This window comes from Ictidomys tridecemlineatus, chromosome 3 (assembly GCF_052094955.1).
Source record: "Ictidomys tridecemlineatus isolate mIctTri1 chromosome 3, mIctTri1.hap1, whole genome shotgun sequence".
NCBI lineage: Eukaryota > Metazoa > Chordata > Mammalia > Rodentia > Sciuridae > Ictidomys > Ictidomys tridecemlineatus.
The window spans coordinates 41,981,350-42,083,215 of record NC_135479.1 but is presented as its reverse complement, the minus strand read 5'-3'; the positions used below and the strand labels follow the sequence as shown (position 1 = coordinate 42,083,215).

The 101,866-nt window shown below is 48.5% G+C and overlaps 3 protein-coding genes across 5 annotated transcripts; 1 reads left to right on the top strand and 2 right to left on the bottom strand.

Moving 5' to 3' along the window:
• Positions 1-4,100: 4,100 nt before the first annotated feature.
• Foxn1 (forkhead box N1) lies at positions 4,101-18,736 on the bottom strand. Of its 2 annotated transcripts, none has more exons than XM_021728176.3 (8): positions 18,031-18,736; positions 17,196-17,657; positions 14,944-15,057; positions 13,085-13,215; positions 11,744-11,840; positions 8,059-8,266; positions 7,422-7,913; positions 4,101-5,625 (listed from the first exon to the last, which is right to left on the bottom strand). In XM_021728176.3, exons 1-8 carry the CDS (start codon positions 18,205-18,207, stop codon positions 5,306-5,308), a joined length of 2,001 nt encoding a protein of 666 aa, XP_021583851.2. In that variant the 5' UTR covers positions 18,208-18,736; the 3' UTR covers positions 4,101-5,305. The 2 variants fall into 2 exon arrangements, with proteins under 2 accessions (XP_021583851.2, XP_077898664.1); XM_078042538.1 differs by having other exon boundaries at positions 14,944-15,054.
• On the top strand, positions 16,867-34,680 carry LOC144376125 (uncharacterized). Of its 2 annotated transcripts, XR_013436222.1 has the most exons (6): positions 16,867-17,097; positions 22,405-22,573; positions 24,520-24,920; positions 26,867-26,919; positions 30,599-30,703; positions 30,892-34,680. XR_013436222.1 is itself a non-coding variant. In XM_078042539.1 (5 exons), the coding sequence occupies exons 1-5, from the start codon at positions 30,065-30,067 to the stop codon at positions 32,736-32,738; spliced, it is 528 nt and encodes a 175-aa protein (XP_077898665.1). In that variant the 5' UTR covers positions 29,944-30,064; the 3' UTR covers positions 32,739-34,680. The 2 variants fall into 2 exon arrangements, 1 of the variants encoding a protein (XP_077898665.1); XM_078042539.1 differs by lacking the exons at positions 16,867-17,097; positions 22,405-22,573; positions 24,520-24,920; positions 26,867-26,919 and adding exons at positions 29,944-30,137; positions 30,373-30,457 and having other exon boundaries at positions 30,892-31,049; positions 32,632-34,680.
• Positions 34,681-41,533: 6,853 nt separating this feature from the next.
• Slc13a2 (solute carrier family 13 member 2) lies at positions 41,534-64,707 on the bottom strand. Its single transcript, XM_005327817.4, has 12 exons — positions 64,516-64,707; positions 49,845-49,973; positions 48,673-48,809; positions 48,365-48,564; positions 47,552-47,732; positions 47,304-47,426; positions 45,370-45,588; positions 45,081-45,169; positions 44,696-44,817; positions 43,434-43,595; positions 42,688-42,825; positions 41,534-42,193 (listed from the first exon to the last, which is right to left on the bottom strand). The coding sequence occupies exons 1-12, from the start codon at positions 64,615-64,617 to the stop codon at positions 42,032-42,034; spliced, it is 1,764 nt and encodes a 587-aa protein (XP_005327874.2). The 5' UTR covers positions 64,618-64,707; the 3' UTR covers positions 41,534-42,031.
• Between the last annotated feature and the right edge of the window lie 37,159 nt (positions 64,708-101,866).

The following is a 101,866-nucleotide window of genomic DNA, read 5'->3' as shown; positions in this document are numbered from 1 at the left end:
ATTTTAGAGGAGGACACATTTATCGTGTCATCGTTGTAATTTATAGGGTTACAGATTGTTGTAATTTATAGGTTTATAGGGTTACAAGTCTGTAAAGAATCTATAGCAAGGAGTAGGAGAGACCTCCGCTGGTATCAGAAAGAGGACCCTCCCCTACCACCCTGATAATAAATAGTCCTCAGCAGAGTTGCTAAGTGGACCCTACTGAGATTCCAGATGGCATCTGCTGCACTTTCACCTTCAAACAGAAGGGGGCTCCCGATACAAGGTTCCACCTTAGGAAAAACTCTGGCCCCCTGCTCCTTTGAAATCTTCATGCTTCTGTAACTGGTCTTGCTGGCAATGACACTTTCCCTAGGAATCTAGAGGATCCCTAGGTGATAGAAGGAGGAAGAAGACAGAGTGGAGGTGCGGCTGGTCCTGATGCTGAAGCTAATGTGCTGTTGACCTTGAAGGGGCAGTAATTCCTTTGGTTGAGCCAGACTTTCCCTATTCTCTTTCTAAAGTGGGGCATTCTTTTTTACTTTGACTCTAGAAGCATCATGAAGATCCATCCTGCCACTGAGTAGAACAGGAAAGTCCAAATGCTATATGGAACCCCATTGCTCATGCCCTCCTGGACTGGCCTGCAGAGTGCACATTGGGATTGCCAACACAGGTGTTAGAACCCTGAGCTGCTTCTTTCCAATTGGTAAAGAGCTGCCATCCAAGTCCTCTTGAAGGAGATGTAGAAGGCCTTAGGCAGCCAGGACAGGATGATGAGTGAGGAGATCCAGGCCAGGGCTAGAACAAAGAAGCAGGGAGAGGGTCTTCTGCTGAGGTCAATTTCCTGCTTAACAAAAGCGCTTGTGGACACAAGTGGGGGACATGATCAGACAGACACATCTGTATTCATTCTCCCAAGCAGGGGATCCAATGGAAAAACTAAAACAGACGCATGGACAGAGGGGGCACCTGTCAATAATAGTGTGGAGCGTGTGCTCAGGGGAGGAGAAAAAGACAGGAGGAAATTCCAGAGACCATAAAAAGGACAGCCCAAAACTTGCCCATTGGTTTCCCAGCTCTGGGGCTCCTTCTTTTTGAAGAAGTCTATCTCTGTATCTCTGTTGCTTTTGCAATAAACCTACTTCTTGCTTGCTATCTCTGAGTCCTGTTCTTTAATTCTTTTCAGAACGGAGACAGCACCCCTAGATGGTAACTCAGCACCCTCCACCTAGGGCTCAGGGTCCACTTCCCCTCCAACCAGCAGCTAAGGCAAGTGTACTTTACTTTTTTTTTTTTAGTTGTAGGTGGACACAATATCTTTATTTTATTTTGGGATGGTGCTGAGCATCGAACCCAGTGCCTCACGCATGCTAGGTGAGCGCTCTACCTCTGAGCCACAACCCCAGCCCTGCTATACGTTCTTTTTTTTTTTTTAGTATTTATTTTTTATAAGTAGTTGGACACAATACATTTAAATACATTTATTTATTTATTTTTATGTGGTGCTGAGGATCGAACCCAGGGCTTCGAATGTGCTAGACGAGTGCTCAACCACTGAGCCACAACCCTAGCCCCTTGCTATACTTTCTTATGTGCTATGGACTCCTTTGTTGTCAATCTGCTAAAGCCTACAAATAATATGAGGTTTGTAAGAACATAAAACATGTTAGAATCTTAAACATTTTATATATTAAAATCCATATATACATGTGTATATATTCTTCAATGCCTACTATATACTATTAAGATATTTGTAATTTTTTTTTCATTGTGCTGGCCAGGATCAAACTCAGGACCTTGCACGTGCTAGGCAAGCCTCTACTACTGAGCTCCATCCTCAGTCCAATATCTGTGTTATTTTTTAAAGTATTTTTTTAGTTGTAGATGGACACAATACCTTTATTTTATTTATTTTTATGTGGTGCTGAGGATCGAACCCAGTTCTTTATGCATGTGAAGCAAGTGCTCTACCACTGAGTTATAGTCCAGCTTCCAATACCTGTGTTATTTTTTTTCCTCCATAGTACTGAGGATTGAACCCAGGGGTGCTACACTTTAGTCCTTTTATTTTTATTTCTTTCTTTCCAGTCAGGTCTCATTAAGTTGCTAAGGCTGATCTTGAGCTTGTGATCCTCTTTCCTCAGGTTTTAGAGATTCTGGGATTACAGGTGTGTGCCCAGATCAATACCTGTGAATTCTAGTGACAAAGTCACAGGTATTGCTGAAGCCACTGTGATTTATTGCTGATGGTCATAATCAAGGGAAATAGTAAATTACAGGTAGAGGGGCTGGGGTTGTAGCTCAGTGGTAGAGTGCTTGCCTAGCACGTGTGAGATGCTGGGTTTGATCTTCAGCACCACATAAAAAAAAATTAAAAAAAAATAAATAAAGGTATTGTGTCCACTTACAACTAAAAATAAAATATTTAAAAAAAAAATTGCAGCCTGGTGCTGGGGCACACACCTGTAATCCCAGTGTCTTGGGGAGGCTGAGGCAGGAGGATCACGAGTTCAAAGCCAGCCTCAGCAATGGGCCAGTTGCTAAGCAACTCAGTGAGACACTGTCTCTAAATAAAACACAAAATAAGGCTGGGGATGTGGCTCAGTGGTTGAGTGCCCCTGAGTTCAATCCCTAGTACAAAAAACAAACAAAAAAAACCCCCTGCAGGTAGAGATGTGTGGAGATAAAGATTTATTTTTAGTCTCCAAGTTAGTGGATGTATGAATTATAATCAGTTTTAGAACCCTCCTAGAATCCTTTAAGAAAATAGTTAATTCCCCCACATAGTAGGGGACTTGCAGATTGCTTTCTATTCCCACTGATTGTTAAACACCTGGCGCGGGTTGGCCAGCAGAGGGCAGCCTATGAGCAGGAGTGCAGCCTCATTTCAGGGGTGATGCTGAAGCCGGTGTTTTCCAAGTCTGAGATCTAGTCTGGTTACAATTAAACAACAACAAAAAAACTATATCCAAAGTCCTATCAGCCTCCTGTCTTCCTTGAGTCAAGGTGTGCTGAATACTCATAGGACAGGTCTGACCAAGGGCACCCTGTGGATATCCTCTGCTCCTCATGTCTGCTGGGATATAGGGTCTAAGGCGAGAAGGTGGCCCCAGTCAAGTTTTCTCAGGAAACAGCCTATCCTTGGGGGCCGGGGTGTCAACACACAGGTCAGAGTTGGCCAGAGCTGGGTGCCATATCCCCTGGGGGCTTGGCAGAGAGCCTTCTCCTTCTTCCTAGACAGCCCGGACCAGGCTAGGGCAGGCAGGTCTTGGGTGCGCCGGCTGGCCATGCCTTCTCCCACACCCTACCCCACCCTGGCCCCAGCCCCGGACCCTGGCTTAGAGCTTCAGGAGGGAGGGCACTCATGGGTGTGGTTCTGTAATGGGATCGTTCACAGAGTTAGGTAAGGTATTAGTGAGTCCCCATGTTTGGACCCCAGAAGTACTTTCTAAGCAGAGGCCCTACCTGTGGTTGCTCTAAGACTTAAGGTTCATCTGTGTGCCTTAGGCTCCTGTCTCTGCCTCATCCCTCTTGAGGGTGCCTCTCAGGCTGCCCTTTGGTGACAATAGCCTACCAGGAGGTGGTACCTGGGGGGGGGGTGAATCTGAAGTGGGACTGAGTGACTCCCCGGTCCTCTCAGAGACCACCTTCCAGGGCCAGCAGTGCACGTAGCACCAGGATATGCTCTATACTTGTCACCTTTGGAGCCTAGAGCCCCAGACAGACTTTGCATTTCTCTCAGCTGAGGACAAATGAGGACAGGAGGACACAACCTTTTCTGGGCAGTGACCTCTTATGTGGGGAGGAGGGTGCAGCGATGGAGGAGGAAGGTCTCGGGAGGGAGGGAGACCTCCTCTCCTCTCCCTTCCTGTGGGCAGCTCCATCTCATCCTTCTGTGTCTTCGGAAGTTCTCCTGGGCAGGGACCCTTCCTGCCTGTACCTCAGCCTCCCCAGTCGGGCCAGGAAGTCCTTCTAGATACCTCACCCTTTGGATTTGGAAACTTCACAGTTGTGGGTAGGATGGGAATGACACCATAGGCTCAGGACATCTATGTTCAGTGTGACCTGGCCCTTCTGCTCAGGGTGGGGAAACCCAGAAATGAAGGCTCAGTAGCGAGATCACAAGGCACTTGCTTTACTGTTCCAGGACAAGGGACAATGGCAGGCCATTGAGGCATCTGCTTGTGCCTCATATGAGAGTGGGGCCATCATTTGGATGTTCTTGTCACTCGGAGGCCCAGGGTAGGCTGAGGAACCCACTTGATGGGGCCTGGCAGGCACCTGGACCATATCCCCTAGCTCCAGGGATAGCCTTTGTGCTTTTCGGGTGTCTGGGTCTGCCAGGTGATCAAAGCGAGGGGTGCATGGGTGTTCCCTCACCAGTCTGGACCAGACTTCCCTTCCCTGAACACTCAGGCTGCCTGGGACAGTTGGAAGCTGGGACCTAAACTACGTGAATTTCTTTCTAGAGAAAGAGGGGGATCGTGGTGACCTGGAGGGGGCCCTTCCCGCATCCGGGACTGGGAGAAGATTCATTCAAGTTTCCAAGGGCAAGGGCTTTTCCAAACACTTTGTGTTGGAATTTGGGCTCAGTTTGGTCCCGGAATGGACATTGCCCCTCCTGTGCGTCACCCTGGGGGTGGCCAGACAGAGAATGTTCTGAGGATAGGTGGAGCCTGGCAGGAAGGGTGCTGCTAGTTAGTAGCAAGCACCCTGGGTGGGGGGGGGTCCACAGGCAACAGGAGGAGTTCTCTATCTCCTCCTCCTTGCTGGGCTGTTGGAGGAAGACAGGAGAATAAATACAGGGGGATTCTAGGAAAGAACATGACTGGAGGGGGCCAGGCCTGTGGAGCATGTGGGAATCAGAATGGGGTTCTGGGGGGATTCTTTGAGCTTTGGTAACCAAAGCCCTTAGCTCTCAGCGGCCTCAGGAATGAAGTCAGGCTCTCTGATGTGGTACGGATTCCTCTGAGTATAAGGCATGTGGCTGGTGTGTCTTGAGTAAGCCTGAGCCTTTGTATGTGCCTGAGAGCCGACGGCCCATGGGCGTGGCTAGGGAGAATATATTTGCTTCTTGCCCACATATTGCTCTCCAGGAGCCCTGAAGGAGGCACTGGACTACCCAGGTGGCAGAAATGTGTGAGGGGCAGCGTCCTAGGAGGTGTCCCCTGTGCTCCAGCTTCCAGCTAACAAACAAGTTGGCTGAGTGGCAGAGGGGACAGATAGCATTTTCCTTCCTTGACCTTCAAGGTGAGCCCAATGAGGACGACCAGCAGAGATTTCCAGACAAGCAAAGGCTGGAGCTGACGCCGGACATAGCTCATGCCAGGGCCATGGGCTTGGAGCTGGGGCTGAGGTACACTGAGGGGCCAGCAGGGGCTGTGGACGGCGTGGGCTCCAGCTCCATGAACGCTGAGTAGAGGGTGGTGAGGGGCAGGTCTCCCAGGACTCCGGAGCCGCAGCTGCCTGATGGTGCCAATTCGCCTGCCCCACTGCCTGTCTCTGCCAGACAGGGCCCTGAGGGGAAGCAGTGGGCCGGTGGTGGGGGCGGTGGCATGGAGGATGATGTTGGGGACGAGGTCACCAGTACCAAGGGGTCGAGGGCCAAGCTGTCATCCTTGAGCTGTTCCCACAGGTTTCCTAGTTAGGGGATCAGGAGGAGAAAATCAGCATCACTGGGAGGCATGAGGGGAGCCCTGTCTGCCACCCACCTGAGGCTTTCATATGCTACAGATAGCAGGATTGGAGTGACACTGACTGGGGGCTGACCCTGACATCAGCTCTGTGATCTCAGACAGTGTCTGACCCTCTCTGAGCCTCAGATTCCAACTCCCATGCAGCAGTCTGAAAGTCATAGATCTAAGGCTAGGGCTGGGGCTCAGTGGTAGAGCACTTGCCTAGCACACATGAGGCACTAGGTTCGATCTTCAGCACCGCATAAAAACAAATAAAATAAAGATATTGTGTCCGCCTACAACTAAAAAAAAAAAAAAAAAAAAAAAAAAAAGGTCCTAGATCTAGGTGACCTCTGTGGCTCTTGTTTTTTTTTTTTAAGTTGTTGTGTTAGGGAGAGACCTTGGGGAGGATCAAGGATTTAAAAACTGCCTCCTGAAGGTTGATGCAGGTACTGGGCACTTGGGGGAAACCTGGGGGACTCCCAGGAATTCTTCACTTAGTTTTCTGTCTAAGCTCCCCAAGGAACGTGGATCTGTAGTCCAGACCAAATGTCTTCCCACAATGTGCCACTGAACCCAATGAAGTGGATGGCTTCCTGGGCCTCCTCCATTGCAGAGCCCAGGGGATGGGGACAGAGCTAGGAAGCAAACCTGACTCTGAGGAACAAACAGTGCTACCACCTGAGCCCTGTTTGGGTCGTATGACCTGCAGGATGGCAATCAGAGACTGGGTGCCTGCCCTGGGCAACAGGCTTGCAGAGTCTGGAGAAAGAGGTTCTGACAGCCCTGGGTTGGCCTTGGCCACCTGAATTCTGATCCTGATTCCTCCCTTCCAGCTAATGGATCTTGCACAGGTAATATAACCTCTGTGTGCTTCTGTGAAATGGGTTTCATATTCCCTCCTGTTCCACAGGTCCAAGAGGGGGCAGAGGTAAAGCTAGCAGGATGCCTGATCTTTAGCAGGGGCACGGGTGGATGCTTATTGTCTCCCACATGTCCATACTTCCCCAGAGGCTGTTTGAGCCCTGCTCCCCATCTCTGGACTGGCCTGAAGATTTATGTGAAGCTATTTATGTGAAGCTATTTCCCAAGACCTTAGACCATCAGACTGGGGGCTCTCTAGGGGTGGCTGCCTCCCTGACACCTGCTGGTGAATGTTTCCACCTCCATGCCTGGAGAGTCTGAGGCCTGCGTCAGCAATCCACCACTTGTGGATAGTCACAGGGCCTGGGGTTGCACAGGATGGGAATGGGCGGGGTGCGGTAGCCTTATGCAGAGATGGAGCAGGCAAGATGGAGTGCAGTGAATAGACTCTCTCCCTGGACTTCTAGCCCCGAATCTCTCCAGTATCTGCCTGGCTCTGAGGTCTCACACTCCTGCAGGGAGAGGGTCTCTCTTTCGGCATTGAATGCTGAACTCCAATAAAATGGGAATGCATCTGGGAATGCTCACTCACAATCGAGTGTGGGGTAGAACGAGGAGCTCTTTCCAGTCTTGCCAGAGCTGAGTGTGGCTCGATGACAGGGTCAAGTGGAACACTTTCAGGGTACCAGGAGGAGGGAAACTGGGGCAAGGGAGTTCCTCTGGACCCTGTGCTCTGGATGGCAGGGAGGGAGTGGGAGGCTCGACACCTGCTCCTGGCTTTCTGACTCAGGTGACTCAGGTGGCAGGCAGCATGGAGACTTGGAGAGAGGATGGGTCACACTCCTAGGTGCCCCTCTCTAGTCCTGTCCCACTTCCCCTTTATTACCCTCAGCTCACCCTGGAAGTCAAAGTCGGTGAGAGAGGGGTTGATGGCATCCAGGTCAGTACCCAGGTCTCCGTCTGGCAGTAGGGTGTCATGCACGGTCCTGGCTGGGGAAGGCTCAGCCAGCAGCTTGGCACTGTGGCTGGGTGGGGTGTGGGCAGGCAGAGGCGAGTCCTGGGGGGTACCCGGCTGGGCCCGCAACTCAAGGTGCCCATCTGGCTGCGGGAACAATGGCTGCGGGGGTCCAGGAGGGGCCAGGCCGGGTGAGAGGTGTGGGTACGTCTGCCCATAGCAGGAGGGTGCGTGCCCCCCCAGTAGGTCTTGCAGGGGGTTCTTGCCAGGCATGGGTCCTGGAGCTGGGTGGATTGAGTGCAGCTGCTGGGAGAGGCCAGTTGGGGGTGCCAAGGGCCGGATGGGGCCGGAGCCTGTCAGCCCAGGGGGTGGACAGCCCAGCATCGGGGAGCCCAACTTCTCCCTCTTGTCTCCAATGAGGCTGTCCAGCTCTTCTGAAAAGGCCCAAAAGAGAAAGAACACCATGAAATCTTCCTCCTCCACAGCCTCCCCAGCCTCGGAACCCTCAGACTCTGCCCCATTTTTTTTTGAGGCTCACAGGTCCTCAGGCCCTTCCTCGGGTGGCCGGGCTGCCCTCACCTGGCTTGGCCATGCTTTTGCGCACAGCAATGGGGTCCTTCCTCTTCCACTTCTGCAGCTCCTCCTGCATCTTGTCGATCTTGGCTGGATTGAGGGCCCACAGGCAGCCTTTGCGAGAGGAACTTCCAGATTTGTTCTCCACCTTCTCGAAGCACTTGTTGAGGGATAGGTTGTGGCGGACAGAATTCTTCCAGCCATCAGGTGCCGTCTGCCCCAGCAGAGCAAAGCAAGAATTTAAGTTGGGCTCAGGTAGCAAGAATCAGCTCCAGGGCTGGGCTCTAGAACATTCCTTTGGATGCAGAACTGCCACCCACTCTGGGCTGTATCATCCTCCTCGGTACCTAGTACATGCTCTGTACCCTTCAGTGGTGGGGAAGGGGTGGACAGCAACCTTGACCACAATTCACTTTCAACTAAAATCCACCTTCATCCCATCCTCTCCCTGGACCCCAATGTTTCAGAGAATTTGAGGCCTGGTGAGTGCCACAGAGACCTCCTGACCCATGCCCCCACTGAAGTGGGACCAGCCTCCCTGGAGCCTTCAAGCCCGTGTGGACTCTCTCTATTCAATGGGCGCTCACAACTCCAGGGTCCTCTGTCCAGCTGTAAGGAAGGAGTGATGGAGGCTGTGGAAGCCTCTCTTCCTGGTCTGCCTCATCCCTTCTGAGGCAAACTCAGGAGAAAAGAAAAATGGGTGGGGCCGGTGAGTGTCTGGGTGTGTGTCCACGTTGCACATATGTTTGAGCACATTGCTGGGTGTTGGTGCATGGGGGTGGTGCATGCTCAGTGTGTGTGAGCATGCGCCTATATCCCTAAGTGTGTCTCCCAGGGTGAGTGGCATCTCCTGATATGGGTCTGGAATTCCTGCAATGAGAGGTTGTACAAGATCCAGAGAAGGGCTGTGTGTGAGAAAGTCTCTCTGAGTATGTGTGTGTATGTATCCATGATCATCTGAGTGTGTGGGTATGTGTTTGCATGAGTGTGCCTGGGGGGGGCGTGCCCCGGTGGGGAGGCCAGCCCTCAGGCAGGGGGTGCTCGTGCCAACAGAATAAACACCCATTAGGAGGCCCGGTCATGCCACCAGTGCAGTAATTGTGCCCAAGGAGGGTTGTAAAAACCATTAGGCTGACTCAGTTGGGTGAGAGGCGGTGGCAGGGGTGCTAGTGGGCCTCCCATCCCCCATCTCCTGCTCTGTTCCAGACTCTGAGACAGCTCTGAGCCCAGAAACTGCGGACAGAGCCGCTGCTCGGACCAGCAGGGCTCCTTCACCCTCATCCCCTGTCCCTTCTTTCATTCAGCCCATAGTTTCTGGTTAACGTGGGGTAGCCACTCCCTCCTCCCCAACTCGTTTGCCCCAGGGAGCAGCCAAGCTGAATCACGCCCAGCAGAACTGGGCCCTAATGCCAGCATCGCTGCAAGTTGCTGGCAGCAACTGCTGGAGCCTTTCTTGGGGACAGCTAGCCTGGGGCAGGGGGCTGGTTGAAAGGCCCCCCCCCAAATCTCCCAGGGTTATTAGAGAAGATTCTTAAGCCATCAGACCAGACTTTGATTCCCACAACAGTCTCCCCTGGGAGTCAAGGCTATGCCGCCCCATGGGCAGAGTTAATGGGCACTGGGGCCTTTTATGGCCCCATAAATCTGTGACTTTGGGATGCCAGGGCAGCCCCCACCCCAGTCACTTCCTGTTTGGAAGAGGAATGGTCAGCACTAACAATTATGTCCAGTGGCTGGACACTTCCCCAGTCCCACATCCCTGACTCATGGGGCTACGGGACGCCCACATCAGCTGCCTTGGGCATGAGTGCCACCCCATCCCACAGTCCACACTGTCTTTGTCCAGAAAAATGACCTTCAAATGGGGAGTGAATGATATGGAAGGTAGGAGAATCTTCCAACTGATTCCTTAGATGAGTCAGAGGGGAATCGTCCAAGTTGGAAGGAGCCTTTGTGCCAACCTGGTCCAACCCGACCATTTTACAGATTGGGAAACTGAAGTCCAGAGAAGAAAGGACATAGTGCTGGATCACACAGGGAGGCAGGGACAGAGCCCGGACTCTAGCTCTGTCCCCTAACTAAGGGCCCTGCCCAGGTCATCCTGTAGGGCCTGCCCTGCCATTTGGGGCCCTTCCCATTCTCACAGATGCTCACTCTCTGAAGTCAAATGTAAACTCAGGGGTGAGGGAGTGACGCAACTGGTTAAGAACAACAACTGGAATAAAAAAAAAAAAGCTGTTAGACTTCTTCACTCTTCGGCCCCATAAAACAGGGATTACACAGCTCCCAGGAAAAATAATTAAGCCAGGAAGATGAGATGCAGGGAGGGGCTGGGGGCCAGGCCAGGAGCTGGGAGAGAGGGAGGCTCGGAGGAGGACGAGGCAGGGGCCTCATTTCCCTTTCTCTGGCTTGGCCTCTGGAAGCCCTGGAGGACCCTCTAATAGCCTAGGGGGCTGGGGAGAGTGCAGTTCCCTGACCTGCTAGGGTGCGAGGGAGCCCTGGACCCAGGCTTTGATGCTTCTTGAATCCCAGAGACAACGCTCTTCCCCCTCCTCTTCTTTTCAGAATCTCTGGTGGATCAAAATACTTTTCCCTAGCCAGACCACTCTGACCCTCTTGCCCACTCCCTATCTGATGGCAGCTCAGCAAGCAAAAACTTGTTCGAACATTAGGTGCCAATTATCCTCAGGCAGGACAGTTGGGTAGATGGTGGGGGCAGGACTCATCCACTGGCAGGTGGAGCTCAGTTCTGGATTACCTGGGCCTCCGTTCCTACCCTCTGCCTGGGTAGCAGATGAGATCATATCCATCATGGTGCAGATCTCGGAGAAGGCCCTTCTCAGACATAAGCTCTGGTCATTCCCACACCCACCCCAGAAGAAGGGGACTGTGCAGAAGGGTCTGGGGGAAGGGGGAGATGTGTGAAGCCCAACAGCTTGGCCCAGCAACTGATGCCACCTGCTGTGTAACCTTGGGTAGATGAACTGCTCTCTCTGATGATATGTTTGCCCATCTGGGGAGTTGGACATCTGTCTGGCCTCTAGGGAGGGAGTTGGGTAGAAGCCCTAGAAGTCTTTTCTGTGGATGATAAGAACCAGATTCTGCACCAGGGGTGGGGGCAGAGTCAGGTGAGCCAGCCGGTTCCCTGGGACACTGGAAGACTGTGAAGCCCACACCCCACTTTCTGGTAGAACTGTAGCTGAGCCTGCCCGCCCACAGAGGCAGATTTTAATCTCACCCTGGAAGGCAGTGGATTCCTCAGCACCCCTTGTCGCCTTGGCTGACAGGCTCCTGTGGGAATTCCTCAGCCCCATAGCATCCTGGGGGTAAGGATGGGGACAGCCTCTCATTTCTTCCCCCAACTTTCTCTCCTCACTTGGGGTGGGTGGATGCTCCCTGAAGCCTATCAGGGCTGACATCACCACCTCCCTGCAGCAGAAGATCTAGCTCCAGATCTGCTGTGTGATACCAAGGGAGCAGCTTGAGCTCTCTGTTCTCTACTAGAGCCCCTAAGGGAGCTCTGTCCTTTTGAGGTGGAGACAAGGGAAAGCAGGAGGTGGTGGTGCTGCTGGGGACAAACCCTCGCTGGCTTTTCCAACTCCTCTCATCTCTGCAACGAACCCTCCAGCTCTAGACCGGCCTGACTTGTCCAGGACTTGGGGTGGCAGGTGCCGATGGATCTGGGACTCACCTTGAAGTAAGGGAAATGCTCCGTCATAAAATTGTAGATCTCGCTGACAGGCAGGCTTCCAGTTTTGCTGTTCTTGAGGGCCATGAAGATGAGGATGCTGAAGACACAGAGAGCCCGTGAGAGTCTGAGCCTCTTCACCTGGTCCTGAGGCCCTCCCCAGAAGCCCCCCCACCTCTGGTGAGAGTCTCTGTGAGGTTCAAGTTGAAGGAAAGGGGATGAGGATTATAGATAAACAAGGGCCTTGTGGAGTCTGAGAAGCAAGGCTTCCATCTGACTTAGCCAGGGACCAGTGGCGTGACCTTGGGCGAGGGCCTTAACCTCTCTGAACGTCAGTTTCCTCATCTTTAGAGTAAAAAGAGTTAACAACTACTCAGCGGTGGGGAGGAATGACACCTCAACATAGAAGCCCTCCTTATACAGGAACTATCACTACCAGTCCTCACTAGTCGGCCCTTGGCCACTTGCATGAGTGCCGGGTAGTGGGGAGTCAATGGAAGTCTGACGAGCCCCTACTTAATCCTTCCAACAACCCGAGTTGCTGTCTCTTGACTTTTATTTTTTTCCTCTCTCCCTGATAAATCAATAGAAGCTCAGAGAGATCAGACAACTTGCCTAAATTTCACTTCTAGTAAATTCCAGATTCTGGTCTTGTCCCCAGTTTTGCTGGGCTATAAAGTCTGCCTCTGTATGCTCCTTTCCAGGCACCATCTGGCCTTCCACCAATCCCCTCTCTGTGCTCCTGGATAGTGTCTGAGTTCTTTTTTCTGAGCGTCCATCAGCTCAGAAGGGGACCTGATCTCTCCCTGAGGCCTGGCATACGTTAGGTCAAGTGTCACTGATGGTTGGATGATTGAAAGGACAGATGGAAGGGTCCCCCAGATAGGCTGGATGCCGCTGGTACTTACTCTCCCAGCCCCTGAGAAATCCCACCAGGAATGGCAGAGGGTGGGTAACTGAGTTACATCTGAAGCCCTTATCTCTCATTTATTTCCAGTAGAGCTTTGGAGTGGGGTTTTTTCTGTATATCTGGGGAGATGGGCAAGGTGGTGGGTATCTTCCCTAAACTCCAATCCCTGGCCCAGGGCCCCAGGAGGTTCGAGTTCAGCAGATTCACACAAAACACGGAATCCGTGGAACCGGATCTTCAGGTGTAGACAAGAGGTCAGAGGTGATCAAGTCTATCCGTTGCTCCCTTTCAGGGGTCCGCTCTCCAGCCTCCTTTTGAAGCTCACTGGCCCATACCGTGTCACTACCCTTATGCACTGAGGATTCCATGCCTCAGTTTCCCCAACGGCCCACTCACCCCTCCTCCTTCTGCCCGAGGGGAGCTGGGAGATGTACCTGTAGGAGTAGATGGGTTTGGGGAAGAGCGGCTGGTGCCCATCAGCGCTGGCCTGGGGTGCGATCCGCTGGTATGGATAGTGAGAGGAGCCCAGGTAGGGTACAGGGTAGCTGCCACCACCCTGTGAATACTGGAGAGGTTGAAGGGGGAAGAGTGATTGCCATGGTACCCAGCCTTTCTGAGGGGGACTTCCCTCCCCTCTTCATATGCATCCAGAGAAGATGAGGTCAGATTCTCCTCTCCCTGGTCATGAACTCCATCACCCCCATGGCAGAGCTGAGGCGTAGCCAACAGTGTGGACATGTGAGTGTCTGAGAAGACATCCACGTTTTGGAACTCAGAGGCCTCCAAGTTCCTTTTCTCTAGCCCTTTAAGGTACTTCAGTTGCCACAGGGATGAGTTGAAGCCCAGCCGGGCTGCACAGAGTGAGGCACAGCCCGTGGCCTCTACCCCCTCCCAGGCAGGCACTCCAGGCCTCCCTGCGCTCCTGGAGTACTGGGACGGAAGTGGGATGTCCAGCCTGGGCGGTTGCTGGGCACTGCCACCTTTTACGAGTTTCAGTGGCTCTTTGAAAGAGCTGGTCATGGTGGTGGGCAGGTGGGGGTGGGAGGTGATTTTACGGCAAAGGGAGTGGCCGCGGTGCCAGGGATGGTGTTTTATGGGGGCAGGGGAGTAGGAGACTCTGACTCCCCTAGCTGCTCCAGGCTGAAGTGCTCTTTCCAGGTCACTGAGAGACACTGAGTGCCTGAGTCACCCTCTCTTGGGTTCCATAAAGCCCTGGGTGCGGCCATCTTGTTTGAGGAGGGGTGCTGACAGCAGAGGGCATCAAAGCAAGGCCAGGCATGGTGAGGCCACTGAAGACCTGGTTGTCCCTTCATCCTGCAGTGGCTCAGCCCCTGACAGGACAAGCTGCCTCAGGTACATCTCCTACACTGGGTGAGACCAGGAGCCTCTGCCTCGCTATGGCCACTGCAGCCAGACCCATCAAGAAGGGAGGATGTGCCTTGTGCTGGGCATTCCCTTGCTTTCCTCTATCTCTCTCGCCCACAGGGGAGGCCGTCTGATCCCCCTTCTCCCTCTTGCTTGGCCAAGATCCGGGCCAATGCCAAAGAACTGGGAGTAGAACCTGCTCCACAGGCAGGGCCTGTCTCAGTGCCAGGCTGCAGGTGGATGGAGCTGGGCGCTGGGCAGCCACTTGCTGTGTCTTGCCCGGTGACTCCAGGGAGCTGCCTGGCTGCTCTTGAGGCTCTTTTTCTTTCTCTTTTAAAAAACCTCCATCCTTTGCCAGTGTGGGGCAATTACTTGGCATCCTTCACATTTGGGAGGGGCTGAAGTTGGGCAGCGGGATGGGGAAAGGACCAAGGTGATGAGGATTTGGAGCCCTCTGGGTTGGGAGGCCTGTAGTCCTACATCTGGTGCCTACCCTCTTGAGTTCAAGGCCATACAGCACGATGTAACCTAGAGATGGGACCCCTGTTCGTGGAGCTTAGCCTGATGTCACATGACACAGTTTTCTCTCTGTCCTGTTTTCTTCGCTGGGGCTGGCTCTCCTTCTCCCTCCTTTTCTTGGAGGCCCTGCCTCAGTCTCAGCCCTACTCTCTTGTTTGAGCCCCTCAGGCCCTGCCAAGGGTCCAGACAAACCCTTCCTACCCCTAGAGAACGACAGTTGCTTCTGTCTCCCTATTAATCACTCCCCCCCTACCAGGGGTGGTCTAGCCTGAAAAGTTCAGGGCCCTGCTGCTTACACCTGCCCATCCAGATGTGCACATGAGTACACACCTATACACTGCACCACACACGACACACACCACATAATATCTTGAGAGCCCGGGAAGCATGCCACTTGCCTCAGACCCACCTGGTGGAAAGGGGGCTGGGAAGGGCAGTACATGTGCTGCAAGGGGGGTTGGTAGCAGTACATCCCAGGACCATTCTCCAGAGCTGGAGGCTTGATCTTGACCTCTGACGCCTGCTGGAAGAGAGAGCAGATGACTAGGTTGGGCCTTATTTCTCTCCCTTCCTCTTTCCCTTGTCTTGAAATTCCCACAAAAGCCACCCCAGCTCTGCCTTTCCCAAAGCTTAGTCCTTGAGAAGGAACAGAGAACAGAGAAAGGGAAGGGATTTTCACAAGGAAACTCAGCAAGGTGGTTGTGGAACTGGGGCCAGCTTCCGCAGCACTCCCTATACCACATACATCTCACTGCAGGTGAGAGGCTGAGTTTAGGCCACACAGAGAAGTGGGTGAGACTTGTCAGTGGTCTCTTTGAGCCTATCTAGGGTAGGGCCAGAGATCTCTGTGAGGACTATGTGGGGTCCTCAGGGCCTAGCACAGAGCTCTAACCTGATAGCGACAGCAGGGGTGTGCAGCCAGGTCCTGGCAGATGGACTTGCCTGGGAGAAGGTGGACCATTCTACCTGGGGTTAGAAGTTTCCTTGGCAAACCAGTGCCTAGGCCCAAAGGGGCAAATCAGCTGTGCCCTCTTTCTGGGTGTGCCCTGGGGATACTGATGCAGAGATTGGCACCATCGCAGAATCTCAGGCCTGGAAGGGCCAAGAGTGCTTGTGTCCAACCCCTTCATTTGATAGATGATGGGGCTGAGCCCAAAGAGGGGAAGCATTGTGCCCCAGGTCACCCAGCGAGGCAACCTGCTAGCTGTGGGTCTCTGGGCTCAAGTTTTTCTTTGCATGGTTAAGGGTGTGGACTTAAATCTCAGCTTTACCATTTTCAGGCTGGGGGATGCCTTGGGCAAGTTACATGGCCTCTACAGCCTCAGTTTGTTCATCTGCAAAACAGGGTCCGTGGGAACTCTCTCAAGGATTATTGTGAGAATTAAATGGGCTTCAAGAGAAAGCTTGTGGCAGAATGAGTAGGAGCTGGTACTGGGCAGACACTTGGGGATAGTAGTTGATATGATGTGGTTGCTGCCATATTCAAGGGGCCTGAGAAGAAGCTGTCGAAGGTTTACAGAACCAGAATAGGCTCCTATCTAGACCACACTTGATATGCGTCCCTCTGCTTTCTCTACCTTCCTTCCGGTGTTGGGACTGGCTTGGGCCCGGACCCAGTTTTATTTATTTATTTTTCTTTTGGTACTGCAGAATGAACTCAGGGGCACTTAACCACATTACCAGCCCTTCCTATATATATTTTTTTTTTTTTTGAGACAGGGTCTCACTAGGTTGCTTAACATCCTTGCTGAGTTGCTAAGGCTGGCTTTGAACTTGCAATCCTCCTGCCTCAGCCTCCTGAGCTGCTGGGGATTACAGCCATGGGCCACCATGCCCTGCTCGAGATCTATTTGAAAGTTAGAGATGAGGAGGGCTGGTGTGGAGTAGGCACAGCCTAGGCTAAGCCCACTCAGTCACTGCTTCAGGGACCTACAAGCCAGCTCTGGGAGCAGGAAGCAAGCTTCCTTAACTCTGCAAAGCAACAATCCTATGAGGCAGATAGATACCCTTAACCTTTCTTTTCCAGTGAGGCTCATAGAGGTAAAATGACTTGCCCAAAGTCACACAGCTTGAGCATTGGTTGTGGAAGGACATGTTGGGCTCCCAAGGTGTTTTTAAGATATTTCTATGAATATACCCAGGCCTCACTTTAGGCAAAGAATGGGGCTGGGAAGGGTCCCTTGAGATGACTTAAACCTTACAACTCCTTGTCTCCGGTCTGTAGGGTGATGCAGAAGAGGGGGCAATTGTGCTCTGAGGCTCCTCCCTAAACCCTTTCTCCTGGCCTCTGGAATGTGTTTTTCTTCTCACATTTGCATATGGGTGTGTTGGTCTGGCTGGGGATTCTTGACACTTGAACAAACAGAAAGAAGTCACACTCTGGAATCCTGACTCAGGAGCTTCTGGGAAGATGCCAGTTTACTTAGCTTAACCTGCCTCCCCCATCTGTCCCCTCCATGCCCATCCAAGCCAGCATCCCCTCCTCAGTGGCCAGGAGACCCAGATGGAACCAAGAAGCCCCAACGTTTCTGAGTTTGCTGCTTCCCTGATCTTGAGAGGCAAGGTCTGTAAAGGGACGGTGGGGGACTCTGATCTCAGAGGACTCTTTCTAGCCATCAGGAACAGGACAGAGGGAGGTGGGATGCCCCCATTGGTACTCACCAGGACTTGGCCATGCTCCTGGCTGGGGTAAGGGAGCCCATTGCACCAGGCCTCTGCAGGGAAACCAGGCAGGAAGGCCTCGGCCTCCCCCACGTCCACAGGGATCTCCTCAAAGGCCTCCAGTGCCCCTGGGGTCTTAAAGGAGTGTCCATCCAGGGCCAGGGCGGTCTGGGCTTCAGGGAAGATATCCTCATGGAAATGCCGCTTGTATGGGTGGAAGGGCACGTGGTTGCCCTTGAGGTAGCGCCCAGGGCTGCTTGCTGGGCCCTCCTCAAAGCCAAAGCCAGGATACTTATCTGAGGGTGAAAGCCGGAAAGGCCCTGGGCCAGGGCCGGCTGGGCAGTGGCCCTGGACTTGCTCGGGGCCTGGTGACGCAATGCTCGGGCTGTGTGGGGGCAGTGAGGGTGCCCTCTCTGGAGGACCGTCGGGCACAAATGACGAGCAGTTGAAGCCGGCGTGCTTCTGGGTAGACAGAGGACAGAGAGGCTATGAGTGGGGGCTGGACCAGGCCTGGGGACCTCCCGGGAGCCTACTCTGTGATAGAATGTGGCTGAATTCTGGGGACTCACAAATGATGGACAAGACAAAGCCTGTCCTTGGAGCCCCAATCTGATAAGGGCATACTGCTCTATACTTGGGGGGCCCAAGGCTGATGAGATTCCATGGCCCCTCTCTGGGAAAGCCTCAGACTGAAGGGGTGAACGGCGACCCATATCAGATCCCTTCTGGATCTCAGAGTCACAAAGTACTCGTTTGCTGGTAAAAGGGACCCCCTGCAGGTGGGGGGACATGTCCACTTGCTGCCTTGTCCAAGGGCTAGGAGCCAGGTACTTACACTCTGTGGAGCAGGGGAGCCTGGGAGGCCCGGAGCCTGCATGAGGTCCCCTTGGGGCTCGCCCTCCAGTCTGGTGGGGCCAGGCAGCGTGACGTCAGACTGTGGCGGGAGTAGCGACACCATCACCCAGTCCTGGCCTCGAAGAAAGCCGGCTGTGATGAGAATGAGGACCAACATCCAGGAGTGACCAACCCAGGTCCACCACCTCCATTCCTACTGCATCCCTGGGCTGGGACCCTGCCTCTAGCCTGCCGTTTGGATGTGTGTGTGTGTCGGGGGCCAGTATGAGACAGAGAGAGAGACAGAGAGGGACAGAGAACACTGGTAGAGACAGACAGCAAATGAGCCAGGAGGAGGGGTCTTGACTGTTCTTAAGCTCTGCAGATGTGGAATACCCTGTTTCTGGCTCCTCAGGCTTGGTCTCCTGTGTCTATAAGGAAGGGTCAGGATATGTGGCCCTGTTGTGTGACTGGGCAGGCCCCCCCTAAAAGAGGGAGGAGTGGATCAGATACAGGACAGAGGTGGTGGGAGCAGCCCCAGTAATGCAGAGGCTGGGCCTCATTGGCCCCTAGGGCCCTTAGCCTAGCTGGAACCACAAGTGTGCATCTGAGTACTCAGGGGGTCCTGGGTGCCTGCTGCCTTGACAACCCACTATGCTAGCAAGTGCTGTTTTCACCTATGCCCTTCAAAACTCCCTTGCCTGTGACTTTGCCTAGGCCACTGCCCCTTCCTTTTATTCTTTTGGCACCGGGGATGGAAACCAGGGCTTCATGAAATGCTAAACACGTGCTCTAACCACTGAGTGACGCCAGCCCAGGCCACTGACCCTTTCTGAACTTTTCGGTTTCCGCATGGAAAATGAGGGGCTTGGACTAGATATTCAAGGGCTCAGAGCTTCTGGAATTGTAGGAGAACCCTGACCCCTGCACAGTGGAATGGTTAAGAGGACTCAGGGCTCAGGGCCAGGCTTGGCCCTTTCTTCCTAGCTGAGTCAGCAAAGCTGACTTCAGCGGTGACATGTGCAAAACAGGGCCAGTGACAGGACCTACCTCACAGGGCTGTTCTGAGTATTAAATGAAATCAGGGCCTGCTTCAGAACGCAGTGCCTAGAGCAGGGGAAGCGCTTGATACACTTCAGTTCTCATGATTGATATTATCGGTATGGCTCCAGTTATCATTATCCTCCTATTCTCACCTTCTGTCACCTCCTGCAAAGGGCAGTTCATCTTGAATTCACTCCCCAGGGCTGCAGCGGGCTCTGATCAAAGCTACTGGTGGTGGAGGGTCTGCTCTAGGGTGGCCATTGTGCCGATGCTTTGGACAAATTTTTCATCGGTTTATCCGAACAAACTTGTGAAGGAGGAACATGATTAACTCCATCTTTCAGGTGAGGAAACTGAGGATCAAGAGGGGTTAAGTGACTTGCCCAGGTCACACAGTCAATCCTTGACAGAGTCAGAACACAAATGTCAACTTGGCTGATTCTGGAGGTGGCATTTCTCTTATGGCTTATTTGGTGAGGATCAGAATCTGGTGGGATATGCTTCGGGGGCCAGGCAGCAAGAAAAGTGTGAGGTTTACACTTATCCCTTCTACCTAAGACCCCCTCAAGCAAGAGCAGATAGCTGTGCTGTTCCCAGGCACCCTCCGCTGGGAACTCCGAGAAGGAGGGAGGGTCTCATTAGCCTCTTGGTGTCCAGCTAGAGGTTGACACATCTTTGCTGAATTAACCATCTTCTGCATTTGATGCACAGGGTAATGGGGACAAGGAAGGGAGGGGACTTGCTCAAAGTGTCACAGGGATGAACCTGAGAGGGGGCTGGTAGCTGAGGCCCAGGTGGGAGGCTCTCCCGCCCCTTCAAGAGTCCCCACCGCCCCTTCTCCATGTCGCAGAGCCTGCTCACTCTGCAATGCTAAATGTGGCGTGACCAGGGAAGCGAGGAGCTGGCCGTAACTGGACACCAAGAGGGAGCAGGCATGGGGCCCAAGGTGCGAGCCAGCCCATCTCTGGCTCCGCATGACCGCCCTGGCCTGGCCCTTGATCCCTGGACGGCTCCTCCTGGACAGCGGGCCTGTGCTGCCTTTCCAGGAGGTGGTGCCTCAGACTTGGCACCTTCCCAAGGCATCCCCAGCCCTTCCAGATGCGAGGCTGTGGGCCCTGTCTCTGGGATCACTGGCACTGTAAGATGGGGGGCACTCCCCTCTCTGGAGTGGGGTAGCATGGTGAAGAACAAGGGTTGGGACTTGGGACGACCTGACTTTGAGGTCTCTAGCCTTGTCACTTCCTGGCTGTGTGACTTTGAACACACTGTGTAACTCTGTATTTCCCTTTCCTTATCTGGTACATGGGGCACGTGGACCCACCCTACAGGCTTCATGAGGATAAAATGAGGTGATGTGTTTAAGGTCCTGGCACATAAAACATGCTCAGGGACACATCAGTTTGCAGAACATGGCTGGGCCCAAGGGCCTCTGACTCTTAGTCTCTACAGTTTCTCTGATGGTCTTGCTGCTTGAGGCCTGGTGTCCCTAGGTAGACTGACTAATGACCTATGTGGCAGCCACCCTTGCTATCCCTCCTTGCCCGGCCTTTACTCAGCTTGGCCTCAGGAGGCTCAGACCCTCATCCCTGCTCTCTGCCGCTACAAAGCTGAGGAGCGGTCCCTGAGCTCCAGCTTGGGCCGACACCTCCTCCCCAGGGTCTGCTTTGCCCAGAAGCACCCTTGCAGCATCTGCCTCATCCCATCCTTGCCCACCCCCTATTCCTCAGGCTGAGTTATCTGTAAGCCCTGGCTGAGTGCCTGCACGTCAGAGGCCTTAACAGAAGGTTACTATTCCCAGCCGTGACTTTTGTACCCTGACTTGGCAAAACCAGCTCCCCACCTCTTCCAAGTCCCTAGGGACAGGATTAGAACCTGAGAAGTTATGCGGAACTCAGAGGCGCGCCCCTTAATTTGCATGGAGGATGCAGAAGTCCCTGAACGGCCCTCAGCCCAGGGTTTCCTCTGGGCAGGTTTTGTAAATGATGACACCTGATTACCATAGGAATTCTTTGATCCCCTGAGCTGAAGCTTTGCCCTACAAGTGAGTCCCAGAGAAAAGGTTTAGAGACTTTCTAAGAAAGACCAGGGAAGAGGGAGTCCTTGACCAACTGTATTCAAAAGTGCTTTTCTGGGGCTGGGGTTGTGGCTCAATGATAGAGTGCTTGCCTAGCACATGTGAGGCACTGGGTTCAATCCTCAGCACCACATAAAGATAAATTTTAAAAAAAGTATTGTGTCCATCTATAACTAAAAAAAAAAAAAAAATTTAAGAAAAGTGCTTTCCTGCCTCTGTGGTTGGGCCAAGGGCCTCTGGTTGGTATATATGGGAGAGGCTCACTGTGAAGATGGGGAGAGGCTGCCTACTGCAACCCTTCTCTCTCTCTTTTTTTTTTTGTTTTATATTTCATTTTATTTTTTTAGTTTTCAGCGGACACAACATCTTTGTATGTGGTGCTGAGGATCGAACCCGGGCCGCACGCATGCCAGGCGAGCGCGCTACTGCTTAAGCCACATCCCCATCCCCGAAACCCTTCTCTGTAAATGATGACACTTGATTCAGTGACCATAGTGACTGTTTGATCCTCTGAGCTGAAGCTTTGCCCTACAAGTGAGTTCCAGAGAAAAGGCTTAGTGATTTTCTAAGAAAGTCAGCTCAGCAGTAGAACACTCTCCTAGCATGTGAGGGGCTCTGGGTTTGATCCTTAGTACCACATAAAAATAAATAAATAAAACAAACGTATTGTGTCCAACTGTTTCTAAAACAAAATATTTTTTAAAGAAGAATTCTTGAAGCTCTATGATCTGGAGTCAGAACTGAGTCTGAATCCTGATCACTGTGGGAATTTGGGTGGACAAGTGGCTTAACTTCCTCTCCTGGGCCTCAGTTTCCTCATCTGTAAAATAGGGCTAATAATACATACCTCTCTGGAGGATTAGATGAAATATTGCTTGTAAATAGCTTAACGCATAGTACGTGCTCAATAAATGATAGCTATTATTAATAATTAGCAGTGGGACAAAGTTAATAGAAGGCATGAGCTCTAGGGATGGGGAGGGGTACCTCCCACTGCCGTCTCCCTGGAAGCAGCCTCCCTGGCTGGCAGAGGCTGAACTTCCCTCCTCTTGACTCTGGCCTCAAAGGTCATTTCAGTTGTTTCCCTGCAGTAGAGTCTGTGCCTATAGAATTTTCCAGGGATTGGGGTGGCAATGAGGAGTGACCCTGTTGCTTTGTATTCCTCAGGATGCCTCTCTGATGGCCTCAATGTCCTGGGGTTGGCATCTGCATTCAGAAGAAATTTGTCATTGCCCTCTAACTTTTATCCTGTTTCAGTTTCAGGGAGATGAGAAGATATGGGTACAAATGTCAGCAAACCGACGCTCTCCTCCCCTCTCAGATCACCAGAGCTAGCCCAGAGCACTCTCATGGCCCATCACTCAATCCAGGCTTCCGCAAGCCACCATCTGACCACTTCGAGGACTGGAAGCCAGGTGGCTCAGTGGTAGGTTGCACCCTGAGTTCCCCCCAAACTGTATGTGGTGCATTTCTGAATCTTCACTCATTTCATCCTCCCTTTGGCCCCAAGGGTTGGGAGCAGTAATACATTGGGGACAGCTGCCATGGGCCTCTGAGAGTCAATTGCTCCCACCTCTTCCCAGCCCCACATCCAGTGAAATCAGGCCAAATTGGCTATGGCCAAAGTCTCTGCCCATAAAAATGAGCAAATACTATGAACCAGAGAGCTTGTTTTTGTTTTGTTTTTGAGAGCTGATTGGTGAACATTTATCACCACACCATCGGTAGAGGGGCAAAGTCATTAACCCCATTTTTTAGGGGAGAAAATGAAGGTCCAGAGAGAGGGAATGACATGCCCAGGGCCACACAGCTAAAACGGAAAGTCACACACGTCCTGACTCTCATCTCTCAAGAGATCAGCCACAGCCCCAGGTGCACCTGCTCCAGGAACACAACCTCAGCAACACTGGCTGAAGACCCTCAGCATCTGGCCCTGTCTTCTCCTCCTTCTGCCATGCCTGGGGAGGGGAAGGTGGGGTTGAGGATGGAATCAGCAGATCGATTTGCCCTGAAGTTAAGTGAAGAGAGAAATGGCCCCTGACCTAAGTAGGGAGGATGTACAGAGGAAGTTCCCTTGGGAAGCTGGCAACCGGACTGACTGCATCCCTGTTCTGTGCCCATCTTACAGCCAGGCCTGTGTGGCTTCCAGCCACCACCCCTCCACCTCTCAGTTCCCCTTTCCCTGGTTCAGACAAAAGGGGCCAACTGGGAATTAACCCAAATGAAGACTGGGGGCAACCTGCTTGCTGGTTGTGTGACTTTGGATAAGGCATTTCCCCTGCTGAACTTCAGAATTCCCTTATAAGCAGAGTGAGGTACAGAGACCAGTGCATCTTAAGATGCTGAAGCTGGCTGGGCATGCTAGTGCATCCTGTGATTTCAGTGACTTGGGAGACTGAGGCAGGAGACCCACAAATTAAGGCTGGCCTCAGCAAATTAGTGAGACTCTGTCTTAAAATAAAAAAAAAAAATTAAAAGGACTGGGGATGTAGCTCAGTGGTAAAGTGCCCAGTATTCCCCCAGTCATCCTGGAAAAAAAGATGCTGAGGCTGGTTTCATGGAGGTGTATATGATATGTGGGGCGGTCAGCTGGGCCAGCACACCTGCTCTGCCTCTTGGCAGACTCCTTGGGGGAGATCCTCCAGGAAACCAGGAATAGTTGTGTGCATTATTACACCCCAGGAGGGAGGTGCTGTATGTCATCTCTTTTATAGATCAGGAAACTGAGGCTCTGAGAGGTTAACCTGTCTTGCCCAAGTCACTCAGCTAGTAAATTGTGCTCGCCAGGATTCAGACCCAGGCTTCAAAGCCAGACTCCCTAACCACTATGCTACCCGGCCCCACCTTGGGAACACCTCAACCTCCTGGGGGAAGGTGGAGGTTTTCTTGGGAGGGTCTGCCCCTGTATCCTCCGTTGACAGCTGAGTCACAGAGGCCAGGCAGGTATGGGGCGCCGAGGGCCCTCTTGGGGCTCTCCATGCTCCTTGCCCCCTCCCACCCAGCAGCCTCCTACCCGCCCTTTATGAGCAAGGTGGAGCCGGCTCAGTTCCGCCTTAATGGTTTCTGTTGCTGGCTGCGGCAGCATGTTTTACGAGGGGTGGGGCCATGCCCAGTGCTCGCCGGCAGCCCCACCCGGGGCTCCGCCCCGCAGACCTGGCAGCTGGGAGGGGTCCCCTGGAGCAGCTGGGTAATTACCTTGCGGGGGTGGCAGGGAAGGGCCTGGGGGCTGTGCCTCAGGCTCGTGCTCCCAGGGATACTCAGAGTCTGGGGGTGCCAAGAAAGGGGGTTTTCTAGCTCCTTTCCCATCATCAAGGGGCTGCTGGGGGGGCAACATTCTGGCCCCTCTGAATCTGGCTCCTTCTTTGGTTTCAGGAAATGGGTCAACCGCCTCCTGCCTTGAGATCTGACTAGAGTGCTTTGAGAAGCCGGTAGTGGCAGAATGGCTGGGGATGGAGTTGGCAAGAAGAAGGAAGGATGAAAAGCACCAAGTACTCGTACTCTCCGACGCTCTCAAACTGAGCTGCTGACACCTGCCGCTGTGTCATTCCCATCCCCCAAATCAGGTCTCTTCTAAAGTCACCTAGGTCATCCCCCTGCCTCAGGAAGCTGGCCAATTGCAGAACATCCCTCAGTACATCCATCCTGAAAAAACACTAGAGCCACCTTCTCTGCTTGGGCTGACCTGGAAGTGCTTCCAGATATCTAGCACTAATTCTTAAAATCTCAGTCCGCTGGCCCTGTCCTTCCTGCCATTCACCAAGTGATCTCCAGAGGTATTTGAGAACTATAGACGCATTCCTTCTCTGGGGAGGGCCCCCTGCTTTGCTGTGGATGCCTGACTCTGACAGCTTCCTGTTCTCCCACTCCCCCTTATCCAGCATGACTTCCCTTTTTGCATCCCTGGTCACCTCTGAGCAGCTTCCCAGCTCTCCAGTCCCTCTCCAGCCCTTGCCACCCAGCCCTGGTCCCAAAGGAGCCCAATGCAAGCACTCACGGGGGGCTCTGGGCCATGGCCACCATCACAGCTCCGGGGAGTCATTCAGTCTGCAGCTCCCTAGGAGCCTCCATCCGGGTATAAATACTCCCCAGAACCTGGACCAGCCCCCTGCCCCAGGGCTGGGGCGGGGCCGCCTCCCCAGGCCAGACAGGTAAGTCACATGCCCCATAAATGCCACTGGACCACAGGCCCTTCCCAGCAGCCCTGTCCTCTCTGGATAGATGGATGGATGGATGGATGGGTAGATGTATAGATGAACAGTTGGATGGACAAAGGGTGGTTGTATGCTGGATAGAAAGCTGGAACATCTTCCAAATAGATGGACAGATGGATGAATATCCTTGGTCTATCAGTGGATGCTTACTTTGTAGATGGCAAGGAATTTATTTCAAGGAAACAAGGAAAGCTATCCCTCAGAGGTCCCTTTCATCCCTTTCTGACACATACCTTCCAGATCCTCTTCTCTCCCCTGCTATAATCACCCAGTCTGAGGGATCAGCTCTGCTGGACTCTCCCTACTCCTGAGATGTCCCTTTCCAGAGACCTCCAACCCATACCAGACCACCTCCTGGAGCAAGGGATTTGACTCTTTGGGGTTTCATTCATGATCTGCTTTTTCCTGCCTCCTGCCTACCTACCTGTGCTGGAGTCGACACTCTGAGGCTGTGAGCCCACCCCTATATCTTGCTCCCAGGAGCAATGTTAGCAGATGTGGGGGCATTCTTAAATCCAAGAACAGAAAACCCTGGGGCTGGCAGCTTAGGAAAGAGCCCCATGGTGCCCTACTTCCCACAGTGTGTGTGTGTGTGTGTGTGTGTGTGTGTGTGTGTGTAACTGGGGATTGAACCCAGGGCACTCTACCACTGAGCTACATCTCCAGATCGATCTATATCTATATCTATCTATCTATCTATCTATCTATATATATATATATTTTTTTTTTTTTGAGACAGGGTCTCTCATTGAGCTGTCCAGGTTGGTCTTGAACTTATCATCTTTCTGCCTCAGCCTCCCAGGTTACTGGGATTACAGGTGTGCACCACTGCACCTGCCTTTCCCAGGCGTTTTTAAAGTCATGACGGGTCTGGTGGTGAGGACAGGTCTGGCAAAGGACTTGGAGGTAGAACTCTCAGGGCCTAGAGAGCTGGGGGATGGGAACTTCTTGCCTGCTCAGTCCTCCCCAAAGGTAATGTGCAGAAAGCAGTGATCTGAGACTTTAGACACTGATTTCCAGAGAAGAAATTTACTTCAGATCCTCAGTCTACCATCTGATAAGGGGGGCCAAAGATTGAATAACTGACAGGGAATGACTGAAGGGCCAGGAAGATTTTTTTTTTTTAACCCCCAGATTTTGAAACATCACCTTCAACTTCCTATAAACTTCTCCAGCCACCCTGACTGGTGATGCAGTGGAGGAGTGGGCTGAGAGATGGGATGACATTGTTGGCCTCTAAGCACCCTTAGCTCTGTGTCCCTGAGGCCCAGAAGTTCTGTTCCCATAATGAAGTCATTCACAGCTGAGCCTGGTGTCCCCCTCCCCAACTGTGTGTGATGCCGATAGATTGTGGCGGTGATTGGCAGCTGAGGATTTGATCTGTGAGATCAACAGGAATAATGGAGCCTTGTCTTACGTTCTCCCCTAACCTGGCATTATCTCCTGAAGAATTCACTGAGCCCAGACTCCTACCCAACTCCCTACTAAGCCCCTTCCTTTCTTCACAGGGAGTCCTCCAAGGACCCCAGGAGGTCCTCTTCTGGCTCTGCCATGGGCATAGGTGAGTTATGGGAATGAACCTCATTTCCTCCTTCCTAAAATAGGATCCTGTGTCTGCCCTACATAACTCACCTCGCTGTCTAGGGCACTGAGTGACCAGAAGGTCAAAGCACTCAGAGGAAGGTAAACCACACCATTTTATCTGGCATCACAACCTGCTCTGGGGTCCTTGTCCTCTGGAATATCACCTTCTACCATTGCCCCACAGGGTGCCCCCTACGGGGGTGGTCAGGCAGGCTCACATCCAGCTGGTGGGTCCCCTCTTTATCTGTCAACCTAAGTAGGAACAACAGATGGCCTAGGGGCTCCTCTCCTGCTCCGTACATATCATTATCAGGACTGCTCATTATCACTAATCTATTATTAGGAATATTAATTCTGCCACCACTACTAATAACATAGATTCAGTACAAGACAAATATATACTGGTGTACCTCCTCCCCCTATGCTGTCCAGCACGGGGACAGGTTGGACAGGGCACGTGGTCATCTGTCTGGATCTACTAAACTTTGGAGGGAGAAGCACATTGGGAGGTCCTCCCGCCTGAGCCCCTTTCAATGTGACAGGGAGGGAAACTGAGGCCCCACCAGGGGAAGGGATTGTTCCCTGCTGTGTAGATGTCTGCACCCTGTTCCCTCCTCTGGGTTCCTGGGCTGTGTGAAGCTGGCTCTGAGTCCTCGGTCACGCCTTTGGAGAAGTAGTAGGCTCCGAGGGTCTCCTAGGCTCCAGCCCCCACCTTGTTCCTTTTACTGTCCCCACATCCTCCTGGTCTCGGTATTGCCATCGCAAAGGATTTCCTCTCCAGAACCCCCTCTCACCTCAGGCACATTGCCCACGCTCATGGGAAGGCCCTGCAAAGCAGAGTCACGTCTCTAAAGCCACATGCTCTACGGGCCCAACATGAACTGCAGGGACCTCTCCAAGAGGGAGCCAGGGACACCACTGCCATTGATCGTAAAGGCTGCTGTGGTCATTCAGGCTCTGTATGTGGGAGACACTGCAGAGTCTGATAATTGGGCTGATCACAGTGATGTGGATGTGTGTGTGTCCATCCTTCGCCTTCCGAGACTGACGGGCTGGTGCAGTCTGGGACATGGCTGTGGAATTTACAAGTGGAGGTGGTACCTCCAACTGTCTCCTGGCGATCCGGTTCCAGGGACACGCCCCATTCTGTGTGTGTGTGTGTGTGTGTGTCTACTAGAACTGGTTGTAGTTTGTCAGAAGCAGAGGTTTCATCTGGGGGAGACCTGAGGGCCCTCAGAGGGTATATGAGGGCAGGCTTGAAGCCAACTGACCATGCACCCTCCCATGGGAATGGGGTGGAGGGTTAGGGTCAGACTTCCCAGGGGGCTCTCTGTTGCATCTTTGTGGGAAGGGTGTCTTGAGGGATGCACAGTCCCTAGAACTTCCAGAATAGCCATGAGAGCATAGGTTCCCTTTTCTCTGTGACTCACACCTGGCTCTCGAGTAGTTCCCTGAGAGATCACGATTCAGCTAATTCTCTCCTCGGCCCCATTAATCTGAGCTGACTAAGCAAGAGCCACAGGCGGGGTAGAGACCAGGGGATGCTCATGACAGTGGCAGTCATCCCTAAACAAGCAGGCAAGCCTCCTTGCTTCGGCTTCTGTCCATCACCCTGCCTCGGCCCTGATCCAATCAGTCATGCTCCAGACCCCCAAGAAGGTGGCCACTGCCTCCTTTTGGGGTTCCTCTGAGCATGTTTCCCCATCTTTCCTTTCTCCTGACTGTGTTGAGGTCTATCTGGCTACCAAACTGCAACTCATCTTGTTTCATCTGAATGCATTTGGGTTTTTGTTTCGTTTTGCTTTTTGGTACTGGAGACGGAACCCAGGGCCTCACGCCTGCTAATCACATGCTTTTCCACTGAGCTGCACCCCCGGCTGAAATAATTTTTACCACTTAAAAGCATCTAGCTGGGTGTAGTGGTGCACACCTATAACCCCAGTTGCTCAGGAAGCTGAGGCAGGAGGATTGCAAGTTCGAGGCCAACCTCAGCAACTTAGCAAGACCCTGTTTCAAAATTTAAAAATAAATAAATAAAAAGGACTGGGGAATGTGGCTCAGTGGTTAAGCGCCCCTGTATTCAATCCCTGGTACCAAAAATAAACCAACCAACCAATAAATAAATATATATAACAAAAAGCATCTAACCTTTAAAACCCAAATGGGATCTGGAAGCAGAGGGCTTCTCCAGGGATAATCTTTCCAATCTGTTTTGTCCCGGGGGGCATGGCTCTGAGCCATGAAGGATATACTGGGACCTGGCAGGGACACAGTTGAGGGGTGCTGGACGCCAAGGGGATTTGCAGCTTAGGGGGAGATCCATTCCATGGGGGTGGGAGAATGTGAATGGGGCTAAGAGGGAGAATTGAGGAGGGGCTCCGGTCATGGCGATGGAGGTCAAGTCGGGGATGGAGATAAGGAGGTGGAAAGGAAGGGGTCTGGGCCAGGATTGCAGATGAGATTGAATAGCCAGACAAGGTGGCAGACGCCTGTGATCCTGGCTACTTAAGAGACTGAGGCAGGAGGATCACTTGAGTCTAGGAGTTCAAGGCCAGCCTGGGCAACGTAGTGAGGCCCCCATCTCTAAAGTAAACTAACAAGGAAAGAGGGAAAGAGAGACAGAAAGAAGAAAAGGAAGGAAGGAAGGAAGGAAGGGAGGGAGGGAGGAAGGGAGGGAGGAAGGAAGGAAGGAAGGGAGAGAGGGAGGGGAATGGAGTTCAGATGGGAAAGGAGACAGCGATGTGGTGGAAGGGTTAGGAGGAGGTAAGAGATGGGCACAGAGATGGAGGAGGAAGGAGCAGGAGATGGGGATGGGTACCCTGGAAAGATTCAACTTACTCCAGGACCATTTGATTGGTGCCTCTGGCATGTACTGTCCCAGAGGTCATCTTGTCCTTCCCCTGCTACCAGGCATATTGCCAGCCCAACACCATCCCCCTCAGATCAATGATTACCTCTCTACTCAGGAAATCACCTCCCATGGTCATTTGGCCCAGGAGTGCTGAACAATCTCCCTGAAGTCTATCAGTCTCTCCTGCCGTGGAAGCCAATTGGGCCACACATAGAGGGGAGCAGACCAGACCTACAGGACCTCTGCCCTCTCTGTCCCTCTGTTCTGGGGGATGGGTAGCGAATCCAAGCAGCCCCCAGTCTCATTTGAATATGGTACTGGAGAGAATGACAGAGGGGCGGCAGGTACAGGGTCTCTCTGTCCCTTCCTGCACATACACTGCCTGGATATTTTAACCTGACTAGGAACAGTCAGTCTCTGGCTGACTGTGTGGACCCAGTGCAGGCAATGGGACTCCTGCTGGTCTGTGTAGACCAGGCTCAACTCAAGCAAGAAAGAGGGAGGTTAGACATCAGGAAGGACTTCTTGGCTGGGAAGGACAGAGAGTCCAAGAGCAATGGTGCTGTGTCACTTTCTTAGAGAGCAGATGGGACTTTCCATGGGGGCTAAAGGAAGACTTTCCCGGAGGCAAAGGATGGCCTATGATGGAAGGCACAGGCCACAGGTGGGCTTTTCCCAAGCCTTCTTCTTTCTCGTGATGAATGACAAGGGCTTTGGTTGGGGGAAACGTGGGGTCAGTGTGTGGGTGAGACAAAGATGAGGAGGGGGAGGGGGAAGCCTCTTGATCTTTCTCTTCTTTTTCCAGGACTCACGGATCCAGAGGATTCTGGGGCTTCCTGAGCCCCTGGGAAATAAAGTCCTCTGAGAACTCCCTGGCATTCCTGGGAGAACAGGTTCCTGGCTCTGGGAGGTGAGTGAGGCGCCGGGCCCGGGGGTGCAGCGTGCCTCGGCAGGCCCTGGAGCCGGGAGCTGAGCTCGCAGAGGCTGCCCGGGTGGGGCCGGGCTGGGAGCTGAGAGGACATGCGCCTCTCCCTCTGGCTCCTTCACCCCTGAGGGTCCCCAACTCGGGCAACCCCTGTCTGCTCTATGTCTCCCCAGGATCTGTCGCAGCTGCGTTCCTTCCTGGCCCACCGTGGACCCTTTCACAGATCCACAGGAGAAAGGGGCCAGGGGCGCTGCTCGCCTGCATCAGCTGGGGATGCCTCTCTACCGCCTGTGTGCTGTCCTGTCCTGGGGGTCAGGGAATGACCCAAATGGTAAAAGCGTCTAAACCAAACCCAGTGGGGACAGGACAATGGAATGCCATGCTACCCTCCCCACCCCACTGTTGGGCCTAGAGGAACTGGGCTTCTTCAAGGGGAGAAAGAGAAGGATATGGGAGCACATAGACTGGCCCCTGCAGAAGTAGATACTTCAGAGAGACTCCAGGAAGGACTTCATGACTGTGAGGGAATTGACTGCATTTCCTGCTGCGGGGATTGTTAGGAAGACTAGGAGGGAGCAGTCCTGCCTCGTGTGGGAAATGACCAGCGCAGAGGCAGGGGGATGAATGAGATGACTTCTCCATCCGGTCCTTTCCCACGGACCCGCTGCACCTTGCCATTACCCACATCCAAACACACTCCCTCAGGCCCGTAGCTGCAGAGAAGCAGCCGAGGTGCCCACTTACTCGAGTCTATTCTTACTCCAACACGCCCCATTTGAACATTTAGGGAGGGTCTGGAAGGACTCCATAGGGAATGCCTGAATCTTACCTGGTCAGGTAGGGGGTGGGGAAGAGCTGTGGGGGTTGCAGGGGGCTTCCTGCTGCTCCACTCACTTCCTTAAGGGCCTTCCCTCCCCACATCCTCAGTTCCAGGCTCCAGGGGTCCAAGGGCTCCCTGTTTGTCCCAATCTGCTTGCCAGGCCTTTTTACTTCGGGGGTCTTGAGAAAGACAAAGGTCCCTAGACCCGTGGGGGGCGGTGTTCTGCTTCAAGCTCGGCATTAGTTCCCGGCCACAGCACCTGTTAGCCACCTGTCTGCCTCTCCACCAGGTGCACCCAGACCTCCCCGCATCTAGTCCTGGGCGCCAGGCATCTAGACCCCCGCCCAGCCTGTGCAGAGAGGTGGAGTGAGTCCCTGATCCACACGTGCCCTAGCCCCCCCCCCCCCCCCCCGCCCCCAGAGCTGGGCTCTCGCCTCTCTACCAGGAATAGCCACTGGGCTGGGAAGATGCCTGTCTCAGCTCTATTTCTGTGTTATCACTGTCCCCCAGCCCAAGATGGGCAAGCACACCTGCTCTAATACACAGAGGCCCCCCGCGCAAAAGCTAACACCACACACCAGAGTGAAGACTCTGTCGACGGCAAGGAGGACTGAGTTTGGAGCAGCTGAACAGGAGCGAGAGGGACAGGCATGGAGGTGGGGGTCCTCTTTTGGCCTCCAGGCACTCACCCTGATCCTGAATCTGTCTCTCTTGAGTTGCAGTGAGAGGCTGGGGAGCACCCAGATGCTCCCCGTCTCTCCTGAAGCCCATTAAGAAGGCAAACCCCCTCCCCAAGCCCTGGCCCAGCCCTGCTGGCCTCCACGGCTGACTTGGGCCGGGTCTCCTCTTACCTGCTCAGTGAAGCAGGTCGGCGTGGGGGCCCGGGGCTGGGGAGCCAGGAGCTCCGTCCGTCTGTCAGTCCGTCAGCCTGGCCGTCCTGGGTCTGTGCTGACATCAGGTGAGGGGAGGCAGCTGCCGGGTGAGCCAATAATTATGATATCAGCTTCCCCTTGCCCCGAGGGGCTGCTGCCAAAACGGGGAGAAGAGAAAGGTGACTAAGAAGCTAGTTTGCTCCTTGGCTCTTGTTTGACAGGTACCGGCTCCTGTGCCCGCCCCAGCCGCGCCCCAGCAACCCCCCTCCGCCCTCCCTTCTCCAACGAGAGCCCGGGCCCCCTGTCCCTGCCAGCAGAACAGCTGTGACTTCTTGGGGAGTGAGTTGTCCTGCCACCCCCATCAGCACCCCAAAACAGGGATGTGAGCCCCCCATGGGTGGGGCACAGGCCTGTTGAGACACGCACATGTGTCAGGAGAGCCTGGCCACCATGTGTACGTTCGTGGAGCCGACAGAGGGGTTCCAGGGAACAGCATGTGGTGGTGGCCCAGGGTTCTCTGAGGCCTGGTGGGGACAGGCAGTGGTGGTGACTCCTCAAGGAGGGCCAAGCACCAAGCACCAGCACAGACTTGCTGGAAACTGTCCACAGGGTCCAGCCATCTGTTAAGCTCTTTATGGTCCCTCTGATACCCAGGGTGTGTGTATGTGTGTGGGGGGGCACACCCGCCTGTGTATGTGTGCCTCCCTCTGTGTGTCTGTGGGCATGCCGCGTCTCCTTGGGACTGTCTGTTTGTCTGGGTTGGTGTGTGTCTGTATCTACGTCTCCCCAATGTCTGTGTGTTTGTGGGTCTGTGTCCCCACATCCAGGTCCAGGTCTGAGTCCTCTTGTTGCCAACCTGCTGTCTACACACTTCTCTGCTCTGGGTCAGCGATCCTTTCCTGGGGGTGTCTGAGTGGGTGGAGATGGGGGCTCCCTGCTTCTGTCCCACGGCCTCTCCTCGTGGTCTGCAGGTTGGAAACAGGAATCTGAGAGACTGTGGTCCTGATTCCTGGCCCCTCGGAGTCCACATTGGAGGTTGCAGACCCTGAGGAGTCTAGGAATTGTCACCAGCAGTCCCTTCTGGATTAGGCCTGGGCCCTGACTCTGCTCCCTGACAGCTCTCCCTACTGCTGCCCCAGACCCCAGCCCGCCTGCTTCTGTCTGCTTCCTTTTGCATCTTCTTTGCCCCACCCCGGTCTCCTGACCCCACCACTCTTTCCCTCCTCTCCTCTCCCTCCTCTTACCCAGCCTCTAAGGTCTCCAGTTTCTCTTTTTTTCCTAGAGCAAGAGGCTTCAGGGACCTAGTGGTAGAACTGCTGCCTAGAAAGGCCTAGGATTTGGCCTCTGGCCTCAGGGTGTGGGCAGGTCAGTTCCTTCCCACTTTCTGTAGCTCATTCTAAGGACAGCTGGAATGTCACCTGTGGCTGGGGGATGATAATGGTCCTCTGGCAGAAGTGTGGAGTATACTAAGACATTTGGAGCCTTCTTGGTTTAGGCCAAGAATGTTCAGTGCTCAACAGCAAAGAGGAGCTGGGTGTGGTGGCTCCCACCTGTAATCCCAGCGGCTCAGGAGGCTGAGGTAAGAGGATCACAAGTTCAAGGCCAAGCTCCGCAACTTAATGAGACCCTGTCTCTAAATAAAAATGAGAAAGTTTTGTGGATTCAATCCCCAGTACTAGAGGGTGGGGGATGGAACAGAAAAAGGATACTAAGGCAGATAGATGAAGCTCTTTGCGAGCGATGATTAGCTGTGTCATTTTCCATACTTCCTACTCTGAGCCTCAGTTTTCTCATCTGTTAACAAGGGAATATTATCCATCCAGGATTGTTGTGAAAATTAAATGTGTTTAAAGTTCTAACACAATCCTTGGTGTATAGTAGATATTCAAGAAACATGTGCATTTTTGTTTTTCACCAAGTCCTGTGCTGCTGGGTGGGAGTTGAAGATGTGTGAGCTTGCTCACTTTGTATAAGAATTTTTTTCTAGGGATAGATCAGGGGCCCTGATTTAATCCATTTCTCTGGAACTCACATTAGCCATCAAAGCCCTTAAGTCTAGTAATCAGTAGAGATCTTCTCTTGTGTTTGCTTAATGCTCCTGATATATTCAGCACTGATTATTTCTAGGCAGGTATTTCTGTATGGGATACTCTGGGTACAAAGAACCAGGAAAGGTGTGACTTGAAGTCCAGCAGCATTGCTATTGATCAATATTATCCTGAAGGTTCTTCTAGTACAACAATTAAGAAAGAGGAGGAGGAAGAGGAAAAGGAGAAGGCGGAGCAGGAGAAGGAAGAGGAGGAGGAGGGAGGGGGAGGAGGCAAAATCTTCAAGAATTACAAATGATGTGATTGTTTATTTAGGAAATCTAAGACCATCAACTGAAAGACTATTAGAACTACTGAGAGAATTTAGTAAGGTAACAGAGTATATGTTACATGTGTAAAAATCAAAACCATTTCTTTCTCTCTCTCTCTCTCTTTTTTTTTTTGGTACCAGAGATTCAACCCAGGAGCACTTAACCACTGAGCCCCAGCCCCAGCCCCCCACCACTTTTTTCCAAGCCCTTTAAAAAATTATATATATATATATATATATATATATATATATATAGAGAGAGAGAGAGAGAGAGAGAGAGAGAGAGAGAGAGAGAGGATCTTGCTGAGTTGTTTAGGACCTTGCTAAGTTGCTAAGGCTGACTTTGAACTTGTCATTCTCCTGCCTCAGCCTCCCGAGCTGCTGGGATTACAGCCGTGTGCTACTATGCCTGGCTCAAAACCATTTCTATATAACTAAGGCAACCAATTAGAAAATAAGGACTAAAGATCCAATTCACAAAAGCAGCAACAGTACCAAATACCCAGGAATAAACTTAATAGGAAACATAAAATTCACATGAAGAAAACAATAGGATTACTGACAGACATAGATAGACATTAATAGAAAGACATATCCTATTCTTGAGTTGGAAAGATGAATATAATATTGTAAAGGTGTCAATCATTTTTTAAATAATCTATAAATGGAATGTAATTCAAATAAAAAAAAATCTAATGTTTTTCTCCTGCCTGGGAATTTAACAAGTCAATTTTGAAGTTGGAGGAAAAAAAAATACATGTGAATAGCTTAGAACTTTTTGAAAAAAAAAAGAAAAATTGGAGGCATTTGCTCTGCCGGGCTTCAAAATATCCAACAAGGCTTGTTCAAACAGTGTGGTTTCGGTGCATAAATATATTAATGGGAGAGAATAGAGTCCAGAATAAACTTGGCTATTTGTGAGAATTGGAGATATTTTCATATGGTGTAATAAGGTGTTTCAAAGAAGCAGAGAAAGTTTAATAAATGGAATTGAAATAATAGACTTTCCATTTGAAAGAAATAAAGTTTTTTTTTTAAGAGAGAGTGAGAGAGGAGAGAGAGAGAGAGAATTTTTAATATTTATTTTTTAGTTTTTTAGTTCTCGGCGGACACAACATCTTTGTTGTTATGTGGTGCTGGGGATCGAACCCGGGCCGCACGCATTCCAGGCGAGCGCGCTACCGCTTGAGCCACATCCCCAGCCCAAGAAATAAAGTTTTTAAACCCTATTTCACACTAAAAAATGATTGGCCCGGCATGATGGTGCACACCTGTAATCCCAGTGACTCAGGAGGCTGAGCCAGGAGGGTTGCAAGTTGAAGCCAGCCTCAGCAACTGAGCAAGACCTTCTCTCAAAAACAAACAAAAATCCCAAAGGTCTCGAGGTATAGCTCAGTAGTGGAGCATCCCTGGGTTCAAACAATAGAATTACTGACAGACATAAATAGACATTAATAAAAAGACATATCCTATTCCTGAGTTGGAAAGCTGAATGTAATATTGTAAAAGTGTCAATTGTTTTTTAAATAATCTATAAATAAAATGTAATTCAAATAAAAAAAATCTAATGTTTTTCTCCTGCCTGGGTATTTAACAAGTCAATTCTGAAGTTGGAGGGAAAAAAAAATACATGTGAATAGCTTAGAACTTTTTGAAAAAGAAGAAAAATCGGAGGCATTTGCTTTGCCAGGCTTCAAAATAGCCCAAAAATATTTGGTAGAAAGCAAAATTTATTTAGAGCAAAATATAACAAAGTTTGAAGATAACAAACAAACAAAACAAAAAACACCTGGAAGAAAATGTGGCAACATATATAAGAAGCAAAGTGTTAGTATTTATTTTTTTAAACAAACAAAAAGACCATCTCTCAGAAAAATGGGCGAAAGACAAGAATAAGCAATTCATAGCCAAATTACAAATGGCCCCTAAACAAATGAACTTCATTAACAATCAGGGAAATGCAGACCAATCCAGGGGTCCAGGCCCTCAGGGAGACCCTGATGGGATGGATGCACAGGAGAGACTGTGGCTGTCACCTTTCTGAATGAGACTCTGCTTGTGATGTGCAAGATGAGTTTCCTTCTCCTCCCAGACAGGCTCTACCCCTGCCCCAGGAGTGGGCGTGGGCTCTGGCTCCCTCTTTCCTTTGGGAAGCGAGACTTCCTCATTGCTGGCAGTCTGGGAGTTGAAGCAGGAGCCTCGGGAATTCCACAGATCTTGGACTGGAAGGGGATTTGTGAGGTTTTCTCTTCCTCCTCTGGATAGGACCCTCCCTCCTTCACTCCAGCACCTCCAGAGTTCTCTCCTAGGCTCAGAAAGCCTCTCTCTCCAGAATCCACAGACAGAACCAAGGTGGGCTGTAGCTGGGGTCAGGGGAGGCTCTGTGCCTCTGGAGACTTGGAGGTCAGGACTGGGGCACCATCTTCTGCTGAGTCCTGTCCAGGCTCGGCTGCCTTGAGCCAGGAGCAGCCCTGGCTAGGGCCAACATCTGCCACGCTCCAGTCTGGAGCAAAACACTGGAGATCTCAGGGAGATCTCAGGGACCCCCCCACCTTCCGGGGTCCCAATATGATGGAGGAGGGGTGGCCTTTTCTGCAAGCCATGTCAGGATGGGCCATCTTCTGTCCACTTCTGCTCATGTAGGCTGGACTTGTCTTCTCAACGTGAGTTCCCAAGACTGAGCCTGCCACTTCCGAGGCCCTCCAAGTCTCACTCCACTGGTGTGGAAGACACTAAAGAACATCAGCAAGCTGGGCACCATGGGGTGTGTGCCTGTAATTCTGGAGGCCGAGGCACGAGGATCACAAATTTGAGGCCCGTCTGGGCAATTTAGTGATACCCTATCCACATCCACAGACTGAAAAAAAAAAAAGGGTTGAGATGTCACTCAGTGGTAGAATGCTTGCTTAGTAGGGGCCAAGTCCTGGGTTTGATCTCTGGTACTGCCAAAAATTGGCACAGGAAGTAAAGTACATGCTTAGCATTGGTAAGGCCATGAATTCAATACCCCCTACCCTACCCCACCCCACTCCACCCCAAAAAGAACATCTGCAGAGGATGGGGCCTACGCGTAGCTGGCATAAGATGCTGCAGGCTGAGGACCTACTTCAAAAGAGGCTTGGAGGGATCAGGGTTAAGGACCGATAGCTTCCTAGGGAGAGGGGCAGGCAGCTCCTTGACTGTGAAGCTGCTTCTTCTTGCCAGAGAAGCTCCAGGCCAGAGCTGCGGAGGAGGGTGTGTGGTAGGAGCTGGGCCGAGAGGTCTGAGCTGTTCTGGTTGGCTGACCCCTGGAAGTCCAGGGAGTTTCCAAGCTTGGTGGGGGAGGGTCTGATGGGAGGCCCGCAGTTAGAGTCCTGCTGGGTGGAGAGGCTTCTCTCCCCTCCTAATCCCTCCTGCTGTGGGAGGCTTAGTTGTGGTAGACAGGAGCAGTGTGTGTGTGTGTGTGTGTGTGTGTGTGTGTGTGTGTTCACTTGTGCCAGTGTCTGTAAATACAGTACACGTGTGACTATGTGAGTACTTACATTTTTGTTCTCTCACTCGTGTGCCACCGTGGGTGTGCATTAAGCCGTGGAGCTTACACAGTGCTGCTCCACGTGACTGTGCCAGTGAGTGTGAGCATCTGTGTACTTGTGAGAACACTCAGGTCTGAGTGATTGTGGATGGACAAATGTCTGTGACTATGTGTGTCTGTGTGGGTTTCCAGGATGGTTTCTGGGTGTCAGAAGGGCTGTGAGGGCTGGTGGCATGGTGTGTAAGAGTGTCTATGAGGGAGTGTGTGTGGCTGTGTGAACACAGGTATCCACGTCTGCGCAGGGGTCAGCAGGCTCTGTGTGTACCCAGGAATCCGTGGCTCTGTGAACACATCTGTGGGTCTCACCACCTTTAAGAGCTATTCTTCTTGCCCAGCATAGTGGCACATGCCTGTAACCCCAGTGACGCAGGAAGCCGAGGCAGGAGGATCTCAAGCTTGATGCCAGCCTGGATAATTTAGTGAGACCCTATCTCAAAAAATAAAAAAATAAAAAGGGCTGAGGACGTAGCTCAGGGGTAGAGCGCCCCTGGGGTCAATCCCCAGTGTTGCAAAAATGAATGAAAAGTAAGTAAATAAGGAGCAACTCTTCTGAGTCCTTGTCTGGCATGGAGGCTTCAGGGGACACCCTCCCTAGGCTAGCACCCCATAGGAGCTCCCCTTGTCTCAGCTCTGACCCACCTTCTGCTTCTTCAGGGAGCAACCTCCCCTCTGAGACTCTGGGGTAGAGGGACAACTCATGGCCAGAGCAGAAAGGCCTCCCCGGGGGCTAAGGACCCTCATCTCTAGGGACACTAGAGTAGGATCAGCCTGTTTCCACCTGTTTCCCAGCCTCTCTGACATCCTGCACCCTGCAGGCTTCTCCTGCCAGGGCTTGAGAACTTCCTGAACCCTCTGGTTGCCATAGCTGTCTCCTGGCTGGTGGGGCCGGCAGGAGGAGGGGTGAGAAACGAAAACTCCCAAGGCCTCAGGGAAAAGGAACAGGGGCAACAGTAGGAGTTGGCTCAGAAATCTAGGCCTATCTCTGAGCTTAAAGTGACTTTGGCCCAGAGACCAAACGCTGCCTCAAAGTCTTATAGTACTCCACATAGAACAGTTTGGAAAGGGTCTTTGAGCGCTGTGTGTCCAGCTTCTCCCACCCCACCGCCACTGGGGAGCCAGAAAACCCTCTCTGCTTCTGATCCACTCATCCATTTGTTCATTCATACAACATTCCCTGCTCCAGGCTCCACGTGGGAATGGGGGACACGGCTCCATCAGGCGGGCTGTCCTCTGGATTCAGCTTCATTGATGGTCTCCAGCAACAGGGAGCTCACCACCACACAAGGTCTGGAGGTAGGAGACACCCAAAGCCCCTTGCTTCCTGGAGGTTATCATCAATGATGGGGTGTGAGTACCTGGCAGGGAGATCATGTCCCAGCAATGTCCCATTCACCTGCCGCCACCTTGATTGTGTGTGCCGAAGAGGCCCAGCTGCTAGGCTACCTGTCCAAGCCGACCTGGGCTGGCAGGCCCTTCTTTCAAAGGCTAGCCCAGTCTGTGCTGCTTTATTGCCTGGATAATGACGGTGATTAGCCCGACAGGTGCCTCCTGCCATCGGGCCGCCCTCTTGCCTGCTAAGGAGGGAGGTTTCTAAGCATCAGAGGGAGACTTGGTCCCTGAACAGGGTGATCGCACCCATCACAGTCAACTTCTAGACCCAGCTTGCCTTGGGTCCACCTCTCCCAAGAAGGCTGGGCCAGCTGTTCCTCATCTCCTGGGATTGCTGTGTGACCTCACTCTACACCCAGGTCTCTCTGAGCGGGACTAAAGGGGACATGGAGCTGAGACTACTGGGTCGGGGGTATGCACCCTGAGAAACCTTTTTCTCAGTTGGGGCTGGATAGCCATTCCTCAGCAAGGTCCTGAAGATAGCAATAACAGGGGGGGGTCCTCCTTGCTATGGGGCAGGGCGACTCTGGCGGTAGGGGGGAGCTGAGGCTGCTTCTGCTTACCCAGTGCATTGTGGGTAAGCTACTGGGGGAGCCCTGCCATTCTGGGGCTGGCCGTTCCCAGTGAGGGGACTGTTGCCTGGGGCTTTGGGGGGTCCTGGTGCAGGTCTGGGAAGGAGATGTGATTTATGACTGTGCTTCACGTTTGAGGAATGCCAGCCTGGGGGGCCAGGGGGAGGCGGAGCCACTCTCCTGACACTCCTTGCTCTCCTGGAAGTCTGGCATGTCCTGTCAGGATCCTCTGTCCCCTGGGGACAGCCATGTTCTCCCCTGTACAGTAGCCCCCTCCTAGCTGCACTGCCCATGAGTTCCCCCGGCGGCTCCAGGGAGATGCAGTGAAAGCCCAGCCTAGGGGGGTACAGAATTAAATCCTTTCTCCCTTCACATCTCGGCTCCCTTTTCCATTCAACCATGAGGCTGATGATAAATATCTCTTTACCACTGCAGCAGGAGGGGAGTGGATGAAACTCTAGAAACTTCCATCCAGATGAGCTCAAGGCTTACATACCATCCTCCACAGTGAAGGAACTTAGGATAGATGCAAAGATGAACTTCTAGCCAGGAAAGGATGTGGAGCTCCTAGAATGGATGCTAGCTGTAGTATCATCCTTCCCTAGCCTATGCCCACTTTGCCAGATAAATGAAAGCTCCGGAAGCTATGAGAGTTCAGGGTCGGGTGGCAGAGGAGGGCAAGTGTGGAATCAAGAGCAGAATCATCCAAGGTTGTCAGGTTCTGAACTCAGAAGGTCATGGCAGTTTTGAGCCTGTTCCTATGAGTCTAAACTACATTCTTCTTGCTGCAGGGTGCCATTTGGGGTGAGGGTCCATCTTTCTGGGCACCCTGCATGGGTCAGCCAGCCTGGCTCCTCTGATCTGGTGGGACCGGTTTTTCCAGCTGGAGGAAGGGTCGGTGAGGAATTGGCAGGGGCACGGAGTTTTATGTAAATGCTCAGGGAGTGCTCTGGGAACGGGGAGGCCGGTTTTCCCAAAGACACGCAGGGACTGGCAGTTCCCAATTAGCAGTCCTGGTGATGTCAGTGCTGCTATCCTGGGTGGCTGCGCCCACTCCGATCGGCCCTGGCAGGGGTGCCTGACCATTACCTTCTCCTGTGGGTGGGAGGGATGTCAAGGGAGCCGTCGTGCAGGACAGAGACCAGGCCCCCTCCCGCCATATCTCCAGCCTGGCCCCACCCCCACGCCGTGTTGTGGAGCAGTCTAGAGAGCGCTGTGAGAGACACCCCAGACTCTACTGAAAAAAGACTTTAATCAGCTAATATTTGAACCCTCCCCAAACCTGGGAGCCTGGGGAGACCTCAGAACGCTGGACCAGCAGTCCCTGAGACAGGCCTTGCTCCCAGGCCACTCCAACCCTGAGTTTCAATAAATACAGTGCAAAGGGGTCTGGTCACTAAGCTGGGGAGACAAAGAAGGGCAGGGTGTATTTTCTGTGAACACACACGTGTGCACCACCAAACACGCACACAAACCCCCCTCGGACACACTCACGACAGCACCATCCTCACACGCACCGGCACACACACACACATGCATGAGTAGATACACACGCTTTCCTCTGACACACTAGAGATGAGCACACACCTTCACAAGCACACTCGATTGTGTAGACGTGGGCCTTTCTCTCAGTCTTCAGCCCAGGGCTTAGAACTTGGAGTGTCCCCTCCTGGCTCAGAGGAAATGGGACGGGGTGGGATTTTCCTGGGCATGGCTAGGCGGCACCCCAATCTAGGGGCCTGGCGTGGTGGTGTTGAGAAGGCATTGAGTCGTGGTATTGGAGTGGGCCCAGGAAGGGAAAGTGTGCAGGTCAAAGATGGGGATGGCCCAGCTGTTGATGGCTAGCGTGATGACCAGCACTCCGATGATGTTGAGCAGGAATCCCGCCCGGGCCTGGTGGGAGGAGAGTCAGTTCAACTAAGCAGATACTGAGCAGCACCATTAAGTACCTCTCAAGTGTCCAGGGGTGCTCCGAGCCCTTCCATTAGCAAAACTCTGGGAACTCCTTCTTGTGATCTAGCCCGCAGGGCTCAGCAACTTTCTTGCTATTTTCTTGACTCCCAGGGCTAACCGGGAAAAGGGGGCTCCTCATGAGCTGCAAACCTGGGCCTTGTTTTCTCTGAGTTCATCTCCCTAGTATGGGTACACCAGGCCCTCTGGATCTTCCGCATGTCCCCCATTTCCTTCCCTCTCTCATGGCCCAGGGCTGGAAGTGCTTGAAGATGTGCCAACTGAGGGGTCCTGTCCCCAGTCTCCCCTGCTGTCCCCTCACCCCCGAGGGTCCCACTCTCAGCTTGGAGACTCTCAGTGCCTTTCAGCCTTCTTGGCGGCCCAAGAAGTTGGAACTGGAAGGAGTGCTGAGACCTCCAGCCTTGCTTGCCACTCACCATATCTGACACTTTGAGGCCCCCGAAAGAGAAGACGATGGCGTTGGGTGGGGTGGCCACGGGCAGCATGAAGGCCAGGGAGGCCGCCAGAGTGCAGGGGAGCATGACATAGAGCGGGTGGAGGCAGATGGCCTGAGCCTGGAGAGGGGACCGTGGGGCAGAGCTGAGCTTGGTCCCCATCCCCGAAGGAAGGTTGTGGCCCCAGTTCTCCTGCTTCCCCGGCCTGGGGGACAACCCCAACCCCCTGCACACTCTCTGGTCATAACCCACCGCTTCTGCCAGAAAACCCTGGGTGACCTGGGAAAGGCCCCTTGACCTCCCTGGAGGGGATGAGTGTGCTGTGGGGCGTAGTGAGGGGAGGGGCCCATAAAACAGATCTCAAAGGGGCTCGGGAGGTGTCATCAAAGGCTGTGGGAACGCGCCTGGAGAGGAAGGGGCTGGGGACGCTCCAGGGAGCAATTTTACCCGTCACCTCTGGAATGACCAGAACAGGGGCTGGGGCAGGGAGGTGGGCGAGGCCACCTCTGAGCCCCATCAGGATATTCAAGGGGTGATGTCACCAGGGAGGGGGTGAGTCAGGGGCCAGAGGGCCTTTGGCCCGAGAGCCCAAGAACCTGGAGAAGGGTGAAAGCTCAGGGGTCCTCTGCAGGAAAGAAGAGGAGGCTGAAGGCAGGTCACTGTGCCCAGCAGGCAGAGCCCCTGGTGGGGCAGCCAGGAGGGGTGCCTGGGGGAGGGGTCCAGCTCACCATGGAGGCCAGGATGGGCAGGAAGAGTGTGGTGGTGGCCACGTTGCTGGCGCACTCAGTGAAGGTGGCAACCAGGAGACACAGGAGGAAGGCGGTAGCGGGCGGTGGTACACTCTGCAGCGGGGCCAGTTTGTCTCCCAGCCACGCAGACAGGCCGGATTTCTGGGGGCAGGAGGGTGGCGTTAGGAGACAGGGCTGCCCCGGGGTGCCCGCCCCGGGGTGCCCCCTGCCCTCTGCTGGGGGCTCTGGGAGGATCCTGCTCCTGCCACATCCCCAAGGTCTTCAGAGTGAAAAACGACTCTGAGGGGAAGACAGGAGCCACCTAGAATCAAGAGGTCCCTTCTGCTCCTCTTGAGGAACAATGAGGGGAGGGGAGAAGGGCCAGATGAGAAACTAGGAGGAAGGGTCCTCAGAAAATCTGGGATTTGGCGGGGGGAAAAGCCTTCACCCCATTTACCCCTGCTTCCTGACTCCTCTCAGGGGGTCACTGGGCCAATTCAGCCTTCTCCCTGCCCCCTCCAGCCTGGTGGGTTGGGGCTGAGGGAACCTTACTCCTGACACGAAGGGAGTGTAGGGGGAGGGCTAGGAAGAGGGGGACAGAAGGATGGGCAATCCACAGGGCGAGAAGAGCTCCCAGGTCTTGTCCCCTCCACATCCGTAATGCCAGCCGGGAAGAGCACTGCACGGGGCACACAGGGAGCTGGGACTTTGCCTCATTCCGTGCTGCCGTCTTAAGCGCAGTGCTGGACACAGTGGATGGACAAACTAACCACAGACCCAGGAGCCCCAAGCACCGATCCCTGACCTGGGGCACCTGCCTCCTGTCTGCAGTAAATGAGCTCAGCGAGAACAGATGCCCAGGTGCAGTTTCTGGGATTTCCCTCTTAGAGGGAGGCTCTGGAGAAAGATGCCCTGGTCCCCACAGCCTGGCCTGGTGTGATCATGGCGCCCCCTGGTGGCAGCAACCGGCACACTGTCAATGCCTGGCCAACCATAAGGGGCGGGTGGAGGTGGAATTCATTGCCCAGAGCAGGCCCCACCCATCAGTGAAGAGTGAGAGGTCGCTGGGGCTCGTGTTTCTTCTTTCTTTCCGTGGATGGGACCACCACCCATGTCCCTCTAGCTTCTGCAAATTTGCTGCCCACTGCTGGGCTCCTAAGTGGGGATCATGTCTGCCTTTTGGAGGGCACAAGCAGGCCTCTCTCTCCCTCCCACAGGGTTTCCCTCAAACAGCCTGGGGAGGGGGCTCGAGGGTCTCTCACCTCACTGCCTTTGGCCAGGGCAAAGCCACCACCCAGCAAGAACACGATATTCCAGGGCATCTTCTCGTTCACTGTCTTCCAGTTGAGGAGGGCAGGAGGGGCCTTCAGCCTCCCTGGTTTTTCTACTCCCCAAGCAGAGAAGGATGGGTCACCCAGAGCCAACCAGCCTCCACTTGGGGGCTCCTGAGTGGGTCCCTTCAGAGCTTAGTGCATGCAGGAGGGAATCCCTCAGTTCTATAATGTTCCAACTTCCTTCCTGAGTCCCTGTGCCCTTGGCAAGTCACCCCAACCTCTCTGGGTTTTGTTGACTCCTGCCAAAGGTGCATTACATGCCTGTAGGCAGGGGCTGACCAGAGACCCTTTCTTGCCCAGTCCAGGTGCTTACCTGGGTTCTGGGTCAGCCCTGGGATCTTGGAGGGCAGGATGAACATAATTATGCTGATGAAGATGGCCACTGTCCCATCGGAGGCCATGCTGTGGGTGGGGCAAGGAGGACAGACTTGTGGCTCAAGACTGCTCAGACTCACAGGGTGGAGGGGTGGTAGAGAGAAGCCTCTGTCCTCCACCCCCCACCCCAAGAGTGACCTTGTGTTCTGCACTGGGGACTCTGCTCCCTTCCCTCACCTCCCAGCATTAAGCCTCAGGTATGTCTCCTCCTCCCCAACAGCTCTCACCTTTCACCCTTTTCATTAGGGAAAGCTAGGTTACCCCAGCCTTCAAAGAAACCCGGCTCTCGTGTGAACCACAGCAGCACCAGGGCCACAAAGAGGATGGTGACAGCCTTTTCTGCAAAGCTCATGGGGCCCAGCAGCTTGTGCTGTCTATGGATGACTTGGAAGGCTGCGTCCTTTCGCTCATTTTCCTGTTCTCCAAAGCCAAAATTCTTCCGGAAGCTGTAGGCAGAGGGCAGGAACAGCTCGTGAGGCCCTATACCAGGCAGGGAGCCAGGGGCTCTGAGTATCTATGATGTGAAGACTGAAGCCCAGAGAAGTCATTTTGGGGCCACTCCACTAGCCCTGACTCTACTGATGGTTCTGGAGAAGAGCAGAAGACTCAGAGGGGACCATGGCTTACCGTGGTTGCACAAGGCTTACTCTACTGATGGTTCTGGAGAAGAGCAGAAGACTCAGAGGGGACCATGGCTTACCGTGGTTGCACAAGGTTGACTTGTGCTTGTTCCTGCTCCACCTGCCCTGTTGATTTCCTTCCTCCAAGGGATCTCTTTGGCTGGCCTAGTAGGACCTAGTGGCTTGGACCCTCTGTCTTCTCCCGGTGCTGACTCACAGCTCTCTTCCTTCACAAGCCTCTCAGAAAATCCTTCTGCTGGCCTCTGGGTGTCCCCTGCCAGCCTGAGCCCCACTGGAATTGTCCTCAGTGGCACAGGAGGCTATGGTCTGTTTCCTTGCACTGCTTATATAACTTGTGTTGACATTTAACTTTTCACTGGGTAAATCTCACTTGCCTTCTGGACTATGAGTTTTTCAAGGGCAAAGAGCATGCTTTACTCATCTTTGACTTCCCCATGGTGCCTGGCACTGTGCTGATCTCTTCAACTACCACCTTGCCTTGTACCAGCCCCTCACCTTAATCCAACCTCCTCAAATGTGAACAAGTGATTTGCTGAAAGTATAGCAATGATGCTTATGAACTTGCAATGGCTCCCCTCTGCCTGGGAAGGCAGGGCAAATAACTCAGACCACAGTAGCACTGATACCACCACTCCTGTGCTATATGCACAGTAGACATCACTAATCAATCCCAGACTCGATTCCAACTGAGTCTTATCAGGGTCTCCAAGGATTTTCAACATAGAAGCCCAAAAGTGACTAGGAGTAACTCAGGGTTGCAAATAGGAATGCAACCTTATTACTCTTGACCTCAAGAACAAGTCCTCAAATCTTCACGTGGCTCACAGTATCTTCTGCAATCTTCCCCTGCCCGATTCTTGAGTTTTGTGTCCTGATACTCCCCCCCACCGCCCCTTTTCTTTTTTGCGTTTCAGACCCACAGAGCCAGAGCCCCTCCAAATGCACAGGCTCTTTCTTGCCTCTATGCTTTGGAATGCATTGATCTGTTCTCTACTTGACTTATTTTAGTCCTGCAAGAGTGGGCTCAGACATTGTCTCTTTGAGAAGCATCTTAGAATATCCACTACCTGAAGCACTTCACCCTCTGTCATGTTCTCCACCATATTCATCATCCATCAAGGATTTGCAAATGCCCATCAATATTCTCAGCACTTAGCACAGGCTCCAAGCATGCGGTAGGAACATAACACATGCTTCTACAATTGTCGTGTTCCTTAAGCACTTATCCAAGGACTGTAGAGCATTAGGGGAAGGGGCCTGGTCTGGGCATCAGGAGACCTAGTTTTCAATCCCAGCACTGAAAAATCTAGTGGTGACCACCCTCAAGACAGTGCTCATCTACCAACTTAGGTAACATCATCCACCAAGCAATTCCCTCAAATAGGAGGTCAAGTGCACCGAGGGGCCTTGGGAGAAAGAGCCTTATCAAGGGCTCTGTCATTTTCACATCTGGATCCCACCAGAAGCTCCCAGGGGTACAGACAAAGACCTGGACATCTCTTATTCACTCCGCCACTTACTTGAAACCCAGGAAGAGGATCTGAAGCCAAAGCCAAGACAGAATCAGCAAGATGACCATGGTGGGGAAGGCAAAGCCGAACCAGGAGGCAAAGTTCACCACGTTAGGGTTTTCGGGGAAGATCCTGAAGGGGACATAGGCTGCTGTGTGACATTGCCACAGCAACTGCCCAGCCCCAATTGCCTCCCAGGGAGAGCTCAGGCTTCCCCTACCCCAGCCCTGTCATGCCTCCTGCCCTCAGTCACTCACGAGGAGACCTGGCCTTGCAGCACTAGGTTGGGTGTGGTGCCAGTCAGTGTGGCGATGCCCCCGATGCTGGCTGAGTAGCAGACGCACAGGCTCATGCACTGCGTGAAGCGGATCTGTTCCTGGGTTTTCTGTATTTTCGGCTTTGAAGGAGCAGCGGTGACAGGGGTGGCCTGCCCATTATCTGAGGAATAAGGGAAAGTTCAGGTTGGGGCAGGCATAGGGACAGCTTCGGGGAACATGGTTGAGGCTCCATGGCCCCCAGGGTACCTTGTCAGTGGACAGCCTAGACCTGGGCTGGGAGGAGGACAGAAGCTGTTCCTAGGTCTGAGTGGGCCCAGAATTCCCTGGAGCCTCAGGCTGAGAGTATCTTTAGACACCATCTGGTCCATCCTCTCTTGAGAGAGGGAACTGAGGCACAGAGAAGAGAAGAGGATTATCCAAACAAGGCAGGGATGGCGCCTAGGGCACTGCCTGCCCACCCAGGCTCCAGCTCTCTTCTCCTAGGGTGACCACGCCTCTTGGATTGCCCAGGACTGGCTGAGGGTATTCCTATTTTATTTTATTTTGAAAACTTCATTGCAGTACTAGGGATCAAACCAGGGCTTGAGCGGCTCTCCGCCCCTAGCCCATGGGTCTTGGGATTGTAAAACCAGGAAAGTTCCAGGTAATCCCGATCAAGCTGGTCACTGTGCCTCTCACTTCCCTCTTCTCTGCACAAAGGCTCCAAGATGACCACCCTTGGGGAAGGATGGCCTCTCAGATCTTCCCCCAAGAACTGAGTGGTTGGGGTAGGGCCTGCCTCTTCTCTCTCACCAAGCTTGGTCACTTCCTTCTTGGAATTTGGTTCCTGGAGCTCGAAGGTAGGGTTGTCACTCCCCTCCTCGATGTCCTTGGGTGTGCCATGCAGCTGCTCCAGGACCGCATGCGCAATGGGCACCATCATGGCCGTGGTGGCTGTGTTGCTGATCCACATGGACAGGAAGGCAGTGACCAGCATGAAGCCCAGGAGTAGCCTAAGGACAAGCAGGTGGACACACTGTCATTCCAGCTCCCCTTCAGGGACTGGGAGCCCTGAGTGCCGCCCGATCCCTATTCTCCTGTCCTGGTTTGTGGGAACTCACAGGGCTGGCCGCACCCCGATGAGGAGGAGCACACGGAGAGCAATTCGTTTGTGCAGGTTCCAGTGCTCCACAGCGATGGCCACGAACAGCCCCCCGATGAACAGGACGTTAGTGTCCTTGAGGTACTCGATGCAGACCTGGTGGGCAGGGATGGGACTGAAACCACAGCTAGACCTGGGGTCTCCCACGATGTTCCTGTGCTTTTAGGGTGCAGGTCACTAACGTCCCTGCAGACTGGCTCTCCCCTGACCTTTCAGGACTAAATGGAAATGGCCTTTGGATCATCTGCCATTTGATATTAACCAGGTTCCTCAGTTCTTGCCAAACTCACTCTTGGTCCCCTCAGGATGACTGGGCGACAATCTAGCCTGATCCTGTTCATCATTCAAGCCACGGATTGGAAAATAAAAATAATTTTATGCTCTTTCTAGAAAGCAGAGCAGTGGTTTTCTACAAGTGGCCATCAGATGAACTCACCCTCCTCACCATCAAATGCAACTTGCTAGAAATGAAACCACTCTCACCTACTAAATCAGAAACTCAGGGGTGGACCCAGCCCTCCAGGGGTTTCTGGTGCTGTTTCACGTTCAACCAGGAGTATAAAGCCCGCCCTCTCTATCTGTGGGTTCTGCACCAACCTTGAATGGAAAACATTTTTTTTTTTTTAAAAAAAGCTCATCTATACCCCACCCCATCATTATTCCCTAAACAATAGATCAGAACAACTATTGACATTGAGTTAGGTATTATAAGTAATTTAGAGACAAACTTAAAATATAAGGAGGATGTGCATATGTTATATGCAAACACTATGCCATTTTGTATAAGGGACTGGAGCATCCCGGGACTTGGGTATCATGAGGTCCTGGAGCCCATCCCTTGTGGATAATGAGGATTTACGGATTCTCAGGGCCCTTTTCCTGACCAGGCCCTCAACCTCCTTGGCAAATCTCATCACTCTCGCTTTTAATGATCTTTCCACATCAGCCACAGACGTTTCTAGAATGCCCTCCTTGGCCTCTCCCTAGTTCCTCTCTCACTGTTCTCTGGCCTGTCAAGCAGCGGCATGCACACCACCTGCAGTGAGGCTCCCTTGGTTACCAGGGCTCTCGAGAAACCCATGCTCTCTCCCTGGGATCCCTTCCTCCTATGGATGGATGGATGGGGCTCACCTCAGAGGCATCCAGGATACCCATCATGGGGAACAGGATGATGGGGAAGAGGGCAGTGACGGCCAGGGGCAGAGCCTCGGTGCACCAGAAGAGCGCCATGAGAATGATGGTGTAGGCGCAGTAGGCTTCCTGTGGGCGGGAGGGGAGCAGCAGAGCTGATGGAGGGGGCAGGGGTGCGTCCCCTTCTGTCCCCAAGAGAAACCAAGTAATCCGTAACAGCAAGGAGGGTGGGGAGCCTGAAAAACCCATGAGTCCCAAACCCAAGGTCTCAGTTTCAGATAGAAATGAAAAAATAAAGCAAGGCACTCACCACCTTGTCTTTGACCTTGGCGGCCCAGACATTATCACCCAGTCATACTGAAGAGACTGGAGTTGGCTGTCAGGCCCCATCCAGCCACAGAGGACTGCATGGGGCCCAGGTTAAGGTCCTGAGATGAAATGGGGGCTGACAGAGGAAGAAGTGGGACCTGGGTGATGTGGGCCCCTGCCAGGTCCCTTCCCTATCTCTTATCACAACTTGTGAGAATGTTTTTATTTGTATGATTCATGTCTCCTCTGCTAGGAGGCAAGCCCCAGGAGGACAGAATCAGTTTTGTGGCATCTGAATCCTTAGAGCCCAGGACCCAGCAGGCTTTGGAGTGAATCTTGTTCTGGGCGGGTCGGTGGTCTTCTTTGTAGCAACCCTGATCTGGCGGCTGCATCCCACAACTCCAGAGGCATGTTCACATTTATAGACCCCCTGAAAGTTTTCCCCATCCCTAGGTTGCTCAGGGAATTATGGGGGAGACCCTGAAGCATGGTCTTTGGGTACCAGAAGCCTCTCTTCCCTTACCAAGGCCTCCAAGTCAAGAGAAGTTTGAGCTGGAGCAAGCTTAAGCTGGAGCAGAATGAGGGCCAGACAGTTGGCCCCAGAAGTCAAGGGTCCAGCCTACTTGACAGAGCCTCTTCCAGGGCTGGGGAATCATTAGCCAAAGGAGGCCTCTGGGGAAGGAGGCACCTGCCCTGTTTGCCAAAGAAAGGGGCGTCCTGCAGGGATTAGTTGGACCACAGGCTGGGAGAAGGGCTCCTCTCTTAGCTGTTCCAATTGCCCCGTTCTTCTCCTTCTCCCCTCTTAGGCTCACTCCTTGGCATCTCATTCCCTTAGTACCCTGAAGATTGGCAAAGGTCCCTTAGGGTAGGGGTAGGGGGTTCCCTGGGGGAACAGGAAGATGCTGTTATTGAACAACTCTTAAGAGCTGGGTGTCAAACAAGAGTCATTAAGAAGGGTGTGGTGGTCCCACTTTATGGATGAGCTCGGAGAGTGAAGTGGCTTGCTCAAGGTCCCAGAGCTAAGGAGTGGCAGAGCCAGTATAGGGTATCTGGATTGCCTAAGTCCCAGGGCTTCCCAAGAGCATTTTGCTTGCAGTCATGGAAAGGTTCCCTGGAGTCCCGCAGCATGCAGCCCGCACAGTTGCTCACAGCCCCACTGTGGAGCTGAGCAGGCTCTCTTTGCACTAAACCTCCACGCATCTCAGCCTGGACACAACCCATCAGCTTCAGGGGTGGGGCCCCTTGACCCTCGACCAGAGATCCACCCCTCACCTCCCCCAGCGGGATTCTGCTGATGCAGGTATTTCTCCAACCGCTTCCTTACCTGCAGTGACTGGCTGGCCAGTCACTTACCCTCCCCTTGGGCTAAGGGCAGACCAACCCCTCTGGACCCTAGTGTTCCCCCCACCCAGCTAGAATTATCTGGCCACAGGCAGGAGGAGAGCTGGGGCAAATTGCCACTGCATTGATTCCAGGAAAAAGCTCTGCAGAGGAACCATGAGACCACTCTGCCAGGCATAGTGATGTATGTGCTTCAAAGGCTTTTAAAACTCACACTTAGATGCTCTGTGAGGTGCTGGCTATTGTCCCTATTTGATAAGAGACAGGTGAAAATAAATCAGGCAGATATCTCAAAGCCACCACCGTGGTGGCGCAACCAGCTATCTGGGAGACTGAGTAAGTCTGGACGACTCAGTGAGACCTTGTACCAAAATTTTCAAAAAATTAAAAGGCTGGGGATGTAGCGCAGTGGTAGAGTGCTTGCCCAGCATGTACCTGGGTTCCATCCACAGAACTAAAAAAAAAAAAAAATTGCACAAATATAAAGCAAATAGACTGGGCCATCTTGTTCTTAGGGCCCAGTTTTTACTCTGAACTCAATGCCTCCCATTTGAAGGTGTCCTCAGCCTCAGCCTCCCTGTGACGAGTGGGGTGTAGATGGGATAAGCTGAGGCTCTGTATCTAAACAGAACTATCTTTCCAGGACCTGCCACTTCTGTTGCCTGTCTCTGTCAAGGCATGTCACTTTATTTATTTTTATTTCATTTTTTTGAGATGGGGGTGTGTGTCTCACTATATTGCCCAGGTTGGCCTCAAACTCCTGGACTCCAGTGATCCTCTTGCCTCAGCCTCCTGAGTAGCTGGGACTACATGTACTTGCCACTATGCCTGGCTAAGGTGCTTCATTTTTGAGGCCCCTTTTCCACACTCTAAAGGAAGTTGTTAATAGTCAGACTTGCCCCTGTGACTCCAGCAGGTTTAAAGTCTTTATTTTATTTTTATGTGGTGCCAAGGATTGAACCCAGTGCCTCCCGCACACTGGTCGAGCGCACTACCACTTGAGCCACATCCCCAACCCTCCAGCATGTTTATCATGTGGTTCCTTTCTGCTACTCCCCCCACCCCCACCTTTTTTTTTTTTTTTTGCAGTACTGGGGATTGAACCTAGGGCCTCATGCATGCCAGACACGTGCTCTACCATTGAGCCACACATCCCCACTCTCTCTCTTTTTACAACTATGCAGGGTACCTCTCTAAAACCTGTCTCATATTCTATCCTGAAGCCTTCCCTGACCCTGGTGGCTTTGGCCCTGTGTCCCCACCTGGCCTCCAGGGCAGTCTGTCAAGCCATAGACTTATTTGCTGACTTGTTCTTCTTGGATCATGGGGCATGGAATTCTGAGGATCCATGAAATTAGATGGGAAAAACGAATCCATCTATTCATTAGTATCCAACCAAGGCTATGAACATAGGTCACAAAGTCCCAGTACAGACTGTCCTTGGTTTACAAATGGTTTGGTTTATAATTTTTCAACTTTATAATGCTGTAAAAGTGATAAGAAGCTGGGAGTGGTGGCGCATGCCTATCATCTCAGCCCTTTGGGAGGCTGAGGAAGGAAAAATCACCAAGTTGGAGGCCAGCCTGGGCAATTTAGGGAAACCCTATCTCAATCAACAAATCAATCAAATCCTCCAAAACTAATTAACAACAAAAGGGCTAGGGATGGAGCTCAGGAGCAGAGCCCTTGCTTAGCATGCAAGAGGCGTTGGGTTCAATTCCTAGTATAGGAAAAAGAAAAGGGACAGGGGTGGGGATAAGCATTCAGCAGAAGCTCTGCTTTCCTGTACATCAACTATTAACCATTCATCAGTGGTGAGTGCCCACACTACGGTCCTGTGTCTCACTCTCAGTGCAGTATTTAATAATTACATGAACAATTCAACACTCTTAATACAAAATAGGTTTCGTGTTAGACAATTTTGCTCAGCTGTAGTCTAACGGAAGTGTTCTGAGCACATTCAAGGCAGGTGAGGCTAAGCTCCGACGTTTTATAAGTTAGATGTATTAAATGCTTTTTCAACTTGAGATGCTTTCAATTTATGTCAGGTTTATAGGAACATAATCCCATCATAAATCAAGGCACAGCGATGCTATTTACTTTTCTTTCTTTTTTTTTTTTTTTTTTTTTTTTTGGTACTGGGGATTGATTCCAGGGGCACTTAACAACTGAGCCACACCCCAGCCCTATTTTGTATTTTCTTTAGAGACAGGGTCTCACTGAGTTGCTTAGTGCCTCGCTGTTGCTGAGGCTGGCTTTGAACTTGTGATCCTCCTACCTCCACCTCCTGAGCTGCTGGGATTACAGGTGTGCTCCACTGTGCCCAGCCTATGTTGTTAACTTTTTCTTTTCTTTTTGCAGTACAGGGGATCCAACTCAGGGTTTTACACATGCTGGGCAAGCACTGAGCTATTTATCCAGCCCTTTTTTTTTTTTTTTTTAATTTTGAGATGGGATTTTGCTAAATTGCCCAGGCTGGCCTCAAATTTGTGACCCTCCAGCCTCCTGAGAAGCTGGAATTACAAGTACTGTTTATAGTATTATTGGTGACTTTGTTACAGACTTTTTTTTTTCTTTTTTCATTTCTTTCTTGCTTTTTTTTTTGAGACAGAGATTTGCCATGTTCCCCAGACTGGCCTGTAATTCCTGTACTCAAGCAATCCTCCTGCCTCAGCCTCCCAAATAGCTGGGACTATAGGTGTGCCCAGCTCTTACAAATATTTTATTGTGGCTGTCGGATATCGAATACTTGCCCAGATCAGTTGTTGTAGTTATCTCAAGAATACATCTCCATACATTGTTTATACAGATTGCTATCTGACATTATGGTAGTTATTATACCAATGCTAAATCTTTCTAATGCACTGATAAGAAAGCACATATACCTCTGAATTGCGATGTCTGTTTCCATGATTTGATAACCATATTTCAAAATAATAGGGTTCCTTTTAAGTCTACATATTTTATTTTATGCATTTCAAAGCAATATTTGGAGGAGGGAAGCTGAGACTCAGCGAGGCTCCGCCGTGCCTGTTAAGCTGGGAGGATCTGGGCTTGAGGTTGGGGAGCTGACAGTATTCTGAGAGTCCCCCTGGGTCAGGTAATGGCCCCTTGTGCACTCCTGAAAGACAGAGCACTGGGGATCCTTTCTTCTTGGTCCCGTACATGTCTGATTTCAAGGTCAGTTTCCTCTGCCCAAGAGGTGGGAATTCAGGATTAGCCTGTCCTCCAGCCCTGATGTTCTCTGCCTTGCAGTCTGGCTTTATGGAACTTGAGCTGACCAAGTTCAGCTGGTAGCCTATGACCAGCTGCTCTCCAGGACTGATAAACTACACGAGTTCAAGGGCGCTGTTCACATTTGGAGTTGTGCAAGGAACAGCCCTTTACTGCTGCCTGCAGCCTCCTCCCCTGGAGCTCAGAAACCAGTGGGGAAGAGTCTTCTCCTGGGGGTTGCTGCTCTTGCTTCTGGCTGTCACTGCCTCCTGCTTCCCGGTGCCAGGATAGTTGTTCCTCAGTTGTAGCATATGAGCATTTATCCTCTGAGTGTCTTCTCACTGCCCCCCTGTGCGGAAGATTGAATGCAGGGCCTCACACATGCTAGGCAAGCGCTCTGCCCCTGAGCCACATCCCAGCCCAGTGTCTGTCTCTGAGCTCCCGAGGACAGGAGCACAGTCTCTGAGTCTCTCCCTTCCCTTCTTTATTGGCCTTGGCTCCTCCTTTCCCACTTGTGCTTCTCCCCATCCTTGGAGGTTCATAGCCCTGTTCATACCCCCTTGTCCCCACCTCCATACAGTCCCTGCTGCTGGAGGCCCTGGGACTGGGGTGGGGGGAATGGAGTTGGGCCTCTGGCCTGTTCATTAGCCACTCACTCCACAAGCACCCTCCCTGGGTCTGGCTGGTTCAGCCCCTCACACACTCCCATGTATTTTATTTTTCTTCAACTGTGGGCCTCTAGTCTGATCTAAGGCCCAGCCTCTGACCCCAAGACTCCTGTAAAAGTCTCCTCATCCATCTGTCTGTTTGCTCTCTTGTCCCTGAAATCACTTCTCCTTGCTGGATCCAGTGATCTCAAGGCACAAATCTATTTAATTTGCATTCCTCTCCCTCAGCACACAGCCATTCACCTTGGCTCTTGCTGCTTTTAGGTACCAAAGTTCAGGACTGGTCTCTGCCTCCTGTCTTTTTTTCCCCCTCCTTGGTGCTGGTGATTGAACTTAGTGCCTCTCACATGCTTTCACTCTCTACCACTGAGCCACATCCCCATCCCTGTGGGCCTTGGGCCTTAAAACCTCCTTCCTTGCTGTCTCTGCTCTGGCCACACTGGTCCTCTTTGAGTCCCTCCATCCTTTCTCTAGCCACAGGGCCTTTGTACATCAAGGCCTACTTGTCTCCCTACTTTACCTAGTTTAGTTGATATCTACAACCTTTTTTTTTTTCTTTCTTTCTTGTAGAACTGGGAATTGAACCCAAGGCCTCATGCATGCTGGGCAGGCACTCTGTCACTGAGCTATATCCCCAGCCTCTCTACACAGGCTTAAGATCTCAGCTCAAACCTTCCTTCTCCAGGGAAACTTGGCTTCCAGGCTGAGGTAGATTCCCCATTTTTCACACTCTAAGTTCTGGTACCTCTTCTGCACAGTGGTTATCGAAGCCTATAATCAACATTGTTTTATGAACTAAATGATAAGCATCAATTTTTGTTGCTAGGCTGTGCCCTCTGGGGTCTGAGCCCCTTTCTGCTCATTCCAGCATGGAGCCTGGCATCTTTGCAATAGAGCTAGCATCCTGAATGACTGACTGAATGAATGTAGGCCCTCGGGAGAGAGACATTTGTCAGGCCCAGTTGTGCCCCTAAGGCTGACAGCATTCTTCTTTTCCAATGGGAAAGCACACACTGGGAGTCAAAAACAAAAAACAAAACAAAACAAAAAAAACCTGAGTGCCAAGGCCCAGCTTTATTACTGTGTATTTTTGGACAAATTACTTAACCTCTCTTGACTTTCTTTTCTTTTGTTTTTTTTTTTTCCTAAGAAATACACAGCCTTTCCAGCTGTACACACATGTATCCCCTTTATATAGTTACAAATAGAAATAAGAGAAACACTGACCTGACTGGGAGAGTAAACAAAGTAAAGGAATAACAGATGTGAATGTGCAGAAATAGGTTATAAGGCATTGCATCCCCTGACCAAATAACAAGGCTGGCGTTGGGGGAGCAACATGCTCCTGGACTGCAGGGAATCAGGATGCATGAGCACAGATGGAAATGAATGCACCAGAGAATCCAGGGCAGACTCTGGACCCTGGGTGAGCGGCCAATGTGGGCAAGGTCAAAGAATGCGGATATCATGGGCTGTGGCTGTCAGGCAGAAGCCAATACACCCACAGTCTCAAAGTGTCACAGCTTATTTCTCCTGGTGATTGAAGGTTAACCCAGGGTGGGAATGGCCTGGCACACAGCAGGCCTCTCCTGCTGGCCCTCTGCCCCTGCAAGCGGGGATGCGGCTGGCAATGAGTGTTCCTGGGCCCAGAAGCAAGGTGGGGCACAGGGTGCTATCCTGCTAAGCACCACCGTAAAGGAGAGACGAGAAGGGTGGGTGCCCAGAGGAGAAGGGCTTCTTCCCTGAGTCTCCTTCCATTTGGGCTGAAGAGGGGGTTCAAGAAAGGGATTGCTGTGTGGGTGCTGAGGGATGAGTAGGAGTTCGGTTGGTAGGCAAGAGGGGTTGGGGTGAGGGGATAAGCACAGAGGAAACAGAACACGGCAGAAAAGATCCAGATCCATTCCTGGAAGGGTGTATACTTGGAAAGAACCCGATGTGCTGACCTAGGACTTTATTGGGAAGATAAAAGCCGGAGTCCTTTGAAGGCTTTAAAGCAGATAGAGTGAAATGGTCAGGCTGGTGTTTTATTAAAAGATTACACAGGGACTGGAGGTGTAGATCAGTGGTAAGGCATGTGGTTAGCATGTGTGAGGTGTGAGGCCCCCAGTATCAAAAACAAAAACACGAAACAGAACAAAAAAAGAAAGAAAGAAAAGAGAAAAAACTGAGTGTCAGTGGCCAGGCACAGTGGTGCACATCTGTGATTCCAGCTACTCAGGAGGATGAGGCAGGACGATGGCTAAATTCAAGACCAGCCTGGACAACTTAGTGAGACCCTGTCTCAAAGCCAAACAAAAAGAATTGGGACTGTGGCTCAGTGGTAGAGTGCTCATCTAGCATGTGCGAGGCCCTGGGTTCAATCCCTGGTACAAAACAAAATAAAATTACACACAAGTTCTCTGATTTGGGGGTTCTTAACCTGTTTTGGGTACCAGGACCCCCCTTGGCAGCTTGATGAAGACTTCAAATTCCTTAGAACAAGTTTTTCTTTTTCTTTAAATGTATATTTTAGTTGTCAATAGCCCTTTATTTTTTTATTTATTGTTATGCAGTGCTAAGAATCAAACCCAGTGCCTCACACATGCTAGGCAAGTGCTGTACTACTGAGCCCCCCCAGCCCCAGCCCTAGAACAAGTTTTTAAAATGCAGTAAGTAAAACAGATAGGCCTATAAAGAGATGACCGTATTGGAATCCAGCTATTAAATTATGAAAAGAAAAAAAGAAATGCTGGCAGGATGACATCCTTTCCAGGCAGATGTCAAATGCCTAATACCTTTGAGGACTGAATAGACAAAGGGGACAATGGTCGATTCACTTATAAAAATGCGTCCCACTGTCTCCACAGCAACCCGCCCAGAAGCCAAACCGCAACTCCAGCAGCAGGTGGCCCTCAACAGTTGAGATTTGTTCAGATTGCCAACTCCCCTTGGTTTTGCTCCCCCCCCACCACCACATCCTTCTCCCACTTCCAACTCTGCCCAACCCCCAGAAAGCCAAATATGCTCTCCTGACCAGTCTGGGGGGTACCCTTCTCTACTTAGCCTGCCATTGGCTCCCGGTGCTCACAGCCTCCCTGCTGGGCACACCTGAAGCTGGCCCTTTCCTCCTGTGGTTCAGAAGTGTTCCCATTCCCCTCCCTGCCCATCTTGGGGCTCTGCAAACGCAGGCGATGACGGCTGGCTCCTCCAATCCTTTCTCACTTGGGTGGACTCTGTTTATTTCTGCCCCTCTATGCAAAGGACTTTGTTGCATCATCTTCTGCTCTGAGAGAGGATGGAATTTCTTTCCTCCTTCCTTTCTTTCTTTTTGGAGATCAGGTCTCACCATGTTTGCTCAGGCAGGCTTTGAACTCCTGGGCTCGAATGATCCAACTGCCTCAGCCGAGACTGAGACAATGGATTTCTGAGTGTCAGAAATAACAAAGTAGGGCGGGGGGAAGGTTCCTGACATCACAGTTTGGGCCACAGCCAGGCTTTCTGTGTCCAGTAAAGAGCCAACGCAAGCTAAGCCGGGGCCACATGAACACAGCATTCCCACACTCCCCCGCGAATTTGATCCTCACCACAGCCCTGGGCCTCGCTGGATTACATGCAGGAAATGTGGCTGTTGAAAATTGTTCCTTCTTTTCCATTCCTGGCTTTCACCTTGGAGCCGCTGATAACCAGGGATGTGATTTAGCAATCTGGGGGCAAAGTCCGAGTTGGGGAACCTTCTCTCTCTACTCCAGGGATTCCCCCTGGCCTTGGAGGCTGGCTCCTTCTTCTAGTGCTACTTTCAGGTACCCTAGAGACGAGGGAACCCGTCTCCGCACAGCCCCAGGTGCTGCTTGCTTGCATCTGCCCTTGGGGACCATAGCTGCCACTCTGAGGGGACGGCCAGATGTGCCTTCCTGTTTCACAGGTGGGAACATCTGAGGCCCTCAAGTGGACAACAGCCCATCAGAAGAGAACTGTGGAGAAGTGAGGCATATATATGGAGCCTGAGGCCCGTTGGTGTTTCCTGGGGGACCCGGAATGCAACAAGAGGCAGAGCGTGGAGGGAGCTGGAGGTGACAAAGCCGGGAGGTGGGCACTCTGGGTTCGGAGGATGTGTTGTCTCATCTTCACAAGAAACAGCCCCTTAGAGGTGAGAGGGGTGGAGAGGCTTGGCGAGGTTGCAGGCTGCACGTGGTCTTGACTATATTTGAATCCACATCTTATCTGATTCCAAAATGCATACTTTGTTTTCTGGACTCTGCTTTCATCCACCAAGAGCCAGAGAGTCTCAAAAGATAGAGGGTCCAAATTCCTCATACAGTCTTCCGGGCCATAATGAGTCACCTAGAGAGTCCGGTGCCCTTTGGGATGCAGGAATAGCTGGCAGGAAGGCTCTCTACACAGATATTAACGTGCCCATGTCCCCATGTCCTGTTTTTGTCTTTCTAGGCGTGCGGGTAATTCAGATGAAGAACTTCCATCATCTTCTGTTTTCACTATAACTCAATAATGATTTCTGCTGAGCTCTTGTATGCCCAACACTGTGCCCTAGGGAGACTGTTTTTTTTTTTTTTTTTTTTTTTAATATTTTTGGGAGTCTGTCTTTACAGATGGTCCCTTTGAGTCTCGGGAGGCATTTGCTATTTTTAATTTTTATTTGTTTAATTTTGCTCTACAGGGATGTCCCTCTACCACTGTGCTGCATCTCCAGCTCATTTTCTTTTTTGTTTGGAGACAGAGTCTTGCTGAGTTGCTCAGGTTGGCTTCAAACTTGTGTGCACCACCACATCCAACTGTGTTTTTGACTCTTAACTTACTAGCCGTTTGACCCTGGAGCCAATCATTTACCATTCATGGTCCATAGCCTAAGATCCCCGCTCCTTCCCCTGGCCTTGCAGGACATTGGCTGACCTCTCCCTCCATCTCTAACCTTGTCCTAAACACTCTGATTCTCTCACTTCAGGCCACCTTGCCAAGCTCGCTCCTGTCCTCAGCCCTTGGTACTTGCTGCATGTTCTACCCAGACTGCTCTTCAAGCAGAGCTGGGCTTGACTGGCTCCTACCTGCCATTCAGGTCTCAGGTTGCTGTCTGCCCCTCAGGAGGCTGCCCTTCCTGCGTGCACAGCAGCCCCTCTCTGAGTCCCAGTCGAAAGGTGCTCTAGTGTTTCCATGGATTGTACAGCATGTGCTTTCCATATGTCTCCCCACTTCACGCCCCCATGAGGAATGCCCATTTCGTCAAATTCTCTCCTCCATGCACCTAAATGGTACCCGTCACATGGCACTCAGGCCTGGCTTCACCCATAAGGGAAGGGATGCACGAATGAATGAATGGAAGGTGCCACACACTGAGGGTGCTTCTGGCTGCAGGGCTGAGGGTGCAAGAGAACTTTAGAGTCTGCTTGTCCCCGATTGGCAGGGACCATCCGAGGGGACCAGCATTTAAGGGTTCTGTGGCCATTTCTGCTGTCTGCAGCCCTGCACTTATCCTCCTGGCCTTCCCTCCACCTGGCCTGCCCCCTACATCTGCCTCTGACCTGAACCTCACCGAACACCACCTGCTTCAGATTCTCCCCCGATTCCATTGGAAGAATTTGCTCCCTCCTCTGAGTTCTGCAGACTTCTTGCTGTATCTCTGTGTGGCATAAACGCCTGTCTCTGGACTGTAAGGAGCTTGAGGACAGAACCTTTGTATTCCTTTCTGGAACCCCTGGCACAGAGCAAGTGCTCCACAGACCTCTGGACAGGAAGATGGTGGAAGGTTTGGCTGGATGGGCTCGAAGGAGGAAGGCTTGGGAGGGGGTCACAGTGCGGGTAACACCCTGCCTCCGTGAACAGCCTCAGGCAGAGACCCCAAGACCAAGTTTCATTCTAGACTTATTTTTTCTAGCTGGAACTTTAAGCAAATAGCTTTATCATCCGGTGCCTCAGTTTACATGTCTATAAAACAGAGATAACAGTAGTAACTCCACTTATGTGGCAATAGTCACACTGAGGCTTTTGTGAGAAATAAGTGATCTAATACTTTAAGGTGCCTGGCTCAATGCCTAGCACATCAAATATACTCAATAAATGTCAACTATTATTCTGGACGCAGGTCTGAGCCTAGTGTGGGGTTTCTCCTTCCCACATTGGGGGCCACAGCCTTAGTCTAGAGACTCATTACAGAAAGCAGAGATTCAATGGGAATTCAGAAAAGGGTTCCCTTTGCATCTCTTCCTACCTTTATTTCTTCCCTCAAGAAGTACTTTCTGAGCATCTGCTCTGTGACCCTGGGATTCTGCCCTGGTTGAGATGAGGCCACTGTCCGCCTGGGGCCTACATTCTAGTGTAGGCAGTCAGAGGGTAAGCAGAAAATGAAACCAAAAGATTGTTTCAGATAGTGAATGTTCTATGACAAAAATAGGGGTATGTAATAAAGAGAGGCTGGAAGATCAGAGAGGTTTTCTGAGATGGTCTTTAGTGGAGGCACCTGGGAGAATGGTCCAGGCAGGGCGGAGCAGTCTGAGGGGCAGAGAAAAGACTAGAAAGACTACCTACCGAGGAGTGACCTGGAGGTGGAATGTAGGAGGTAGGGCATGGAGTCTGAGGGGTTGGCAGGGAGCAGAGCCTCAGGAAGGTGCTTATTCTGAGAGGTTTGGATTTAATTCCAAGTTTGATGGGAAGCCCACTTGGGGTTGTAGGCATAGTGACATGATCTTAGGTTTTGAGATCATCCTGACTGCTGGATGAAGAATGGTCCAGGCAGGGATAGGACAGGTGAGAAATGACAACATCCCCACCCTGGGATTCCATTCAGAGTACCAATGTCCCCAACTTATGATGGTTCAATTTAATGATTTTCTACTCATGTTGGTGCAAAATTGACATATATTCGGCAGAAACCATGCTGGAAGATTTGAATTTTGGTCTTTCCTAGGCTAGCAACATGTGGTCAGGTCCCCTTGGGTGATACAGGGCAGTGTCAGTGAGACACCGCTGCCAGTCAGCCACACAGTTATGAGGGTGTACACCCCTGTTCCATGGTGTCGCTAAGCCAGGATGGGTGGTAGGTTGGGTTCATGAAGTGTGTTTTCAGCTTGGCAATAGTTCAACCTAGGTGGAGTTTATTGGAGGTTACCACATCATAAAGTCGGGTGCATCTGTGGTGTTTTGGGGACAGTGGGTACAGTGGCCTGCTGGTGAGTGTGGACATGGATGGTGAGCCCTCTAGGGTGACTCAAATGAATGAGATGAAATTATTACTTCTGCTGGGGCTGGGGGAGGAGACAGGGACCCTGAGTTTTTGGCTCAGCACAATGAAGGAGCAGGTTGAATCATTTCTTGGTAAGACTGAGGGAAGACCCTGCTGGACTCAGGGTTTTGATCTGGATCTGGAGACGTGTAGGCTACTTACAGAGAAAATATTCAAGTGGGGAAGCCATCAGGGTTAGTTGAAGAATACAAATGTACAGACCAGGGACTCAGCATAGAAAGCATAAAAGCATGTGAGACACCATAAGGTCACCTGGGGGAGGGGGAGAGGGAGGGGAAGGGGAGGGGCTGGAGGGGACCCTGGGAAACCTCAAGCCTCCAGCATCAGATGGAGGAGGAGCCAGGAAAGGTGAAAGGAAAACCAGAAGGTGTCACAGAAGCCAACAATGACAGTGGCAAAGAGAAGGGTGACTGGCTAAGATGGAAGCTGCTAAAGGGTAGAGAAAGGTGCAGGTGGACTGTGGGGTTTGTTTGGTGCCATGGAAGCTGGTGGGGACCTGGTTCCCTGGAGCTGGGAGCCAGTCAATGAAGAAAGTGCAGGTGTGGTGTAGGCAGGGTCTTTGGGTCTGCTGTTGTGAGAGAACAGAGGAAGGAATGTCTGGAGATGGGATGAGCGAGGGATTTTTGTCTGTTCAAGATGAGAGATATTATGGGATGTTTGTGTGCTGATGGGAGAGAGAGAGAGATCAGGCAGCGGGGGGAGAAATTGACCAGGCAGGAAAGACAGGATAATTGTAGGAGCAAAAGTCTTTGCAAGTGGGTTTCCAGGGCCCCCTCAGAATTAGGACAAGGTAGGCAGTGTCTGGGCCAGCTGTGGGTGGCAGGACCAGCTATACTAAAGGGACAGCTGGGCCTCCTAACACACTGTATTCCCACCAAAAGGCCTGGTTTCTAGCACAGGTTCAGGTTTTCCTGCGGGACCCTGGGAAAATTACTGGATCTTTCTGGGTTGTGCTTCCCCTAGGGTGGTGATGGTGGGGTTATCACACTTGCCTATTTGAAAAATGCATCGGATAGATTCCCAACAGAGACATCACTGGCTTTGACCTGAGAGGAAGTTCGTCTCATAGGTCAGCAGGCTAATTTTAGATTCATAATTCTGCATTTCTTTCCCTACAGAGGAACTTGAAAGGGTACAAAAACCTGGCTCCATGAAACCAGGATCTGTCCTGGGACTTTTGAGTAAATGAACCTACCTTCCCCATCTGTAAAATGGGAAGGTGGGACTTGCTTCATAAAATGGGGACTGGGATTAGTAGGTACAGGGTGCAGGCCATGAGGTGGGGGCTCAAATGAATGAGATGAAATTATCACTTCTGCTGGGGCTGGGGAAGGAGGCAGGGACCCTGTGTCCCGACTGTGTGCATTGACAGGGGTTCCCCTTTTACCATTCCCCTCCTCAGCAGACCTAGCCCTTGAGGTTATAGGTCAACTTCTCTTTTTATTTACACCTGTGAAGGTACAGACTACCTGAGGTCAGCTTTCTCCTACTTTCCTTCCTTCCCTCCCAAACCTAGACACCGACCTCCCTCTTCCTGTCCTCCACCCCCCCCCCCGCCCCCAAAGAGCCCAGTGCAGGGACTTGGGTGGCACGTGGTAGGCAGATGGACTCCATCGGCCTCCTCCTGCATCTCCTTTACAGACAGGATTGGCTTCCTGTTCCCCAAAGCAGCAGATTTCAAATGCACCTGATTGATTCACAAGGAACTTCTACTTCTGGGTACCAAGCAAAAGCCCCCTTTGACCTCTTGGACATCAGCTCTCAGGAGGACCAGGAGGTTGTAATGACACTTCCAGGGTAGAGGAGATGAGGAGGCTATGCTGGGTCCTAAGGATGTCCCACCCTGGCCCAGACAGACCCTCCCCTGCCTCCCCTGGAGCTTTCTGTGCCCAGAACCCCAAGTCCTTACCTTACTGGGAACGAGGATGGGCAGAGGCAGCAGAAGGATGGGCAGAAGCAACACAATCAGATAGGAGCGATAGGCCCACAGGCCCTGCCAGCAGGTGGCCATGGTGTGGACCAACTGGAGCTGCCAGAGCCACAGTCTCCAGGAGACAAGGAACTGAAGGACCAAACAGAAGGCACAGCCAGTAGGTGGCTCCGGGGCAGGCTTATATAAAGCCAGTTGAGTGTTAACCATTGACCTACCCTGGCAATCACAGTGTTTTTGGAGCCAGGAGGTGGGAGTAGGGAGGAGGGACTTACTGGAGGAGGAAAGATCAGGAAGACTTTGCAAAGACAGGAAGGGGGAAAGGCCAAGGAATAAAAGCTTCAGATTCCTTCTAGAACTTAAGTCCAGAGTTAGCTCCTGTTTACAGAAGCTGCCGAGGGCTCTCACTGAGAAGGACAAGGGCTGTCACAAGAAGGGTGCTTGGAGAGTCTCCAGCAAGAACCCAAGTCCTCCTGGCCCAGCTTCCCTTTCTTCCCCCAAAGCCAATTCTCAGCTGAGCAATTGACACAGGCCTGGAGTGGGGTCCCTCAGGCCCACCTACGGAGGCACCCTGCCCTCCTGGAGCTGCCAGTCTGAGATGGAGAGGCTTGGAGCAAGCCCTTCCCCTCCTTCCAGGTGTCAAGGGAATTATCAAACTCACCTGTCCTGAAAATTTCAGAGTCACTGTGTGACACTGATCTGCTGGCTTGACTCTCAGAAGAGTCTCTTCCTCATTTTGCAATAATTTCTTCCTCTTGCGAGGCTCCAATTAGACAATTCGTGTATGTTGAGCGTTGATGTGTGGTAGATGGACAATAAAGATTAGTTTCTTTCAGGTTCTTCCTGGTGGCCCCACCCTACCCTCCCCACTGCCATGGGAGACCAGCAAAGATTGTTTCTTATTTTGAAGATATACTTGATCCCTTCATATATCACTCATCTAGCCACCTACCTAACAAATATTTGCCACCAACTATGCACTATGTGCTCAGTGCTAAAGATACAGAAATTGAAATGCTAACATTTGTTCAGCATTCAGTACAGGCTTGTTAGTGTACTATTTCATTGCCTGTAAAACTACACCATGTGTTAGGTATTAACTATTCCTTTTTTTACAGAAGGGAAAACTGAGGCCTAAAGACATGAAGTGAGCCAGAATTCGAATATGCAAGGACACCTGGAGGAGAGGGCAACCAGGCCAAGGCTTAGAGGAGTCTAACTTAGCCACGAGGTGTCAGGGGACAATGTACAAGCAGGGGAGGATGAACTACAGCCTGGAGGTGGCGGTGTGTGTGCGTGCATGTCTGTGTGTGTGTGTGTGCATGTCTGTATGTGTGTGTGTGGGCACGCACTGCAGGGGGCATGCTGTGCTGTGGAGGAAATTGTGTGTCATCTGTTTGGCCAGAAGCTCTGTCTCTTGTTGCCCTCACCCTCCTCATCCACACTGCACACAGTAGGCGCTAGGTTCATGTCCCTGATGATTATCAGAGTGTGGTGATCTCAGTGTGCCAGGATAAGAAGGCAGGGTGTCGGGGAGAGTGTTTCCGGCAGGGAATGCAGTCTGGCACGGGTGCAGAAGTTTGTGAAGTTGAGAGAACAGAAAGTTCTGTGTGGTTGGAATATGAATTTGGGGGGTCAGGATTGAGATTGGATAACCATGGGAGCAGAGTATACATGAGTATTCATGGCTGTTAGACCATGAAGGCATTCCTGGGCCCAGGGGGGTCTGTGTGAGAGAGACCCCCAGGCCCCTTCAGCGTGATCATAGAGTGGTGGATGGACCCAGGTTGAGGGCTCCTGGGGTCATCTCCAGGCTGGGTGGGAAGCTACAGTCACACGGGACAGATCAGCCACCCCCAGCCCCACTTAGGTCTTGGCCCCTTCACACCTACATAGCCAGCCTACCCCTGCTTAGGGCAAAATAAGCAAGATCTAGAAAGCTCCCAGAGACAAAGGGTTTCAGATGGGCAAGACAATACCTTGATTCTATTTTACCTAGAAGAAGGCCTCTCCCATGGCCTGAGGCTCTGGAGGAGCCAAGGGAGCAACCAGGCTGGGCCTCATCCCTCAGGAACAACATTCACTACTTGTAAAATCTGCATCCAATTCAACTAACTCTCTGCATCAACCCGTGAGATTGGCTCACAGCAGTGAAGTGACTTGTCCAGAGTTGCACAGCATGTGAGTAATTTTTTTTAAATATTTATTTATTTTTAGTTCTCGGCAGACACAACATCTTTGTTGGTATATGGTGCTGAGGATCGAACCTGGCTGCACGCATGCCAGGTGAGCGCGCTACCGCCTGAGCCACATGCCCAGCCCGCATGTGAGTAATTTTGAGAACCCAGATTCATTCCCAAGACTGCCCATGCCCTCCACTCAGCCCTCTATGCTCTGCGCTCCTTTGATGGAATGAGAACAAAACTCAGTGGTTCCCAAACTAGATGACCACTATTTTCTTGTTATCCCTGGCTTCAAAGTCACAGGCTTTGGGGACCTTTGCTGATTCTCTTTTGAGGCTCAATGTTGGGGGCTATTTAATTCATCTCAAAGTCATTGTCCTGAGGCCAGTGGGAAGCCTCCAGCTGTCACACTCCTAGTGAGAACTTGGCCTTTGCCTGGCAGTCACAGCCAGGGCCCACTCTGCCAAGCCTAGTTCGATTCCCCAGTTTGCCCCACCCCTTCTTTGATTAGTGCTGGCTCCTGATGGACTATGACCAACTCATGCAGATACACACTGTCCTTCTTCAGTTCTCTGCAGGAGGACTTGGGTTCTTGCTGGAGACTCTCCAAGCACCCTTCCTTCTCCATGGTAGGTCTCTGTATTATCTCGGGGGAAGTCATAACCAGGAAGCTCCTGCCTTGCACTTTGCTCATTGACCCTCCTGGAAAAGGCCAACAGAGAACAGCTGGAAATCTAGGGGAGAAGAGATGTGCCCAGTCTGCAGGTGCCAGCATGTCCCCAGAAGTAGATGGCTGATAAGCTGGAGGTAAAGCTGGGGCTGGGGCACAAAGGTAGCTTTTAAGGAGTTCAGACCTGGATATGTGGGGTGAGCATTCAGAGGCTCCTGAGACAACCAGGGTTGAGCAGGCTAGGTCTGGAGCTCACTGGGGCACGTCCCAAGCAGTTCAAGAAGGCAGGGATAGATGGGCTTGTTTTCAATTCCTGGCACCCAAAAATTGAATCCAGAGGCACTCAGCCACTGAGCCACGTCCCCAGCCCTTTTAAAAATGTTTTATTTAGAGACAGAGTCTCGCTGAGTTGCTTAGGGCCTCGTCATTGCTGAGGCTGGCTTTGAACTTGTGATCCTTCTGCCTCAGCCTCCTGAACTGCTGGGATTATAGGGAAGTGCTACTGCTCCCAGAGAGATGGATATTCTTGTACCAGGAATGATTTGTAAGATGTGGGACCGTCCAGCCTAGAGAACAGAAGACAAGGTGAAGGGAGAGTTAACAGGTCTTTGATTGAAGAAGAGGCCAGGGATGTGATCAAGGAGACAAAGAGAGGACCAGAAGGCAGCAGGGCTGGGAGGTCACACTGGGACTGTTTTCAAGAAAACCATTCTCCTGCAAAAGAGGTGCCCTCCTCCCAGGAGGCCTGACAGCAGGGAGAGGTGGAGGAGGGGGATGGGCATCTTGCTCACAGCTCTGAGAATCCTGGACCCCAGATCTGACTCCAGGTGCTGGACTGCACCTTCACCTTCCACGGCCTCTCTCCCTGGTCCACAGTTTGTCTTATATATGTTCATATCCACCACCCCCTCCCCCCACACCTGGCAAAGTGCTCAAACATCCCTACAAGATCCAATCCTTGCTTTCCGCCTTGGCTCAGCCCTCACCACGTTTGCCTCTGACCCAGCAATAAGCCAGGCTCCACTGTTTTCAGATCCTCCTCCTCCAGGCTCTGTGTATTCTAAACACACCAAGGAGCTTATCTTAGGCATATTGTCCCTGCTCCTCCTCCCCCCTTTATTGGTTCCATCTTGTTTATCTTTCAAGTCTCAGCCTAAGACTGAGCCTCTTTTGTGAACTCTCACTACAGACTGAATTAGGGCCACTGCTTAGTGCCCTAGATGATCCCTGTCACACCTGACCCTGCACGTATCACACTGCATTTCATTCTCCTAATAACCTGCCTGGATCCCCCACTAGACTATAAGCTCCATCAGGGCAGGGACTGTCTGTCTGGCCCTGAGGTGGAGCTGGTACTCAGCAAATATATGTTGAAAGAGTGAATGGGCGAATGGAGGGGTAGATGGGTGGATGGAATGCCCATAGAGATTTGATAAAGATCACACCAGAGAGCCAGCCTCACCGACTAGCATGGTCTGGTCCCTGCAGTTCCAGTTAAGATATATGTGGGCTGTTGCTCAGATAACAAGGTGAAGAAGTGAATGGGTTTTTTACCACCATCAAGATGGCAATGAGAAGTCAGGGAGTAACCTCCCAGAGCTACCCTTTTCGCATTTGTATTTTTCTCCTCTGCATACCGCAAGCTGAGCTGGGATCCAAGGAGCATTCTAATCCCAAAGGGACCCTGAAGCTCATTTATACACCATCCACCAAGAGCCATCTCCCTGTATTGCCAAGCAGCTAACCTATCCCCTCTTCTCCCAAGGCTCTATGCCCAGCTCTTTTTAAAAATTGCAGTAAAGATGGACACAGTGGAGCACACCTGTGGTCCCAGTGACTCTGGAGACTGAAACAGGAAGATTGCAAGTTTGAGGCCAGCCTCAGCAACTTAGTAAAACTCTCAGCAACATAGCAAATTAAAAAAATAAAAAGATAAAAAGAGTTGGGATATAGTTCAGTAGTAGAGCACCTGTATTCAATCTCTAGCACCCTACCAAAAGTAACAAAAATACACATAAGAGAACTGTACACATCTTAACCATTTTATGTATACAATTCAATGCTATAAAGTATATTCACTGTTGTTCAATCAACTGCAAAGCTTTTCATCTTGCAAAACTGGAACTCCATACCTATTTATCAGCTCCTTATTTCTCTCTCCCCTAGCCCCTGGCAACTACTTCTACTTCTGGTTTCTAAAAGTTCGCTGTTAATACTTCCTAGGAATGAAATCTGACTGTCAGTGTTTTTGTGACTGGCTTATTCACTTAGCAGCATGATGTTCTCAAGGTTCATCTCTGTGCCACGATTTCCTTCCTTCTTTTTTGAGGCTGAATGACATCTCGTTGTATGTATGTGCTACGTTTTGTTTATCCATTCATGAATGCTTGAGTTGCTTTCACCTTTTGGCTATTGTAAATAATACTGGTATGGGCTGGGATTGTGGCTCAGTGGTAGAGCGCTTGCCTAGTAAGGGCGGGACCCGGGTTTGATCCTTAGCACCACATAAAAATAAAGGCATTGTGTTATGTCTGTCTACACCTAAAAAATAAATATTAAAAAAATTCTATGAAAATACTGCTACAAATATGAGTGTAAAGACATCTTTTTAAGATTTTGTTTTCAATTCTTTCTTATATATACTCAGCAGTGGTATTGCTTGATTGTATAGTAAATAAACATTTATATCTATATCTAAGTCTATCTATCTATCTATCTATCTATCTATCTATCTATCTATCTATCTATCTATCTATCTATCTATCTATTGTTTGGTTGGTACCAGGGATTGAATTGAACTCAGGAGTGCTTAACCACTGAGCCACATCCCCAATCCCTTTTATTTTTTTTATTTTGAGACATAGCCTCATTAAGTTGCTAAGGCTGGCCTTGAACTTGCAATCCTCCTGCCTCAGCTTCCCAGAGTTGCTGGGATTACAGGGATGTATATTTATTTTTTGTGGAACTTTCATACTGTTTTCCACAGTGGTTATAACATTTCTATTACCTCTAATAGTTCACAGGTGTTCCAATTTCTCCACATTCTTTCCAATACAGTGCACTTGTTATTTTAACCTAATGGGTGTAAGGTGATATTTCCTTGTTTTGATTTGCATTTCCCAAATGATTAGTGATGTTGAGCAACTTTCCATATACTTGTTGACCATTTGTATATCTTCTTTGCAGAAATGTCTACCCAAGTTCTTTGCCCACTGGGTTATTAATTTTTGTTGTTGATGTTGAGTTGTGGGAGTTCTTCATATATTGTAGATATTAGCTTCTTCTCAAGTATATGATTACAAATATTTTCTCCCATTCTGAGGGTTGACTTTTCACTCTCTGTCCTTAGATGCATATACTTAGCTCTTTTGAAGACTCTCTCTGTTATCTCATTTAAATTTACCTTTGGTATTCATTTTTATTCTGGTTTCACCATCTTAATATTGTGAAGAGGTCGTAGAGATAGGAAGAAATGGTAAGATTAATGCCAGCTCCCAGTCTTTGGGCCCCTGAAGCTGACTCCAACCACTCATGTACTCATTCATTCATTCATTCAGCAAATATTGACTGAGGGGCAAAGCAGGGTTTTACAATCAAACAGACCTAGCTTTGAACACTGGCTTTATAAGCTTCATATCTATGTGACCATGGATAAGACAACCTCTCTGATTCCAATTCTCTCTGTAAATCAGCAAAGAAATTTGAAGAAAACACTTGAGGGCTGGGGGTGAAGGTCAGTGGTAGAGCACTTGCTCAGCATGTGTGAGGCCCTGGGTTCAATCCCCAGTACTGCAAGAAAGAGAAGAGCTAAGAACAGAAGAAGAAAAGACTTAAAATTGACCTGCTGGGTTGTTGGAAGAACTGGAAACACTATGGAAAGGTCCTATCTGGTGGATACTTAGTAAATGGTAGCAATGGTTATTTCTCATTGGCCAACACTTGTGGGTGAAGGTCTTCTCTGGAATCCCCTGAGTCTTAGGATCAAGAAACCCATGCTAAGTTGGGCACAGTAGCATGCACCTGTTACCCTGGCACTCAGGAGACCGAAGAAGGAGGATTGCTGGAGCTCGGGAGTTCAAGGCCAGCTTGGGGCAATATAGTGCGAAGAAGAAGGAGAAGGAGAAGGAGAAGGAGAAGAAGAAGGAGAAGGAGAAGGAAGAAGGAAGAAGGAAGAAGGAGAAGGAGAAGGAGAAGGAGAAGGAGAAGGAGAAGGAGAAGAAGAAGAAGAAGAAGAAGAAGAAGAAGAAGAAGAAGAAGAAGAAGAAGAAGAGGAGGAGGAGGAGGGGGAGGAGGGAGGAGGGGGAGGGGGAGGGGGAGAAATTAATACTTCCTTGTAATTCAGCTTCAGTTTATTTGCCCAAGAGATCAGAGTCTCACTCAGTTGCTTACAGAGGTTCACTAAGATGCTGAGGCTAGCCTTGAACTTGCAGTCCTCCTGCCTCAGTCTCTGGAGTCACAGGGATCACAGGTGTACACCGCCATATCTGTCCAAGCAGAGCCTTTGGTGAAGGTTTTGGTGTCTTTTTCCTCAAGACGAGCAAGTCTCAATCAGATTGTCCTGGGTGGGGAGTGGTAACAAGGCTAAGAGAGCTGGACACTGTGACATTCAAATTGTGTGTGGGGGGTGTCTCAGCAAGGAGAGCAACTGAAGCACCTCCCAGATGGGGAGTGAGGCTCTTCTCAGTAGAAACAGGTCCTTCCCCTCTTCACAGGCTGAGGGCCCTGGAATTCTGACCTCGGCTCTGCCTCTCTCCAGCTGTGCAATCTACTCTTGGCCTTTCTGAGTCTCAGCTCCTTTGCTTATAAAATGATGCAGGAAGGTGTGCCGATTATGGGAGGGGGTGTGTGGAGAGCACCTGGAAGGTCCTGCAGCATAGGTGGTCTCCCTCCTTCTCCCTTTCCCCCTAGTCCCTGCTTCCTTGTCTGCTCTCAAACCTCCAGGGGCACAGGGCTCCCCACCCGACTCCCTGCTGAGATGAATGTGGCCTCCACTTCCAGAATGTGTTGCCACCCCCCTCTTCCCTCCATGAAAACTCTCCCCATCTCCGAGAGCCCTTCACATGGGCCATGCTTGCCTGATGTCTCAGCCCATCCTGACCACAAAGTCTCCAAAACCCCTTTAGGGACATAACGGCTGCTCTGGTTTCTGGCACAAACTGTACTTTTGGTGGTTACAATTGTCCCTGGCGTGTTCCCAATGAGACTGTGGGAGCCTGGGGGGCAGGGCAGAGGTCTGATTCACCTTCCTTGGGTGGGTGGTTCAGTGTGCGCTTAGTCCAGTGCTTTTCTTGGAAAGGGGATCTCATCGAAGTTGCCTACTGATGGACTATACCTGGCTGACGGGTGGACCCACTGGTTACCCTTACAAAGCATGCGGTACTCCACTCCCCACCCACCTGCACACACTAAGCTACTTCCTTCAACCAGATGTTGAAGTGAGGGCTGGGGTTCTAGTGTGTTTGCCTCGCAGGTGTGAGGCACTGGGTTTCATCCTCAGCACCACATTAAAACAAATAAATATATTAAAAAATTTTCAAAAATGGAGCCCCTTATCATTTAATTTGCAAAGCATACAGGACTCCAGGGCAGAGGGGTGTCCTGACTCTGTGGATCTGTCCCCAACTTTGACACCCTTAAGACTCTATAATATAAAGCCCCTTAAAGAGGCAGAAGGTACCCTGACAGTTCCAGCCATAGAGTTTTGGAAAGGAAGAGCTGGAGAAGAGGCTAGAGATTAGCCAAGCCATTTTTCTCCTTTCCTGCTGAGGAAACTAAGGCTCAGAGAAGTGAAGAGATTCTCCAAGGGTCGTACACATGTGGCATGTCCTGAACTAGAACTTGGGCTCTTTTCTATGACCTTCATTTTGAGGATTCAGCCAGCAGGAGCGTATCCTTTTTTTTTTTTTTTTTTTTTTTTTTTTTTTTTTAGAATTTTAACATTTATTTATTTTTTCTTAGTTCTTGGCGGACACAACATCTTTGTTGGTATGTGGTGCTGCTGAGGATCGAACCCGGGCCGCACGCATGCTAGGCGAGCGCGCTACCGCTTGAGCCACATCCCCAGCCCCAGGAGCGTATCCTTACCGTGAGTCCAGCCTTTGTTTTCTTTTTTTTTTTATTTATTTTTTATTTTTTTATTTTTTAGAGAGAGTGAGAGAGGAGAGAGAGAGAGAGAGAGAGAGAGAGAATTTTTAATATTTATTTTTTTAGTTCTCGGCGGACACAACATCTTTGTTGGTATGTGGTGCTGAGGAGGATCGAACCCGGGCCGCACACATGCCAGGTGAGCGCGCTACCGCTTGAGCCACATCCCCAGCCCCCAGCCTTTGTTTTCTTATTCTTTTTTTTTTCCCACATTTTTTTTTTTTTGGTGCACTATAGTTGTACATGATGATGGGATTTGCTGTTACATATTTGGACATGCACACAACATAACAATATGATTTGGCCAATATCACTGAAGACTCACCGTAAACTCAGGCTTCAGAGAAAAGGAATGGCCTCATATCTGGTAAGTCACCAAGTCAGAACTTGAACCCAGCTCCTTCAACTGGTAGTTCAGCACCCTTTCCAACGTTCCACCATCCCTGCACCCTCTCCTTGGCCACACCAAATGTTTACTCTGTGTGTGTGTGTGTGTGTGTGTGTGTGTGTGTGTGTATGTGTGTGTTATGGGAATTGACCCCAGGGCCTCATGCATGGTAGGGGTAGGCAAGTGCTCTACCATGGAGATACCTCACCAGACTCTCCTTGGCCATACCAGCAGGTTGCTGGGGGAACTGGCACCCACACCTAGCAGTGAGGATGGAGTCAAAGTTAAGGCCCATTGGAGACAGTGGGTGGCACCACTGATGGCAAGGGGCCCAAATAGTGGCTTTCTGGCAGAATATGGCTCTGTTTTACATAACATGCAAATACGGATCTCAGTCTTCTCAGGAATGCTGCAGAACAGCTCCCTGGCTCCCAGTGGCTGAGAGCAGGCAGAGTCCTAGCTAGGCCCTCTTCCAAGCAGCAGCAGGGTTCCACCCCCACACCCTCCCTACACATCACGCCTCCTGCTGGACACTTTCTTCAATGCAAGTATCATCCACATCCAAACCTAAGGACAATATTTTTCCATTTTTGGACCTTGGCTTCCTGGCCTCAATTGGAATGATGACATTATACACAAATATTTCCTTTTTCCTGAAATACTACTTTATGGATGCCAAGTCTCCATTAAAATACCTTTCTTTAGTCCCCACACATGCTTCATAATAACTACAGTTATTGCTTATTATTCAGCATCTACCATATTCAGGAACATAGCTCCATCCTTGCGACGTCCTGGTTTAGATCACACAACAAACGAATGATGAAGCTATCATTTATTTGTTTGTTTGTTTGAGTTGGGGTCTCACTAGATCTTGAACTCCTCTGCTCAAGTGATCATCTCATCTTAACCTCCCAAGTAGCTGGAACTACAGGTACATACCATAACACCTGGCTACAGGTATGGATTATCCAACTCCAAATTTAAGCTCTTTCCATGACATCAGGACATCTTTGTTATTTTCTACTCAAAGTCTTGCTTTTATAAGCTGCCTCAGCTTTCTTTTCTGTCTTATTCTGTTTTCTGTTGCTGTGCCTCAATACCACATGCTGAATCTATGTAGAATAAAGGCTTATTCCACTCACAATTCTGAAGGCTGGGAAGTTTAGGATCAGGCAGCCACATCTGGTGAGGTCCTTGCCTGCCTGTAGGGACTCTGCAGAATCTTAGGGGGTGCAGGGCACCACATGGTGAGACAGAACAGACCAGGTCAGGTCTCTCCTCTTCTTACAAAGCCATTAGATTAAGGCCCAACCCTTGTAGCTTCATTTAACCTTCATTACCTCCCCAATACTAAAGCCAATCGCTTCTGCCTTTCTCAATACCTCATGATTTCATTTTCCCCCCAAGATCAAGCTGGGGATCAGAGTATAACTACGTATTTTTGTGATTGTACATGATGTGGAGTTATACTCGTCATGTAATCATATATGCATATAGGAAAGTAATGGCTGATTCATTCCCATTCCTCTTTTTGCCCCCGCCCCCCCACTCCTCCCTGTCTGTCGCTGGCTGGCTGAGCTGGCAAGATGAGCTGGGTTCATAGGAGCTGTCTGCATCAATAACCAAGAAAATGGCGAAGAAACTATGCAGCACACGAAAATGAGTTTCTAAGATTGAGGGCGGGACTTCTCGGTGACCCCAAGGGTCAGCTCCATGCTGGGCAGCATTGAAAAGAGAGAGTGTACCTGGATTCTTTTTATTTTATAGGAGGGGGGGACACATACAAGGGAGGTTCTTCATCAAATAAGGCAGGGAATAGGGTTTCGAAGGTGGAGTCTTGCTTTGTGATATCTTGTGGTCAGCAGATTGATTGACATCTTGGCAACCCCCATCTCAGGGGCTGTGTGAAATCACAGGCAAATTGAGAAGAAAGGCACTCCTTTGTAACACAGCCCAGTTAGCACGCCATGCCAGACCAGTCCCCTCATATGCTCAATGCACTTAGCTCACACATATAGCCCATGGATGGCTGGTGACACCTATCCAATCTGGTGAACCTCTCTTTCTCCCTCTCCTCCCCCCCCCACCTATTGTGAGTCAGCATTCAACATGCTTATATTTGGATGTATGTTTAGATACATATAATTGTAAGTATGTGGGATTTATAATATACATGGTCCATCATTGACCAAAATGTCATTCTATAGCCCACAACTCTGTATGTGTATGTTATATATTTGTGTGCATAAATAGGTAATACACCATGTATAAAATATGCGTGTACATGTGAGTGCATTTATCAGTGTGTGTGTGTGGTATGTGCATATGTGTGCATGTTAGAATGCTTGTGTCTACATGTATATATTCCATCGAAGGAGAGAATTTGATAAGTAAGCACTCTGAAGAATCCATGTTCCTGGGCTGGGGATGTGGCTCAAGCGGTAGCGCGCTCGCCTGGCATGTGTGCGGCCCGGGTTCGATCCTCAGCACCACATACAAACAAAGATGTTGTGTCCGCCAATAATTAATAAATAAATAAATAAATGTTAAAAAAAAAAAAGAATCCATGTTCCTAAGGAGAAAGAAAAAATAAGGAAAAGATTTTGGCAATTTGTAGCTGGCTGATAGGGAAATCAATTGTCTAGTTTTCCTAGGACTCTCCCAGTTTTAGTACTGAAAGTCCTACATCCTGGGTAAGGCCTTAAGCCCAGATAAACCTGACTGGTTGTTCATCTTCTGGCCTGTCAACCAACAGCTGAACTGTGGTGTTCCCATACTGTACATGAAAGAATATCACAGAATATCAGCCTCACATGAGGTGGCTCTGTGACCATGAGAAAATTAAAAAAAATAAAAAGGATACAATGCAAGTGAAAAATGACGAAGCACCTTTCCCTCTCAGCTAACATGAAAAACTGTTGCATCTTTACCTGTGTCAACTCTTGCTCTGCTTTGACCCTCCTGCTTCTTAGATAACAATTACTAAGATTCACAATCATTAGATGCGTTTGCTTCCTGACAGCACCCAATACAGAACACACACTTTTGCTTTCTTAAGAACTTGCTACAATCACCCAACACAATTCCAAACAGGCCCCTCCTAATTCCCTCTTACTAACAGTTCCCCATGGTGTGTCTACTGCTTTGCTAAACCTGATTAATTACAGATGTATTCCTGGAGGTGCTTAGTTACTGGACTTTATCAGAGTTAGAGTCTAGCAAAATTTCATGGAGGGAAATGTATCAATTCAATTTTGATTCATTCAGCTAATCACTGTTGAGATCCACAGCTGAAGGAGCCCCAGCAAACTTCCAGCTGCCAGCAAACTTCCAGCTGCCAGCTGATGATTGGCCCAAACAGCAGCCCCAGCAAACTTCTAGCTGCCAACTGATTGGCTCCTCTGCAGTGATGCTCATTGGGCTATTTCCCTGCCCTTTCAGACCTCAGAGCTGCTGATTTGGGGCCTTTTTTTGGCTCCGCCCACACGACCCAGCCAATCAGCCTCAAGAGCAGGAGGAGTGGGGGAGGTTGAGAGGCTTGTGGGAAGCCGGTGGTGGCAGTTGGGCTCTGAAGGTTTTCCTGAAGAGCTGTGTGGTGTGGTGTGTGTTCTAAAAATAAAGTTCATTTCTTTTGACAAGTGGCTCCTGAATTGTGCCCAGCCAGACTGCGGCATTTGGTGGCTCGCATGGGGAATGACTGGGGGTAAGTATAAGGTAAACTGTTCGCCCCTGAGGGCAGGGCGAGGGGATGGGTAGCCATTTTAAGATTCTTCTTTTGTTTTGTTTTGCTTTTGTTTTAAGTTGCCTGTCTCTGGAGATAAGTGAGATGGAAGAAAAACTGCTCACATCTGAGGAAAAACTATTTGCGTCTGAGGAACAGATAGAGAGAAAGGACAGATGGACATTTCAAGAGGATAGAAAGGCTGATATAATGATTTTGTATTGTTCCATTTTTGTTTCATTCTGTCTCGGTTTTGTCTGGTGTTATCTTCTTGGGTTGTATTATAGTAGAAATATGGGATCAGAAATTAGTAAAAAACAAATCGAAAGAGTGTTAAGTAAATTGTTAGAGGAAGGAGGCATCCCAGTAAAATCAAGAGCAGTCAGGGCATACGTTGATACAATACAAAAATGTAGCCCATGGCTTTTTGAGGAGGAGTTGTTAAATATATCAAAATGGAACCATCATGGTGAAGATTTAAAAAGAATAGAAAAGAAAAGCCCAGGAACTCTGCCAGTTGGCACATTGCCATTGTGGACATTCGTATCTTGTTTGCTTAGTCCAAAGCCTTCAGTTCAAACAATGGTAGAGGAAGGAGAAGACATATTAATTCAAGTAAAAGAGGAGGTCTCTCAAGTTAGTCAGAGGAAAAGATTCAAGTAAAAGAGAAGGTCTCTCAAGCTAGCCAGACAGAGGAAGAAAGTTTAGAGCATAAAAAGCCATCAGGGGAAGTTACAACAGGAGACTGCTACTAACACCTTTCTATCACCAGAGGGCATAAGTGTCCAACCATCAGCACCACCTCCATATGCTGGGAGTCCCCCAACCCCCGCAATTGATAGTTGGGATCCTGAGAGAGGATCTCAAATATTAACATGCCCTGTATTTGAGCAGGCAAGAGGGCAGCGAATTCACCATGCTTTAAATTTCAAAAAAAGCGAAGCAGCTAAAAGAGGCTGTAACAACCTATGGTCCTCAAGCTTGGTCGAATCCATTAACAACTTGAACATGACGCCAGCAGATTGGGCTAATATGTGTAAAGCTGTGCTAAATGGAGGACAATACCTGTTATGGAAGATTGCCAATGAGGAATTTTGCAAGGAATCGGCTAGGCGAAATGCAGCAGCTGGTTATCCTCAGAGAAATCTAGATATGTTGTTAGGAAAGGGACCTTATGAGGATCAGCAGCAACAAATTGCATATGATCCTGGCATATACGCACAAACTGCTGTAGAGGTGGTTAGAGCATGGAAGACTTTACAAGGACATGGAGGTTTACAAGGTCAATTATCTAAGGTAATACAAGGAGCTAATGAACCTTATGCTGAATTTGTAGATAGGCTTATTTAAACAGCTACTAGAGTTTTTGGGAATACAGAACAAGCAATGCCATTAATAAAACAACTGGCTTATGACCAAGTGAATCCTTGGTGCAGAGATATCATTAGACCATGGAAACATGAAGATTTAAACACATATATTAAATTATGTAGAGACATTAATGAACAAGTGCAAGTTGTGGCAGCTGCAGTAAAACAGGCTTTAGATGCCAGGCCAAGAACATGCTACAATTGTGAACAAACAGGACACTTTAAAAGGAATTGTCCCATAGGAGGAGGGTTTAACAAAACTAGATATCAAAGGAGTAGAATACCGGGTATTTGCCCATGATGCCGTACAAGGAGAACAGCAGCCGATTTGGATTCCAGAGAGATTAACTAAGGTCCTGACCCAGTGATTGTCTGGAGTCAGGGGTCTGTTTGTGTGTTTCCACAGGGAGAACAGCAGCTGATTTGGATTCCAGAAAGATTAAAGCAATTTCTATAGACCAAAAAGAAGATGATTTGGCTCAAATCCATAACAGCTGATATCCAAAACTTCAGTTTGGCTATTCTTACATCTGCGACAGAACCAGAATGCTTTTTTCAATATCTATTTTATTATTACTCTTTCCCACATCATGAAGTTCTATTTTGTTTTTTGAGCTCATACAGACCTAGGTTAATGTTTGCTGATCAGTTCTATTTTTTGACTATAGAGTTTTAAAACATTGCAATGGAGATTTCACCTGTAAAATGTTATAAGGCCTTTACTATTATATTATGTGTTGTATGTATTATATTATGTGTGCACACTTGTGTTTTGTGTTGTATGTTTGTATGTACGTATGTCCATATATCATATATGATGATGCTGCAGTCTGGCTGGGCACAATTCAGGAGCCACTTGTCAAAACAAACGAACCTTATTTTTAGAACCACATAGACCAAACAAAACAGCTCCTCAGGAAAAACCCTCCGAGCCCAACTGCCACCACTGGATTCCCACAAGCCTCCCATACAAACACAAGCCTCACCACCTCCCACAATCCTCCTGCTCTTGAGGCCTATTGGCTGGGTCGCATGGGCGGAGCTAAAGAAGTCCCCCAATGAGCATCACCGCAGAGGAGCCAATCAGCTAGATGTTGCTGGGGCTGCTGTGAGCCAATCATCAGCTGGCAGTCGGAAAGTTTGCTGGCAGCTGGAAGTTTGCTGGGGACCCTTAGGCTGTGGCTCTCAACATCTCCCCCTCTGTTTAAACAACAAGCATGTGGCTTAGGGACCATGCCTGCCTTAGGTTGTCCAATAGTACATATGGTCCTTACCCGTTATCAGATGAGCTGACCTCAAGGTGTCAGCCTCCTGTCTTAGGTTGGTACCACTGCAATTAGATCTTACCCATCACTGACTACCGGTCCAGTATACACCCACACTCTTTGTACCAGCGGTGGGGGGGGGGTTGAGGTTCTTTGCCTCACCTCTGTTGGCCCCCAAATTTTAGCTGAACGATCATGACAAGCAGAAGGGAGGAAGATAAACAAAGCCAATTGACGGCTCCTTTTGGAAAAATTGTACCACCGATGACATCAGCAGCAAAAATACCCCAACACTACCACAAGTCGCTGCACCAACAGATAGTTCACAAGGCATACAGGTGAATCACAATGCATACAAGTGATACATAGTCCAGGCAAGTTCTGCAAACAGTTCAGTGATGGCTATTGCAGAAGCTGTAGATTGGTTTTATCTTTGTCTTCACCGGCACTGGGATGAAGATAGGAATTCTGGCAATAATGGCTAAAGAAAAAATTATGTAACATTCCAGAAGGCACTAAAAGAAAACAATTTTCTTAACAATTTACATTATCTTGAAGAGAATTATTAAATATAATGAAAAGGAAAGGTGAAAGTAAACAAACAGATCTGTTAACCTCCTTTTTTGTTCACATATTAAAAAAAGCCTCAACAGTTGCTTACCCAATTTAAATTAAACCATTTAAATCATGTGAATAAAAAAATATTTGGATCCATTTTTTCATGAGCGCTCATCATATATGATATATGGACATACGTACATTCAAACATATAACACAAAATACAAGTGTGCACACATAATAATACATACAACACATAACATAATAGTAAAGGCCTTATAACTTTTTACAGGTGAAATCTCCATTGCAATGTTTAAAAATTCTATAGTCAAAAAATAGAACTCATCAGCAAAACATTAACCTAGGTCTGTATGAGCTCAAAAAACAAAATAGAACTTCATGATGTGGGAAATGGCAATAATAAAATAGATATTGAACAAAGCATCCTGGTTCTGTCGCAGATGTAAGGATAGCCAAACTGGAGTTTTGGATATCATCTGTTATGGATTTGAGTCATATCATCTTCTTTTTGGTCTGTAGAAATCACTTTAGTTAATCTCTCTGGAATCCAAATCAGCTGCTGTTCTCCCTGTGGAAACACACAAACAGGCCCCCGACTCCAGACAATCACTGGGTCAGGACCTTAGTTAATCTCTCTGGAATCCAAATTGGCTGCTGTTCTTCCTGTGGAAACACACAAACAGACTCCCGACTACAGACAATTACTGGGTCAGGACCTTTCCATTGTCCTGTTAAAATATCTTTCCAAAGTACCTTGGGCTTATGTACATTTTTTGGACACATATGCCTTTCCGCAGGACTAAATCCTGATGAATCCAAATTTAAAAAGTTTAGAGTAAAAAGGGTTATTTTAAGTTTATCTTTGGGGAATATATACCCCTTCCCAATTCTGTCTTTTTGCTTTAATAAGTACATTTTAATAGTTTGATGAGCTCTTTCAACTATGCTTTGTCCCTGTGGATTGTATGGGATTCCTGTTATATGAGTAATGCCAAATGATGAGCAAAATTCTTTAAAAGAGGTAGAAGTATAGCCAGGGGCATTATCTGTTTTTAACTGTTTTGGAACGCCCACAATGGCAAAATTTTGTAAGCAATGAGCTATAACATCTTTAGTTTTTTTTCTCCGGCATGAAGGGAGCCCATCAAAAATCCAGAAGAAGTATCAACTGTAACATGCAAATATTTTATTTTATTTTATTTATTTTATTTTATTTTTTTTAAAGAGAGAGTGAGAGAGGGGGGAGAGACAGAGAGAGAGAAAGAGAGAGAGAGAGAGAGAGAGAGAGAGAGAGAGAGAGAGAGCATCTTTAATACTTTTACTCTTTAGTTCTTGGCGGACACAACATCCCCGCCGGCATGTGGTGCCGAGGATCGAACCCGGGCCGCACGCATGCCGGGCGAGCGCGCCACCACCCGAGCCACACCCCCAGCCCAACATGCAAATATTTTAATTTTCCAAATTCTGGCAAGTGTGTGACGTCCATTTGTCAAATATGGTTAGGTATCAATCCTCTAGGATTGACTCCAAGATTAACTTGTGGTAAAAAGGTCACACAATTTTGACATTGTTTTATTATTTGTTTAGCTTGTTCCTTAGTTATTTTAAAATGCTTTTGTAAAGTATTAGCATTGACATTGAACCTTCTATGAAAATTTATAGCTTCTTCTAGTGTAGAGAAAATATGTATGTCATGTGTAGTTTTATCTGCTAAATCATTGCCCAGACTAAGGGCTCCAGGCAATCCTGTATGTGCCCTGATATGTCCTATAAAGAATGGATCTTTTCTGTCCCAGATTAGACTTTGTATAGTGGAAAGCAAAGAGAAAACAGTAGAGGAGGGGGAAATCCTACCAGCATCTTCAAGGGATACTATAGCAATAACTATATACTGACTATCGAAAAATAAATACAGAATCTTTAAACATCACAAAAGCTTGTAATACTGCATTAAGCTCTACCTTTTGAGCTGATTGTTTGGGTACTAAAAATGTAAAAGTTTGATCAGGTGTAACTATTGCTGCTGTACCATTATTTGACCCATCAGTGAATATATTTGGAGCATTCATGATAGGTATTTTTCTTGTCATTTTTGGAAAAATTAGAGGATGCAATGACCAAAAAGACAATAAAGGATTAGATGGTAAGTGGTTATCAAATGAAACATTAGATTTGCACATGATTATTGCCCAAGTATTTAACTCATTAGCTAACTCATCAATTTGATTCATAGTATATGGAGTAATAATTTTATTGGGAGAAATTCCAAACACTCCCTTTGCTGCTTTTATTCCTTTGAGTATTAATTGTCCTACATCCTCAGGATACCTAGTAAGAATAGTGTTAGGAGAATAAGATAAATGTATCTATAATAATGGACCTTCTTGCCAAAATACTCATGTAGGAATATTTTTTGTTGGTAGTACAATAAATAATAAAGGCAAATTTATATCAATTCTATCCAAATGCATATTTTCCATATATGTTTCAATGATTTTTAATGCCTTTCTTGCTTCAGGCGTTAACATTCAGGGTGAATTTGGATCTGATGGACCTTTTAAGATATCAAATAAAGGTCCCAACTCTCCTGTTGGTATACCTAGATAAGGCCTTATCCAATTTATGTCTCCTAATAAATTTTGAAAGTCATTAAGTGATTCGAGTGGATCTACTCGTATTTGAATTTTTGGTGGACGGACCATGGTTGAGGATAATAGAACTCCTAAATAATTAATTGGAAAATCTAATTGTACTTTATCTATTGCTATCTCTAGATTATAATTTTTTAATAAGTTTGTAAGTGTGGCATAACATTCTAGCAATATATTTTTAGTTTTGTGTGCTAATAATACATCATCCATATAGTGAAATATTTGTAGTTCAGGATTTTGATTTCTAAGTGGCTGGATTACTTTGTTAACATAAACTTGACACATAGTTGGGCTGTTAGCCATCCCTTGAGGGAGTACTTTCCATTCATATCTCTGATCAGGACCTTCATGATTCAGTGCAGGGATAGTAAATGCAAAACGTGGACTATCCTCAGGATGAATTGGAATTGAAAAAAAATCTTTAATATCTATAATTAAAACATACCAAGTTTTTGGCAAAGCAGACAATTGAGGAATCCCCAATTGAGCAGGTCCCATAATAACCATCTCATTATTAATGGCTCTTAAATCTTGCAATAATCTCCATTTACCAGATTTTTGTTTGATGACAAAAATGGGAGTATTATGGGGAGATACAGAAGGTTGTATATGTCCTTCCACTAATTGTTGTTTGACCAGATCATGGGCTGCTTGTATCTTTTCTTTAGTCAGGGGCCACTGAGGAAACCATACTGGTCTTTCTGATTTCCATGTAATTTTTATTGTCTCAGTGGCCCTTTCTGAAAATCCAACCCATGTCTGTCTGTTCCTTGATCTATTTGTATTGGTGCTGCTATACCTTGTTCTTGTTTTTCTAATCTTTTTTCCTATCCTAAAACTTTGTCTAGTCATAATAGTGGGTGCATTTTGATTGATGTTATTTGTTAATGTCAAACCTAATTGATCTAGGACATCTTGTCCCCATAAATTTATGGGAAGATGATCCAATACATATGGCTCCTTCACATCCTTCAGGATCCTTCCAATCTAATACCATTGCACTTCTATGGGGATTAGTCGCCACTCCTAGGCCTCAAAGCGTTTGAGTGGCTTGTTGTAATGGCCAATGTTTTGGCCATTCTTTGCCAAGGTCTCTGCTTGGCACCAGAATCACGAGGCACTCACAGCTTTGTAGATTCAATCAGTAATTCTTTATTCCCACTCTCACACCGCCTCCACACAGGTCCAGGGGCAATCTCGTTCTGCCATCTCCCGCACAATTCACCTACTCCACGAGGCTATCTCCAAATCCCCTTTCAATCTCATGAGAACTCAACGGGAACAAGCAGCAGGAACACCCTAATCCCAGCAATAATCTTCAACTTCCAACTTCCCTAAAACCCATTATCTTAAACTGGCAACGCCTTAAACTCAAGGAGCCGGTTACTTCCTCAAACCTGATCAACTCTAAACCCGGATCCGCCTTAGTCCTTGAGCAAGGTCACCTTATTAAAGCATGCATGCAATGTCCCATCGAATGTCCTCTAAGCAGCATGGGGTACGCTTGGCAAGGAAATTTCAATGCGTCATTCCTACTTGGTAATGGCCCTCAGCAATTCTTGATGAGAGATGATGCTAAGGTCTGCACCTGTATCCAGTAGCCCATTAAATTCATGTCCTTGAATATTTAGTTTTAGCATGGGGCGAGAATCTAAATTTAAAGAAAGCATAGCCCAATCTACACATGTGGAGCCTAATCCCTTGGAACCTCTTTCTACAGCATGACTGGAAAATTTATCATGTAGGCTTGGTATTATTAGTAACTGTGCTATTCTATCTCCTGGTGAAATTACTGATATACCCTTTGGAGAACTGGCTATAATTTTTATTTCACCTTCATAATCGGGATCAATTACCCCAGGACTTATCATAAGTCCTTTTAGAGTAGAAGAGCTGTGTCCCAATAATAAGCCTACTGTTCCTTTGGGAAGAGGTCCTTTTACCCCTGTGGAAATGATTTGAACTTCCATCTCTGGAGTTACTACTGATCTGGCGGAGGCGCATATGTCCAACCCTGCGCTCCCTCTGGTTTGTCTGATGAGGGATCTGATGGACAATGTGTCCTGGGCACTACCCTGATGGGGTTGCTGGGTTCCTCTAGTGCTCCGTATATTTGTGGTTTTGGGCCCCGGAGCATTGGGCCCCTGTCCTTTTTTGGCAATGAAGCCCGATGCCTTTCTCCATGATATCGTGGATAAACACCTGGTCCTTGTTTGTTTTTTGATAATGGAGTACCCTCTATGGTGGTTTGGGAATGGCATTCATTAGCCTAATGTCTCCCTCTACGGCATCGTGGGCAAATACCCGGTATTCTACTCCTTTGATACCTAGTTTTGTTAAACCCTCCTCCTATGGGACAATTCCTTTTAAAATGTCCTGTTTGTTCACAATTGTAGCACGTTCTTGGCCTGGCATCTAAAGCCTGTTTTACTGCAGCTGCCACGACTTGCTCTTGTTCATTAATGTCTCTATATAATTTAATATATGTGTTTAAATCTTCATGTTTCCATGGTCTAATGATATCTCTGCACCAAGGATTCACTTGGTCACAAGCCAGTTGTTTTATTAATGGCATTGCTTGTTCTGTATTCCCAAAAACTCTGGTAGCTGTTTGAATAAGCCTATCTACAAATTCAGCATAAGATTCATTAGCTCCTTGTACTACCTTAGATAATTGACCTTGTAAACCTCCATGTCCTTGTAAAGTCTTCCATGCCCTAACCGCGTCTACAGCAGTTTGTGCGTATACTCCAGGATCATATGCAATTTGTTGCTGCTGATCCTCATAAGGTCCCTTTCCTAACAACATATCTAGATTTCTCTGAGGATAACCAGCTGCTGCATTTCGCCTAGCAGACTCCTTGCAAAATTCCTCATTGGCAATCTTCCATAACAGGTATTGTCCTCCATTTAGCACAGCTTTACACATATTAGCCAAATCTGCTGGCATCATGTTCAAGTTGTTAATGGATTCGACCAAGCTTACAGTGAAGGGTGCTTGAGGACCATAGGTTGTTACAGCCTCTTTTAGCTGCTTCACTATTTTGAAATTTAAAGCATGGTGAATTCGCTGCCCTCCTACCTCAAATACAGGGTATGTTAATACTTGAGATCCTGTCTCAAGATCCCAACTATCAACTGTGGGGTGCTGAGGGCCATTACCAAGTAGGAATGACGCATCGAAATTTCCTTGCCAAGCGTACCCCATGCTGCTTAGAGGACATTTGATGGAACATTGCATGCATGCTTTAATAAGGTGACCTTGCTCAAGGACCAAGGCAGATTCGGGTTTAGAGCTGATCAGGTTTGAGGAAGTAACCGGCTCCTTGAGTTTAAGGCGTTGCCAGTTTAAGATAATGGGTTTTAGGGAAGTTGGCGGTTGAAGATTATTGCCGGGATTAGGGTGTTCCTGCTGCTTGTTCCCGTTGAGTTCTCCTGAGATTAAAATGGGATTTGGAGAGAGCCTCGTGAAGTAGGTTGTTGGTGCGGGAGACAGCAGAACGCCATTGCCCCTGGACCTGTGTGGAGGTGGTGTGAGAGCTGGAATAAAGAATTGCTGTTTGAACCTACAAAGCTGTGAGTGCCTCCTGAATCTTGTGCCAAGCCCAGGCATTGCCATTTGGTGGTCCGTACGAGGGATGTCTGAAGCTTGGGGGTAAGTGAATTTGCTCGATCCTGAAGGAGAGCAAAAAAATGGGTGACCATTTCAAAAAACAATGTGTTCTTGTTTTGATTTATTTTGTTTTTATTTCAAGTTGCCTGTTCCTAGAACTTTCTCAGGCAAACTGGGGAAAATGGTTGACTCAAGGTTTGAAGTTTTTCGCCTCTGAGGAAGATAGATTGTTAGAGGAAGGAGGCACCCCAGTAAGACCAAGAAAAATTAGGGCATATGTTGATACAATACAAAAATGTAGCCCTTGGCTTTTTAAAGATGAGTTATTAAGTATATCAATAGGACCATCATGGTATCCTGTAGAAGGATTTTTCTTGAACAAGAAAGAGATGGCTAGTTCTGTTTACTTTAATTGTCTAAGATCTTGGTTTCTACAGACAGCTGATTAATTTACAAAGCTAAAGTGTTAAAATATCAACCACTAAATATGAAATCAAGTACTCTTTACTTATTAAGTTCCATAAGGTAATATATTTAAGCATTATGTGTGTTTTCATAAATTGGTAAATGGAAAAAAAGTTTAATATTGCTTTGGTCTGTGTCTTTGCTAAACAAGGTTACTAAGTGTTAAGATTCTCTCATGTGTAATTTATATACAGAGAGTATAAGAAGTTTCAGTTGGGTTTCAATTACAGTATAATAGTACCTTAGAAAACATGAAAATATTTCATCTTATTAAAGTGGAGTAATTTTATAAGGGTTGTTTCAGAATGTGATTTTATAAAAAGCGTTAACGGTTAAAAAAGGGATATAAAAGGTTCAAGATGTGGAAATATATTCTAATATAAAAGGTTAAAGGTTAAATAAATGTTTCTAGATGAGATAATCTCTGTGTGGTAAATTAAAAAATTGTAAAGGCCATTTTAAAAGATTTTGAGGAAACTAGACTTACTTTAAAAGCTTGAGAAAGGAAGAAAGAAGAAAAAGGTATTTGTACATGGCTGATTGAGACAAAGCTTCTCAATGGAGTAAAAAAGAGCCTTTGGTTGAAGGGCAGCCATGTAAACTAACATTAAGCGATTTAAACAGAATCTAAGCCTCGTTTAAAAGAGTGAAACTGTAGGTGGTGAAAAAGTACATTTAAAAGTACAGTATAGGTGATAATTAAAAGGCTTTAAAAGGTTAAATTGAAGGTGGTTGAGATACCTTCATGGCGGAAAAAAGATTGCTTTACTCATTAAACCAAAAAGAGGGAGATGAGATAATTTTTGTGTGGTAAAGTAAAAAGTTGTAAAATGTCTAAGTACATTGCAAAAGGCTTTGAAAGGTTAAATTGAAGGTGGTTAAGATGCCTTCATGACGGAGAAAAAAATATAACCCATGAAAATGGGAAGATAATAAGATAAAAGATTTAGATAAAGAAGATTAAAAATTTGAAGTGGAAAACTTCAAAAACAGAAGTACAGAAAGGTAAAAAAAAAAAGAGAGAGAAGATGTAGAAAGATAAAAAAGATATAGGAAGATAAAAAAGATGTAGAAAGACAAGAATTTTAAACCCACAAAATAGGAAACAAAAGAAAACTAGGAGAGAAAAAAAAGCAACTAAGGGTAAATATAAAAACCTTAGAAGAAAAGTAGAAGATAGAAATAAGATAAAAAATGGTTGAAAATGTCAAGTAAAGGTATTTCAGATAGAAAATGCAAAAGGCTAAGACAACTATGGTTTAAAACCACATCAAAAAATTAAAAGGACTAAAATAATTCTAAAAACTAAGGCAAAATGCTTTTGAAAGACTTAAATTTAAAAGGATCTTTAAGGGGTATATATCCCCCAAAGATAAACTTAAAATAACCCTTTTTACTCTAAACTTTCTAAATTTGGATTCATCAGGACTTAGTGCTGTGGAAAGACATATGTATCCGAAAAATGTACATAAGCCTAAGGTACTTTGGAAAGATATTCTAACAGGATATTGGAAAGCTTCTGACCCAGTGTTTGTCTGGAGTCGGGGTTCTGTTTTTGTGTTTCTACAGGGAGAACAGCAGCCGATTTGGATTCCAGAGAGGTTAACCAAAGCAATTTCTACAGAAAAGGAAGATAATTTGACTCAAATACAGAGCTCCAGTTTAGCTATTCTTACATCTGCAACAGTGATTAACCAAGGATAATGTCTCTTTAACATCATTGCCAGAATTCCCATCTCCATCCCAGTGCCGGTGAAGACTAAGAAAACCAAACTACAGCTTCTATGATAGCTACCACAGTAAACTGTATAAACTGATGCATCAATGAATATAACTCAACAAGTAATGCTCAATCAAGGATTTGATTTACTTTGTGAGGAAATGGACATATTGATAGACTCTTCCACTCTGAACTGCCTGCAGAACCTGACTGGACTATTTATCAGTTGCATGCATTGTGATCTATCGTCTGGTGCAGTGAATGGTGGTAATGCTGGCATATTTTTGCTGATGGTGTCACCAGTGATGCAATTTCCTTGCCAGCGCACCCCATGTTAATTGTGGTAATGCTGACATCTTTGCTGATGGTGTCACCAGTGATGCAATTTTTCCAAAGGAGCCGTCAATTGGCTTGGTGTCGTGGCATTTCTGTATCTTCCTCCCTTCTACTAGTGATGGTCTAAAATTTGGGGGCCAACAGAGGTGAGGCAAGAACCTCACCCCCCCACTGGCACCAAGGTTAAATTTGGGGGCCAACAGAGGTGAGGCAAGAACCTCACCCCCCCACTGGTGCTTAGGCCTATCCACAAGCATGGCTGAATGCTGGACCGGTAGTCAGCGACGGGTTGATCTGATTGCAGTGGATTCAACCTAAGACAGGGGACTGACGCCTAGAGGTCAGTTCATCCGATGACGGGTAAGAACCATATGTTGAATTGGACAACCTACCAGGCACGGTCCTAAGCCGCATTGCTTGTTGTTTAATTAATCAGAAGGGGGGAGATGCTGAGGGCCATTACCAAGTAGGAATGACGCATCGAAATTTCCTTGCCAAGCGTACCCCATGCTGCTTAGAGGACATTTGATGGAACATTGCATGCATGCTTTAATAAGGTGACCTTGCTCAAGGACCAAGGCAGATTCGGGTTTAGAGCTGATCAGGTTTGAGGAAGTAACCGGCTCCTTGAGTTTAAGGCGTTGCCAGTTTAAGATAATGGGTTTTAGGGAAGTTGGCGGTTGAAGATTATTGCCGGGATTAGGGTGTTCCTGCTGCTTGTTCCCGTTGAGTTCTCCTGAGATTAAAATGGGATTTGGAGAGAGCCTCGTGAAGTAGGTTGTTGGTGCGGGAGACAGCAGAACGCCATTGCCCCTGGACCTGTGTGGAGGTGGTGTGAGAGCTGGAATAAAGAATTGCTGTTTGAATCTACAAAGCTGTGTGGTGGCTCGTGATTCTGGTGCCAAGCCGAGACATTGGCCTTGGCAGTGGGGGATGGGGGCCTCCCAGCATATGGAGGTGGCCTTGTTAGTTGGACATTTACATCCTCTGGTGATAGAAAGGTATTAGTAGCAGTCTCCTGTAGAGGTGGCGCTGTTGGTTGGACACTTATGCCCTCTGGTGATAGAAAGTTGTTAGTAGCAGTCTCCTTTTGTAACTTTCCCCCTGATGGCTTTTTATGCTCTAAGCTTTGTTCCTCTATCTTTGTCTGAACTGAAGGCTTTGGACTAACAAATCAGATATAAATGTTCACAATGGCAATGTGCCAACTGGCAGAGTCCCTGGGCTGTTCGTTTCTATTCTTTTTAAATCTTCACCATGATGGTTCCATTGTGATATATTTAACAACTCCTCCTCAAAAAGCCATGGGCTACATTTTGTATTGTATCAATGTATGCCCTGACTGCTCTTGATTTTACTGGGATGCCTCCTTCCTCTAACAATTTATGTAACACTTTTTCAGTTTGTTTTTTACTAATTTCTGATCCCATATTTCTACTATAATACAACCCAAGAAGATAACACCAAACAAAACCGAGACAGAATGAAATAAAAATGGAACAACACAAAATATTATAGCCTTTCTATCCTCCTGACATGTGCATCTGTCCTTTCTCCTTATCTGTTCCTCAGACGTAAATAGTTTTTCCTCAGATGTGAGCATTTTTTCTTCCGTCTCACTCATCTCCAGGGACAGGCAACTTAAAACAAAAGTGAAGCAAAACAAAAGAGGAATCTTAAAATGGCTACCCATCCTCTCGCCCTGCCCTCAGGGGCAAGCAGTTTACCTTATCACTTACCCTCAGTTGCTCCCCGTGCGAGCCACCAAATGCCACAGTCTGGCTGGGCACAATTCAGGAGACATTTGTCAAAAGAAATGAACTTTATTTTTAGAACCACACAGTCCAAACAAAACAGCTCCTCAGGAAAACCCCTCAGAGCCCAACTGCCACCACCGGCTTCCCACAAGCCTTCCACACAAACACAAGCCTCACCACCTCCCACAATCCTCTTGCTCTTGAGGCCGATTGGCTGGGTCGCATGGGCGGAGCCAAAGAAGATCCAATCAGCTAGATGTTGCTGGGGCCGCTGTGAGCCAATCATCAGCTGGCAGTCAGAAAGTTTGCTGGCAGCTGGAAGTTTGCTGGGGCCCCTTCGGCTGTGGCTCTCAACAATACATGATGAGCGCTCATGAAAAAATGGATCCAAATATTTTTTTTATTCACATGATTTAAATGGTTCTGCTTGTGATGGTCATTCAGCTAAAATTTGGGGGCCAACAGAAGTGAGGCAAAAAACCTCACCCCCACCCTGCTGGTACAAAGACCTATCCACAGGTGTGGCTGTATGGTGGACCGGTAGTCAATGACGGGTAGATCCAATTGCAGTGGTACCAACCTAAGACAGGAGGCTGACGCCTTGAGGTCAGATCATCTGATGACAGGTAAGGACCATATGTAGTATTGGACAACCTAAGGCAGGCTCGGTCCCTAAGCCACATGCTTGTTGTTTAAACAGAGAGGGGGAGATGTTGAGAGCCACAGCCTAAGGGGCCCCAGCAAACTTCCAGCTGCCAGCTGATGATTGGCTCACAGCGGCCCCAGCAAACTTCTAGCTGCCAACTGATTGGCTCCTCTGTGGTGAGGCTCATTGGGCTTTTTCCCTGCCCTTTCAGACCACAGAGCTGCTCATTGGGGGACTTTTTTTTAGCTCTGTCCACGTGACCCAGGCAATCAGCCTCAAGAGCAGGAGGAGTGGGGGAGGTTGAGAGGCTTGTGGGAAGCCGGTGGTGGCAGTTGGGCTCTGAGGGTTTTCCTGAGGAGCTGTGTGGTGTGGTGTGTGTTCTAAAAATAAAGTTCATTTCTTTTGACAAGTGGCTTCTGAATTGTGCCCAGCCAGACTGCAGCACAGGAGGATTGCAAGTTGAAGGTCAGCCTTAGAAACTTAATGAGGCTGTATCTCAAAATAAAAAAATAAAAGGGGTTGGGGATGTGGCTCAGTGGTTAAGCACTTCTGAGTTCAATTCAATCCCTGAAACCAACCAAACAATAGATAGATAGATAGATAGATTTAGATATAGATATAAATGTTTATTTACTATACAATCCAGCAATACCACTGCTAGGTATATATAAGAAAGAATTGAAAACAGAATCTTAAAAAGATGTCTTTACACTCATATTTGTAGCAGTATTATTTACAATAGCCAAAAGGTGAAAGCAACTCAAGCATTCATGAACTGATAAACAAAACGTGGCACATACATACAATGAGATGTCATTCAGCTTCAAATAAGAAGGAAGGAAATCCTGGCACGCAGATGATCCTTCAAAACATCATGCTGCTAAGTGAATAAGCCAGTCACAAAAACACTGACAGTCAGATTTCATTCCTAGGAAGTATTAACAGCGAACTTTTAGAAACCAGAAGTAGAAATAGTTGCCAGGGGCTACAGAAGAGAGAAATAAGGAGCTGGTAAATAGGTATGGAGTTCCAGTTTTGCAAGATGAAAAGCTTTGCAGTTGATTGAACAACAGTGAATATACTTTATAGCATTGAATTGTATACATAAAATGGTTAAGATGTGTACAGTTCTCTTATGTGTATTTTTGTTACTTTTGGTAGGGTGCTAGAGATTGAATACAGGTGCTCTACTACTGAACTATATCCCAACTCTTTTTATCTTTTTATTTTTTTAATTTGCTATGTTGCTGAGAGTTTTACTAAGTTGCTGAGGCTGGCCTCAAACTTGCAATCTTCCTGTTTCAGTGTCCAGAGTCACTGGGACCACAGGTGTGCTCCACTGTGTCCATCTTTACTGCAATTTTTAAAAAGAGCTGGGCATAGAGCCTTGGGAGAAGAGGGGATAGGTTAGCTGCTTGGCAATACAGGGAGGTGGCTCTTGGTGGATGGTGTGTAAATGAGCTTCAGGGCCCCTTTGGGATTAGAATGCTCCTTGGATCCCAGCTCAGCTTGCGGTATGCAGAGGAGAATAATCCAAATGCGAAAAGGGCAGCTCTGGGAGGTTACTCCCTGGCTTCTCATTGCCATCTTGATGGTGGTAAAAACCCATTCACTTCTTCACCTTGTTATCTGAGCAACAGCCCACGTATATCTTAACTGGAACTGCAGGGACCAGACCATGCTAGTCGGTGAGGCTGGCTCTCTGGTGTGATCTTTATCAATTCTCTTATGGGCATTCCATCCACCCATCTACCCCTCCATTTGCCCATTCATTCTTTCAACATGTATTTGCTGAGTACCAGCTCCACCTCAGGGCCAGACAGACAGCCCCTGCCTTGATGGAGCTTATGGTCTAGAGCGGGATCCAGGCAGGTGATCAGGAGAATGCAAGGCAGTGTGATACGTGCAGGGTCAGGTGTGACAGGGATCATCTAGGGCACTAAGCAGTGGCCCTAATTCAGTCTGTAGTGAGAGTTCACAAAAGAGGCTCAGTCTTAGGCTGAGACTTGAAAGATAAACAAGATAGAACCAATAAAAGGGGGAGGAGGAGCAGGGACAACATTCCTCAGAGAAGCTCCTTGGTGTCTTTAGAATACACAGAGTCTGAAGGAGGATCTGAAAACAGTGAAGCCTGGCTTATTGCTGGGTAGAGGCAGAAGTGGTGAGGGCTGAGCTAAGACGGAAAGCAAGAACTGGATCTTGTAGGGATGTTTGAGCACTTTGCCAGGTGTGGGGGGAGGGGTGGTAGATATGAATATATATAAGACAAATGTTGGCCAGTGGGAGAGGCTATGGAAGGCGAGGGTGCAGTCCAACACCTGGAGTCAGATCTGGGGTCCAGGATTCTCAGAGCTGTGAGCAAGATGCCCATCCCCCTCCTCCACCTCTCCCTGCTGTCAGGCCTCCTGGGAGGAGGGCACCTCTTTTGCAGGAGAATGGTTTTCTTGAAAACAGTCCCAGTGTGACCTCCCAGCCCTGATGCCCTCTGGTCCTCTCTTTGTCTCCTTGATCACATCCCTGGCCTCTTCTTCAATCAAAAACCTGTTAACTCTCCCTACACCTTGTCTTCTGTCCTCTAGGCTGGACGGTCCCACATCTTACAAATCATTCCTGGTACAAGAATATCCATCTCTCTGGGAGCAGTAGCACTTCCCTATAATCCCAGCAGCTCAGGAGGCTGAGGCAGAAGGATCACAAGTTCAAAGCCAGCCTCAGCAATGGCGAGGCCCTAAGCAACTCAGCGAGACCCTGTCTCTAAATAAAACATTTTTAAAAGGGCTGGGGACATGGCTCAGTGGCTGAGTGCCTCTGGATTCAATTTTTGGGTGCCAGGAATTGAAAACAAGCCCATCTATCCCTGCCTTCTTGTACTGCTTGGGATGAACCCCAGTGGGCTCCAGACCTAGCCTGCTCAACCCTGGTTGTCTCAGGAGCCTCTGAATGCCCACCCCACATATCCAGGTATGAACTCCTTAAAAGCTACCTCTGTGCCCCAGCCCCAGCTTTACCTCCAGCTTATCAGCCATCTACTTCTGGGGACAAGCTGACACCTGCAGACTGGGCACATCTCTTCTCCCCTAGATTTCCAGCTGTTCTCTGTTGGCCTTTTCCAGGAGGGTCAATGAGCAAAGTGCAAGGCAGGAGCTTCCTGGTTATGACTTCCCCCGAGATAATACAGAGACCTACCATGGAGAAGGAAGGGTGCTTGGAGAGTCTCCAGCAAGAACCCAAGTCCTCCTGCAGAGAACTGAAGAAGGACAGCGTGTATCTGCATGAGTTGGTCATAGTCCATCAGGAGCCAGCACTAATCAAAGAAGGGGTGGGGCAAACTGGGAAATTGAACCAGGCTTGGCAGAATGGGGCCCTGGCTGTGATTGCCAGGCAAAGGCCAAGTTCTCACTAGGAGTGTGACAGCTGGAGGCTTCCCTCTGGCCTCGGGACACTGACTTTGAGATGAATTAAACCTGGAGGGGGGAGGGCTGGCTTCTGATGATGGAATAGCCCCCAACATTGAGCCTCAAAAGAGAATCAGCAAAGGTCCCCAAAGCCTGTGACTTTGAAGCCAGGGATAACAAGAAAATAGTGGTCATCTAATTTGGGAACCACTGAGTTTTGTTCTTGTTCCATCAAAGGAGTGCAGAGCATGGAGGGCTGAGTGGAGGGCATGGGCAGTCTTGGGAATGAATCTGGGTTTTCTTTTTTTTAAAATTTTTTTATTATTAGTTGTTCAAAAAATTACAAAGCTCTTGACATATCATATTTCATACATTTGATTCACGCGGATTATGAACTCCCATTTTTACCCCATATAAAAATTGCAGATTCACATCGGTTACACATCCACTTTTTTACATACTGTCATACTAAGTGTATGTTGTATTCTTCTGCTCTTCCAATCCTCTACTATTCCCCCTCCCCTCCCCTCCCCTCCTCTCCTATCTTTTCTCTCTACTCCATCTACTGTAATTAATTTCTCTCTCTTGTTTTTTCCCCCTTTTCCCTTCATTTTCTCTTATATGTAATTTTGTATAACAGTGAGGGTCTCCTTCTTTTACCATGAAATTTCCCTTCTCTCTCCCTTACCCTCCCCCCTCTCGTCCCTATTTAATGGTGATCTTCTTCTCATGCTCTTTCTCCCTGTTCCGTTCTTAGTTGCTCTCCTTATATCAAAGATGACACTTGGTATTTGTTTTTTAGGGACTGGCTAGCTTCACTAAGCATAATCTGCTCTAGTGCCATCCATTTCCCTGCAAATTCCATGATTTTGTTATTTCTTTCGTGCTGAGTAGTACTCCATTGTGTATAAATGCCACATTTTTTAAATCCATTCATCTATTGAAGGGCATCTAGGTTGGTTCCACTGTCTAGCTACTGTGAATTGTGCTGCTATGAACATCGTTGTAGCAGTATCCCTATAGTACGCTCTTTTAAGGTCTTTAGGGAATAGTCCAAGAAGGAGAATAGCTGGGTCAAATGGTGGTTCCATTCCCAGCTTTCCAAGGAATCTTCATACTGCTTTCCAAATTGGCCGCACCAATTTGCAGTCCCACCAGCAATGTACAAGTGTACCCTTTTCCCCACATCCTCGCCAGCACTTGTTGTTGTTTGACTTCATAATGGCTACCAGTCTTACTGGAGTGAGATGGTATCTTAGGGTGGTTTGGATTTACATTTCCCTAACTGCTAGAGATGGTGAGCATTTTTTCATTTTTTGTTGATTGATTGTATGTCCTCCTCTGAGAAGTGTCTGTTCAGATCCTTGGCCCATTTGTTAATTGGGTTATTTGTTATCTTATTGTTTAATTTTTTGCGTTATTTGTATACTCTGGATATTAGGATCTATCTGAAGTGTGAGGAGTAAAAATTTATTTCCAGGATGTAGGCTCCCTATTTACCTCTCTTATTGTTTCTCTTGCTGAGAAAAAAACTTTTTAGTTTGAGTAAGTCCCATTTGTTGATTCTTGTTATTAACTCTTGTGCTATGGGTGTCCTATTAAGGAATTTGGAGCCCGACCCCACAATATGTAGATTAGAGCCAACTTTACTTTTCTGTCAGACGCAGAGTCTCTAATTTGATATCAAGCTCCTTGATCCACTTTGAGTTAACTTTTGTGCATGGCGAGAGGAGGGGATTTAGTTTCATTTTGTTGCATATGGATTTCCAGTTTTCCCAGCACCATTTGTTGAAGATGCTATCCTTCCTCTCTTGCATGCTTTTAGCCCCTTTATTAAATATAAGATAGTTGTAACTTTGTGCATTGGTCTCTGTGACCTCTATTCTATACCATTGGTCCACCCGCCTGTTTTGGTACCAGTACCATGCTGTTTTTGTTACTGTTGCTCTGTAGTATAGTTTGAAATTTGGTATCACTATACCTCCTGATTCACACTTCCTGCTTAGGGTTGCTTTTGCTATTCTGGGTCTTTTATTTCTCCATATGAATTTCATGATTGCTTTATCTATTTCTTCAAGAAATGCCATTGGGATTTTGATTGGCATTGCATTAAACCTATAGAGAACTTTTGGTAATATCGCCATTTTGATGATGTTAGTTCTGCCTATCCATGAACAGGGTATATTTTTCCATCTTCTAAGATCTTCTTCTATTGCTCTCCTTAGAGTTCTGTAGTTTTCATTGTATAAATCTTTCACCTCTTTTGTTAGGTGTATTCCCAAGTATTTTATTTTTTTGAGGATATTGTGAATGGGGTGGTTGTCCTCATTTCCATTTCAGAACATTTGTCGTTGATATACAGGAATGCCTTTAATTTATGCGTGTTGGTTTTATATCCTGCCACTTTGCTGAATTCATTTATTAGCTCTAGTAGTTTCTTTGTAGACCCTTTTGGCTGCTAGGTATAGAATCCTGTCATTTGCAAATAGTGATAATTTAAGTTCTTCTTTTCCTATTTTTATGCCTTTAATTTCTTTCATCTAACTAATTGCACTGGCCAGTATTTTGAGAACTATATTGAATAGAAGTGGTGATAGAGGGCATCCCTGTCTTGTTACAGATTTTAGAGGGAATGCCTTCAATTTTTCTCCATTCAGAATGATGCTAGCCTGAGGCTTAGCATAGATAGCTTTTACAATGTTGAGGTAAGTTACTATTATTCCTAGTTTTTCTAGTGTTTTGAACATAAAGGTGCTATACTTTGTCAAATGCTTTTTCTGCATCTATCGAGATGATCATATGTTTCTTATCTTTAAGTCTATTGATGTGGTATTGATTTCCGTATATTGAACCATCCTTGCATCCCAGGGATGAATCCTACTTGATCATGGTGCACATTTTTTGGATGTGTTTTTGTATCCAATTCGCCAGAATTTTATTGAAGATTTTTGCATCTAGGTTCATTAGAGATATTGGTCTGTAGTTTTCTTTCTTTGAGGTGTCGTTGTCTGGTTTCGGAATCAGGCTGATGTTGGCTTCATAGAATGAATTTGGAAGAGCTCGCTCTTTTTCTATTTCCTGAAATAACTTGAAAAGTATTGGAATTAATTCTTCTTTAAAGGTTTTGTAAAACTCCACTGTATACCCATCTGGCCTTGGGCTTTTCTTGGTTGGTAGTCTTTTTTTTTTTTAAAGAGAGAATGAGAGAGGGGGGAGAGAGAGAGAGAGAGAGAGACAGAGAGAGAGAGAGAGAGAGAGAGAGAGAGAATTTTTTAATATTTATTTTTTAGTTCTCGGTGGACACAACATCTTTGTTGGTATGTGGTGCTGAGGATCGGACCTGGGCCGCACGCATGCCAGGCGAGCGCGCTACCGCTTGAGCCACATCCCCAGCCCTGGTTGGTAGTCTTTTGATAGCTTCTTCTATTTCATCCATTGATATTGGTCTGTTCAAATTGTGTGTATCCTCCTGACTCAGTCTGGGCAAATCATATGACTTAAGAAATTTATCGATGTCTTCACTATCTTCTATTTTATTGGAATATAGGACTTCAAAATAATTTCTAATTGTCTTCTGTATTTCTGTAGTATCTGTTGTGATATTGCCTTTTTCATCCCGTATGTTAGTAATTTGAGTTTTCTTTTTTCTTCTCTTCGTTAGCATGGCTAAGGGTCTGTCGATCTTATTTATTCTTTCAAAGAGCCAACTTTTAGTTTTGTCAATTTTTTCAATAATTTCTTTTGTTACAATTTCGTTGATTTTCGCTATGATTTTAATTATTTCTTGCCTTCTGCTACATTTGATGTTGTTTTGCTCTTCCTTTTCTAGGGCTTTGAGATGAAGTGTGAGCTCATTTATTTGTTGTTTTTTCTTTTTTTGAGGAATGACCTCCAGGCAATGAATTTCCCTCTTAAAACTGCTTTCATTGTGTCCCATAGATTTCGATATGATGTGTCTGTATTTTCATTTATCTCTAAGAATTTTTTGATTTCCTCCTTTATGTCTTCTGTAACCCATTGATCATTCAGTAACATATTGTTCATTTTCCATGTGATGTAGGATTTTTCCTTCCTTCTTTTATCATTGATTTCCAGTTTCATTCCATTATGATCAGATAAAATGCATGGTATTATCTCCACCCCTTTATATTTACTAAGGGTTCCCCTATGGAATAATATATGGTCTATTTTTGAGAAGGATCCATGAGCTACTGAGAAAAAAGTATATCCACTTGATGATGGTTGATTTATTCTATATATGTCAGTTAAGTCTAGGTTATTGATTGTGTTATTGAGTTCTATAGTTTCTTTATTCAACTTTTGTTTGGAGGATCTGTCCAATGGTGAGAGAGGGGTGTTGAAGTCACCCATAATTATTGTGTTGTGGTCTATTTAATTCTTGAACTTGAGGAGAGTTTGTTTTATGAACGTCGCAGCACCATTATTTGGTGCATAAATATTGATAATTGTTATGTCTTGTTGGTGAATGGTTCCTTTTAACAGAATATAATGTCCTTCCTTTTCCCTTTTGATTAACTTAGTCTTGAAGTTGATTTTATTCGATATGAGGATGGCCACCCCTGCTTGCTTACGAGGACCATGTGCGTGGTATGCTTTTTCCCAACCTTTCACCTTCAGCCTGTGTATATCTTTTCCAATCAGAAGTGTCTCCTGGAGGCAGCATATTGTTGGATTTGTTTTTTTAATCCATGTTACCAGCCTATGTCTCTTTATTGGAGTTTAAGCCATTAACGTTTAGAGTTACTATTGATATATGGTTTGTACTTCTAGCCATGTTTGATTATTTATCTTTTTTTTTTAAATTTGGTTTGTTTCTCCATGATTAGCTTTTCCCCTGCCCTCTCGCTTTACTCAGGTACTTCCCACTATTGGTTTTGGTTATTGCTTTTCTTTCTTCCTCGTGTAGTGTTTTGCTCAAGATGCTTTGCAATGCTGGTTTTCTGGCTTCAAATTCTTTTAACTTTTATTTATCATGAAAGATTTTTATTTTGTTTTCATAACTGAAGCTTAATTTTGCTGGATACAAAATTCTTGGATGGAATCCATTGTCTTTTAGTGTTTGAAATACGTGGTTCCAGGATCTTCTCGCTTTCAGCGTCTGTGATGAAAAATCCGTTGTTAATCTTATTGGTTTACCCCTGAATGTAATCTGCCTCCTTTCTCTTGTAGCTTTTAATATTTTCTCTTTGTTCTGTATATTGGATATCTTCGTAACAATGTGTCTTGGTGTTGGTCTACTGTGATTTTGTATGCTCTGTGTCCTGTATGCATCTACAATTTGTACCTCCATTTCCTTTTTTATATCAGGAAAGTTGTCCATAATTATTTCATTCAACAGATTTCTCATTCCCTTGTTTTGAACCTCTATACCTTCCTCTATCCTGATGAATCTTAAATTTAGTTTTTTTATGTTATCCCATATCTCTTGGATGTTTTTCTCATGATTTTTTACCAGCCTTTCTGAGTTGGCTAGACTCTTCAAGATTATATATTTTTTGGGGCTGGAGATGTGGCTCAAGTGGTAGCGTGCTCGCCTGGCATGCGTGCGGCCCGGGTTCGATCCTCAGCACCACATACCAACAAAGATGTTGTGTCTGCTGAGAACTAAAAAATAAATATTAAAAATTCTCTCTCTCTCCTCTCTCACTCTCTCTTAAAAAAAAAAAAAAGATTATATATTTTGTCTTTATTACCTGATGTTCTGGCTTCTACTTGCTCCACTCTGTTAGTGATACTCTCATTTGAGTTTTTAATTTGGTTTATAGTTTCCTTCATTTCTAAGATTATTGTTTGATTTATTTTATAATTTCTCTCTCCTGATAAAGATGCTTATTTGCTTCTTTTATCTGTTTATGTAATTCATTTTCAATGTGTTCTTTCATTGTTTAAATTTGCTGTCTCATGTCCTATTTAAGATTCTATTCCATCTATCTAAGGTATTCCTTGAGTTCTTTATTTGACCATTTTTCTGATGCCTCTAGGTCCTCCTGTATATTTAAGCTGTCCTCCATTGTTTGTACTCCTTTTCTTTTTTTTTTTTAAAGAGAGAGAGAGAGAGGAGAGAGAGAGAGAGAGAGAGAATTTTTAATGTTTTATTGTTTAGTTCTCGGCGGACACAACATCTTTGTTGGTATGTGGTGCTGAGGATCGAACCCGGGCGGCACGCATGTCAGGCGAGCGCGCTACCGCTTGAGCCACATCCCCAGCCCATCCTTTTCTTCCTTGCTTTTTCATGCTGCTCATGTTACTTCTTGTTCTGTTTGACAGCTAATTTACTGTTTACTCCTATAAATTTATTTGGTTTTGTGTATCTCTGGGGTCTCTCTTTTGTGATGGGAGACTATGACTATAGATAATGAATTTTGTTGCACTTTAAAGCAGATTCTTCGTTTCTTAAACTGTG

What these genes read in the sequence shown, in the direction of transcription:
- Foxn1 (XM_021728176.3), bottom strand. Translation starts at nt 18,207, where the DNA reads ATGTTGGTCCTCATTCTCATCACAGCCGGCTTTCTTCGAGGCCAGGAC. An exon ending in GCTCCCCTGCTCCACAGAGT is followed by an intron (nt 17,658 to 18,030) that starts GTAAGTACCTGG and finishes CTGTCTACCCAG; the next exon opens with AAGCACGCCGGCTTCAACTG. An exon ending in CCCAGCCCCCTTTCCACCAG is followed by an intron (nt 13,216 to 14,943) that starts GTGGGTCTGAGG and finishes CAACCTCTCCAG; the next exon opens with TATTCACAGGGTGGTGGCAG.
- LOC144376125 (XM_078042539.1), top strand. Translation starts at nt 30,065, where the DNA reads ATGGGTAGCGAATCCAAGCAGCCCCCAGTCTCATTTGAATATGGTACT. An exon ending in ATGGAAGGCACAGGCCACAG is followed by an intron (nt 30,458 to 30,598) that starts GTGGGCTTTTCC and finishes TTCTTTTTCCAG; the next exon opens with GACTCACGGATCCAGAGGAT. An exon ending in CAGGTTCCTGGCTCTGGGAG is followed by an intron (nt 30,704 to 30,891) that starts GTGAGTGAGGCG and finishes ATGTCTCCCCAG; the next exon opens with GATCTGTCGCAGCTGCGTTC.
- Slc13a2 (XM_005327817.4), bottom strand. Translation starts at nt 64,617, where the DNA reads ATGGCCACCTGCTGGCAGGGCCTGTGGGCCTATCGCTCCTATCTGATT. An exon ending in ATCCTCTTCCTGGGTTTCAA is followed by an intron (nt 45,589 to 47,303) that starts GTAAGTGGCGGA and finishes CTCTGCCTACAG; the next exon opens with CTTCCGGAAGAATTTTGGCT. An exon ending in CCCTGGCCAAAGGCAGTGAG is followed by an intron (nt 43,596 to 44,695) that starts GTGAGAGACCCT and finishes TCCTGCCCCCAG; the next exon opens with AAATCCGGCCTGTCTGCGTG.